The sequence below is a fragment of the Podarcis muralis genome, chromosome 14 (genome assembly GCF_964188315.1).
Source record: "Podarcis muralis chromosome 14, rPodMur119.hap1.1, whole genome shotgun sequence".
Classification (NCBI taxonomy): domain Eukaryota; kingdom Metazoa; phylum Chordata; class Lepidosauria; order Squamata; family Lacertidae; genus Podarcis; species Podarcis muralis.
In genome coordinates this window covers 1,115,598-1,259,776 of record NC_135668.1, presented here as the reverse complement: position 1 = coordinate 1,259,776, position 144,179 = coordinate 1,115,598, and the positions used below count along the sequence as shown (strand labels likewise).

At 44.4% G+C, this 144,179-nt stretch overlaps 2 protein-coding genes across 5 annotated transcripts in view; both read right to left on the bottom strand.

The window, feature by feature from the left end:
• LOC144325437 (syncytin-2-like) overlaps positions 1–4,554 on the bottom strand; it is a 10,376-nt gene extending 5,822 nt beyond the window's left edge. Inside the window, exon 1 of the mRNA XM_077918590.1 lies at positions 3,044–4,554. The gene's annotated coding sequence lies outside the window, so the exon portion shown is untranslated. The remainder of the gene's footprint in view (positions 1–3,043) is intronic.
• Positions 4,555–46,826: 42,272 nt separating this feature from the next.
• LOC114584732 (neuronal acetylcholine receptor subunit alpha-7) lies at positions 46,827–140,496 on the bottom strand. Of its 4 annotated transcripts, XM_028706781.2 has the most exons (10): positions 139,615–140,493; positions 131,666–131,805; positions 92,873–92,917; positions 80,726–80,835; positions 64,838–64,917; positions 62,412–62,579; positions 58,800–58,994; positions 51,097–51,183; positions 49,956–50,065; positions 46,827–47,597 (listed from the first exon to the last, which is right to left on the bottom strand). In XM_028706781.2, exons 1-10 carry the CDS (start codon positions 139,667–139,669, stop codon positions 47,079–47,081), a joined length of 1,509 nt encoding a protein of 502 aa, XP_028562614.2. In that variant the 5' UTR covers positions 139,670–140,493; the 3' UTR covers positions 46,827–47,078. The 4 variants fall into 4 exon arrangements, with proteins under 4 accessions (XP_028562614.2, XP_028562615.2, XP_028562616.2 ...); XM_028706782.2 differs by lacking the exon at positions 62,412–62,579 and having other exon boundaries at positions 139,615–140,496; XM_028706783.2 differs by lacking the exons at positions 92,873–92,917; positions 131,666–131,805; positions 139,615–140,493 and adding an exon at positions 82,724–82,847.
• Between the last annotated feature and the right edge of the window lie 3,683 nt (positions 140,497–144,179).

Here is a 144,179-nt window from a genome sequence, read left to right as displayed (position 1 = left end):
CAAACTCAGCAGGGTATATGGGTTTGGTACATTTGGGTGCAAGGTCTCGATAGCCTGGTTTACGAGCCTCAAGTCCTGCACTGGCCTGTATTCATCTGTCCCAGGTTTTCGAACAGGCAAAAGGGGTGTGTTCCATTCTGATTGGCAGGGCTTAAGCAGACCATATTTTAATAGGCGGTCCAAATGTTTCTGGATGCCCTCTGCTGCTCGCCGGGGTAAAGGATATTGCTTTACAGATACAGGGGTAGCCATAGGTTTTAAGGTTACTACAATTGGAGCTATATTCTTGGCCATTCCTGGTGGGCTATTTTCGGCCCATACTCCTGGTGGCACCTGTAGGGTTCGGAGGAGCTTGTTTAATTCTGTATCCAATGTGGGTTGGACTTGCAAAGCTGACATTAGGCGCCATGATTGTTCCTTAGGTACTGAGAGGGTAATTATTCCTGCTGCCTTTGATGGCAGTTTCATTTCTGGACCTCGAGGAGTGAAGGTGATTTGGGCCTGCAGTTTGGACAGCATATCTCTACCTAAGAGAGGTATTGGACACTCAGGTATATACAAAAACTGATGGGTTAAACGATGTCCCCCAATCTGGCATTCCAAAGGTTGGAGGAAAGACCTCTTGGCTGACTGACCAGTGGCACTTTTAATGACTACACTTTTGGATGCCTTTTTCTGCAATAGTTCTGGGAGTACTGAGTATTCAGCCCCAGTATCAATCATAAAGTCTATTAAATGGCTCCCTAATTGAATCGTGACCGTGGGCTCCTGGAAGCCTAACTTTATGGAGTCCGGTCGTTCCTAGTCTTGGGTAAAATCCTCCTCTGCCAGTCCAATGAAATTGTCTCTACTCTGTCCTTGTCCAGGTCTCTGATATCTTCCATTTCGGATCATTCCCCGTCCCCGTCCCTGGTTTCTTGGGCCGGAGCCTGGGCCTGGGCGTACTTCTTCCAACCTCAGGGGTTCAGGACACTCCCGCTTCCAATGACCCTCCTTCTTGCAATTCGCACATTGATTCCTTCCCAGTGGTGGATTCCTTCCCCGCCCTCTTCCTCCATTTAAGGGGCGGTAGTCTTGCTTCACTGCTGTGGCTAGCATTACCATCTTTTCCTTCTGCCACTTCTTCTTCTCTTGTTTCTCAGCCTCATCCCTATTCCGATAAACTCGGCGTGCAATGGCCATAATTTGGCTCATCAGCATCCCTTCCCATCCTTCTGATTTCTGAATTTTCTTACGAATGTCAGAAGCGCACTGGGCCACAAATGTAGCAGTAATCATTCTGCTGTTTTCAGGGGCTTCAGGGTCAAAAGGAGTCCATATACGATAGGCTTCCTGCAGCCTCTCTAAAAAGTCTCCCGGACTCTCATTTGGTTTCTGTTCTACTTCTGAGACTTTAGACATATTAGTGGGCTTCTGGCATGCCCTGCGAATACCTTGCACAAGTGTCTGGCGGTAGGTGGTAAGTCTGGCCAGATGAATTGCATTGTTTGGATCCCAATTAGGATCTTCCAAGGGAAAGTTATCTTGGAGATGACGGTCAATATTAAAAATATTTCCCACTCTGGCCTGCTCACGCAAATATATCTGTGCCTTTTCGATTATGTCTCTCCTTTCCTCAGTGGTGAACAGAGTATTCAGGAGCTGGCGGCAATCTGTCCAAGTAGGACTATGAGTATTTATTATTGAAGTCACCAAGTCCATCATAGCCTGAGGTTTTTCTGCGAAAGATGGGGTGTGTGTTTTCCAATTCATCAGATCTGTAGTCGTGAATGGAATATATTGCAGGGTCGAAGTTCGAGGTGGCCGTGGTCCAGGTAGCCCGTTAACCAGCACAGGCTCCTCAAGTGCATCAAATACTCTTCTGAGAGGGGCTACTACGTGATCTTTCTCTTCGCTTTGCTCTAGGGGCCTCAAATCATAGGGGATGGTATTTGTCCCAAGGCGTTCTTTTAGCAGCTTTATACGCCTGGCTGTATTGCTTGCTGACCGATTAAGGTCTCCCTGTAACTTCTGTAATAATTCTCTAGGACTTAGATGTACAGGGGTTTGGGGTAGGCAATCAGTTGTTCCACTAAAAGAGACTGTAGATGGAGTTCTACTGGGACTCACAGATGGAATAACCACTTCTGCTTGGGCTTCATTATAGGACTCCAATGCCTCCTGAAGATATTTATCATAATCTATCAAGGAATCAAGTTCTGTGACTCTACCCCCATTATTCGTTCCACTTTCTTGCCTTGGGGTTACAACTGGTGGAGGGTTTGGATTAGGCTCCCTTCGATGTGGAGCATAGGGTGGAGGTGGAAGCACCTCTTCCTCTGGTCCCTCAAAAATGGGTTTGAGTTTATTTGGCAAGATTCCTTTCCTAGCTTCGGCTTTTACAGCCAATAATTTGCATCGTTGGACTTTGCATTCCCTTATCCATGGAGGATTTTTATTTAATGTGCTCAGCCAGGAATCTATATATGAAAATTGTTCTGGGCACCCTCCAGTTTCTTTGGTGATGTTAGACCAAAGTTTGCTTACTAAATTTATATCAAAAGTTCCCTGAGATGGCCATCCAGTATTTTGTTTTGGCCATTCTAGTTCACATAACGTTCTCAAGCGCTCTGGCGTCATTTTGACTCCATATGCCCCTGAGAAGGCTTTCTTAAAATTATTTAACATACATTCAAGAGGTGTATTTCCCCCCTTTGAACCCCCAACTCCCATTGTATGGCCCTGTGAAGTATCCACTCAGTCACTCACACACACGCTTCGTGGGTTTCCTTGCCTAGTGAAGTCGCCTTACTAGGAACCGAAGTACTGCCCACTCCACACTCAGGTCAGCTACAGATTGCTCTGTACTTTCTCACACATACAATGCGCAAGATACTTCACCACACTCTACCTCCCATTCTTCCCTTTTCCCCCACCAGACCACCATCTGATATACCCAACCACCTAGCGTACTCAGTTCCCCTTTACTGAGACGCAGAAGTTTGATCAAGACTTCTCTTCCTCCCAATTAATTGGAGGGCCAAAAATCCCTTTGTGCACTTACCCTTGGTTGGTTCCGTTTCCCCCCGGTCCGTCGCTGCCAGTGAGCAGGGTATCAGACAGACGAGACTTCTGCGTTCCCCCTGGAAAAATTTACCAGTGCGCGCTGGGTAAGCAGTTTAGAGATCCTCTCTCTTGTACCCTGCCCAGTAGGGCGAAGGGGCTGCGTTCCAGCAGACCACTTATCCGAGTCACAGGCGCACCATAAAATGTAGCACCCTGCTTGTGGTTAACGCTTAGCTGGAATGAAATATTCAACGCAGCAATAGAGAAATTAAAATAATAATTTATTTGTCAGACAAATAAATGAGAGGCACAGTGGTATATGGTTACCAAGCTCTGGCCTGGCCTCCTGCCATTATGGCCAGCACTTATATTCCCTTAATCCAGCCCCCTTTGCTCCTCCTTGGGCTGCCTCTGTCCAATCAGCCTGGTTGGATTTCCTATTGGCTGATTGCTATAACCAATCCTAAAAGATACACCCATATCCTCCTGTCCTTATATGGAACACAAAGAGCTATATATTGTTACATCTATAAATGACAAATAAGTAGTAATATATCTTACATGTGTCTCAACAAGGAATCTTAATTACCAGCTCACCTCTTGCCCTCCTTGCCCTATTGCCTTCTAAAACAAATGGTTAATCTTAAATTTTTATCTTAAACATATGTCAAGGATCTTGAGTTTCACATCAACATTGAAAGATCTCCTTCATTTGAAGGTTTCTAAACAAATGCCTGACAACTATATATCAGGACTGCTTGGATGGCGTCTCCTGTCTGGCAGGGGGGCTAGGCTGGTGGCTGACTTAATTTCAGGATAAATACAACTCTTACAACTATATGAAATAAGAATCTAGCATTTCTTAAATCCTTTGCATAATTACATCTATGCCAATATACTTAATACACAACACAGGTAGCCTCTTAAAAGGAATAAGGCCTTTGTAAAGTAGAAAAAGGAACTCAGTAAAAAACAGCTTCAAAAGAAGCCTCTTCAGTCTACACCCCCCCCTCAGCCAGCTGCTTTCCCCATTAGCTCTTTCCAACATTTATTGCCCTTTAACTCTCTCAGTTTAAGAAAGAAACAGCTTTAGAAAAAGACTTCTCAAAATTGCTCTTTTTCTGCCAGCTAGATGCTTCTCCATTGCTCTTGGCCTTTTAACCTTAGGAAGAAGATCTGGCTCATTTTACTGGGAGGCACATTGGTATTATTTTACTATTTACTCATTCCTAATTATGTTTATCTCTGCTTTTTTATCTTCTGTAACATGTAGGGTCAATGTCCTCGCTCTTAGCCTGTAATTCCCTTTTTACGACTTTGAGAATTGTTTTCTGCTATAAATCAAGGGGCCCCTTGTCTAGGAGGAAAAACATTGCCAAGGTTCTCTAAGCAGCTGGTCTTCTGCCTGGCATGAAACTTTTGAAAATCTAAGCCCATTTAATTTAGGAACCTGATCAAGATATAAGCCAATATAAGCCTTGATTAAAAATGCAGTCTATATTCAGATGCCACACAGGGTTCCACTTCCTCTGTCAGTGGGGAGTGAATGCCTTGATATTCTTCTGAATGAATATACATGCACACACTTGAATGCCCCTGCCCTATTCAGAAAGCAGACTGAGGGAGACCTGCCTTGCCCCTTCTTGAACAATTTACTGGAAGGTGGGAAAATTTGCTTTTAGAGTGGAGTGAGGAACTAGATCCAGCAGGTGGGCTGGATTCTTATCCCCCTGCCTCCATGAGCAAAGCATAGCAGGTAGGTGGAGCGATGGCATCAGGTGACCTATTGCTGTCCAGGTCGCAGGGTTGCCATATTTGGAAGAGCAAAAAAAGAGGACACATTTGGCGATCTCTATGATGACTCTCATCATGAAAAAGAGGACATATCCTGGAAAAGGAGAACATATGGCAACCCTACCAGGTGGTTTGACATCAAAGTGCCCAGGCAAAGATGCAGCACTGTGCCTGGGGCTTTGCAGATGCCACACATCTACTGATCCTCAGGGCCTGAGAAGCTCATGCTGGGCCTGCCGTGTAGAGATGTTGCCCCGCCTGAAGCCATGTATCATATAGGGTAGGCGGGCATGACTTGGCCAAAATAAGCCTCTACGAATGAACAGGAAGAGGGGGAGAGCCAAGTTTGGCCTGCAGGTCAGCGGCTCTCCCTTCCCCACCCCCGCCTTCATCTTTGGTTTGTTTTCTTGATCAATTTGGAACCACTGCTACTGCTGGTGTGGAGTTATTTTGTGTGGTTTTTTGTGCTTTAATGTTTTTGCAGCTAATGTTTTAAATGGTTAAATTATAGATTGTATTTGTGGCTAGATGACTTGGGGCTTGCTCTCTCCCCCCCCCCCCCAATACTTTCTCTCTCTTTCAGAAATGTAATATGTGGAACAAAGCTCATCCCCTCATCAGAATATGCCCCCCATTTATTTATTTTTTGCCCTAGCCTGCCCGTATCGCTGTACCGTACTGCATGTGTGTGGAACGTCATGCATTTCAGCTCTGAGTAGCAAAACACAGACAAATTCACAAATTCAGAGAGGTAAGATTAAAGAAAGCGAACAAATATGTTAATGAAGTGAGGGGTTGTTGAGAAATTTTTTAAAAAAAGGGATGCAGAAAAGGGAGGCATGGGGAAGTCGGCGAAACAAGCTTAAGAAAAGGAGGTTATGAAATTATACGTGTTTATATGTTTTTTTTTGTTTGTTTGTTGATGTATTGTGAAGTGTATTGTGTTTATTTTATGTTGGAAAATCAATAAAAAAATTACAATAAAAAAACAAACAAAAACAAATTCACAAATTCATGTGCAGGCGTGTGTGTGTGCATGTGTGATCAGTTCCAGAAGGGACATCTGGTTAGGCTTCAATGGAGTGTAATGGATTGCTCTAAGTCATTTCAGAATGGGGGGGGGGACTATGTCAAAATTGGGCCCCCATCCTGTATTTTGCCACAGCAAAGGTGGGAACTCTACTTTCTTCTTCATGAACATCAAACTTGTTCTACTAGCAAAACCACTGTTTTTCACTTCCGTATATTATCTGCTGAAATTTGCTGTTTCTTCCCATCAGACAAAATAAAGGCAGGAGGAGGGGTGGTAGATATGGAAAATAACACCATCTTTTCTTTTCTTTTCTTTTCTTTTGAGCCAAAACTTACTGGTAAATACATTCATAAATTAATAGTCTGTGATTTTTCTCAGATTATGGTATTCTACAGGCAAAGTGGGTGGTGAAAGTAAGTGGAGCATACTATGCAGATATGTTTAGAATCATAGAATCATAGAATCATAGAGCTGGAATAGACCACAAGGGCCATCGAGTCCAACCCCCTGCCAAGCAGGAAACACCATCAGAGCACTCCTGACATATGGTTGTCAAGCCTCTGCTTAAAGACCTCCAAAGAAGGAGACTCCACCACACTCCTTGGCAGCAAATTCCACTGTCAAACAGCTCTTGCTGTCAGGAAGTTCTTCCTAATGTTTAGGTGGAATCTTCTTTCTTGTAGTTTGGATCCATTGCTCCGTGTCCGCTTCTCTGGAGCAGCAGAAAACAACCTTTCTCATTACCCATTTTCTCATTTACCCATTATTTAACCTTTCTCATTTACCCATTATTTAAGTCAGACTTTTTGTTTAAGTGAGGTTAGTACTATGGGCACAATGTGGGCACACACTTTAATGGAACGTAAAACTTTCCTGTAAAAGAACCAGTTATAATATTGCATGGCTTTCAGGGTGGTTACAGGGTGAATTTCATATTGGATGCTTTACTCCCCATTAAAACTCCCTCTAAAAACTTGAGGTGGCATATTATGCTGTTGGGTTATTACATTCAGATTCAGCTTTGATTAATTGGGTAACTTGAAGCAGAGGCCTTGGGCAACAGTAGCTAGATGGTGAAAACACAAAGATTATGAACATTGAAGACCAGAGTGAGGTCTTTCATTGAGAAATCTGTGGTAACTCAATGAAAGTTAGGTGTTGACAGACTGGGACTCTCTGTCAAGCTTCTGCAGTATACTTGAGTCTGCTCTTACATGTGAATGCTTGTATTTTTTGTACTTCTGGTTTTCCCATCACAAAAGTATGTTTGCTTAGAAGTGTTTAGGAGTTTAGGATGAGGACAACTTTGCACCTCTCAGGTCTTGAGACACCCAAGATTGAACCTACCCAGGTGGCAGCTGAGGGATGGTCAGTCCTGGCAGTAGCAACACTGGCGGCTCTCACCCTGGCATGGAGAAGGATGATGTAATGGAGGCTCCCCTCCCCCCAGAGGTATCATCCTGTGGCCCTGAGAACACCAGCTCTGGGGGAAACCAGAGGACTCCTGATGCCAAGAGGAACACTTTCTCTGCCACTACAAGTGCTAGTGCAACAGCAAGAGGAGGTCCCCCTGAGACCATTGGGCATGGCATCGACATTGAACAGGGCATTTACTGATCCTGCCCCTCCTTCCTTTGCCCATCCTCGATGTCGCCTGGTTGTTCAGGTTGGCAGATTCAGAGATCATTCAAGCAGACTTAAGCTGGCGCATGATGCTACAAGAACTTCATCTGCTACAAGAACCTTTTTTCTTTCTTTTCCCCCCTACCCCCTTCCTTTGCCATTTGTTTTAGTTCTTTATAGTCCATTGTTTCATGATTATATTTAAGTTTTGCTTGCTTACTGTTAGATGTTTGATTGTTGTTCTCCCGCTATTTAGGTGTTTTTTCTTCCCTGAATGTATGTTATATGGTAGTTCTATTAGCTGTGGAATGTTTTGTGGTTTATTTTTTAATTTAATTAATTGGTTTGTCTAACATTATAATATTAGGCTGACAAAGAATATAATAGTTTCATATAATCAGAGAGGTAGCTGATGTTTAGCTGGTTTGTTCTACTCGACTAATTACAGTTATTGAGTTGTTGATACTATAAGCAGAATAACTAGGCTGGGGAAGAATAACATCAATTGCCATCAATGGAGGCTAGTATGAGGCTTGGGATTGCTACTGTGGAGGGGCGAGGGAGGTATGGTGGTGGGGGCAGATGTTATAGGCGAAGGGGATTGAGATACGGATATGCTCATACCCCTTCCAATCTGCGCCCCATCCCAAGGGACAAGGGTAGGGTGAGCAAGGATTACTCACGTCCGTCACTGGTGCTGTGCAATGCCAGGTCTATAGGCAACAAAACTGCCGCCCTGCGAGATTTCTTTACCTCTCAGGGGGTCGACCTGGCTTGTGTGACGGAGACCTGGGTGCACGAAGGGGAAACAGTTACCTTACGAGAGATGGTCGTCCACCAGTCCTGGACTGTGGGCCTGGGGGAAGGGGTGGCATTATTAATCCAGGAAGATTGTTCTTTCAGGGCTCTACCATCGCCATCGATCCCCGGCATTGAATGTGTTGGCCTGGTGTGGGGTTCTGAGGAGAGCTTGGCTGTCTGGCTGGTGTATCAGCCACCTAGCGCACCAGCAGCCACCCAGTCAGGCCTACTGGAGGCGGTGGCTGGCTGGGCCTTGAAGTTCCCTAACCTATTGGTATTGGGGGACTTCAACATCCATGCTGATGCCACTCCTCCCTCACAGGCTCTGGACCTGGTGTCTTCCATGGTGACACTAGGGCTCTCCCAGCTTGTTTCGGGCCCCACACATCAAGCAGGCCACACGCTGGATTTGATCTTTGGCGTAGGTATAGATGTGATCATGTCTCCTTCGATGAAGGTGCCATGGTCTAATCACTATGCTCTGAAAGCCAGGATTGACATTCCACCCCCACCCTGCTTAGGTGGTGAGCCGATTTGGGCTCGCCCGCAGAGGCTGATGGACCCTGAGAGATTCCATCAAGCCTTGCGGGACCTTGCTCCCCCTGGCGACTCATTGACTGAGCTTGTTGAGGGCTGGAATACCCAGCTCCTGGCAGCCATCAATGAGATTGCACCTAAGCGCCCTCTGCGACCCTGCAGAAACCGGGCTCCCTGGTTTACCGAGGAGCTCCGGAAAATGAAGCGGGACCTCAGGTGGCTAGAGCGAGTATGGCAGGGTGCCCACAACAGAGGGGCAACTCCCATCTCTTGCAGGGGCACAATTAGTGCCAGCACCGTCTGTTAAGAGTTTGGGTGTAATCTTCGACACCTCCCTTTTCATGGAGACACAGATTGCAGCTATAACAAAGGCGGCATTTTTTCATCTCCACCAAGCTAAGCAGTTGGCTCCTTTCCTCTCTCACCCTGACCTAGTCACTGTGATCCACGCAATGGTCACCTCCAGACTGGATTATTGTAACTCGCTCTATGTGGGGCTGCCCTTGAAACTGACCCAGAAACTCCAGCGGGTGCAGAATGCCGTGGCGAGACTCCTTACAGGGTCTTCACTGCAGGATCACATTCACCCAGTTCTATACCAGCTGCACTGGCTCCCGATGGAGTACAGGATCAGGTTTAAGGTGCTGGTTTTAACCTTTAAAGCCCTATACGGCCTAGGACCCTCGTACCTACGGGACCTCCTCTCCTGGTATGTCCCACAGAGGACCTTACGGTCTTCAAATAAAAACATCCTGAAGGTCCCAAGCCACAGAGAGGATTAGGCTGGCCTCAACCAGAGCCAGGGCTTTTTCGGCCGTCGCCCCGATCTGGTGGAACGCTATGTCACAAGAGACTAGGGCCCTGCAGGACTTGACATCTTTCCGCAGGGCCCGCAAGACAAAGCTGTTCCACCTGGCCTTTGGCCAGGGCACGGCCTGACCCCCTCCTTTGGCAATCCTCACAGAACTCTAGCCCAATGTTTGCCATTAATCTGATTTGAATTGATTTTATAATGAAATGATTTTAGAATGTTGAAGGAATGGGTTTCTGTGCAGTCAGTCTGAAATGGGACCCAAAATCCACATTTTTCCTTCTCCAAGGGAGCATTTCTAAAATGCTTTAACTTGAGCTCTTGAGCTAATGCAAAAACAGAAACCCAGCTGTATAAACAAGTGCTCAAAGCCCTCTCCTTTATCAGTCTGTGACGGCAATGGATGGCCTTGCCAGTTCCGAGTGGAGCAGGGATGGCACATCTGGGTCTTATCTTACACACTGCCGCACAGACCTTGTCAGGTCTGACAAGAGACCCGGGAATGGCGCCAGGAGTGCTCTTAGAGTTGGTGACCTTCCTGCCCCAAGATAAGAGTATAGGAACAGGAACAGGAACAACCTTTTATGGTCAAGAGTACCGGAACAGGAATATCTGTTTATGGACATGGATGTCAACTTACGTGTATAAGCTGACGTGGTTGGATTCCTGGGGAAGGGGGGAGAGGGTGCCTGGAGGATATATATACTGCATGAAATTTCTCATTTCTTTGGACTTGCTGTGGACTGACCACGCAATTGCCTTCTGCTATCCGGAGAGCAGAATAAACTCTTTCTCTGAACCAAACCTCGGTGTCATTTGACTTCCTTCCTCCCGTCTGAGAGCAACGCTCACCCAACCAATCGGTAAAGTCCAATAAGGCTACATTTCAATGTTGTTAGCTGCTCTGAGCCCGGTTTCAGCTGGGGATGGCGGGATATATATATATAAAATTATTAGTATTTATTAAGTGGGGAAATGGTAGTGAGAGCTGTCTGGTGTTGAATTCAGTTGGTTTCAAATATATAATTGAATTTGGTGCTCAACTTGTATTGGAGGTAGGATTCTGAAATTCTGAATCCATTGACATTGCTGGAATGAACTGTATCTGAGGCAATTATCATGCTATAAACAACCACCAACACTTCAATCCTATGTAGTTATTAATGGGACATATTATTTCATTCCATCAAGGTTCCTTCCTGTTTGTTTCCTGCTTAATTTTCTTAATGTTCAGCTGAACTTCCTGGACTGTTCAGTTGGTTGGAGCAGGTGCTGATACATTTGATTCCCATATGGGACAGCTGCATATTCCTGTATTTAAGGGAGTTGAACTAGATGATTCTCAGGGTCCCTTCCAGTTCTACAATTCTATTATCCTAAGTGCCCTCCTTTCTTTCTAATTTGAGAACAAGTGGGAGGGTCAGTATTTTATTTTATTAAACATGGTTTGATTTTTTATAATAATAAAAAACACCAATGATCATAGAGCTTGGGGAAAAGAAGAACCCCCCCCCCAAAAAAAAGCTGTCTGAGAACAAATTGGTAGACTTCTGCTGTGCATGTGTGTGTGTGCAGCACACTAAATTTAGAAAACAATTACTTTCACCTGCTTTTGTCTCTATTCTTATTTGAGTATAACTCCCTCAGACCATGGTGGCTTATAATCCGAGGCAGCCATGGTCAAAACTGAAACAGAGCAGTCTTTATTCTGGATGAGTCCTTCCAGAACCCTTTGCCTCTGGCCCCCTGCTGGCATGCAGCCCCACAACTTCCACCTGGGGGAATGGGACCCTTGACAGCAAAAGGCTGCCCATTCTTAAGGAAGGGCTCAACGGCTGGGCGTCTGTATTGCATGCAGAAGGTCTCTGGCTGAGTCCCTGGCATCCCCAGGCAGAACTGGGAGAGAACCCTTCCTGAAACCCCGAAGAGCGGCTGCCACTCCGTGTGGAAAGTGCTGAGCTAGTTGGACCAAAGATCAGACTCACTAGAAGGCTACATCCTACATGTTCCTATGTTATCACAGAGCAATAAACCCAATTAGTTTAATTTTTAAACTAATCAGGATATCTATCAGAGATGCAGCCAACCTTTTACAGACATCAATTTTCACAAATGAATGAATTTTCAAATAAAGTTCTGGAAAGTTTATAAATTTTGGCTACATTGTGTTCTGACATTTTAATTTCATGAAAGTATTTCTGATACCTTTTTGTTATAATAGCTTCCCTCTAAAAAAAAGTGTTAAAATGTCTTCTAATCCTCAAAATAGCAATCAGTGTCAAGGGTTCCCGAATTGAAATATCCCTGACTGTATTTAAGAGATGATATAATAAAGGAAAGCAGTATATTCATGGTCTGCAAGCTGGCTGAACCACAGAGACACTGATAATTCCCTAAGTTTTGGAGAAAGTTGCATTATTCATCAGGTGGCTGATAATGAGCTCACATTACTTGAAACTTTGCATCTGTTTATAAGCCACATTGCACTTTATGAGACTTATCATGATACAGAGTGGGGGAGGCTCTTCAGTACAGAGCCCTGGGCCTGACCTCTGATTGCCTAACATACGCTACCACAACGCAAATAATGAATTCCTCACTATGGAGATAAAAGTGTGATGCAGAGTATATTTTTTTCAGTTATAAAAAGTCCTTTGTTGCCAAGCTAATAAAATGTGATAGCTCCCCCACTCCCAAGATTCTCTCGGTAATTTTAAAATTTTATGAATGCTCGGATGTCTGAAAAGGAATTAAATGGAAATTGTGAAAAAGGAATCAGATGTGCTTTGTGTACCAATCAGCTGTTTTTCATAGCTGGGAGGATCTGGTTTAGGGCTCTGAATGCAGACGTGAAATGAAGATTCATCAGCTTCTGATGTTGCTACGGCCACTCAAAAGCAGCATAAGTGACTGCAGTATAGAACTTGAGCTAAAGAGACTTCACCTTAGATTGGCCTCCCCTACCCAATGTCCTCCAGCTGTTGTTGAGCTGCAACCCCGTAATCCCAGACCACTGGCTAATCTGCATGAGGCCAATGGAGCTGGCAGTCCAACAACATCTGGAGTTGGGGAAAGCTGGGTGAGATGCCATTCAAGAAAGGACTTTAAAAAGTTGACAGATTTAGCAATGGTTGTTTAGCAATGCCTTATCCAATGTTCTCTGCTAATCATAGAATCATAGAGTTGGAATAGACCACAAGGGCCATTGAGTCCAACCCCCTGCCAAGCAGGAAACACCATCAGAGCACTCCTGACATATGGTTGTCAAGCCTCTGCTTAAAGACCTCCAAAGAAGGAGACTCCACCACACTCCTTGGCAGCAAATTCCACTGTCGAACAGCTCTTACTGTCAGGAAGTTCTTCCTAATGTTTAGGTGGAATCTTCTTTCTTGTAGTTTGGATCCATTGCTCCGTGTCCGCTTCTCTGGAGCAGCAGAAAACAACCTTTCTCCCTCCTCTATATGACATCCTTTTATATATTTGAACATGGCTATCATATCACCCCTTAACCTTCTCTTCTCCAGGCTAAACATGCCCAGCTCCCTTAGCCGTTCCTCATAAGGCATCGTTTCCAGGCCTTTGACCATTTTGGTTGCCCTCCTCTGGACACGTTCCAGTTTGTCAGTGTCCTTCTTGAGCTGTGGTGCCCAGAACTGGACACAGTACTCCAGGTGAGGTCTGACCAGAGCAGAATACAGTGGCACTATTACTTCCCTTGATCTAGATGCTATACTCCTATTGATGCAGCCCAGAATTGCATTGGCTTTTTTAGCTGCCGTGTCACACTGTTGGCTCATGTCAAGTTTGTGGTCAACCAAGACTCCTAGATCCTTTTCACATGTACTGCTCTCAAGCCAGGCGTCCCCCATCTTGTATTTGTGCCTCTCATTTTTTTTTGCCCAAGTGCAATACTTTACATTTCTCCCTGTTAAAGTTCATCTTGTTTGTTTTGGCCCAGTTCTCTAATCTGTCAAGGTCGTTTTGAAGTGTGATCCTGTCCTCTGGGGTGTTAGCCACCCCTCCCAGTTTGGTGTCATCTGCAAATTTGATCAGGATGCCCTTGAGTCCATCATCCAAGTCGTTGATAAAGATGTTGAATAAGACCGGGCCCAAGACAGAACCCTGTGGCACCCCACTAGTCACTCTTCTCCAGGATGAAGAGGAACCATTGATGAGCACCCTTTGGGTTCGGTCAGTCAGCCAGTTACAAATCCACTGAGTGGTACCATAGTCAAGTCCGCATTTTACCAGCTTCTTTATAAGAATATCATGGGGCACCTTGTCAAATGCCTTGCTGAAATCAAGATAGGCTACATCCACTGCGTTCCCTTCATCTACCAGGCTTGTAATTCTGTCAAAAAACGAGATCAGGTTAGTCTGACATGACTTATTTTTCAGAAATCCATGCTGACTATTGGTGATCACAGCATTCCTTTCTAGGTGCTCACAGACTGTTTGCTTAATGATCTGCTCCAGAATCTTCCCTGGTATTGATGTCAGACTGACTGGGCGATAATTATTTGGGTCTTCTCTTTCCCCCTTTTTGAAAATAGGGACAACATTTGCCCTCCTCCAGTCTGCCAGGACTTCGCCTGTTCTCCAGGAATTCTCAAAGATGACTGCCAGTGGTTCTGAGATCACATCTGCCAGTTCTTTTAATACTCTTGGATGCAGTTCATCTGGCCCTGGAGACTTGAATACATCTAAACTAGCCAAGTATTCTTGTACTATCTCCTTAGTTATTCTGGGCTGTGTTTCCTCTGCTGAATCATTTGCTCCAAATTCTTCAGGTCGGGCATTGTTTTCTTTATCGGAGAAGACTGAGGCAAAGAAGGCATTGAGGAGTTCAGCCCTTTCTGTGTCCCCTGTTTGCATTTCACCATCTTCTCCTCTGAGTGACCCCACTGTTTCTTTGTTCTTCCTTTTGCTACGAACATACCCATAAAAGCCTTTTTTGTTGCTTTTAACCTCTCTAGCAAGCCTGAATTCATTCTGTGCTTTAGCTTTTCTGACTTTGTGTCTACACGTGCTGGCTATTTGTTTGAATTCCTCTTTGGTGGTTTCCCCCCTTTTCCATTTTTTGTACACATCCTTTTTTAATCTTAACTCAGTTAAAAGTTCTTTAGATAGCCACCCTGGTTTCTTTATTATTATTATTTTAGATTTTTTTATTGATTTTACAATTTTTTATACACAATACAAACAAATAAAAAGACAAACAAACATGTATAATTTCATAACCTTTTTTTCATAAACCTTACTTCTCGGACTCCCCCAAACCTCCCCTTTCTGCATCCAAAATTTAAAAATTATTTCAGCAAATCCTAACTTTAGACTTCTCAAATATATTCCTTCATTATTCTTTTCTTTAACTTAATCTTTTATCGCTGTAATCTCCTTATCTTTCTGAAGAACCTCAACATTTTAACATTCATCAATTTTATAATATTTCTTAAGATAGATTTTAAATTTCTTCCATTCTTCTTCCGCCGTCTCTTTCCCCTGATCACGGATTCTGCCAGTCATTTCGGCCAATGACATATAGTCCATCACCTTCATCTGCCATTCTTCCAGAGTGGGTAAATCTTGTGTCTTCCAATACTTTGCAATAAGAATTCTTGCTGCTGTTGTGGCATACAGAAAGAATGTCCTATCTTTCTTTGACACCAATTGGCAGGCAATGCCCAAGAGAAAAGCCTCTGGTTTCTTAGGGAAGGTACATTTAAGTACCTTTTTCATCTCATTATATATCATTTCCCAGAATAATAATAATAATAATAATAATTTATTATTTGTACCCCGCCCATCTGGCTGGGTTTCCCCAGCCACTCTGGGCGGCTTCCAACAAAGATAAAAAATACACTAAAATGTCACATATTAAAAACTTCCCTGAACAGGGCTGCCTTCAGATGTCTTCTGAATGTCAGGTAGTTGTTTATCGCTTTGACATCTGATGGGAGGGCGTTCCACAGGACGGGCGCCACTACCGAGAAGGCCCTCTGCCTGGTTCCCTGTAACTTGACCTCTCGTAGTGAGGGAACCGCCAGAAGGCCCTCGGAGCTGGACCTCAGTGTCCGGGCAGAACGATGGGGGTGGAGACGCTCCTTCAGATATACTGGACCAAGGCCGTTTAGGGCTTTAAAGGTCAGCACCAACACTTTGAATTGTGCTCGGAAACTTACTGGGAGCCAATGTAGGTCTTTCAAGACCGGTGTTATATGGTCTCGGCGGCCGCACCCAGTCACCAGTCTAGCTGCCGCATTCTGGATTAGTTGTAGTTTCCGGGTCACCTTCAAAGGTAGCCCCACGTAGAGCGCATTGCAGTAGTCCAAGCGGGAGATAACCAGAGCATGTACCACTCTGGCGAGACAGTCCGCAGGCAGATAGGGTCTCAGCCTACGTACCAGATGGAGCTGGTAAACAGCTGCCCTGGATACAGATTTGACCTGTGCCTCCATGGACAGCTGTGAGTCCAAAATGACTCCCAGGCTGCGTACCTGGTCCTTCAGGGGCACAGTTACCCCATTCAGGACCAGGGAATCCTCCACACCTGCCCGCCTCCTGTCCCCCCAAAACAGTACTTCTGTCTTGTCGGGATTCAACCTCAATCTGTTAGCCGCCATCCATCCTCCAACCGCCTCCAGGCACTCACACAGGACCTTCACCGCCTTCACTGGTTCTGATTTAAAAGAGAGGTAGAGCTGGGTATCATCCGCATACTGATGAACACCCAGCCCAAACCTCCTGATGATCTCTCCCAGTGGCTGCATGTAAATGTTGAAAAGCATGGGGGAGAGGACAGAGCCCTGAGGCACCCCACAAGTGAGAGCCCAGGGGTCTGAACACTCATCCCCCACCACCACTTTCTGAACACGGCCCAGGAGGAAGGAGCGGAACCACTGTATGACAGTGCCCCCAGCTCCCAGCCCATCAAGACGGTTCAGAAGGATGTTATGGTCGATGGTATCAAACGCCGCTGAGAGATCCAGCAGAACTAGGAAACAGCTCTCACCTTTGTCCCTAGCCCGCCGGAGATCATCAACCAGTGCGACCAAGGCAGTTTCAGTCCCATGATGAGGCCTGAATCCCGACTGGAAGGGATCCAAATGGTCCGCTTCTTCCAGGCGTGCCTGGAGTTGTTCAGCAACCACTCGCTCAATCACCTTGCCCAAGAATGGAAGATTTGAGACTGGGCGATAATTGGCCATCGTGGCCGCATCTAAAGATGGTTTTTTAAGAAGCGGTTTAATAACCGCCTCTTTCAGCGGGTCTGGGAAGGCTCCCTCACGGAGGGAAGCATTCACCACCCCACGAAGCCCATCGCCCAGTCCTTCCCGGCTAGCTTTTATAAGCCAGGATGGGCAAGGATCCAGGAGGCAGGTGGTTGGCTTCACTTGTCCAAGCAGCCTGTCCACATCCTCGGAGGTAACAGGTTGGAATTGATCCCAGACAACTTGACTAGACAGGACTCTAGCACTCTCCCGCCCTGGCTCTGCTCCCACGGTGGAGTCTACTTCTTCCCAAATCTGAGCGATTTTATCTGCAAAAAACTTTGCAAAATCATTGCAGGAGATCATGTGGCCCATACTGGGCCCAGATGTCGCAGGTGGTTCCGCTAAATTGTGAACCACCTGAAAAAGTCTCCTGCTGCTGTTTTCTGCAGATGCAATAGAGGCGGCGAAGAAGGTCTTCTTCGCCGTCGCTATCGCCACTTGGTAGGCTCGACGTTGAGCTCTAACCTGTGTCCGGTCAGATTCAGAATGGGTTATCCGCCACCGGCGCTCTAGCCGTCTCAACGATTGTTTCATTGCCCTCAGATCCGTGGAGAACCACGGGGCTCTCCGGGCTCCATGCAATCGGAGAGGGCGCTTTGGAGCCAAACAGTCAATAGCCCTGGTTAACTCCACATTCCAGCGGGCCACCAGGGAATCGGCTGAAAGGCCATCAACATGGGATAAAGCATCCCCTACCACTCTCTGGAAACCATTTGGATCCATTAAGTGGCGGGGGCGGACCATCCGAATTGGTCCCACCTCCCTGCAGAGGGGATGGGTCGCAGAGAAGTCCAGTTGCACCAGGAAGTGATCTGACCATGGCACTTCTTTCGTTTCGCTTTTACTTAGTGTCAGATCACCAACATCCATAGAGGTAAACACCAGGTCCAAGGCATGTCCGCGGCTATGGGTTGGGCCAGACTTATTCAGGGACAGCCCCATGGAGGCCATGCTTTCCACGAAGTCCCGAGCAGCCCCTTGTAAGGTCGTGTCGGCATGGATGTTAAAATCCCCTAGGACAACCAAGCTAGGTGTCTCCAGGAGGACATCCGCCACGACCTGAAGCAGCTCGGGCAGGGAATCCTTGGTGCAGCGGGGAGGTCGGTACACCAATAGGAATCCTGTACTGCCCCTATTGCCCAACTTCCAGAACATGCACTCGGAAAACTGGGTCTTCCCAATAGGACGCCTGGTGCAAACTAATGACTTCCTAAAAATCACTGCAACCCCCCCTCCCCGCCCACATGACCTGGGTTGCTGTGCGTAAGAGAAACCTGGTGGACAAGCAGCGGCAAGGACAGGCCCATCTGCTTCATCCAACCAAGTCTCTGTCACACATGCCAGGTCAAGTCCTCCATCCATGATCAAGTCATGGATGGCAGTGGTCTTATGAATCATTGACCTGGCATTGCACAGCAGCACCTTCAGGTCATGTGGGTATCCCTTGCTGATTCTAGTATCCATCCGGTCAGGACCAGACCCGGAGGCAGGGATAGTCCTCAGACAACGACTAAACCTGCCTCCTCTGTAATGACATGGTCTGGTCTTAGCGTAACTCCTCCTCCTACCCGTGATCACTGAGATCGGTTGTCCCAGTACATCCTCCCCTGTGGAACATGCCCCAGCCATTTTGTTGGCTGGGACCCACTCCCTGGCAGCCCTGACCCCTCCCCTTAAGAACAAGATAACACCTTAAAAAAAACAACCAATAAAACAATACAAACAAAAAACAGTAAAAATTACAAAAACATAAAATCAAACAGATTCCCAGGCCCAGTAAACATCCATCCCACCCCCACCCCCCCACTTACAAAAAATTCAAAGGAATTTAAAAACAACAACAACAACAACAACAAAAACCAAAACAAAACATTTTAAAAGCACTCTGCACCCCTCCAGTAGTAACAGCAACTGTTCTAGTGATGCCCGTCAGGCCCTCTGCAGCAGAGCGCAGCAGTCCTTATGAGGAGGCTTCAGGCCCCGCCCCGGGCCAGATGGTGAGTGGCAGGAAGGAGCAGGGCCCTCAGACACTCACACAGGAGGGTCCTCCTGGGCAGCAGAGCGCAGAGCAGAGCGCAGCAGTCAGCAGTCCTTATGGAGAGGCTTCAGGCCCCACCCCAGGCCAGATGGTGAGTGGCAGGAAGGAGCAGGGCCCTCAGACACTCACACAGGAGGGTCCTCCTGGGCAGCAGAGCGCCAGAAAGCCTTAATCTTCGGGCACGTCCACCAAAGGTGCACCCTGGTTTCTTTAGGCACCTTCCATGTTTCCGTCTTATTGGTATTGCCTGAAGTTGTGCTTTTACTGTCTCCCTCTTAACAAACTCCCAGCCATCATGAACTCCCTTTCCTTTTAGTATTACTGTCCATGGGATCTCACCCAGCACTTCCCTAAGTTTTATGAAGTCGGCTTTCTTAAAGTCAAGAAATTGAGTCCTAGTATGCTTGGCTGCTCCTTTCCGCTGTATAGTAAACATATCTGGTCCTATTACCTCACTCTCATGTTTACTGAGGCAGGTTGCCACACTTGCCACAGGCTTCTTCCTATGTTCCAACACGAAATGCCCATTATCCCTAGAAGCATCTGTCTGGCCCTTGTGAGAACGCTGAACAAAATAAATCTCTGTCCAATCTGAATAGGCAATTATTATACCTTTCATAACAAAATATCCAACGGTCTTCCATATTTTACTTGTCTGCCTGACTTAATCTTGACATCCTGGATGAGCACCCAAATTCGAATATATTTATCCTATGGGTTTCATGCCAAATGCATGCACTGGAATAAGATACATATTCAACTGTAACATGCATATGTAAATCTGGTTTTGGTTTTTGCTTTGTATGGACTTTTGTTTTTAAAAATGACAGATTAATGCAGAAGGACAAAATCAATGTAGGAATGCAAAACTGACTGGAAATGGACCACTTGTGGGAAAAGCAATAGGATCAACAGGGCGAGCTTGCAAATTTCTGGCTTCAGCATTTATGAACTTTGAGAGAAAGATTCTCAAGCACTCCTGAGACCTAAATGTATCGGAATTTACAGAATGAAAGTACCTGTCTCTGCACATTTTAGGCTGCCAGTATCCAACGCAGGTCACCAAGAAAAGAAAAAAAGAAGCTTTTTCTGATTATCCTAATGCTTCCATTTGAGCCTCTCTATTAGAGCTGGAGATTGTTTTCATTAGGTTGCTGGATGTGTTTAGCCAGAGGGAAGTATTGCTCTCACCCATATTAAGTCTCTGCCTGAAATGAACATCAGAAAATGGTATAGTTGCTCTCCCTTCCCTGCGTTTAGAGCTACACTAGAGATCTATTGTAGCTCAGCTGTAGGTGTGGGTGAGGATTATTCACTCACCAGAAGACAGGGTGGTAATGAACACTCCATGGCTTTTGTGATCCGTGTCAGAGGTTCTACAACCCCTGTGGGGACCAATGAGGTGGGGCACCAATTCCTGTCACACTCCCTGATGGGCTGCAGTGAGGGACCAGTTCAGGTGCTAAAGCTCAGGAGGGCAGTGAGAAGTGACCCGCAGATGGGCTGGAGGTTAGGTAACAGGTCAGGTGGGTGAGAAGCAAAGATCAGCAATAAGGACAGAGTCAGAACAGAGTATGTACACAAAGGGGCATGTTCCTTCACCTTCAGTGGGAGTGCCTGGAAATTAAGACATTTTGAGATTAAATTGGATCTGAAATACAAAAGCATCATACTTGGTCATGTTGAACTTACACCACAACTCCTTTTACTACCTACCTTTGAGGGTGCTAATAAACAATGTGAAACAAAAGAGCTGTTAACTTATCTGTTAACTGCAACCTGTCTATCCATTGCTCCAAAATGGAAAGAATTCAAAAGGATTCATACAAAAACATCTGGAAATGGGCTAACACACAATCTCCATGTTGCTATAAGCACAGAGAAGCCAGACACTTTCTTTATGATTTGGTGGCCTTTTATTTCATATATTAATGACAATCATGGGACAGACAAATTATCATCCATTCAGCCACAGATATGGATATCATAGCATAAACAAATGAACATCAAATAGCATTGCTGTGACAGGCTGCTGGCCTTTCTCTTCATTTCTTTGGGAAATTGTAGTCAAACATAACTGTGCATGTGTGCTATGTTAGTGCACAAAGTAGTTAAGACAATACAGCTGGATTCCTAGACTCAGCTAAGTCACACACACCCCTTCTCTGACAAGGGAGGAAGTGAAGCCTTCTTTTGCTGCTCCCTCTCTCATCTGTGCCATGTAACTCACCAAGGAAGATGTGCCTAAGCAAGCTCCAAGCTTAGAGCATGAGTTTGAAACTATCTTTCTGTATTTTCTAACCAATAGTTTCTGCCTATGTTCTCCTTGCTGCTGCTTGGATAAATGCATGAATTTGAACTTCAAATCTGTAAGTAAAGCATTTTTAAAAAATATATTTTTATTAAGTTTTCAAAAGTTTAACATATATATTTCAATACATAATTTTATCTTTTTCTGAATTCCCATCCCATTTTCCATGGTGTTTCAATTTCTCCCTTCTGCTGCATAATACCTTCTAAAGCATGTTAAACTCACTTAGCATTGGAGAGTGAGTTTACCCCCCTGTGTTTTGAATCCAGGCACCCAGCTGATTCTTTTGTTATTTACTCCACACCACACAGTGATTCATATTTTCCACCCACAATTTCCACTACGATGGCAAACGAAACTCTACCCAGACTCATTCTGATTACTTGTAGTTGCACAATGAAATGAAACCAACAAGCATTAGAATTTTTAAATGACTTGTATGTAATTGAACAGTACCACCGAGGGCTATAGAGATGGGAGAGTGGGGGGATCTGTGGTGTTTCCTTTTAATTATTATGCTTTATGTTTTCATTTTTTTGCTTTTTAAACCTATAGAATCCAATCATCTTTTTAAAAAATAAAGAATAAATTGAAGGCTGCATTCCAAAAAAACAAACATAGGGTTAGAAAGGGGCAAAGACCACAGGCAGGCAGGGTGGTAGTGCTAAAGGTAAGCTGTTTGGACATAAGCTAGCTTGGCTTTAAGGCATTATGGGGCCTGGTGTGTCCCAATCAGTTTGCAAAATCAGCTGCCACTGTGCAAGCCAGGAGATCATCTGATTCTCTTCTGTGGCCCTCCATTTGCTGCTGGACCCCAACTCCCGTCTTTCCTCTGCCCATTGGCCATGCTGAATGGGACTGATGGGATTTGGAGTCCCAACAACATCTAGAAGGTCACAAATTTCTCATTCTTGCCCTACGGCCTCATCTACCTGACCTCCTGAAGAGCCAGAGTGCAGCTGCTGCATGAAGGAAGGCTCTAGAGACTGGATACTGGCTGCTCTAGTTTGAGTCCCCATATGCTTACATTGCTAGCGGCGGAGTTCAGCTGTTCAGCCATGCTCAGACAGGGGTGGGATTATGATATCATCAGCTCTGCATTGTAGTGCATGTATCATCTTCTGACTCACAGCGACAACCACCAGTAAGGCCATTGACTCCCTCTCCTCCAACACACCTCACTGGCTGCCATCATTGTTTTTGCCCTCACTGCTGCTTCACAAGATCGTGACCCTCCCTGTGTGTGAGTTGACAGGTGCCCCCCCCCCCCCCGAGATTGTAGAAACTTGGTGTGGTTCAGAGAAATGGATCTTGAATTCAGTAAGAGCCCCGTCTTTGGTCATTCATTTGTGATAGTGGTTTACTCTCACCAACATCTCATCATTTGATGCTTACCATCTAATAAGCAATGAGCATCCATGCTCATGAACTTGATTCTGAATACTCATTGAAGACATCCAAATGACTAGCATTAAAAGATTCCAAGGAGCATCTCTGTCTCTCTATCTAGCTATGAATCACAGTCTCTTTAAATTACTTCTGTCCATTTGAGATTATAATGCTAGTAAATTCCTTATCACATTCCTATAACAGCTAGCAGCTCTTTAGCACATAATAGTGATTTCTCTGTAAAATCTCCCTCTATTTTCAAGTCAGCACATGTGATTGTGTTCCATTACATTTGAGTGTAAGTTCATTGCATGGAGTATACTGTAGCTCCTTGAGGAACAGAAGAACTGGGTTTTTTAAAGGTGGGATGTAATCAACTTGTGTTCTTAAACTTTCATGTCTCTTTAGGTAGAAACACATGGCCAAATATGGTGACAGCTACTTTCCCTTCTGTTGGACTGCAATGATTTGGCTTGTTTAGTTTATAACACTTGCTTTCCCATTACCTATACTCCAGGGATGGAGAACATCTGGCTCTCCAGACGTTGTTGGACTCCAACTCCCATCAGCCCCCACCCAGCATGGCCAATGGTCAAAGATGATGGGAATTGTAGTCTGGAGGGATCATCACTTGGCTTAGAATTCCCATCATCTCTGAACTGCATATCCAGCTATTCAGTGTCGCTGATAGTGTTTAGATTTGCAAATGATATATAATAAGCACAATCAGTTTTATTCTGAGGCAGAACATTCTATTAAATGTTTTCCCCCAATTTTTTAAAAGCTATTTTTGAAGTTGTCGATACACCTCAATCACCATGAAGAACATGAAAATGATTTGTTATTTATGCTATATAATTATTTCCCACAAAGGGCATCAAAGTTCATTCCATAACTACTACTCTGCCATGAAAGATCCTCTTTTTGCTTGAAGAGCAGGAAACAGATAATTTAGGTATTAATAAGGACTGCATAATAAGTACACCAGCTCTTTGACGACCAGAAGGTTACACATCCAGATGGCTGGCTACCATTTCATGATAGCACTGAGAGGAGGGGGAGATATATTCCCCAAATGTTTATACAGACAAAATCTGAAGTGAAGGTAATGAAACATGAAGAATTGACAGGAGTAATTAAAGCCAGGGGAATATGAATGAGACTAGTGAAGGGCATGGCAGCCAATTCTTCCCCATATCATTGTCAAAATACTTACACCAAACGACAGAGAACTTGGAAGAGGGCGACTGGTTAGAGAAAAGATTTATGCTTTGCTGTACAAGTAATATAATCTACCTTCTTTAAAACTCAGTCATAAAGGTATCATAAAACCCTTTAAAGTCATCTTCAAAAATGCGTACAGAATGATCATTATGTGGCCATTGTTAATAATTTCTCTTCCACCTTCAACCCTTTCCTTGCACTTCCATGTGTCAGCAAAGGGGGAGAGATGTCTCTTGAAAAGAGGAGCATCAGCAGGTGACCATGTCAGACCACTGGACCATCTAGGCAGGTTTTCTGTATTGTGACAGGCACCTGTTCACCAACCCATTAGGCAAGTGGAACCCTTTGCCGCAGGTGGCAGATTGTGAGGGCCATGAGTCAGGGTCCCCTGGCTCATTCACATCTGCCACCTCCACCCACCAAGAGAACCACTCAGTGCTGTTTTGCCAGCTGGCCAATTAAGTGTTGCTGTGGTGAATGGAACTGCTGGTCAACCAGCCACTACTCCAGCCCAGATACAGCTGCCTAGGACTCTAAGAGCAGCAGCACCCTTCCACTGAAGCAGAGTGGCTCTAGTGCTCATAAATCCCTGCCTCCCTTACCTGTGCCTTGGTCCAAGGAAGGGACCTTCTGTGGAGTGAGGTGTTTGGAGTGAGGCAACCCTGGAGAGCAGGAGGAAGGATACCGTGTCTTTCAGAGCAAGACAGTACTGAGGTTGGAGGAGGAGGTGGGGGCAGGTGGTTAATGGGGGGGGGCTACAGCTGTCACTGTGTATAGGGAAGAGGAGGCAGCTGGTCTGCCTCTGCTCAGGTGGCAGAATGTCTTGTGCCAGCCTTGGAGGCCTTTATAAGCATCATCCATTTTAACTGAAGGTGCCTGGCGTTGGATTTGGGTCATTTGGCACACAAAGCATGTGCTCTGCTACTGAGCAAGGGTCTCTCCCCTTGATAGGAGTTTGAGCTGAAGCCCAGGAGCTGAGGTGCTGCTTCTTCTCATACTGTGGCTAAGCACTTAACTAAAGAGGAATGTCAACAGCTGCGTCTGTGATTAAAAGAAATGTGAAAGTTGCTTTGGTTTCTCAGACCCCCTGTTCTAGAGAATGGAATCTACTGAAAATATTTTTCTCTCTCTGCTCCAACCTAACCTTGTTTTCTTGTTTAAGAAAACCAGAAACTTAAACTGTCATCAAAAACCAATCTGGCAAGGCAGAATGAAACTCTAGAAAGAGAGAAAAATATTTCCTTTGGTGCATGGGGCTTAAAATAAGCTATTTGCTTGTGCAATTTATTTCTCTATTTACTCTGTTTCACATGCCTCATATTGACAAACCAGAGTGAGAAATATTAAAGACTGTAGTGTGTAAATTGTTTTACACTCCATCTGAAATGTAAATGTGTTTTAGAAAGATTTCCCTGTCTGTCAGCAAAATATAAAGCCACTGATTGTTCCATTGCTGTGGAGAGCAGAAGGCTGCAGAATGTAAATACTTATTTACATTCATACTAATTATATGAGTCTTCAAGATATTTCTGATACAGTTGTGCTCTGTTTTCATGTGAGGGAATCAATACTGCTGTTTTTATTTTTCCTGCCTTACAGAGAATTTGGGGGGTGTCAGTGGGTCTTGGGAGAGATTGTCCCCATCTGTCGAAGCATCAGCAGAGGGTACTTGAGCACCTTCAGAGACAACTAGTTTAACTAAGGCAGGAAGGACTCATTTCATCCCCAGCCATTTGTGATCTCCCCACCACTTGTGGGGCAATCCTATACATATATTCCCCACTGAGTTCATATATGCAGCCCATGTGGTTCACAGGGGGGAGAAGAATGAATCCCACCCATCTTGTAAGTCCCCATACACACATTGAACATCTCTGCAAGAAGGAGGCCTATCTCCATACAGTTCAGTCATGCCACACAAGGCAGCATTTATTTTCATGTGCAGCCAAAAACATGGAATATGGGGAGTGTGTGGTTGCAGTGAAGACTAGCTGTGCCCTGCCCTCTGTGTTTTGCTGTCTTCTTTGAATGCCCCAACGACCCTTTCTCTTCTTGCTAGAGACAACACTTTCAAATCTTCCTCTATCTTCAACACCATTTCTTGCCTTTGACCACTGCCCCCGATGATGGTGGTGGATACCCCGCCCATCTGGCTGAGTTGCCCAAGCCACTCTGGGCAGCCTCCAACACATATAAAAACATACTAAAACATCAAACATAAATAACTTCCCTGAGCAGGGATGTCTTCAGATGTCTTCTAAAAGTTGTATGGTTATTTATTTGCTTGGCATCTGATGGGAGGATGTTCCACAGCCCGTCCAGTTCAGCACTCTGTCCTCACAGTGGCCAACCAGATGCCTCTGTGGGAATTCTGCAAGCAGCAGCTGAGCCCATCCGCATTCCCTTACCTGCCTGAAGTTCCCAGCAACTGGTATTAAGAGGCCTGACACCTCCAACAGGAGAAGATTCAGGACAGGTAAAAGGAAACACTTCTTCATACACCACATAGGTAAACTATGGAACTCACGCCACAGGAAGTGATGACCATTAACCTGGACTGTGTTAAAGGAGGATTAGACAAACTCATGGAGGAAAGCCCAGTGAATGGTTACAAACCAGGATGGCTCTGCTCTGCCTCCACAGTCAGAAGCAGCAATGCTTCTGAATCCCAGTTGCTGGAAGCCGCAGGAAGGGACATCTGCTTTTGTGCTCAGATCCTGCTTGCAGTTTTCCCAAAGGCATCTGGTCGGCCACTTTGAGAACAGGATGCTGGACTAGATGGGCCAGTGGTCTGGGCTCCTCCCAGGTTCTTATGAGACAGTGCATGAGGTTGAGGTGCATGGACCACCCTTGTGGTCCCACCCCTCCCTGCTTGAAGACTACATCCTAAAAGTTTGTCCCGTCCCACGCCCGCCATCCACATAGGAAGAGATCATGCCTCTGAGTTGGGAATGAAATTTCTCCTAATCCCATTACCATTTTAATTTTTCTACATTTTAACTGTATTTCTGGTCCAATGAGAACTTGTCACTAGAGATTTATTATCATTCCCCCCACCCCGGCGGCCTTCATTTATTTTGCTTAAGCAGCTTGATTTTTAAAAAAGGACAATCTTCAAACCAAATCCCTTCAAATGATTCTCTACTTCTCCATGCCTTCTCTCCTACTCCCCCCTATGCCTCATTACATGAGATAAAGTCATTTAACAAGGAAATGTCTATTTTGGCAAACACTATGAGGTAAATAATAAAAGTTCTGGAAATATTGTGACTTCAAAAAGAATAAAGTAAAGGTAAAGGAACCCCTGACCGTTAGTTTCAGTTGTGAATGACTCTAGGTTTGCGGCGCTCATCTTGCTTTACTGGCAGAGGGAACTGGCATACCGGCGAGTCATGTGGCCAGCATGACTAAGCCGCTTCTGGTGAACCAGAGCAGCTCACGGAAATGCCGTTTACCTTCCCGCTGGAGCGGTACCTATTGATCTACTTGCACTTTGACGTGCTTTCGAACTGCTAGGTTGGCAGGAGCAGGGACCGAGCAACAGAAGCTCACCCCGTCGCAGGGATTCGAATCGCCGACCTTCTGATCGGCAAGTCCTAGGCTCCACCCGCCACCCGCATCCCTCAAAAAGAATAGAATCATAGAATCATAGAGTTGGAATAGACCACAACGGCCATCGAGTCCAACCCCCTGCCAAGCAGGAAACACCATCAGAGCACTCCTGACATATGGTTGTCAAGCCTCTGCTTAAAGACCTCCAAAGAAGGAGACTCCACCACACTCCTTGGCAGCAAATTCCACTGTCAAACAGCTCTTACTGTCAGGAAGTTCTTCCTAATGTTTAGGTGGAATCTTCTTTCTTGTAGTTTGGATCCATTGCTCCGTGTCCACTTCTCTGGAGCAGCAGAAAACAACCTTTCTCCCTCCTCTATATGACATCCTTTTATATATTTGAACATGGCTATCATATCACCCCTTAACCTCCTCTTCTCCAGGCTAAACATGCCCAGCTCCCTTAGCCGTTCCTCATAAGGCATCGTTTCCAGGCCTTTGACCATATTGGTTGCCCTCCTCTGGACACGTTCCAGTTTGTCAGTGTCCTTCTTGAACTGTGGTGCCCAGAACTGGACACAGTACTCCAGGTGAGGTCTGACCAGAGCAGAATACAGTGGCACTATTACTTCCCTTGATCTAGATGCTATACTCCTATTGATGCAGCCCAGAATTGCATTGGCTTTTTTAGCTGCCGTGTCACACTGTTGGCTCATGTCAAGTTTGTGGTCAACCAAGACTCCTAGATCTGCCTTAAAACATAAGCATAAAATTGTCATTAAAGGGCTGGATTTCGGTTGTTAAGCTGAATGTATTGCCAAAGATGTTATTTCTGTTCTAAGCCCTCCCAATTATAGAGAATGTGAAATGTTTTAAAGAACGGCAGAAAGTTTTTCTAGATTCATCTGGCAGGGGCGGGGGGGACGACAAGAATTAAATATAAACTACTTACAGACTCTAAAGAAAGAGGGGGATTTTCCCTGCCAGATTTGAAAATCTATTTTGAAGCTGCGGCACTTTGCTGGATTAAGAAATGGATACAACTAGAATATACCAACGTTTTAGATTTGGAGGGATTTGACAATGTGTTTGGATGGGATACATATTTATGGTATGATAAAGTAAAGGCCCATAATGCTTTTAAAAACCATGTAATTAGAAAATCTTTGTACAATGTATGGATAAAATATAAAGATCTCTTGGAAAGGAAGACACCCAGATGGCTTTCGCCAATGGAGGTGAAGGCCCAGAAAAAGTTAAATATAGACACCAAGTGGATGAGATATTCAGATTTGCTAGTGGAGGACAAAGAAAGTTATAAATTAAAACCATTTGACCAAATTAAAGACAAGTTAAATTGATTACATTATCACCAGATTAATGAATTGTACAAATTAGATAAGAAAAATGGTTTTGCTTCAGAAAAATCTAAGTTGGAAATGGAGTTGTTGGACTCTAAAGTTAAAAATTTGTCTAAAATGTATAATTTACTGTTGGAGTGGCATACAAAGGATGAACAAGTTAAATCAGTAATGATAGACTGGGCAAGAGATGTGGGACATAATATAATGTTTGAAGTGGGAAAGATTGTGGAAGAAAGGGGTCAAGTTCACTGCATGTACGGTGTTAAAGGAAAATATTATGAAAATGATGTAGAGATGGTACTTAATCCCTGTAAAATTAGCAAAGATTTATCACAATAGTGATATGTATTGCTGGAAATGTAAAGAAAAAGAAGGTGCCTTTTTTCATATGTGGTGGACCTGCCCCAAGGTGAAAGACTTCTGGGAGAAGAGTTATAATGAACTGGAAAAAATGTTGAAATATACACTTACTAAGAAACCAGAGGCCTTTCTTCTTGGAATAACAAGTTTGGAATTGCCCAATAAAGATGTTAAATTATTTTTGTATGCCACAACTGCAGCAAGAATTTTGTTAGCGAAGAATTGGAAAACATAAGAAGTACCAACAGTGAAAGATTGGCAGATGATAGATTTTTTGGAGCTGGCCGACCTGACTGGAAGAGTCCGTGAACAGAAGGAGGAGGAGTACCAGGAAGAATGGATGAAATTTAAAGACTATTTAGCTAAATATGTTAAGATAACTTAATTGGAAAAGCTTGCAAATAATAGATAGGTTTAGGATTTAAATATGTAAGGATAGGATTTAAGATGTTTAAAGCTAAATTAGAAAGAATGAAAGATGTTAAGTGGTCAAGTTAATATTATGAGAAAATCGATTTTGGAAAACTGTTAAAATAATATATAATGAAATTCAACCAAGGGGATTTGAGGATGTATGTATTTTTAAACAAAATTTAAAATTCGGCTTTGTAATTTGGAATTTATGTGATTTGATTTGATTTGATTGGCCGGTTAATAAAAATTATTTTTTTTAAAAAAAAAAAGAGGATGTATGTATGTTTGTTTGTTTGTTTGTTTGTTTTAAATTTTTGGAAAATCAATAAAAAAATTGGGGGGGAACCATAAGCATATGAGAGAAACAGCATGGATATTACGGTAATATGCTATTCAAAGCTGCTATCTGGGTTTTTAAAGAAAGATAACAAGTTTGAATGATATGAAATGCATTTTGTAGTGATTCTACAGTACAAGCTAGCTGGTTTAATCCTCTCCCTCCCCACCCCCTATGACCACCATCCAGGCAACATACTCTGGGCTTAAATTTTAATTTTGTTTTTCTCCTAGAAAATTGGAAACACGTATACAGTAAGGCAATCTATGTGACCTTTCCAAAGCAGCAGTTATAAATAAAAATTTTCCCATTGATTTCCTCACTGGAAATTAGTACATTATTACCAGTCCCCCCCTTGTTTTCCACAAGGAAGAGTATGCATTGGCAGATCAGACATTTACGGTCTATGAAACTTTTGCATGTGATCAGTCATAAGAAGGGCTTTTTTTCAGCTGGAACTCACTGGAACTCAGTTCCGGCACCTCTCAGGTGGGCACCATTGCCATTCTAAGAGAACAAGGGAGGCGTTCAGGGTGAGTTCCGCACCTCTTTTTCTAGAAAAATAACTCTGGATAAGTATCCTCTACCCCAAGGAAGGGGAACCTTATGCCCAGAGGTGAAATGCCACCCTCTAAGTCTAAGCCTCTTCATCTGGCTCCCAGGACTTCCCCGAGGCTATGAGTCCGCCTCAGCCCCACCCCTCACCCCCAGGCCATGCTGCTCACCAGCCCCACTTTGCAAAAGCAAAAATGCTACCTTTTAGTGTTTCTTCCTGGCTGCACACTTTCCCTGCACCTCGGAACACTTTCCCTGCACTCCGATAACGACTCTTGTTTGCCTGGATGGGCACCTCACCCGCCTGACCCTGTTCTGCTGCTCTACTGTCCTCCTTGCCCGGCCCCTCAAAGGCCATTTTAGTGGCAGGGATGTGCATTCCAAGCCACTGCATTTGGGGTAAATTAAAATGGCAGATAAGCATTGTCAATGGCAGTTGAACCGGCTGCCCATTCAAAAGTGTTGCTGGCCCCCCTGCTAAAATGCTGCCCCATGTGGGGGGCCATAAGTGATGCTGCTGCTGTGGTGAGTGCGATGGTGGGAGGGGTTGACAACACCCCCTCTCCCGAGACATGCCAGTGTGGTGTAGTGGTTAAGAGTGGTAAACTCGTAATCTGGCGAACCAGGTTCGTGTCTCCACTTCTCTACAGGCAGCTGCTGGGTGACCTTGGGCTAGTCACACTTCTTTGGAGGTGCATTACCCATACAAGTTTTCTCCAAGGACATCTAAAAAGTATAGTCAGAATTGAGACTAAGGACTGCAGTTCATGAGTTTCCCTTGTGCCATAATTAGTGACCTTGTTTTATGTGTTATTCTTACCACTGGTGGCAAAGCCATGAAATTCAGAAAAGTGTCTCCAAAATGAATAATTGGTTTATGTCAGTACATAAGTTCTTTAACCCTTGTAGGAGTTTACTGAGCACATGTGGATTAGTTGAGCTTTAACTGTTATTTTACTAAGCTGTTTAAAATTCAGCCATTGCCCAATCTGATATACATTCTTTTTATGAATCACAGATGTTGGCTGTCCTTGTTCAAGTGATACATCATTGCTGCACACCTCACAAGAAGGCAACTAACTCATTGTTCTGAATCTCATAGCAACTTGGGTGAGAGTGCTAAGAATTACATTGGTGAGTACAAGTGCCATCTGAATGAGTCAATGCAGTGTAGTGGTCAGTGTGCTGGATTAAGAGCAGAGAGATCTGGGCTTAAATCCAACTTGTACATGAAGCTTGCAGGAAGATCAGCTGCTACCTGTCAGTCTGACCTCTCTGGCAGGGTTGTCTTGAAAATTGCATGGAGAGAGCACCTTGTCCCTAGAGGCCCTACAAGAGCAGAACAAAGCCAAGGCCAGACTCCCCCAGGCTGGTGTCCTCCAGATGTTCTGGACCACAACTCCCATCCTCCTGGGCCATTGGCCATGCAGGTGGAGGTTGCTGGGAATTGGAGTCCCAAGCAACTGGGGGAGGGGGCACTGGGCTGCACTTAGGCTGGCCTAAGACCTGAATATTTTCTGCTAGCTCTCTATTTTGTATCCATCCCCTAGAAAGAGCTCTAAAGCCATCTGGAGTTATTGGATGGGCTGTGGGAGACCTTTGTCTTCTTTGATATTTTTAATGTAATTGTCCACCCTCTCTTTCCAAGCAGATTTAGTCAATGAGCTCTATAAATAATGGTTCCTGGTGACTAACTGTCATTTCCATCCTCACATATTTCCAAGCCTTTGCTAACTCAGCAAGGGCACATTCTGCACTTCGCCAGAAAATAACAGCCTGATTGCATCCTCTTTTTTTTTGCAATGTGATAACTGAAATATATTATCACATGGTTTCCTCTGGACCACTCTTCTGATGAAAAATAGAGCTGGCATCCATGGTTTTTTTTTCTAAATGCAACCTTTGGACATCTGTTTCTTGTTCCAACTGTCTCAGCCATTTTATCATCCTCTGTTAAACACAGCACAAATCAGAGACATACTGAAGGACTGCAAGTGTTTAATTCTTATGGGGCTGGGAAGAAAGATCACAAGGAAGATGAAATAATGGCTTTATATGGAGGGGCTCATAGCATCAACACCCCAGCAGAGATGGCTTCCTGCTTAGTCACAGCTTAGGAGGCAACATACAGAGCAAGCCTGCTTTCTAACCCAGCTGTCACACAACCAACCTAGCTGTTGTCCTTCTATTTGCCACCCAGGGGGGAGGGAGGAGCCCACCTATTTATCCTCCAGCACAGGGTAATACTAGTGAAGGTACTTAGCTAGCAAGCTGAGTCATTATCTTAGAATTGCCTAGTTCATCCAAAGACTCTTCCATCAGATTTTAACCCTTGATGAGTACAGGACCCCAAGAATTGGGAGGGACTCAAAGCATCGTGCAGCCTGACCCCCTGAACCTACAACACTATTTCTGTGTGTATCTCTGTTTATATTCTGCGATAGCTCAGTTGATAGAGCACGAGACTCTTAATCTCATGTTTGTGGGTTCAAGCCCCAACATTTGGCAAAAGAGTCCTGCATTGCAGGGGATTGGACTACATGACGCTTGTGGTTCATTCCAACTCTACAACTCCTTGATTCTATGATTATATCATTCTGCCCTGTCCCAAGATAACAAAAAGCAAAGCAGCAAACAACAACCCTACAGCAAAACAGAGCACAATTCAATTTAATCTGATGGCATTTCTCCTTTGTTCCTCTACTTCAGGGGTCGGCAACCTAAGGCCCATGGCCGGAAGTGGCCCACGGAGGCCATTTAACCAGCCCACAAGCTGCCCCCGAACCAAGCCACTCACTCGGCGAGTCCCCACGTGCTGCACTAAAGCAGCCCAGCATGGTGTGAGGACTGTCTTCCGTGGCACCGGAAATCACTTCTGCGCATGCCCAGATGCCAAAAATCGCTTCTATGCAGGTGCAATTTTTGGTATCTGGCCATGCACAGAAGCGATTTCCAGTGCCGCGGACATGCGCACAGAGGATCCCACAGAGGATCTCTATGGGAGTGATCCAGCCCATGCCCGGTAAGCCTTGCCGACCCCTGTTCTACTTCATCCTCATAGGTCAGACTCTGAAAAACCAGTTACTCAAATCTGGACTTTGGTGGATCTTTGGTGGGAAGAATTTCATAATTTGGGGTGGGATAGTGGAGCAGCCACTGAGAACAGCTGCTCCTCCCCCCTCCCCATAACCCTTCAGGGTCTGATTCCCTGTGTATGCAAAAGGGACCCTAAATTGTATCCTTTCTCATTATTCTTCCAATATTGTCAAGGGTGGACGACTAGAATTTTTAAAACAAGTCTCATTCCAGCCTCAAGTCAAGGCTTAAAGTTAGGTTCCTCTGCCATGGGCCTTGATCTATTGCATTCACTCATGCCGCTTGAGTTTCAGTCAGATGAATAGATTTGACATATTCCTTATTTAAGGAGAAGGGGAACATTTTCAAATGGTTTTTATGGCATGTCTAGTTTCCTCCCCTCTCCCCCCGAGGAGAATGGGAAATCAATGTTGCTACCATCTGTGGAAAGGGGCTATAGATTATTTGTAGACTTGTGACAGTTCCTGGCATACATCATTTCGCAATTCAATTATGCAGTTTGTGACGCTGCAGCAAGGGATATTGATGGCTTCTGAACTCAACTCATGGAAGGGATTCGGGCCAAAAGTTGGGCCAAAGAAGCAAAAAATATAGCAGGGGATTTTTGGGGCCTGGTGAAATCCTGAGGTCAAGAGACTAAGTTCTCAACTACATATCTTGTTCGACATCTTTATAAATTACTTAGATGAAGGAATTGAGGGAATGCTCATCAAATTTGCAGATGACACCAAACTGGAAGGGGTAGCTAATATGGCAGAAGACAGAATCAGAATTCAAAATGATCTTAACAGATTGGAGACCTTGGGCCCAAACTAACAAAATGAATTTCAATAGGAACAAATGTAAGGTTCTGCTCTTAGGCAGGAAGAACCTGATGCACAAATATAATATGGGAGACACCTGTCTTACTAGTAGCATATGTGAAAAGGATCTAGGGGTCTTGGTGGACCACAAGCTGAACATGAGTCAACAGTGTGATGCAGCTGCAAAAAAGCTAATGCTATACTGGGCTGCATCAACAGAAGTCTAGTGTCCAGATCAAGTCATATTACCTCTCTATTCTGGCTTGTTTCAGTCCCCATGTGGGGACTATGTCCAGTCATGGGCACCACAGTTTAAGAAGAATGTTGCAGAGGAGGGAGATCAAAATGATAAAGTTTGGGGTAATTGAGCATTATGATGAATGGTTAGAAGAATTCAGTATGTTGAGCCTGGAAGATTGAAAGATGAAAGGATCTTGTTTTCTGCTGATCCAGAAAGTAGGACCTGAACCAACAGATACAAATTACAAGAAAGGAGATTCCAACAAAACATTTTAAATAAGTTTTAGTTGGCAAAAGCTGTTTGACAGTGGAACCAGCTCTCTTGGAAAGTGGTGGACTCTCCTTCATTGGAGATTTTCAAACACAGATTGCATGGGATTCTTTAGCTCTGATTCCTGCATTCAGGGGGTTGGACAAGTGACACAGGGTTCTTTCCAACTCTACAAATTCTATGATTCTATGAAATCAAGAATTCCAGGTTCAAATTGTACCTCAGCCATAGACCTACTAAGGAAACTTAAACCTGGCTGCCCTTCTGTAATATTAGGACAAACTGTCATGTTTTACGAGTTTATTGTAAAGATTAGAAATTAATATTTCAATGTTAGGTTTTTTAAAGAGGTCTTTTACACCTAGAATTTTAAATTTTTGATGGCTGTTGAAATCTTGACTTAAAAAATGCAACAACATCTAGCTTCCTGGTGGGTGAAGGGCTATACCCAGGTATTTAAAGCGGGTGACCTGCTCAATCTTATGTCCGTTGATGTACTTACCATACACATGATTTGGGCCTCTTGGCAAAGACCATGATTTGGGGTTTTTGGCAGTTTTAAGGCCAATCAGTGTTCTAGAGAGGATTGCAGTGTCGTCTGTGTAAAGCGGCACCGAAATAGGATTTCCTGTAAGTTTTGGAGGATGGAAATTTATATTGCGGAAAACAAGGGATCATATCATTTATATAATAATTGAACAAGGATGGGGCCAGTATGCATCCTTGTTTGACTCCTTTCTCGGTTTCTATTGCATTGGGTAAGTGGCATTGGGAGGTACAACACACTTTTAATGAGGTCCCTTCATGTATCATGTGTATTAGGTATAGCAGGCGTCTATCTAGTGTGGATGTCTCCACTTTTTCCCATCGCTTTGTTCTGGAAATAGAGTCAAAAGCTCCTCTGAAGTCAATAAAGGCCACAGAAAGAGAAGCAGTTTTACTAGATGAGTACTTCTCTATTAGATGTTGGAGAACTAAATATTGGTCGATGGTCGAACGACCCTCTCAGAATCCCGCTTGCTCATATGCAAGAATGTTTTCTTGTTGCAGCCAGTATTTGAATTTCATAGAATCATAGAATCATAGAGTTGGAATAGACCACAAGGGCCATCAAGTCCAACCCCCTGCCAAGCAGGAAACACCATCAGAGCACTCCTGCCATATGGTTGTCAAGCCTCTGCTTAAAGACCTCCAAAGAAGGAGACTCCACCACACTCCTTGGCAGCAAATTCCACTGTCAAACAGCTCTTACTGTCAGGAAGTTCTTCCTAATGTTTAGGTGGAATCTTCTTTCTTGTAGTTTGGATCCATTGCTCCGTGTCCGCTTCTCTGGAGCAGCAGAAAACAACCTTTCTCCCTCCTCTATATGACATCCTTTTATATATTTGAACATGGCTATCATATCACCCCTTAACCTCCTCTTCTCCAGGCTAAACATGCCCAGCTCCCTTAGCCGTTCCTCATAAGGCATCGTTTCCAGGCCTTTGACCATTTTGGTTGCCCTCCTCTGGACACGTTCCAGTTTGTCAGTGTCCTTCTTGAACTGTGGTGCCCAGAACTGGACACAGTACTCCAGGTGAGGTCTGACCAGAGCAGAATACAGTGGCACTATTACTTCCCTTGATCTAGATGCTATACTCCTATTGATGCAGTCCAGAATTGCATTGGCTTTTTTAGCTGCCGCGTCACACTGTTGGCTCATGTCAAGTTTGTGGTCAACCAAGACTCCTAGATCCTTTTCACATGTACTGCTCTCAAGCCAGGTGTCCCCCATCTTGTATTTGTGCCTCTCATTCTTTTTTTGCCCAAGTGCAATACTTTACATTTCTCCCTGTTAAAGTTCATCTTGTTTGTTTTGGCCCAGTTCTCTAATCTGTCAAAGTCGTTTTGAAGTGTGATCCTGTCCTCTGGGGTGTTAGCCACCCCACCCCCCACCCCCAGTTTGGTGTCATCTGCAAATTTGATCAGGATGCCCTTGAGTCCTTCATCCAAGTCGTTGATAAAGATTTTGAATAAGACCGGGCCCAAGACAGAACCCTGTGGCACCCCACTAGTCACTCTTCTCCAGGATGAAGAGGAACCATTGATGAGCACCATTTGGGTCCTCTCTTTCCCCCTTTTTGAAAATAGGGGCAACATTTGCCCTCCTCCAGTCTGCCGGGACTTCACCTGTTCTCCAGGAATTCTCAAAGATGACTGCCAGTGGTTCTGAGATCACATCTGCCAGTTCTTTTAATACTCTTGGATGCAGTTCATCTGGCCCTGGAGACTTGAATACATCTAAACTAGCCAAGTATTCTTGTACTATCTCCTTAGTTATTCTGGGCTGTGTTTCCTCTGCTGAATCATTTGCTCCAAATTCTTCAGGTCGGGCATTGTTTTCTTTATCGGAGAAGACTGAGGCAAAGAAGGCATTGAGGAATTCAGCCCTTTCTGTGTCCCCTGTTTGCATATCACCATCTTCTCCTCTGAGTGACCTCACTGTTTCTTTGTTCTTCCTTTTGCTACGGACATACCCATAAAAGCCTTTTTTGTTGCTTTTAACCTCTCTAGCAAGCCTGAGTTCATTTCCACTGCAAGTGTCTTGCGTACAATTTACTTATTATGTTGAGAAGACTGATTGGTCTATAGTTGGCAGGATCGTTTTTTATGTGTGTTGTTGTTTTGCATTTTGCACAATGATTGTTAGTCCCCAGTCTTCAGGAATATATCCATAGATGTCTATATAGAATATATGCATAGGTGTCTATGCCAGGTTAGGGAATGGAAGCCAGGTTATTTCACGTGAGCACTAAAGGTCCATATAATCCCCTCTTGGGATTCAGGCGGTGGCCATTGATTTCTAATGTGGTACCCTCTCTGCCAGCATGGAGGTCAAGGAGGTTAGAAACTTGGAGGATACTGCATGGACTACCCCTGTCCTAGGAAGTCTAATGCCCTGTTAGTGGCAGACTTTGGGCTCTCAGATCTGAGTGGTGCCCAGTGTGATGCTAAAATTCCGGGTGGGGGCACCTACATTCTACAGCATTGTGGTGGCTCCCCCTGCAGTACAGCACTCAGTGTGGCTGAACCAATTGTGCTACCTTAAAACTGCCTCTGGCCACGTGGCATGAGTCTCTCTCTAAATCCCTAGATTCAGTGACATCCAGGAGTTAAGTATCTTTTATAGCACTTGCTTTGCAATCCCCACTGGGGGGGGTAATTTTCTTTGATCCAAGCGTGTGTTGGGGTCTACTAAAGAAGGGAGGGGCTCCTTTTCCCAAGGATTCCCCACCAGGCTCTGGGAGATGGCAGAAGAAAAAGTTACAAAGGGCTTTCCTTCTTCTTCTGGGGACTTCATCTGTCACCGCCCTCATTCACGATAAAATCCTCTGGCAACTGTAGTTGCCGATCAACTCCACAATGAAAGGCAAGCCAAGTCATTTCCCATTAGTGATGGTGGGGGAAGTTCTGCTGACCATCACTTTCACACCCAAGGGTCCTTTGACAGAAACAGCTCCCAGGTTGCACACTGCCAGGTGCCTGGGAGGTAATGAGATGGTCAGTCTGCTGCTGCTGCTAACTGTGCCTGGCTCAGCTGGGAAAATTAGGATTGCAGACCTGTGCCCCACCCCCATGGCATTTGAGACGGATGCTGAAGATAAATGGCAGCCAAAATGCCAATCACTCTTCATTTCTGAAGCTTCTCTGAAATGGGGGTTGTTTTGACTCCATCAGCTATTGGCATGGGGAAAGTGATGAGGTATCTTCATTTCCCCACACAGCCTTCAGCAACCCTGGTAAGATGGTATCTGGAGGAGGCCCTCGCCTGCAGAGCACAGTGATCTTTCAAGTACAGTGGTACCTCAGGTTACATACGCTTCAGGTTACAGACTCCGCTAACCCAGAAATATTACCTCGGGTTAAGTACTTTGCTTCAGGATGAGAACAGAAATTGTGCTCCGGTGGTGCGGCAGCACCGGGAGGCCCCATTAGCTAAAGTGGTGCTTCAGGTTAAGAACAGTTTCAGGTTAAGAATGGACCTCCAGAACGAATTAAGTACTTAACCTGAGGTACCACTGTATTCTGGTCCCTAGCTGTAAAGGCCTTTATACACCAAAAACAGTAACAACAACAACAACAACAACAACAACAACAATTATTATTATTTATTATTTGTACCCCACCCATCGGGCTGGGCTTCCCCAGCCACTCTGGGCGGCTTCCAATTTTTTTTAAAATACTCTAATACATCAAACATTAAAAGCTTCCCTAAACAGGGCTGCCTTCAGATGTCTTCTAAAAGTCTGGTAGTTGTTGTTCTCTTTGACATCTGGTGGGAGGGTGTACCACAGGGAGGGCACCACCACCGAGAAGGCCCTCTGCCTGGTTCCCTGCAACCTCGCTTCTCGCAGGGAGTGAACTGCCAGAAGGCCCTCGGCGCTGGACCTCAGTGTCCGGGCAGAACGATGGGGGTGGAGATGCTCCTTCAGGTATACTGGGCCTTTGAGGCCGTTTAGGGCTTTCAAGGTCAACACCAACACTTTGAACTGTGCTTGGAAACGTACTGGGAGCCAATGTAGGCCTTTTAAGACCAGTGTTATCTGGTCTCGGCGACCACTCCCAGTCACCAGTCTAGCTGCCGCGTGACCTTAGACTGCAATTTGTACTGTGATGTATGGAACATATAAAATTGTCTTATACAGAGTCAGACCATTGGTCCGTCTAGTTCATGGGTAGGCAAACTAAGGCCCGGGTGCTGGATCTGGCCCAATCACCTTCTAAATCCAGCCGGCGGATGGTCCAGGAATAAGCATGTTTTTACATGAGTAGAATGTGTGCTTTTATTTAAAATACACCTCTGGGTTATTTGTGGGACATAGGAATTCATTCGTGTGTGTTTTTTCAAAATATAGTCGTCCCCCCCAAGGTCTGAGGGACAGTGGACCGGCCCCCTGCTGAAAAAGTTTGCTGACCCCTGGTCTAGTTCATTGCTGTCTACATTGATGGGCAGTGGCTTTCCAGTGTTTCTGACAGGGGACATAGAATCATATCCTTTTCACATGTACTGCTCTCAAGCCAGGTGTCCCCCATCTTGTATTTGTGCCTCTCATTTATTTATTTATTTTGCCCAAGTGCAATACTTTACATTTCTCCCTGTTAAAGTTCATCTTGTTTGTTTTGGCCCAGTGCTCTAATCTGTCAAGGTCGTTTTGAAGTGTGATCCTGTCCTCCGGGGTGTTAGCCACCACCCCCAGTTTGGTGTCATCTGCAAATTTGATCAGGATGCCCTTGAGTCCATCATCCAAGTCGTTGATAAAGATTTTGAATAAGACCAGGCCCAAGACAGAACCCTGTGGCACCCCACTAGTCACTCTTCTCCAGGATGAAGAGGAACCATTGATGAGCACCCTTTGGGTTCGGTCAGTCAGCCAGTTACAAATCCACTGAGTGGTAGCATAGTCAAGACCGCATTTTACCAGTCAAGACCGCATTAGTCAAGACCGCATTTTACCAATGGGACATTCCCATTCCTACAGGGAAGTGGTGGGGACTGGAATGGGGAGCTTTTGCACAGAAGACAAGTGCTCTACTAATGAACGACAGTCCACCCCAAAAGGCAGAGTTGCATAGTCACAGAACATGTGGTTGTGATCAGGTATTTGGGAACAAAAACAAGGAGCGGCATTTAATCGCCCACATCTCCCCATGCTACTCACTGATGAGTTCAATTACTGGTTATCTAAGTGGCCAGACTCTGCATTTTGCAGCTCTCCCCCCTTTTTCTTGTATTTTTGTTTTTGCAGCACTACGCATTCATTCTTGACCTTGTTCAGTATAATAAATAATAATAATTTATGTATTATTCTGGGTGGCTTCCATCAGAATATTAAAAACAGAATAAAACTTCAAACATTAAAAACTTCCCTAAACAGGGCTGCCTTCAGATGTGTTCAGTATATTCAGACATAACCAGCATCTTCAACATAATTTGGCTCAAAGTGAAGTTCAAAGCTGAATTGCAGGCATTCTCATTTTTAACAAAATCTCAGTGGGACTTTGCAGAAAATCAAATTAATTTCAGTTAGGAACTTAACATAACTTTGGGCGGGGAAGAGACTAGACCGCCCTTTGTTGTTGTTATTTAGTCTCTTCATGACCCCATGGACCAGAGCACGCCAGGCACTCCTGTCTTCCACCGCCTCCCGCAGTTTGGTCAGGCTCATGTTTGTAGCTTCGAGAACACTATCCAACCATCTCATCCTCTGTCGTCCCCTTCTCCTTGTGCCCTCCATCTTTCCCAACATTAGGGTCTTTTCCAGGGAGTCTTCTCTTCTCATGAGGTGGCCAAAGTATTGGAGCCTCAACTTCACGATCTGTCCTTCCAGTGAGCACTCAGGTCTGATTTCCTTAAGAATGGATGCGTTTGATCTTCTTGCAGTCCATGGGACTCTCAAGAGTCTCCTCCAGCACCATAATTCAAAAGCATCAATTCTTCGGCGACCAGCCTTCTTTATGGTCCAGCTCTCACTTCCATACATCACTACTGGGAAAACCATGGCTTTAACTATACGGACCTTTGTTGGTAAGGTGATGTCTCTACTTTTTAAGATGTTGTCTAGATTTGCCATCGCCTTTCTCCCAAGGAGCAGGCATCTTTTAATTTCGTGGCTGCTGTCACCATCTGCAGTGATCATGGAGCCCAAGAAAATAAAATCTCTCACTGCCTCCATTTCTTCCCCTTCTATTTGCCAGGAGGTGATGGGACCAGTGGCCATGATCTTCGTTTTTTTGATGTTGAGCTTCAGACCATATTTTGCGCTCTCCTCTTTCACCCTCATTAAAAGGTTCTTTAATTCCTCCTCACTTTCTGCCATCAAGGTTGTGTCATCTGCATATCTGAGGTTGTTGATATTTCTTCCGGCGATCTTAATTCCGGCTTGGGATTCATCCAGCCCAGCCTTTCACATGATGAATTCTGCATATAAGTTAAATAAGCAGGGGGACAATATACAGCCTTGTCGTACTCCTTCCCCAATTTTGAACCAATCAGTTGTTCCATATCCAGTTCTAACTGTAGCTTCTTGTCCCACATAGAGATTTCTCAGGAGACAGATGAGGTGATCAGGCACTCCCATTTCTTTAAGAACTTGCCATAGTTTGCTGTGGTCGACACAGTCACGAAGAGTCGGACACGACTAAACGACTAAACAACAACAACAAAGGGCGGTCTAGTCTCTTGGGCTTGCCGATCGGAAGGTTGGTGGTTCGAATCCCCACAATGGGGTGAGCTCCTGTTGCTCTGTGCCAGCTCCTGCCAACCTAGCAGTTCAAAAGCATGTCAAAGATAAATAGGTACCACTCTGGCAGGAAGGTAAACGGCATTTCTGTGAGCTCTGGCACTTGTCATGGTCCTCTGTGCACCAGAAGCGGTTTAGTCCTGCTGGCCATATGACCCGGAAAGCTGTCTGTGGACAAACGGTGGCTCCCTCGGCCTGAAGCGAGATGAGCGCCACAACCCCATAGTCACCTTTGACTGGACTTAATCGTCCAGGGGTCCTTTACCTTGTTTACCTTTACCTAGGGCGGTCTACTTCCCACAGTTGTCAGTGGAATTTCAAATCAGACTTGGAAGCATCTCTTTGAGCAAAATCTTTAACCAATATTGAGGAAAGCCAAAAGATTATTGAGAGTAAGAATATTTTTTCAGTAAGATTTCAAATGCCACATCAGTTATTTATTCATGGTGCGTTTATATCCTGACCTTCTTATAGATTAGAACTCAGGGCAATGGACATGAGGTTCCTTCCCACGTGGTTCACTTGACTTCCCAGGCATTGACTTGAAACAGACATGCTTTGCTTCAGAAAGTGTGGTTAGATATGCCTTCAGACCATAGCTATCCTTTGTCATCAATAAGATTTTTATCATGAACCAGGACAAAATTCAGGATATGAAGCCATGTACATGAGTGAAGTGTCAGAGGAGGAGGAAGAACCAGCTTCAGTGATGAGCCCAAGTGACGCCCCTTTGCACCAAGAGCCCATCTCACTACCATCTCCCAGTGTGAGGAGGTTGTACTCCCATCATCCAAGGCTTTTTGCCCAGAAGTCCCAATGAAGCCACAGGGGCCACCATCCCAGTGAAGCTGATGGTTGCTTAAGCAGGCAAAGCCCCTTTAACTAAAAGAGCTAACCATCTAGACAGGTATCACTCTGGGACTCTAGCTGAAGCAACATTTGAACCTGCTCATACAATTTTCCAACTTGAGAGCCTGCATGGGAGCGCTCTCCAGGACGCTAGCTAGAACCTGAACTAAACTTTGCATTGCTTTGCCCTGAGCTTTGCTTTGCTTTAGTTTCATTTGCTGAGCCTTCAGTACTAGTCTGTCCCTCCTCAAATTGCTTGTTTAAGGGAGCTGTTTGCTTTTGCTGTTGAGTCTGTGTACATTTTTCCACCTGCTGTTCAAACATTGTTTTTATTTGGCTGTTTTATAGTTATTGTACTTTCCCTTTTATGTTCTCTACACGGCTTCCAGAGGTCTATCTGGGGTGGTTTATAAACTATAATGTCAACTATCAAATAATAAATAAATGTGATGGGTCTGACCTAATGTAGGCCCATTAGCATCTGGTTCAACATGAAGGTGTTTTGACAGAGCCAAATAGCATTAATGAGCCAAAAAGAGCTGTTAAAATGTGGTTTTTAAGAAGGCTGAACCAAAGGTTATCCACAAAAAGCTTCACACCTAAATTTGAGCACAGGAGACATGGAAAAGTGGGGCTGAATGCTACCTGACAATTTTCAAGGGGGTAAAATTGGGGGAACCATTACTTCACATTACTATTGAGCTCCTCTCAGAAACCCCATTGGTGACCACACTTTTCTCACCTCAAAACCCCTCTGATGTTACATTACTTGGTGATGTAGTGTCACTGTGATGGAGGCTTCTGGGGGCAAAAAGGGGTGCAGCCATTTTGTTACAAGAGTCCCCACCAGATCATTACTTTGTCATGATGTAGCATACTTCCTGGGAGGGGGAAGGCAAAGAATATCTCAGTACTGAACATTATTATTATTATTATTATTATTATTATTATTATTATTATTATTTATATCCCGCCCATCTGGCTGGGTTTCCCCATCCACTCTTGGTGGCTTCCAACAAAACACTAAAATACAATAACCTATTAAACATTAAAAACTTCCCTAAACAGGGCTGCCTTCAGATGTCTTCTAAAAGTCTGATAGTTGTTTATTTCCTTGACATCTGACAGGAGGGCGTTCCACAGGGCGGGCGCCACCACCAAGAAGGCCCTCTGCCTGATTCCCTGTAACTTGGCTTCTCACAGCAAGGGAGAAGGCCCTCAGCGCTGGACCTCAGTGTCCAGGCAGAACGATGGAGGTGGATACATTCCTTCAGGTATACTGGGCCGAGGCCGTTTAGGGCTTTAAAGGCACCAGCACTTTGAATTGTGCTCGGAAACGTACTGGGAGCCAGTGTAGGTCTTTCAAGACTGATGTTATATGGTCTCAGCAGCCGCTCACAGTCACTAGCTGCCGCATTCTGGATTAGTTGTAGTTTCACCTTTGTAGGTCACCTTCAAAGGTTGCCCCATGTAGAGCGCATTGCAGTAGTCCAAGCGAGAGATAACCAGAGCATGCACCACTCTGGCAAGACAGTCCATGGGCAGGTAAGGTCTTAGCCTGCATACCAGATGGAGCTGATAAACAGCTGTCCTGGACACAGAATTGACCTGTGCCTCCATGGACAACTGTAAGTCCAAAATGACTCCCAGGCTGTGCACCTGGTCCTTCAGGGGCACAGTTACCCCATTCAGGACCAGGGAATCCTCAAAACCTGCCCGCCTCCTGTCCCCCCAAAACAGTACTTCTGTCTTGTCAGGATTCAACCTCAATCTGTTAGCCTCCAACCATCCTCCAACCACCTTCAGACACTCACACAGGACCTTCACCGCCTTCACTGGTTTCAATTTGAAAGAGAGGTAGAGCTGGGTATCATCTGCATACTGATGAACACCCAGCCCAAACCCCCTGATGATCTCTCCCAGCGGCTGCATGTAGATGTTGAAAAGCATGGGGGAGAGGACAGAACCCTGAGGCACCCCACAAGTGAGAGCCATGGGGTCTGAACACTCATCCCCCACCACCACTTTCTGAACACGGCCCAGGAGGAAGGAGCGGAACCACTGTATGACAGTGCCCCCAGCTCCCAGCCCCTCTAGATGGTCCAGAAGGATGTTATGGTCGATGGTATCAAACGCCGCTGAGAGATCCAGCAGAACTAGGAAACAGCTCTCACCTTTGTCCCTAGCCCGCCGGAGATTATCGACCAGTGCGACCAAGGCAGTTTCAGTCCCATGATGAGGCCTGAATCCCGACTGGAAGGGATCCAAATGGTCCGCTTCTTCCAGGCATGCCTCAGCAACCACTCACTCAATCACCTTGCCCAAGAATGGAAGATTAGAGACTGGGCGATAGTTGGCCAAATTGGCAGCATCTAAAGATGGTTTTTTAAGAAGCGGTTTGATAGCCGCCTCTTTCAGCGGGTCTGGGAAGGCTCCCTCACAGAGAGAAGCATTCACCACCCATGAAGCCCATCGCCCAGCCCTTCCCAGCTAACTTTTATAAGCCAGTATAAGGATCAAGGAGACAGGTGGTTGGTTTCACTCGTCCAAGCAGCCTGTCCACATCCTCGGAGGTAACAGATTGGAATTGATCCCATGCAACTTGACTAGACAGGACTCCAGCACTCTCCCTCCCCAGCCCTGCTCCCACGGTGGAGTCTACCTCTTCCCGAATCTGAGTAACTTTATCCACAAAAAACTTTGCAAAATCATTGTAGGAGATCATGTGGCCCGTACTAGGCCCCAATGTAGCAGGTGGTTCCACTAAATTGTGAACCACCTGAAAGAGTCTCCTGCTGCTGTTTTCTGCAGATGGAATAGAGGCGGTGAAGAAAGTCTTCCTACCCGTGATCACTGAGATTGGTTGTCCCAGTGCATCCCCCCTGTGGAACATGCCCCAGCCATTTTGTTGGCTGGGACCCACTCCCCGGCAGCCCTCCCCTTAAGAACAAAATAAAACTCTTTTAAAAAAAAACACAATAAAACAATACTAACAAAAAACTGTAAAAATTACAAACACATCAAAATCAAACAAATTCCCAAGCCCAACCAAACATCCATCCCACCCACCCCACCCCAAAAAAAAAAAAAAATTCAAAAGGGAAAAAGAAAATTTCAAAACATTTTAAAAAGAACTCTGCACCCCTCCAAGTCCTCCTGGACAGCAGCAGCAGTAGCAGCAACCGTTCTTATGAGGCCTGTCAGGCCCCGCCCTGGGCCAAGTGGTGAGTGGCAGGAGCGGGGTCCTTAGGCACTCACGCAGGAGTCCTTCCTATGCACTGGAGATTGCTGTCCATTGGGATTTGTGGGGTGGAAGGAGGAGAGGCCAACAGGATGTGGAGCCAGAGCCAATGACAGGCAGAACCAATTAATAGTTTTGTCCCAGTCTTCCTCCCTACTGCTGAGATGTAAAAGGGGCAATACTGAGATCAAGGAGGATGGAGCTGGCAGACAAGGCAAGCCCCTTGACTACTTGTAAGTAGGAAGGAAGGCAGGTGGGGCTGGCTGAGGGCAGGCTGAGGTTGGTGGGGCAGTTCCCCCTGCCCCCCAGTGGGCCAGCCTCCACTGTTCCTATCAGTAGTCATCAAGACCAAATCTGGTAACCATTTGGCAGGAACACAAATGATCAGAGTTGCCTATATTCTGTATGTACTCCAGGTATGCTAGCTTTCCATGTATGGAAATGAGGACCTGGTGCTCAATTTGCCATCCCAATGGCCTCTGGTTCTCATCTCTTTTGAAATAAAGACAGTGTCTAACATGTGGGGTGGGAAAGTGTGAAGGCATATAGGAACATAAAAATAAACAATGCAAAGAAGATGCAAATAGACTTAAATAATTTATTCTGGGCACCAGATTTGGTAAATTGGGGAGATGGTGCAGTATACAGAAGCCCCCAGCAGTTGCCAAGGCTATTAACACTGATACTGTCCGTTTCTTAGACTGTACCTCCCAAAAGAAGTTTGCATCCATACATCCTATATAAGCCAAGTGCACTGAATATGCTATTGCTACTTAACATATTTTAATAGATTGCCAACATAAAAAAAACTTTTTTTGCAAGTCCACAAGTGCAGGTCAAGCAAAATCTTTAGAAACAGCCTCTACAAAATTGGGGGCCGACATTAAGATGCCAATGGTACAAATTATTGTGAAGACCGAAAAAGCCATCAAACAGAGGCGGTCCACAACAGAAGCAGCAAACTTCCATTCATTGCAAATGGCTTCTGCCTCATCCTGGTCTCGGAACCGGTTGGCAATATATCGGACCTCCTCTAGGATCTTTGCCAGTTCTGGGTCAGTTTCAGACGGATGTCCACTGTGAAGGAGGTTGTCTTCGTCAGTCGGGGAGCAAGTCATTCTCCCACAGATCACACCGGAATCAGTGGTAGGGGTGCAATGGACACCTTCCAGGCCTCTGAAGCCTATGTAGAGCATATTCCCATTACTGGATTGCTGCCCACTCACAGTGTTTACATCTATGCTGGACATACTGCATCGACGCTGTTTATGCTGGCATGCTGGTCGCACTTTGTCCTCCCCTGGTCTTTTCATTCTCAGGAACCAGGCACACCAGTTGAGAAGGATGATTCTGGTCTGGGAAAATGTATAAAAACACACCATAGCTATTATATCTTGGAAGATATCTGGCCCCTTGCATGTTACTTGCTTGTCTAGCAATGGCAAGGTCATTGACCAATGAGCCCTGTGCCTGCACTCCACTCTGGTTCATACATTCAGTTGGGGGCTAGCACTACAAGAGTGTGGAGGAGGAGCAGTCTTTAAAGGGGAGCCCAAAGCACAGTGGAAGAGCACATTCTTAGCATGCAGGAGGTGCCAGGTTCAATGCCTAGAATATCCAGCCGAAACAGGGATGGGCACCTGTGGCTTTCCAGATGTTGCTAGATAACTTTAGGAAGAAAGTCAGTGCTGTTGGACTATGAAATGGACTACTGTAGAAGGTGGTGGACCCTCCTTCACTGGAAGTTTTTAAATGGAGGTTGTATGGCCATCTGCCAGGGATTCTTTAGCAGTGATTCTTCATTGCAGGACATTGGGCTGGATGACCCCTGGGGTCCCTACCAACTCTACAGTTCTATGATTCTTTCCATCCCTACCTGTGACCCTCCAGATGTTATTTGACTCCTGCTTCCATCAGCCAACATGGCCAATGGTAAGAGATGATGGGAGTTTTAGTTCAGCAACATCTGGAGGGCCACATGTGCTAGTTACATGACTAGCCAGTCACATGAAGGCCAGCTTACACAATTCTCCCCTCAAAAGAGTGAGGGAAAGATCATATTAATTAGGTACACACTTGGATGGCCCAGATTGTACTGGATGCTACAAAAAGGCTCCTGTTGCTTCTCTACTTCTTCTACTGCCAAACTGTCCTAGCTGAATGTATGAGCAGGGCTGGCCCACCCATGAGGCAAGATGAGGCAACCACCTCAGGCAGCAGGATCCACGGGGGCAGCAGATTCCAATTTAGATCTTTCTCTCCCCTCCCCGCCCCGTTCCTGATGTAGTTCTTCCCTCACCCTTTCTTCCCTAGTGAGGAGAGGGGCTCCATTTTGGGGTCCACCTCAGGGGCCAAAATGTTTTTGGCTGGCCCTGTGTATGAGCCAGGGTCTTGTGAAATCAAACCTCCCCATTGGCTTCTGAGCCACACATGTGCAAAGTGTCTTCCAGATAAACTACTTTACAAAAACCTTTTTGTTCAGTTACAGATAGGTAGCCGTGTTGGTCTGCCATAGTCAAAACAAAAAAAATTCCTTCCAGTAGCACCTTAAAGACCAACTAAGTTAGTTCTTGGTACAGTATGAGCTTTCGTGTGCATGTGTGCATGCACACGAAAGCTCATACTGTACCAAGAACTAACTTAGTTGGTCTTTAAGGTGCTACTGGAAGGAATTTTTTTTCTTTTTGTTCAGATCTCTCTCTCTCTCTCTCTTAAGACAATAATGTCTAGGCTTTGCAATTTGCCCAGTTTCCTCCTGTTTTCATCTCAAACTCTCCAAAATCAAAATACTGTTTTCAATCAAATTTAACACACTATTTTTAATCATCTTCAGTTTTGCATTTTTTATTGACAGTTCAAACTCTCTCGGTGCAGGAATGTTTGAGAGCTATTCTTAAACCAGATGTTGGGGCTATATATATCACCTAATGCAAAAAAAAAAAAAAAAAAAAAGATCTCACAGAAACTCATAAACCACTTTTGAATATCCTGTCTTCATCCTCTCTACTGTTTGTTTGTTAAGAAACTACCTGGTGATTAGCGAAATCAATGGTCCATCTTGCCTAGCACACTCAGCCCTGACTGGTAATAGCTCACAAAGGTCTCAAGCAGAAGTCCTGAGATCATTTTTATGGGAGGGCATCATGATGGACCTTGATGCCTTATTCCATACAGCCTAACATACTGCCTTTCATTTGACAACATAGAAGGAGTATGTATTTAAACATAGTGAAGTCTGAAGACACAAATGCATACATATGTTTGTTTGGGATGAGTAGAATCTGCTCCAATGGCTGAGATCTGACTGCAGTTTGAAGCACCTCCAGCCACTTCATAAGTAAAGATTTTTAGAAATGTTTTTTGAAGTTAGAATTATAGGAGACCAGGGACCAGGCAGAAAAATCCAAGGTTCAGGTCCCCTGAGCCACTCACTAGCAATGCTCCTGACCTGTTGCCTCCAGAACTCCACCTCCCATCATCCTTGACCATTGGCCATGGTGGCTGAAGGACCACAGGTCCCCCATCTCTGATGTATGGCTGAACTATGCTTGCAAAGACATATGTGTTATCAAACCATTTCCGTTTGCTGCCTCATCCAACTAATATATGGGGAACAAGAATGACTTGCCTGCTCCTGTAGCAGGACTGTGATCTGCAGGGTTTCAGTTATATAGAGACAGGGAGGGGAAAATATGCATCATCTGGGCTCTTACCCACTTGGGCATTTTCCCCCCATCTGGATCATGGTGGTGATACTGCAAAACGATCACGGTAACCACAACTGAAAGTCCGACAATAATCATGGTGCTTGCAAAATACTGTGCTGCAAATGGAGAGGAGAAGAAGATGAAGAGGAGGAGGAGGAGGAGGAGGAGGAGGAGGAGGAGGAGGAGGAGGAAATAATGACCAGGTTATGGGGAGAATTTAGGCTGCAATGCCACTTCAAATAGCTGTCATTCACCTAATAGTCTAACATTGTAGTCCAAACACTGTTGGACTACAACACCCACCCATTCCTGGCCATTGGCCATGCTGGCTGCGGACTGATGGAAGCTTGAGTCTAAGGACAGTCTGGAAAGCCATGGGAGAGAGGACAGTGCAGTTGGTACAGCATGAGACTTAATCTCAGGATCATGGGTTTGAGCCCTACATTGGGGAGATTCCTGCATGGCAGGGAGTTGAACTAGATGACCCTTGTAGTCCCTTCCAACTCCACAAATATTGGATAGCCCTACATCCTGGATCCAAAGGATGGAGTGCACAGAGCCCCCTGTGGATATGGGCATTTTATTCTATCCTGCCAGAAAGTAAGCACAGGATGAGTGCAAGACAGGAAATACTTCTGCACATGTGCAGTATTTAATTCCTTTTATTTATTTATTGCATTTATACCTCACCTCTCCTCCAAGGAGCCCAAGGTGGTGTCTCTGGTTCTCCCCTTCTCCATTTTATCCTCACAACAAATCTGTGAGTTGGGTTAGACTGAGAGGCAGTGACCCAAGGTCACCCAATGCGGATTTGAACCCTGGTGTAACCACACTGACTCTCTTTTTATAGAATGAATGAAGAGATTAGAAGCCCCTACATGTTGGAGGCTCTGGGTCATGGCAGTAGAATTAACCACTTAATTGGCTACCAGCACCACAGCATAAACCTTTTACTTTTAAGCATTGTAATTTCTTTCCTCACCGAATATTTGCCAACTGTGCAATTTCCTACCCCAAAACAATAAGCCAAGACTTCTAAACCAGTAAATCTACTGAACACACACAATTCCTGATCTATATTATTGTGGCCTTGTTGCAAGTTTGAATATAAAATTGCTCACTGAACATTAATACTGCTGTTACTCACCTATTAATGGCACTGAATCAGATGTCGCTGGCATAATTTCGGCCACCAGGAGCATAAACACTGTGAGGGAGAGTAAAACGGTGATTCCTGAAAGGCAAAGTATTGGTATGGAATCAGGACATAAAGGCACTCTCGGGGTTGAGGAAAAGAGGAATGAAATTATTAAGAGGCTCACATACTAATGAAAATATGTATTTCTTCCCCTACAAGGAAAGGTTGCAGAGCTAGGGGCTTTTTTATTTAGAAAAAAAGGCAAGTAAGAGGTGACATGATAGAAGTTTATAAAATTATTCATGATATATAGAGAGAAGATAAAGAAAAGCCTCACCCTCTCATATAACACTAGGACACGTGGGTGAGATCCTGTGGTCAGAAATAGTCAAAGAGAAGGGAATCCAAGAAGGATGGGAGTTTCTACAAGGAGAAATATTGAAGGCAGACAATTCCAAAGGCAGACAATTCCAACAAGAATGTGTAAGAAATGGAAGAAAGGGGAAATCACAAAAGAGGAGTAGACACAACTAGCCAACAGTTGCAAAGTGAAGGTCAGGCTGGCTAAAGCTCAGAATGAGCTTGCAAGAGAGGTTTAAAATAATTTAAAAGGTTTCTGTGGCTATGTTTGAACCAAGAGGAAGAACAAGCAAGTTGTAGGTCCTCTGTATGGAGAAGATGGAGAAACGCTATTGGGGGACAGAGGGAAGGCGGAACTGCTCAACACCTGCTTTGCCTCTGTCTTCACCCAAAAGGAAAGTGATGCCCACCCTGGTGATAAGAGAATAAATGGTGTAAGGAGGGAGCTGCAGCGCAAGATAGGAAAAGAGGTGGTAAGAGAGCACTCAGCTACTTTAAATAAATTCAGATCTCCAGGACCTGATGAACTTGATCAACCTGATGAAGGAGCTTGCGGGTGTAATCTCAGAGCCTTTGTCTATGACCTTTGAGAATTCTTAGAGAACAGGTGAGATCCCTGCAGACTGGAGGCTGACAAATGTCCCCAACTTCAAAAGGCGGGAGGCAGAAAAACCAGGTAACTACTGACCGGTGAGCTTGACATCAATACCATAAAATGTCCTAGAACACATAATTCAACAGTCAATCTGTAAGCATTGCTGTGGTGGCTGTGGATGACTAAGGATGCTGTGATGACTAAGACCCAGCATGGGTTTCTCAAAAACAAGTCATGTCAGATGAATCTCATTCCTTTTTTTGATAGAGTTACAAGTTGGGTGGATATGGGGAATGCTGTGGACATGGTGTATCTTAACTTCAGTAAGGCTTTTGACAAAGTCCCCCCTGAGGAAGCTAGTAAAATGTAGGTTGAACGAGGTAACTTTTAGGTGGATTTGTAGCTGGATGACTGACTGAACCCAAAGAGTACTCATTAATGGTTCCTCACCATCCTGGGGAAAAGTGACAAGTGGGGTGCTGCATGGTGGTGTCCTGGGCACGTTGTTGTTCAATGTGTTTATTAAAAAGACTTGGACAAAGGAATTAAGGGAATGCTCATGAAATTTGCAGATGACACCAAACTGGGAGGGGTAGCTAATAATGCAGAAGACAGAATCGGGATTCAAAATGACCTTAACAGATTGGAGAACTGAGCACAAGTTAACAAAATGAATTTCAATAGGGACAAATGTACAGTTCTGCATTTAGGCAGGAAGAACCAGATGCATAAATATAAGATGGGGGGCACCTGGCTTGCCAGTGGTACATTTGAAAAGGATCTAGGGGTCTTAGTGGACCACAAGCTGAACATGAGTCAACGGTGTCATGCAGCAGCAAAAAAAAAAAATCCAATGCTATTCTAGGCTGCATCAACAAAAGCCTAGTGTCCAGATCAAGGGAAGTAATAGTACCACTCTCTTCTAACTTGGTCAGACCACATCTGGAATACTGTGTCCAATTCTGGGCATGCACCACAATTTAAGAAGGATGTTGACAAGCTGAAATGTGTGCAGAGGAGGGCAACCAAAATGATCAAGGGTCTACAAACCAAGCCTTACGAGGAGTGTTTGAAGGAGCTGGGTATGTTTAGCCTGGAAAAGAGGAGAATAAGAGAGATATGACAGCCATCTTCCAATATCTCAAGGGCTGTCACATGGAAGAGGGAACAAGCTGTTTTCTCCTGCTCTGGAAGGCAGGACTTTCTGACAGTAAGAGTTGTTCAGCAGTGGAACAGACTCCCACAAGTGGTGGTGGACTCTCCTTTCTTGGAGGTTTTTAAGCAGAGGTTGGATGATCATCTGTCATGGCTGCTTTAGCTGAGATTCCTGCATTGCAGGGGTTGGATTGGATGAAACTCTACGATTTTATGATTCTATGAGTTGTTGGAGGCTGAAGGGGCAACAGGATTTGGTGAGCAAGGAGAGCCTGTGACAGAGAGCAGTTCTGACTCAGAGGCTGAAGCAGAGGTGGGGGTGGGGCACAGGCTGCAGAAGAATACAGATTGTCCTACTGTGACAAGCTCCCCTCCCCACTTGTCTCCAAGGACACACAGAGTGATGCACAGAGTGGAACAGAGATTGGAGATGCCCTGTTGAAGTTTGAGACTGCTTGGGAAACTTCTGGCAAAGTAGGAGGCTTGGAGGTGGGTGAAGGTGGGGAACCTCAGTCCTGGCAACTGCTCTACTGGGGCAATACTTGCTGGGATGTATTGCTGAGTTGTATGCCGTTTCTTTGAATAAAGAGTTAGCTTCTTGGAGAAACTCTTGTTTCTTGCTTGCTGACCTGCATCTGACTCCAGTCCTGACAGCAGGCTTCCTTTGTTTCCTATATGTGCAGCCTTAATTGCATTACTACTACTACTACTACTACTACTACTACTACTACCACTCTTAAAGAAAACTTCATTAGATCCCTTAGACCTATCCAATTACTGCCCAGTTTCAAATCTTCCATATATGGGTAAGGTAATTGAGAGAGCGGTTGCTGAACAGCTTGGTAGGTTTCTGGAGGAAACATCGGCTTTAGATCCATTTCAGTCTGGTTTCCGTCCTGGTTTTGGGACCGAGACGGCTCTGGTTGCCCTAACAGATGATCTCCGTAGACAACTGGATCGAGGCGGGTCAGGACTGCTGATCCTTTTAGATTTGTCAGCGGCCTTTGACATGGTCGATCATGATCTTCTGGACCACCACCTCGCAGACGTGGGGATACAGGGCATAGCCCGTAACTGGCTGTGCTCTTTTATCTCTGGTTGGGGACAGAGGGTGGCCTTAGGGAGGGAAATGTCATCGCGACATTCCTTGGTGTGTGGAGTGTCGCAGGGCGCAATTCTCTCCCCGATGCTTTTTAACATCTTTATGTGCTCCCTTGCCCAGATTATCCGGAGCTTTGGGCTGGGCTGTCACCAATATGCTGATGACACTCAGCTCTATCTGTTGATGGATGGCCACACCGACTCAGCCCCGAACACACTGACCAGATGCTTGGAAGCTGTGGCTGGATGGTTTCGTGGGAGCCTATTGAAACTAAATCCTTCGAAGACAGAGGTCCTATGGCTGGGTCGGGATGGCATGGGGATGAAGGACCAACTCCCTTCTCTTGCGGGGGCCCAATTAGTGCCATTGCCTTCCGTTAAGAGTTTGGGTGTAATCCTTGACGCCTCCCTTTCCATGGAGGCGCAAGTTACAGCAACAGCCAAGGCAACATTTTTCCACCTTCGCCGCATCAAGCAGTTGGTCCCTTACCTTTCCCGCCCCGACCTGGCCACAGTGATCCATGCGATGGTCATCTCCAGGCTTGACTACTGTAATTCGCTCTACCCGGGGCTGCCCTTGAAGCTGTCCCAGAAACTCCAGCGGGTGCAGAATGCTGCAGCGAGGCTCCTCACGGGGTCCCTGCCATGGGAGCATATTCACCCAGTGCTTTTCCAGCTGCACTGGCTCCCGGTGGAGTACAGGGTCAGATTTAAAGTGCTGGTTTTGACCTTTAAAGCCCTTCATGGCCTAGGACCCTCGTACCTACGGGACCGCCTCTCCCGGTATGCCCCACGGTCCATAAATAGTAACACCCTAGTGGTCCTGGGCCCTAAGGAAGTTAGATTGGCTTCAACCAGAGCCAGGGCCTTTTCAACTCTGGCTCCGGCCTGGTGGAACGCTCTGCCTCATGAGACCAGGGCCCTGCAGGATCTGATTTCTTTCCGCAGGGCCTGTAAGACAGAGTTGTTCCACCTGGCCTTTGGCTTGGAGCCAATTTGATTCCCTCCCTCTCTTTCTTTTTTTCTTTCCTTCTCCTCCTGCATTGAGGCTACATTTTATTTTAATGTTGTAATATTTTAATGTTGTATTTTAATTTTGTTTTTAAGTTGTAATCATTCAACTTGTTTTTATTATTGCTTGTAAGCCGCTCTGAGCCCGGCCTTGGCTGGGGAGGGTGGGGTATAAATAAAAAAAAAATTATTATTATTATTATTATTATTATTATTATTATTATTATTATTATCATCATCATATTCATTATTGACTTGGAAAGAGCCCAGAATGTTTCTCCTCCCTTCTGTGTATTTTTGTAGGGTTGTGAATTGTGACCTTTGGCTCTTTTTTTTCATTGCTCATCACTTGCACAGGGAAAGATGCCAATGTGAGCCATCTTTTGCAGATGTGTCCTTTCCCAATAATAGCAAACAAAGCAAGAACAAAAGTTTAACCCTGAACAAATGCCCATTGTTGTTGTTGTTTAGTTGTTTAGTCGTGTCCGACTCTTCGTGACCCCATGGACCAGAGCACACCAGGCAATATACTGTGCACTAATGCTTCAATTTAATTTAAATGCGTTTCGTAAATTCCCAGAATGAAATTCTCAAGAGTGTAAGTATAAACAAAAGCAGTCAAATTAATTCGTTGTTTAGTCGTTTAGTCGTGTCCGACTCTTCGTGACCCCATGGACCAGAGCACGCCAGGCACTTCTGTCTTCCACCGCCTCCCGCAGTCTGGTCAAACTCATGCTAGTAGCTTCGAGAACACTGTCCAACCATCTTGTCCTCTTTCGTCCCCTTCTCCTTGTGCCCTCCATCTTTCCCAACATCAGGGTCTTTTCCAGGGAGTCTTCTCTTCTCATGAGGTGGCCAAAGTATTGGAGCCTCAGCTTCAGGATCTGTCCTTCCAGTGAGCACTCAGGGCTGATTTCCTTAAGAATGGATGCGTTTGATCTTCTTGCAGTCCATGGGACTCTCAAGAGTCTTCTCCAGCACCATAATTCAAAAGCATCAATTCTTCGGCGATCAGCCTTCTTTATGGTCCAGCTCTCACTTCCATACATCACTACTGGGAAAACCATCGCTTTAACTATATGGACCTTTGTTGGCAAGGTGACGTCTCTACTTCTCAAGATGCTGTCTAGGCCTGTCATTGCCCTTCTCCCAAGAAGCAGGCGTCTTTTAATTTCGTGGCTGCTGTCACCATCTGCAGTGATCATGGAGCCCAAGAAAGTAAAATCTCTCACTGCCTCCATTTCTTCCCTTTCTATTTGCCAGGAGGTGATGGGACCAGTGGCCATGATCTTCGTTTTTTTGATGTTGAGCTTCAGACCATATTTTGCGCTCTCCTCTTTCACCCTCATTAAAAGGTTCTTTAATTCCTCCTCACTTTCTGCCATCAAGGTTGTGTCATCTGCATATCTGAGGTTGTTGATATTTCTTCCGGCAATCTTAATTCCGGCTTGGGATTCAGTACTTTTATTTTTTTACAGAATAACTGTTTCTCTACAATATATTTTTGAAAGTTATTTGTTCACTATGGATTTGGACACTTCTTAAAAAACCAGAAGCAAATTTTACATGATTGTTTTTGAGATCAAGAAGCAGGCTTTCTTCTATGTTGGGATACGGTTGGATGCCATTTTGAACCAAGATGATGGACTGGGGCTGTGTATACACCATACATTTTAAGCATGACTCCTCCCCCCCCCAAAAAAAAAAAATCCCTGGAAACTATAGTTTACCCCTCACAGAGCTTGAAATCCCAGACTACAGCTCCCAGGATTCTTTTGGGGATGTCATGTGCTTTCATGGTATGTACACAGTTTGATCCTTTCAAAACCTGCAATTTTTGAGGGGGCGGGGAGGCTGCTGTTCTTTTCCTACATCTATATTTTCCTGGGTTCATTGCTGTTGCAAGAAGTACCTGTGGGGCACTGAGAGCCTGGGATTGTTTATTTGTTTGCTTTTTTCTTAAATTCAGCCACAGTAGACTTTTAAAAAAAGAATTAAAGCTTCATGTAAGTTATAGAGAGAGAGATGATATAGATATAGATATAGATATAGATAGATATAGATATAGATATAGATATAGATATAGATATAGATATAGATATAGATATAGATAGATATAGATATCTTCCATTGCTCTGCTATAATGATGGTGGTGATGATGATGATCGTGATAAAAAAAATCCACACGAAGAGCTCTTGTGAACTCCACAATGAGAATTCTAGACAATTGAAAGGCCTATATCAGAGGCCTGTGGTCTTTGGAGGACAATTACAAGGCCTCTACAATCCATCACAGAGATGTAGAGTGGGAAGGTATCCCAAGGGTAATGCACTTCAACCCCCTGCAATGCAGAAATAATTATAACCAAAGAACCAAATCTCTTCCCATCTGAAAGTTATTCCTATTGTTGAGCCCAAACCTCCTTTCTTGTAATCCATTGGTTCAGGTTTTGCCCTTTGAAGCAGCAAAAAATAAGCTTGCTACATCTTCCATATGGCAGCCCTTCAGATATTTCAAGATAGTTCACCTCTCAGTCTTCTCTTCTTCATGCTAAACATACCCCGCTCCCTTAATCATTTCTCATAAGGTTTGGTTTCCAGACCCTTGATCATCTTGGTCATCGTGCTCTGCACACCTTCCAGCTTGTCAATACCTTTCTTAAACTGTGCACGCACAGCTGCCAGGGAATTTTGAGGAGGTCCCTTCCTTGAAAAAAATTGGGGGGCCCAATGGCACACCTGCCCACACCCACACAGCCCTCTCACACCTTCCCCTAATTGAAGGCGGTTGCAGTATCTTGACTTCTCCTGTGGTGGGACTGAGTGGCTGTGCAAAGAACAAACAGCAGCACCATGTTTCTGGGTCAGAGGGGGCAGGTGGTGGAGGTACAGGGTGCTGCTATTGCCTGGGTTTAGGGTTAACAAGGCATGGAATTGGGTGCAGCCAACATCATCCTAGGAGAGGGAGGGGAGACACTTTATGTCTGTTGTCCCTACTCAGCAACACATCCCAATACATTAGCAGAAAAATAGTACAATATCCCTCATGAGGGTGGGGATACTTGAAAAATGTCTAGCCAAAATTCACGCAACAAATGGATGAATTTAAAATCTGCATTAGAACTACAGACACATTTCCTTCTTTTTAAAAAATGCAAACTGGTGCAGAAATGTAGTGAACTGAACTTCAGAATGGGGGGGGGGATGAAAGCGAAAGAAATTGCATTTGACAGATTCATCCATCCCATTTCTTGGGCACATATACAGTCTGCACTGCAGTATCCCTCCTTCTGTGATTGTGCCATGAATAGGTTCTGTCCCCTTTTCATTCATCTTCCTTCTCTCTCTATCCCTGGGCCATGCATTCTGTGACTTCTTGAGAGTTTCCACTTGTAACTACTTTCTCCTTGCCAGAAACTGACTGTGACATTTAAGCTGAAAATGCATGCAAAATAGCTTTGCTTATAAACAAATAGAATAATATGTTTACCGAGTGAAATCTTCTCCCCAGAGTCGGCTGGAAGCAGGAAAACGAGAAGGGCAAGAGCTGAGATCAGCACACAGGGGATGAGAAGATTGAGCCCATAATACAGAGTCCTCCGTCGCATCGTCACCGTAAAGGTCACATCTGGATAAGGCTCTTTGCAACAGTCATAGAAAGATTCGGTTCTTTTCCCAGGAACACCTGTGGGGGTGGGACAAAAGGTCTCCTGTGAATTTCACCAAAGCAATTACTAAGAAAAGTCTCCCAGGGTTATTGCTGAGAGCAGATGTGGGCACCTCATGGCTCCCAGGCCATCTGTGGCCCTGGCAGAACTTCACTGAAGCCCACATGGATCCTCCAGCCGCCCCTCTGTTACCACCAACATCACTACCTGCTTCCAAAGGTTGCTGCCTCCCCATTCAGGGAGCTTAGCAAAGGACAGCAACTGATACAAATAAATGATTATCTGTCATCAGAAATTATCGTTCTCCAGCCTACCAAATACTGCTTTGGTTGTGTGATACTGGCACCCTGTCTGGTAGCAGCATGATTGTGATGGGGATGACAGTGTGTGTCAGGAGAGTCATCCCATGTGCTTCCCCCCACATGTAAAACTGCTCTGCCTCCCATCACTCCACCAAGCAGAGGTTTAGCAGCTGAGGGAGCACATCTGTAAGGGGGAAGATAAGGCTAGCAGTGACTACTAGCCATGATGACTATGTTCTGCTTCCACTATTGTCGGTGGCAGGCCTCTGAACACCAGTAACTGTAAATCACAAGTAGGAAGAATGCTGTTGCCTTCATGCCCTGCTTGTCTGGCATCTAGTTGGCCACTGTGAGAACAGGATGCTGGACTAGATGGGCCATTCAGCAGGGTTCTTCATATGTTCTTAGGATGATGAAGAGGTAGCAGGGCTCCCTGCATATCTCCTTCGTGTGTGTGTGTGTGTGTGTGTGTGTGTGTGTGTGTGTGAACCCAGGTCCCACTCACTGCCGACTCCAATCATAGCACCCCTGATCACTCAGCCACTACCTAGTAGCAAAAAAATGTTACTCCTTCCTGGTCAAAATACTCTTGAGGTATCCACCTTGCTGAAGCTAAGCAAATCTAGCTCTGGTCAGTGGTTGGTGGAGGAAACTGCCTGGATTTTGTCAAGCTTTGCTGCCGCTATGTGTAGGCCATCCCTTGGTAGAAGAAGCTTCTTTGTTCTGTTTTAATTTGTTTTGCTAACACAACAGGCAGTGCTGCTTGTAATGGAACAATTCCACTTTCACTGTCCTAACCACCATATTGTTAACCCCCAAATGACCAAGATTTGTCCTGAGACGTATTGGGGAAGGCAAACTTTTGTGGCCATCAGTGGAGGGTGATCACCCAGATGTTACTCCGACTTGTAGCCTCAATGGCTCACGAGACAGGGCATCAGTATGAACAGTGGGCTCCTCTTCCTCACCCTGGTAACTCACTCTCTTTCCTCAGAGTTAGAAACACCTGGGAGATGTACTTCTACAAGAGACTTCTCAGCACCCACACCAGTCTACAGTACCCAGGTTTCCTTGGGGGAAGGCCATGGTCTGTTAGCCTCATTCTGGGTGTGACCTGCACACAAGGTGACCAGAAGCCAAGAAAACAAGAGGGAGGTAGAATTACATCTCCTTGGCAGTACACTTCTAAGGTCTTGCAGAATAGGGATCCCCCTGTGAGATCTCATGAGGAAAGGGAAGGCTGTTTTGCCATGAGAATTACAATTTCACTGGGTCTTCTAGGCCACTGGTTGACAGGGCTGGAAAGGATTTCCCCCTCCCAATCTCAGTTGGCCCCCTGGTTGAGATGGGGGTCACCTTTCCCCAAGTGGACTTATGTTTAGCATTGAATGAATTCTGTATAATTTGGGCAAGAATAGCATTGGAAAGGTGGACCCCCATAAGGGGCCTGAGGGGAGTGCTGGCTGAGGGATGCCCTAAGCTCATGCTGGGGCCTCTGCCTGACTGGAATCTCTGTCTCTGGATGCCCAGTGAGAACCTGGATGCTTGGCTTACACCTCAACAGGGTTCAATGCTGTGTGATTCCCATGGAGCGAGGCTGGCACTTCCCCAACCCAGTAAGGTGTCTTTGCAATGGCAGGGGCTGAGGGGAAGGAGGAAGTGATGCTTACCCTACTGCCATGCCAACTCTGCTTACCTTCTGTATTCAAAAAAGATCGGGCCTGATTTCACCCAACACCTGTGCCCTTTCTCAGTTATTACATCACTCTCCCTGGGCTGCAGTTTGCATCTACCTGGGCAATGCAAACTCCAGATGTGTGTGGTGTGTGGTGCAGAGCAGCATGTTCAAACTGTTTAGCCTGTTTTGAAGACTTGTATAATGCAAGGGGCTAAATTCATCTTCAGGCTTATGAGAATTAAACACTGATAATGCAGGCAATGTATAAGAGCATTAACTGAGATTCTGCTTATCCTTTAGGTGCTTTAGAGAAGAAAGGCCCAAATCCCTTAGCCAATTTTTGCAAGTCTTACCCCCAAGCCCTTTCATTCAAACAGAGCTGTAGCTCTGCAGTAGAGCATCTGCTTTGCACGAAGAAGGTCACAGGTTCAATTCCCAGTGGCATCTCCAGGTAGGACTGGGAAATCCCCTCACCTGAAACCCTGGAGAGCAGCTGCCAGTCAGTTTGGGAAACACTGAGATAGATGAACTAAAGGACCAACTCAGTATAAAATAGCTTACTGTGTTTTAGTTTACTTTCCTTTAAACTGTTCTGAATATTTCATTATAAATTGCTACGATACATTCTGGGAACTTATGGTGAAGGGAGAGTAATAAAACAATTAATAAAGTTTCTACTCTGCCAGACTCATGGACATGCCATGAAGCTGAATGTTGGAAGAAAAAGTACTTCTTCATCATGCAGCTCTCTGGACCTTCTTCCCCCAGGAGGCAGTGATGGCCACCAACTTGGATGACTTTAAAAGAGGATTAGATCAATACACAGAAGAGGGCTATCAGCAGCTACTAGCAGGGATGGTTATGCTCTGCCTCCTGTCAAGGGCAGCAATGCTTCTGCATATCAGTTGCTGGAAATCACAGGAGGAGAGAGGGCTCTTGTGGTCAAGTGCTGCTTGACGGTTTCCGACAGACATCTAAGTAAAGAAGAGCCTGGGCAAAGAAAAACATGTTGACATGATACTGGGTGAGATGGGCCATTGACCTGATCCAGCAGGCTTTTCTAAGGTTCTTCCAGCAAAGCACTGGACCACTGAGGGCTAGCATCCTATTTTATTTTTAAATTAAACATGTAGGAGAGAGGACTGGCCCACCCTCGTATTGTTCAAGGAATATTATGATCCTTCCCTAATCCTTGGAGCACTTCCCCGCAATCTGAAAATCCAAGGAACAGAAATGTGTGTGAACATGATGACAATGATCTAACACTACTTGTGTTTCAGATGGAATTGAAGATTGACATACAAAGGCTCAGCTAAACATTTAAACAGGACCCAAGAGAGTATCCCGATGCCACTGACAAGGTTCATTCTAAGGCACATCAGTTCCATCTCTGGAAGCGAATCTCCCTGACTGAACTGAAGGCAACTGCATTTAGGAATATCCATACAGCTTACCGACTAAATCCCACTCGCCATTTGAAATGTATCCAGATATTTCTGCTTCTTGCATTTGCAAATCCAAAGACCATCCACCGTAAGTCCAGGATCCAAACTTCAATTTACATTTCTGGACATCAAAAGGAAACCAGCGCACATCTATGGAGCAAGAACTCTTGAATATTCCTAGATGGATGTTTCGGATGAAGGGAATATATGTATATATATGAGCAGACATTTCTCAGCAATTCTCTCTCTCCCTTTTGTATAGCTGCTCGCAGGAAAATGCCCCCACCCTCTGACATTTAAAACAACTGATCTGCTTGAAAGTGTTTTTCCCCAAAGCTGAATGAAAATAAGGGTATCAAGGTCAGCACCATCGTTATCAAAACAGTGACATTCTGTACTCTCTCATTTGAGGATTGTTGTTCATTTCGCTTTTATTTCACAAAACAACATTTCCACTTACACCTAGCCACCCACCCACCACTGAATTATTTCATACGCACATAAATGCTCAACCTCAGGTATTTCCAAATGTGAACCTCACAGATCCATTGCAGCTGCAGGAACAAAGGCATCACTTCACATGATTATTTGCAGTTGTGACTGATTCACACCTTCAGTGAATTCAACACACTGAAATGATCTTGTGTGAATTGAGACACCAGAAAAATTCATATGGTTAGAAAATGAACTCTCATAAGATTTATTTATGTGTGTTTATTGCCTGTCCATCACTGAATGGCTCATGGAATATCACAATTTAAAACAACATACAAACTGTTCAAACTATTTCATTGAAACTACAAAGCTTGATACCATTGCAAGGGCAACCCAAGCACACCAACAGGGTAAACATCCACTCACCCAAAGCCCTGGGTAAAGAAAAACACTTTGACATGATGCCAGAAACGGTTCCATGATGGCGCACCTCAGAAGGGAGGGCGTTCCACAATCTGGGGGCCACCACCACCAAGAAAGCATTCTCACTTGTGCTGAAATCTGTCCTCCAATTTCTCAAAAATGTATTCCCCTGAGAAAGAGGCTTCCATTTTCATTATTAAAGAACAGAATATTCTTTCTAGCTTCTTTTGAATACAGTATTGGGGATAATGTTGAATTCATCTGCTCATTGCAGATGAATTCTGTGACCAAGGTATTTGCATGTGTGTCTATTTCCAGGAAGCATTTCCATCACACCCATAAAGGAGACCCAAGGCACAATGACTAAAGTGGGGAAAGGTTATATCCATTTAAAACATAGCAATATAGAAGATCTGCAGAAAAAACCCATTCACCAAAATTGAACATAGTCCAAGCAGAAAAGTTCCCTAAGGAGGGAGGAATCATCTCCCTCCCAACTCCTGGGCATGTTTCCAGGTGTCTCATGTGGCCACGCAGCAAGGGCTCAAGCGAATTCTTCCTCCCTGCTGCCAAGACCTTGGGTCTGTTAACCTGACAAGCGCATCATGGCTCTGCTGGCTTATCATTCATCCTGTGCACATGCAAAGTCCACAGGGCATCCCCGATAACCCGCCAAGCAAATGCTGTGCAGGGTGGCCAAATAGTGCCCTCACTGCATAAATGCCTCAGGATTTTAGCCACTAGATCTTTAATTTCTCTTTCCTACCCAAACCAGACACCAGATGGAAAGAAATTAGATGCCATTCTGAATACATTACTCCCAACTGTATGAAGCAGGCAAAAAGAGGAATTCCAAGGCCAATGAGGAGCTATAAAAAAGAAAATCCTACTCAGTCCCTTTTACGGGTGACTAGCAAAACCCACACTGCATAGGGAGGGAGGGTGCCACAGTGAAGAAGAGGGGGACATTTGGGGAAGAACTGGCTTATAAATTCACCCCAGGAGTGCGAGTGGTCTTTCCCCAGCACTTTGCAGCCTCCCTGGCTGTCTAGACTTCCTGATCTGAAAAAGGAGGCACTTCATGATTTGACTGACACATGGGCACCAGGAAGGCTGCATAGAGCTGGCGAAATGATTTGAAGAATGAAAGGAAGGACAGTCACAAACACCTCTTGGCCACCTCAAAAGAAAAAGAAAAACATGACACACACAAACAAAATATTCCACCCAACCCAATCAACTAAATTTTCTCTCTCCTTGCATAATTTTTGAATGCAATTTCATTTTTCATTAAATGATGGGGAATGGTTGGGTAGGAAAGGGGGGGGGGCTTCAGCACAGCACTACCTTCAATAAAAAGGCAACCACTGATGCTTTGAGTTTTCTCTATCTTGGGTTGCATTTCTTTCTTCTTCCATCCTGACATTACTGAGGTGGTGGCAAAAGCTGTTATGGTTGTATAAGGGACTTCTGTCTGCCTATTGTCTGACTGATTCCTGATCTCCTCTCCTCATCTATGAAAACACACCAGGTTCCCTGCAAAGCAGAATTTTCACACGGCAAAATACCATTCTTACCTGGGGGGAGATACTGGCAGTATCCTGACGAGTTCACCAAAACATTGGTATGAAATGTAGCATCAAAGCGCTCATCAGCACTAAAATGAATAATGAAGAAAAGCAAATTTAGTCCTTCAGTTTAAAAATAAAACATGGTTTACTGCAAGGTGTGAAGCCTGGGTGGTATAGCAGTTTGAGTCTCAGACTAGGAACTTGGAAACCAGGGATCAAATCCTCCCACTTGGCCAGGAAGCTCAATGCCTCTCACCTTTGGGCAGTCATAGAATCATAGGATTGTAGAGTTGGAAGGGATCTCAGGAGTCATCTAGTCCAATGCAGGCAATGGAGGAATTTCAATTAAACCATCCCTGACTTGTGGCCACCCAACCTCTGCTTAAAAACCTCTAAGGAAGGAGAGTCCATCACATTCCAAGGGAGTCCGTTCCACTGTCAAACAGCTTACAGCCATAAAGTTTTTCCTTTTTAATTTATTTTTATTGAAACTTTTCAGCATATATTACAATAAAAAACAGACTAGTCTAAATAAAAATGAAAAAAAGAAATAACAAAAAAGAAAAAAATACAAAGCCCTCTGTCAGAGGTAGATCTTAACCCTTGTCTCACACAAAGGGTGTGGCCCCTCCCACCTCTCACCTGGGAGCTTCCCTTTCTTCTCCCACCCTGGGAAATCTTCCCTTCCCTGCCTCTCACGCAGGGTCTTTCACCCAACATTCATCACCTTCCTGTGTGTACTCTCCTTAACCCAGAATAGAGGACCTCAAAAAACAAAACATAGGCAAATAGAATGCATAGGAGAAAGAAAAGGCACAAGAAATAAAGAAAAGGGAATAGAAAAGGAAAGCAAGAGAGAAGGGAAATAATAAAGAGAACTTCCGATTCACCATCTGTCAATTATGTGTGTAAGTTATTCAAAGTTTTCACTCCAGAATGGCATCCAGCTATATTCCAAGGTAATATCCAGCTGTTCCTCAATCTGCTAGACAGTATTTTCCTAGTCTTCAACCCCATTCATTTTCTTTTCCACACAAAAAGTCCAAAGGGGGCTCTTCAATTGTTATTGTTGCTAAATGTTGAGAATAGTCTTTTTCCAGTCCAATATAATGGCTTTATCTTCAAGGAATTCCAACACCCATTATTAGGATAATAACCAATAGTTATTTATTTGTTGTATATTCATTCATTCATCCCATATCTTCCAATCCCATTTCCTGTTGGTCATGATTTCCCATCCTCATTTAGAAAAAAGTTCCTCCCATTTCCTGTTCTTCCATTATTTTTCCAGAATAATTGCCAGAGGCTTGCCAGGTTTTTCCTCTGAAGTCACTCCAACTTGTACACAGGATCCTTTCTCTCTCGGCTCGATCTCTGCCATCTCAAGATGTTTCTTACTATCTCTGTCAATAGTTTCATCTCACTCCTCTGGCATCACAACTCTGTCATTTGTCTGTTTCACTCCTCCAGGCAGGTGGAGGTCTTATCCATTCCATCCTCTGCTACCATTTCACTCTCCTACCCAGGCAATCTTGATCAGTATTTTCCCCCAAAGGCCCGGTTTATTATTTGGTCTGAGCATTTTACACATCTTAGCTCTGAGCTCTTTCAGTTGCTCATCCTATAATTGTCACATGATACCAACAGTGGGATATTGGGCAATATTTTTGCCATATTGGTCTCCACCTTAACCGCCTCTGCCTTGAAAACTTGTGTCTGTCTCTTTAAGACAGAAGTGGCTTCCCATGCTCAGGAATGTAGCTTCACTTCTGTAGCCAGCATCCCAAAGAAAGGATGGTTTTCAAAGTAATATAAAATAACCATTCTTAATAAGCAGAGAAACCTTATCCATTTGTAATCTTTCTTAATCTCAAATAATTAGATACACTTTCGTATTATTTTTCAGCCTGCTGGTTAATGTTAGTTAATGTATGTTTATGCCAGCATTCAATTCGCTTTCTATGTGAAGTTTAATTGGCAGACAGATTACCCAAATCACAGCTAGTCCCAATTCCAGAAGTAGTTAAAACAGGGGAGGCTTAGCTGACCTGATGCTAACCTTCAAGACTATTGGTGTCTGGGCACAAACCTATTGTCCTCAGTTTGAAGAACAGTCTTCTTCAGAGCATGTGAGGTTAACCCTTTATCTCCCTATCTCCCTTTATGTCTTGGTTGTCATTAATCACCACATAATTACCGTATCTCTGCCAACAACTAGCCAGGGATCTTTTCCTCCTGGAAAGACTCTTACTCTCAGTGTTGTGGGTACAAACCCCATATTGCACAAAAGATTCCTGTGCTGCCATCCCATCAAGTGCCTTTATCTTCCATGAATTTGTCTAATCCCCTTTTAAAGCCAAGTTGTTGATATCCACTAGTACATACTGTGGTGGAAAATTCCATGGTCCAACTATGCACTATGCAAAGAAAGTGCTTCCTTTTGTCTGTTTCATTGGGTGACATCCACCCCCCTTTGGAAAGATAAAAACTTATTTCTGCCTACTTTCTCCACACCATGCATGGACACTTCTATCATGTTCCCACTTTCTTGCCTTTTTTCTAAATTAAAAAGCTGCAAATAAAAGAATTATTGTTGATGTAGTTGCTCCAGCATCCTGATTATTTCTTTTGCATTTTATGCAACTTTTCCAGCTCTCTCTCTCTCTCTCTCTCTCTCTCTCTCTCTCTCTCTCACACACACACACACACACACACAAACGAGGTGTGGTGGCCAGAGAACAGTACACAGAGTGTTTCAAGTGTGGTCGCCCCCTACATTTCTTTTGCCCTCTTCTGATTTCACAGCTGGAGAAGCACAGGACTCTTTGAGAAGCTCTGTTAAGAAGAAATTGGTCGCTCTGTGTTTCTGGGTATCATTTCCCGAAAAGACTCTTATGGAAGTGGAGCAGATTTAACACACTCACACACATAGGTGCCCTAGCTTGGTCACGCAAACATTTCACCGAAAATCTGGACTGATTTATGAATAGTGCGAAAATGGCACCTCATGCCTCTACTTAGTGCATATTAGCTCCTCCTACTCATCCAACTGTTGAAGAGGGTGCGGAATGTTAGCTTCTAATCCAGATATGTGGTGGACATGTAAGAAAGTGGCTCAGTTCTGGCAGGGAGTGACAAAGCTGGCATAAGACACTCCTAACCACAGAGGTGACTTGGTGAATTCAGTTTCCATCCACTCTATGCAAATGCCATAGGGCTCATCAGTTGGGTGTCTGCTCCACTAATGGGATTGAGAGCCACATGGAGGGGACTCCAAAAAATCAGAGTGTCAACCCTTCAGAAATGACCCTTGTGGAAGTTGACAAATTGGCAAATGTGCATGTTAACAATTACTGGAGAGAAATGAAGGGAGCCTGCCAAAATGCCTTTAGCATAGGGATGCGTTTAGCTTGGAACCACCATTGTTCCTTTTAAAATCCTCCTGTAGGATAGACTTACCAGGGCTGATTGAAGCAACAATCCATTTTTGCAACAAAGATAATATCATCCCCTACAGCCATGGCCTCCCTCAAAGAATTCTGGGAGCTCTAGTTTGTAAAGTGTGGTGGGAGTTGTTAAAGACCCTTATTTCCTTCCCTGTGCTATAAGTCCCAGGCATCCCTGTGAAGAGGGGTTGACTGTTAAACCACTGGGAATTGCAGCTCAGTGAGGGGAACAAGGGGTCTCCTAACAACTCTCAGCACCTTTTACAAACTACAGCACCCATAATTCTTTGGGGGAAGGCATAAGAGTTTAAAGAGGAACCATTGTGCTTTAAATGTATGATGTGAATGGGGCTTTAGGCATGATAATCAGAGGCTTTATGTCACTGAACTGCAGTGGCTGAAGACTAACAGCCAGAGAAAATCTTTCCCCCTCCTTCTTTGTGGGCTTCTTAGAGGCATCAGCTTGGTCACAAAGAGAAGCAGAGTGCTTGTCAGATCCAGCAAATGCAATTCTTATATAGGATGGGCCTATCAATGCAATTAACCATAGTAAACCGAAAACAGAACCTCCACATACAGGGAGGTTTAAGTACCAGACACTCAGGATAAATTATGAGTTATGAAACCATCTTCAAACAGCTGAAGGGATTTTACATGGAAAATAGACCAGGATTCTTTTCTGCTGCTCCAGAGCATAAAATCCAAACCAATGGATTCAAATGACAATAAAAGAGATCCCAACCAAACATTAGGAAGGACTTTCTGCTGGTAAGAGATCTTTGATAGTGGAGCAGACTACCTCAGAAGATAATAGACTTTCCTTCTTTGGAAGTTTTTTAACAGAGGTTGGATGGCCAGCTGTCAGGAATTCTTTAGCTGTGATTCCTGTATTGCAGGGGGGTTGGACTAGATGACCCTTGGGTAGCTTCCAACTCTACAGTTCTATGACTCTACACTGTCTTCTGCCTGTCAGTCAAAACTGTATCTTCTTACTGTGTTCAAAAGTTGTGTACTTTACTGTGTTTCACTGTCTCAGTATCACTGTAGAGGTTGACCAATGCACAAAGCCCCTATGGTATTCCTTCAGTTTTCTTTAACTTGGAGAGAAACCAAATTTACAAGGGGGCAAATGATTTCAACAAGATTAATCTAGAACAGAACACCTGCTCTGAACATCTGCTAACCCATCTCACACCTGAAAGGTTTCAGAGGACTCTGGTTTCCTCTCCTCCGAAACTTATCTATGCAGAACCCAAGCCATGACCCAAATGCTTAAGCTTAAAACAGCCATTGGACTTGACAGATGGACGTGGTAGGCACAGTGAACCTTAGAGCAGGGTTCATCCCAAATCATTTAACATAAAGCACGAGAGGTTCTCAGAGTATATCAAAAGCAAAGTGGGTTTGTCAGCTTTGAGAGAAGGAGCATTCAGGAGGGTGACAGAAGACCCATCTTCTCCACACACAGTGAAAGCAATATTACGAGTCAACACCACCTGGAAGAGCAACATTAATCAAGTGGGTGGATGGAAGGAGGAGGCAGGCGCAGCTGCAGCTGACATATTGGCTATTCTAAGTAGATGGGAAACCCAAAGAAAGATTCTCTTTGAGATGGAGAGAAGCAATGTGGTTTCTTTGTTCCCAGCAGGGATGCATTCAATCAACAGACATATGGCAGTGTGGTGAGAGCCAGTGTGGTGTAGTGGTTAAGAGCGGTAGTCTCGTAATCTGGGGAACCGGGTTCGATTCCCCGCTCCTCCACCTGCAGCTGCTGGGTGACCTTGGGCCAGTCACACTTCTCTGAAGTCTCTCAGCCCCACTCACCTCACAGAGTGTTTGTTGTGGGGGAGGAAGGGAAAGGAGATTGTAAGCCGCTTTGAGACTCCTTAAAGGGAGTGAAAGGCGGGATATCAAATCCAAACTCAAAGAGAATTGAAACCTCCACAAGGCAGCAGGGTGACCACAGAGTTGTGTTGCACCACAATGGATGAAAAACAGTGGAAGAAAAGCATACTTTTGATGTGGTGCAAAAACAGATGTCTTGATTGTTTTATCCTTTCAGTCTTGGACCTGGGACATGGCAGGAGATGGGAAGATAGTGTCAGTTGCTCAGAGCCTTTGGTGTGGTTCCTCAACTGCAGTGTCCAATCAACAGTGCTTCTAGTCTTGGACACAGATCCTAGATAAGATGTGCAGCATCTGCTTCAAAGCCCTGTTGAGCCAATGCGGTGCCAATGCTAGAGGGTTGGGCTTCGATGGGAGAAGGGGATAGGTAGAAATGCCCAGTACCAATTTGAAAAGTTTTAGCAGAGGCAGGAAGGAATCCATCCTCCTCTATCTAAAACAGGGATAGCTTATGAACACCATCCCTGACCATCTGCCTTGACAATGGCCATGCTGGCTGGGAATGACAGGATGTTGGAGCATCTGGAGTGCCACTGGTTCCCCAGCCTTGGTATTAACATGGCCTGGGGAACCTGTGGCTCTCCAGATGTTGCAGGACTCAAGGTGCTATACATGGTTCTCACAGTCCTCATTTAATCCCCACAACAACACTGTGAGGTAAGTTAGGAGGAGAGAGAGTGACCAGCTCAAGGTCCCACCTTGTTCCCAGGGCCCTCACATTCAAATTTGCACTAAGTAGCTTGTTGCCTGACTGCAGCTGAGGTTTTTTTGTGCACCCCACCAAGCTGAAAGGGACTTGTTTCTCTGTTAGAGGGCAAGGGATTGCTGTCCAATCCACTCACAGCCTAAGATGAAGGATGAATGGGAATCTTAAAGCAGCCTCACCCCCACTGGCACTGTGGCACTTTCGCTTTCACCAAAGGTAGCATGTAAAATCATATGAAAACTAACAGGGGCTTTTGATCTTCAGCTATTCAAAGCCAGTAATAAATTAAAAAACGGTTCAGTGCAGAACACAGACTCCAGATGAATCAAGGGCTATGCTGCTATGGAAATGTGTTGAATTGCTAAAGAGAAGCAGGGATCCCTTTGATCCTGCAAAGGCTACCCAAGAAGAACTGACATCCCCAAAAAGCTTATATTATTCTATGTTTTTACTCTAGCCAAGGCAGGACCAAAGAATGCAAATTTTCTGTATCCTCACAAAGGCAGGCTCCAAATTATAATGCAGTTCTGGTAGTTCACCTTTAAGGATGTTAGCCAGGCAGTGTCTGCTCCAGGTTTAGGGTGGTCCTTGTCTTCAGGGACCTCCCTTCCTGAGCAGACTGTAGCTGTAGCTCAGTGGTAGAGCATTTGCTTTGCATGCAAAAAGTCCCTGGAGAGTACAAAGGAACAAAAGAGTGAAAAGCAAGAAGACAAGCGACCTGGGAATATTTAAGCACCCTGTCAAGCTTAATCCCACTCTCAGACATGCAGTCACAAGGCAGGCACTTCTCTCCAGCGCATAAATATCAGTCACTGTGCATAGATACAGTGTCCAGCTTGGCAAGATAAATGAGCATGGACAGCCATGAATGCAGAACATCATTTCCAAAGGGCAATTTGCCAGCTAAACAGCAGGAGATGAGAAGGCAGCTTTGGGGAAGCTATGGCATAAGTTTTTTAATGATGTGCCTCAGATGTTTTTATATATGTGCACACACAGAGGGAGGGAGAGAGCTTTGCCGTTTCTCAGCATTCAGCAAGGAAGTTTGAAAGAGCACAGGGGTTCCATGCTGAGCACCCAACTCTTGCATCCCAATAACTGCACTTCCCATCTACCAGTATTTGCAGAAGCACAGCCTGTACACGGTGGCGGAGAGTAAGTGGGGGCGGGGCTGGCGCACATCCTGGGGGCGGGGCCCCCACCCAAAGGGGTGGGGTGTGCATTCTGGGGGTGGGGCGTGCCACCTGTGGGGGCAGGGCGCCCAGCGCGGGGGGCAACCACTATGGAACCCCACGGGATCGCGCTGCCCGGGGCAGTGTGCTCCCCCCATCCCCTCTTCCTCCACCAGTGCCTGTACATGTCACAGGAGCGATCAGTATAGATCTGCTAGGCTTAGAACTGCTGTAGCTGCCCTCCAAGCTGAAGGTTTGCTGCCTCTATAAGGGATTTCCAACTGCCAAGGGGGGGTCACATACCCAGATATTTAAAGCTGGAGCGTTGTTTGATCATGTGTCCATCTAAGCCATGGGTAGGCAAACTAAGGCCCGGGGGCCAGGTCCGGCCCAATCACCTTCTAAATCTGGCCCACGGGTGGTCCAGGAATCAGAGTGTTTTTACATGAGTAGAATGTGTCCTTTTATTTAAAATGCATCTCTGGGTTATTTGTGGGGCATAGGAATTCGTTCATACCCCCTCCCAAAAAATATATAGTCTGGACCCCCACAAGGTCTGAAGGACAGTGGACCGGCCCCCTGTTGAAAAAGTTTGCTGACCCCTGATCTAAGCACTACTTATGTGGGCTTATCTCTTGGACAAGACAATCCCCTCCATTTTGGAATAATTTATATCTAGACTGCAAACCTTACCAAGTTGCCACTGAGTTCCTGCTCCCTGGGGCTGCTGCCTCACTCTGCCTAAGAGAAAGGCTCACCCAGACTGAGCTGGAGCAACAGGGAGGCTAAAAAGTGGGGCATTTCAGCAATGAATTTTCCCTCCCTCTTCATTCAGTTAAGCCTTCTGTGATAGATGCTGATCATTAAGCTAAACACACAAGAGCACAGTTAATAACCCCAAAGAACAAGCAGTGCAATGCTCAGAACTAAGTCCTTTGGGATTTGATGGGGCTCACTCCCAGATAAGTAGGGTTAAGAATGGGGCACACAAATGTAGGCTTGGCTTAATATCTTTGTGCACTGCTATGGAATCCCCAGTTTATAATTTATAAACAAAACAAAACAAAAACTATGCATTATTTGTGATTATGGTTATCATCAGCCTCACCAAACATATTGACATATAAACCAGTCTTGTACTGAGGGCCTATCCACACTTACCTTCGCTCTGCTCTTTCCAGGCATGCTCCACACTTTAAAGGTCCATGTCCAAGCAGCCTTTCCCCCCTCTGGAGCTTTCCCAAGGAAAACACGTTCCTTAAAGCTCAATGGGAGCAAACACAATCCATGGAAAACTCAAATGTGCTCCAATTGAGTGCTAAAGAGCAGGTTTTCACAGGGAGAGCTTGGTGTATTGATACTGAACATGTGCCTAGAAAGAGCGGGGCAAAAAACAAGTGTGGATAATCCATATGTTTTCTCTGATTTGTGGCAGGTCTCCAAGGTCTCAGGCAGAGAAGTGTCCACCCCAGAACTCAACACAGCCTGCTACATAGAAGTGTAGAGTTGGAAGGTACCCCAAGGTTCATCTAGTCCAACCCCCTGCAGTGCAGGAATCCCAGGTTGTTAAAGTTTGTGGGTCGTAAATCCTTTGACCCACTGAGTCTGCTGCAACAGCCCTGCAATAAATTTGATTTACTGCCACTCCGACAAACTCCAATGGCGCCCACACGCTTCCACTCGCGCGCTGCCACTCTTCTCAGTTGCCGGATAATAGCAGAGTTCACACACAGAGTAAAATGGCTTCTCTGTGTCAACGTGGTGTCTTCAATAACTCAGCTCGACACCAGTGCTTCTATTCTAACACTCTTTATTTAGAAGCATAACAAACGGAAAAGAAAACCCACAGAATCTAGCTGCATGTTCGCAGCACACTGTCTCTAACAAAAACGAAACTACCTTGCTCACATTCTCAGACAAACTGCTCTCCAGAGAGAGCTCAGCCCCCACAGAGCACAGATCAAAGGAAAATGCCCGGGTCATGTGGTCAATGCACCCAGTGAACGCTTCTGGAGTGTTAACTCTTGGCTGTCCAGAACCACAACACAGGTAAAGAATCCCTGACAGATGGCCATCCAACTTCTGCTTAGCAACCTCCAATGAAGGAGAGTCCACCACCTTCTGAGGGAGTCCTTTCCACTGTCAAACAACTCTTACCATCAGAAAGTTGTTCCTAATGGTGATTTGGACCCTCCTTTCTTGTAATTCGAATTGATTGCTTTGGGTCCTACCCTCTGGAGCAGCAAAAACATGCTTGCTCCATCTGCGACATGAAATTCCTTCAGATATTTAAAGGTGGCCATCAAATCACCTCTTAGTCTTCTTTTCTCCAGGCTGAACAGACCCAACTTTCTCACCCTTTCCTCATAAGGCTTGGTTTCCAGACCATTTATTTTTTTGGTCAGTTGAAGATGCCAGGGGTTGAACTTGGGACTTTCTGTATGCAAAGTGTGTGCTCTGCATCTGAGCTGTGGGCCATACTTTAACTTTCAAAAAAAGAAAAATTTATATGAATTACCCAGGGCCACTTGTGTAAAATGTTTTGCAGGAAATCTTATGAAGTTCTAATGAGATTTTCTAGTTCAAAAATGAGGTACATGTTTATTATTCAGTGTAAAAGCCTCTTCTGGCGAGATTGTTTGTGTTATATTAAGGAAATGACATTCTTGGTATAGACGTGAATTACATTGAATCAAAATTAAGTGCTCTTTCTCATAATGCAATGTGACTTTGTGATTAAGGCTGAAATGAAAGAATCATAATAACAGCAACCATATTGCACAACTAAGTGACAATTCTGTGCAGTTTGCCAAAATTTCAGTTTCTCTCAATCCCTCATTTTTTTTCAATCTTCAATTCACTTGATCTCATTTCCGCATCACTTTGCAGTTTTTTAAAAAGCTGCATGTGAGGCTTAAAGAGACTTCCGGATCAGTCGCGATCACATAAAGGTCGTGAGTTCATCCAGCGAGCTTGTCGGGATGACTCAGTCATAGAAAAGAGTGAAAGGGGGAGTGAAGGCAACACAATACCCCTAAAAGGGCTCAGAAAAGGATTCTGAGCTTTGACCGAGCCAAGCGGCACAAAAAGGGGTTTCTCAATGGCTCCTGCACTTAGTAAAGTGGCAAGAGAGAGGGAGAACCCCAGCCTTCCCTTTCTATGAGATGCCTCGAGAGCCTGAGTGATTCAGCTACAGCTCTCTCCATAATTCAAGACTAAAATAATAAAAATAGAGGGAAGACAGCAAGAGGAGGAGGAGGAAAATAGGGAGAAACCATAAAGAACATAGAAAACTAGATTAGACATAGGATGAGAACTTGAAGAAACTTTCACTTTCTTACTCTTAATTATAAAACTACCACAAAAGAATAAGGTATTAAAGAACCAATTCACAAGGGGAACATATAGATAATACATAAATAGCAACATGACATCAAAGAAAAAACAGGTAACAGGTGTAACCTTGGCAACAGGTGTAACCTCGGCAACACCTGGAACACAATCAAGAAGCCCTTCCACAATAGAGATCGAGCCCAATTTAGATATTAAAGAACTGATACTGGGTATGAAAAAAGAGATGAATGAAAATATGAAAGCGTTAGATGTAAAATTAGATTTAATGGGAAATAAGATAGAGCAGAACTCAAAAATAGTTCTGGACCTCTCTGTACAGATTGAAAAATTCTCTGACAAAAGTAAGTAATTAGACACAGATTGGCAAGAATTAAAAATGAAATCCAATAAGTCGGACAAAGCATTGAAAAAGAACCAGAATGAGTGCAAAGAGATGAAGAAAAGCCAAGAGAAAATGAAGGAAGATCTTGTGGAATTAAAAAAAGATGCAAGAAACAATGATGGATGCAGTTGTGACACAGGAGATGCAACAGAGAGAACAGATGCTGAGATTTTGAGGAATAAGAGAGTACCGAGGAACTGATAATAAAGGAGCTGGCAAAATGGCTAGAAATCCAAGAAGAATATTTCTCTATTTGTATGGACAAAGTGTTCAGGGTCAAATCAAGGTTTGTGAGGTCCAATAAATGGCCAGGAGATTGTCTTGTGTTCTTGAATTCAAGAATTCTAAAAGATAAAATCCTACAAACTAACAGGAAAAGGGGGCTGAGAATTGATGATAAAGATATTATAATACTTGAAATTCCTGCAAGATTGCTAAAGAATAGGGTAAAATATAAATACTTAGCTGAGGCATTGAAAAAGAATGACACCCCCTTCAGATGGGAATTCCAGAAGATATTTCCTTTACCTTTAAGCAAAGTAGAAAAAGATTTACAACAGAAAGTGAGGTAGAGAAATTTTGGAGGAAGTATTGTAAGACATTAGGAGGGCGGAATTGTGGGGAAAAGGGGAACCTAGAGAGGTAGGGATAAAGTGGGATGTCAAATCCAAACTCTTCTTCATCGCCATCTACTTTGAAAAAATAAATGGGATATAATATAATATAAAAGAGTGTTGATTAATAAAAAAACTAGTTCATGAATTTATTTCCTCAGATGTTGTTAAGAAAAGAGGGGTAGTTATATATGCAAACTCAAGATTCAACCTAGAGCCTTTATTTAAGGATGAAGAAGGGAGAATGATGGCAATAAAAGTGGCATATCAAAAAGAAAAAAATTATTATCAGTGGAATCTATGCACCAAATGATAAGAAGGCGGAATTTTACAAAAAAAACAACTGGAGGATAAACTGCTGGACTATTGTGACAAAAAGATCACATTATTAGGAAATTTAAACTGTGTTACCTCACTCGATATGGATAGCACAATGCGAGAGAGAGAAAGTATAGAAGAGAGATTACTGTTAACCTTCTTCCAACTGGTAGAAAACTTCAATCTTCAAGATGCATGGAGAGTTAAACACCCAAATGAGAAACAATTCACACAATGTTTAGAATAAAAAACAACAACTCTGTGGGGAGAACTGATACAATTTGGATCTCAAAAAACGTATTACTAAAGATAAAAAAGCAGAAATTCAATCAAAAACACTATCAGATCACAATCCAACTATGCTGGAAATAAGAGAAGGAAGAAAAACAAGAAGAAGATGGGAAATTAATGAAAACATCCTAAGCAATGAGAATATATTAGGAAAAGCGAGGGTGATTTCAATAGAATACTTTGATAACAACTTAAACCGGGGAACTGATATAAATACCGTATGGGATGCAAGCAAAGCGGTGATTCAAGGCTTCTACATCCAACAAAATATAACCCAAAGAAGAGAGAGAGAAAGGAATACAGTGGTACCTCTGGTTACGAACTTAATTTGTTCCGGGGGTCCATTCTTAAGCTGAAACCTTTCTATTGAAATCGCCCTCACTTTTCCTAATATATTCTCACTCCCCAGTAACCATGATGGAGGTGCAACAATCAATTTCCAAAGCAAAGACAAGAAAGTCACCAGGTACAGACGGTTTATCTGCAGTGTATTACAAAAAATTAGAAGACATATTGTCAGATCCGATGAAAAAAAGTCATGAATGGAATTTTGAAAAAGGGGGAAAGACCAAAATCATGGGAAGAAGCTTTTATCACTCTGATACACAAGAGTGATACACAAAAGAGTGGCAAGAGAGATTATTTGATTACCTTAAGTTGGTAAAACTGACGGATGCAATTAGGGAACAGTCTAAACAAAAATTTCAAAAAGAGCAGGGAAAGTACAGAGATTTTTTTAAAAAACCAAAATCAGTGCCCTCAAATTAAAACCTGGACTTGCTTGGAATAATTTTTGCAAAACAAAATATGGTTTACAAATACAACATGTGGAGAAGGGTAGAAAAGACGAAATGAGAAAGAAACAGTTTATCGAGTTTAAAATCAGACCTGCATTGAGGAGGAATGAAATCTACTAGAATTAGAATAAGAATTAAAGATTGGCTAACATAAGTCCGCATGCAGATACTTGCAGATATATGGGTATACAGTGGTACCTTGGGTTACATACGCTTCAGGTTACATACGCTTCAGGTTACAGACTCTGCTAACCCAGAAATAATACCTCGAGTTAAGAACTTTGCTTCAGGATGAGAACAGCAATCGTGCTCCAGTGGCGCGGCAGCAGCAGGAGGCCCCATTAGCTAAAGTGGTGCTTCAGGTTAAGAACAGTTTCAGGTTAAGAATGGACCTCCGGAACGAATTAAGTATGTAACCAGAGGTACCACTATATGCTTTTCATTTATTTTGTGTTTTCTTTTGTAGTTTTGTAGTTTGTTTTCCACATGCCGTGTGTGTATGTGCTGTAATAATAAGTTAATAAAAAGCATTTACAAAAAAACAAAAAAGCTACATGAGAATCCGTATGAAATTTCATGTACATTTCTCTGAACACACACATTTTTGTCCAACAGATGCATTTTTGCAATCCATTTCCCCCAATATTATTCACTTTTGCACACCAGTGGCACTAGTATACATTTTGTGCATTCTTTCTCCTGAACTACACATTTTTGGTTGTCAAACTGCACAAGAAAATTCAAAAAAGTAAGAATTTTGAACAGCAGTTCCAGTTTCTCTGGACAACCTGTTTATTCAGCTTTCATCCAGAACTGCTTGCATGAAGTTTGCATGGTGGGTAGGCTTTGTCTGGTTGTTCTTGAGAATTCATTGTCATTTGTTTGTAAGGAACTTATACATCCTGATTTCATAGAATCATAGAATCATAGAATCATAGAGTTGGAAGAGACCACAAGGGCCATCGAGTCCAACCCCCTGCCAAGCAGGAAACACCATCAGAGCACTCCTGACATATGACCTGATTTGCTTGCAGGTATTTATCTGGGTTCCTGATCATCATTCATTCATCCCACACTTTTCAATGCATTTACTCATCACTTTCAAAACCAAAGTGGATTTGCTGTGCTAGGTTGAAAGAGCACACTTAGGACTCTTCCAGACTTCCACACAGGTCTCGGCTTTAAAACTCCTTGTCCAAGCATTGTTGCTTTTTATCCTGGTGCTTTCCCTGGGAAAGCCCATGTTTTACCACTGAATCAGAGCAAATGGCAACCAGGTTTTCCATAGATTGCTGTTTCCACCAATTTAGTGAGAAAATGAGGGTTTTCCTAGGGAAATCACAGGGATAAAAAATTGCTTGGACATAGCGCTTCAGTCTGGCTTGGAGTTCTACAGCAGACACACACACCCCCGTAAGCACACCATTTTGATTATTTATTTGATTTGATTTATTAGATTTATTAGATTTCTATGCCATTTTCCCTAGTGAATCCCTAAATGGCTTACAAAGAATAAATAATAACAACATGATATAACATAATTTTTATCCATACACTCTCTATCTGCCTTCCATGCTGCAGGTATTGGATTTCTTCACAAGCGTACACATCCCTTACATATAATGCTGCTGCTTCTCCCTTCCTGTTTGGTTGATTCCTTTTGAGCAGATTATACCCCTCAATTCCTACATTTCAGTCACGAGTCTCATCCCACCAGGTTTCAGCAATGCCTCCAGGTCATATTTGCCATCCTGTAATAAGAGCGCAAATGCTTGTTTCCCATACTATGTGCATTTGTGTAGAGACAACTGAAACCATGAGTTGTTCCCTCCAGCTGCCTCCTTCTTGCAGTTTCCTGCCCTTTAGCGGGTTTCAGCAGCACCACCTCACTTTCCTGTGCATCAAAGAAGCTATTATTCCCGGTACCAGGTATTCCCCTTTTATCTGTAATACTGTCTCTCTCCTCCTCAGGATTTAGTTTAACACTCTCCTGATCAGGTTCACAAGACTCTTAGCAAACACATTCTTGCCAACCATTGTGAGAAACAACCTATATCTTGCCAGAAGTTGTTCCTCATGGAATTGGGACCATGGTCCAAGAAGCCAAATCTTTTCTGACAACATCACCTGGAAGCATGGATAAAGCCAGGAGGCAGCTGCCCCCCCATCAAGTAAATAAATAAAAATACCGAACTAACTGCTGTCCTTGTTCCTCAGCAAGGTATCTGAGGTGAAATCAGTTTTGAAGCTACAGTGACACAGCATGGCTCCTGACAGTCCCGCTTCTGCGTGTCACATTCTTCCAGGGATTTGTCTCCTGCATGGAGTGAACGCCCTCCTCCCTAGAGGCATCTCCCCTGCATCTCTGTCCCAAAAGAGTCCACTCTGGTATAGTGATAATTTCTTCATCTTGCCCAGTAGCTCGAAGTGTGGGTAGGCAGACCTCAGGTTGCTGTACTTTCTCTTTCAGCAAGGCAACCAGCTTGCACTTGCTGCAGGTATAGTTTTGCACTTTCGCCAGCAGAAATAGAAACATGGCACAGGTGTGGTAGGTCACTGCAACAGCTCCCTCACCATCCATGTTTCTTGGCCCTGTACACACAGTGAGGCCTCCTTCTCAAAACGCCCTTGCGAATGCCCTTCTTACAAGTCCTGTTTGTGAGCTCCCAGAAGCTGTATTCAGCTCAGTAGAACATAAAGAGATGGTACTTGAAGATTTGTGCTTAAAGTGTCTTTGATCATGGATTTGAGACTGATTTTATTGTATATTTTTTGTACTCTGTTGCATATTCTATGTCATCAGCTATCCTGTGTTCCTATCTTGGAGTAAGGGCAGGGTATGAAAACTATGTATAACAACAACAACAACAACAACAACAATTCCCACCTTTTGCACCATGTAAGCCTACCTGTTATATAGAAGGATATCCGGCTTCCATATCTGGCCATCAGGAAAACGGACGTTCTTCACTCCAGGATATTCTGACATATTCCACTGTAAATAGTAGTCTGTCCAGTACTGGAAAATTAAGAATAATAGGCAAACACACACAGGTTAATTTAATTTTCTACTAGCAGTAGCTTGTTCCTTCCAGAGTATGGCAGAGTTAGGACTCAGATGAATGTCTTGCCTGGAACTCTCAAGAAGTGGCATTTTACTTGCAAAAAAGCCCCAGATTCTACAAATTGTGCATTTAGCAACTGAGGCAGGGGTAGAGGGTTGGGAGAACAACTGAAGGCATTAAAATTTCATTTTTAGGTCACCCAGTTGCACACAGCAGCCTGTAAAAGAAATGCCACTCTGTTTGTGACTTACAGTTTGTGCCATCTCAAGCGTGAAATTGGAATATATATATTAAAGGTCCCACAGAGCAAATAGGAAGCTGCCTCAGATGGTTCATCTAGCTTCTCTCCTGCAGCCTTCCCCAACAAGTGTCATCCAGGTGTTGCTCAGTTAGAGTTCCTATCAGCCCCAGTACGACTACTGGTAAGGGATAATGGGAACTGGAGCACGCAGGAAGTGGCTGGCACACCAGCCCCCCACTCATGTTGTCAGCCTGATGGTCAGCTGTAGAGAGATGAACCAAACAAACCAGGAGAGGCTAGGCAGGTTGGCCCTGCCAGAGAAGAAGCAATGCTCAGTCAGCTGGAGGATGAAGGTGTGGTGCGTGGCACATTAATAGAAGGACTCAAGCTGGGCAGAGGAGAAAGGATGGAGGTGGAGTGGTAGAATAAGGAAAGAGGAAAGAGCTAGGCTGTTTAGCAAGCTTTGCCACAGTGACTTAGGACACAGCAGAAGAGAAAGGAAAAGCCAGCAGTTCTGGAGCTAGCCAGCCCAGTGGTGAGTCAAAGAAGAACATAAGAAGAGCCTTCTAGATCAGACCAAAGGCCATCTAGTCCAGCATCCTTTTCTTACAGCGGCTGACCAAATGCCCCAGTGGGAAACCCACAGGCAGGATTCAAGTACAAGAGCAGTCTCCCTTCCTGTGGCTTCCAGAACCGGCATTTAAAAGCATCGCTGCCTCCCACTGTGGAAGCAGAGCAGAGCCATCCTGGCTAGTAGCCATCACTAGCCCTCTCCTCTTTGTCTAATCCTCTTTTAAAGCTATCTAGGTTGGTGGACATCACTACTTCCTGTTTAACCATGTTTAACCATGTTAGCTGAAGAAAGCAAGTGGCTTCTTACACACCTGATAGAGGACTTAAGGGGGAAGCAAGAGTGCTTAGCTAAGCAGATCTCAGAAGGGCATCTGAGTGAAGAGCTCACGTGTTGTTTTCTGAAGGAAAGTTAAATCCTGGGGCTCTGAAGACCCTTGAGATCCCTAGTGGGAGAGTGGAAGCTCTTACATAGTCTGACTTCATTCAGAGAGCATCAGGTGGAGAAGACTGGTCTACTCTCACCAGCAGCGAATCTCCAACATTTCATACAAGGGTCATTTCCCAGCCTTGTCTGGGCCTTTTACACATCAGGCCCTCCCATTGTGGCATGTGATGTCACACATGTGTGAGATGTCACGTGTGTACGCTGGGCACCCACAATGATGGGTGGAACCTGGTGAGCCTAACCTGTTGCTGTGCTCATTAAACCTGACACTCCTGTGCAGATCCTGTTCTGCTAATAAAGAGTTAACTCCAGCTTGCTTGGTTATTTACTGCTGGCTCACCCTTGTCGCTATAGGAATGTTAAGGATTGTAGGAAAGGATATATTGAATAAATATTATCCTTCCTTCACTCACACTAGTGAGTGATGTAGCAAAGCAAATTCCCCTTAATTTAGCTGGAAGCTAGTTTGCAGATTTGTTTTAATCTCTTAGTTAAGATTATTTCCTAGTGTCCCCTTTGATCCCTCTTAAAAGAATAAAGACACAAGAGTCTTCCTGAGTAAAATAACAAAAAGTTTACTCACATTTCGATTCACGATTTGATCCCTGAAAGGCAGGCTTTTCTTAGGCAAGCAAGAGGCCACCTTCCAGCCAGGCAAGAGCGCTTGAGCAGAGCCTGGCGTGGGGCTTGGAGAGAATCCTGTGGGCCAGAAGAGGAGGCTGGCAGGCCACATTCCCGCCCTAAACGTTTGCAAGGCTCCTCCTCCTTTGCATTGTGTTTGTCTTGACTGCAGCCTTGTGAGCTACCAACCTCAAACAACGGGGGTGTTACGGAAAGGGGGGGGCATGTCTTCTTCACTACAAATATTTGCTCAATTTCTCTAGGACTCCATCACCCCTCCCCTGTCCTCCATAATGCCTCAAGTAAGGTGTCAAGACCCTAATCCTGTCAAAATCACTCTGCCAAACCTTTCCTCCGGGCACTGCCAGGTGACAGACTACGCATACATGGACCATTGTCTTCTCAGGATGTGCTTATCTGCGCATATCTCCAGCTCTGCATATTCCCCCCTCCCTCCTCCATATCTCCAGCTCTCTGCATATTCCCCCCTCCCTCCTCCATATGTTAATCCGGTGTAACCCAACCTCTCCTTAATGTATGCATGATGTAATCTGTGTAACCCAACCTTTCCTTAATGTATTCATGATGTAACTGGGATGTATTTTGCACTGTATTCTGGGACATGGAGGGAGTTTCAAAAGTTCATGCCACCCCTTTCTCGCTGTTCAATCTCGCCTTGAACCTGTTGCGCAATAAACTTGGATCTTCTGCAGTTTGCTCCTGTCCGGCTGAGCTCATTTTCTTCCGCAGGGACCCGACGAGCTGGGTGGCAGTGTAGCCCCGCACCCAGATTTAGCCGTAACAGTTGGCAGCCCAACGTGGGGCTTGCAGTTCTCCCGAGCTGCTGACTGGGGGCCCCGAAATCTTCAGCCGGCTCCGGGCCATTTTGCCTGGGAAGATCCTTTTGGACCCCCAGCCATCTCCCGGGCGGTAATCGAAAGCCCTAGGAGTTCAGCCGGGGAGCAAAGATGGATCCAGCCGGCTTATTCATCGATCCCGGGATCATCATAGAAGACGCGTGAGTATAAGGAAAAGGAAAAATCCAGTGCACTGGTGGGAAGGGGGTGGAAGTCTCCTGGCAACTGAATTCTCTGCCCTCCTCTCTATCGCTCCTTCTCGCCTGTCTCTTGGTCCAAGTGGTGTGAGAGACCGTGGACCGCTGCTCAACCCGAAAGGGGGGTTCTGAGCTCTATCTCTTTCTCTAACACCCTCCAGCCAGCCGCACCAATTGGGAGCCCGAAAGTAAGACGGAGAGACCCGACTTGAAAGATAGCCGACTCTCCGCAATGGGCATCCCAGTTGAAAGCAAGGGGTTGGAGCTCTCTTTCCGAACTTCCCGAGCGTCCTTTCTAGGGGGCAGGAAGTGGTCTGGCTTTCTATCCCAATCCCAGCCGCACTGGTCGGTGCCACGTAACACGTGTATCGTGCGTGAGCCCGCTTCCAAAAGCAAGGGGGATTTTCAGTTCGAAATTCTATCCAGGGATCACCCGATCTGGCACCGCACGGCACGGGCGTCCAGTAGGGCCCCTTTTCCTGAGATTGTGACGATAGGTAGGAGGTTGCCAGGAGGGATAGTCCATGAGGAATTGGGCGGGATCAGCAGAGTGGAAAGGACCCCAGGTTATTGACTAAGGAAATAGGAAAAGGAACACAAGGAACCGGATAGCTAGAGCTCTCTAAAAACCCACTAAGGAAGTTGCCAAGCAACTAGAGGCCCCTTCTCTTTCTTTACTATATATCCCTGCACTACGAGTTACCCAAATCCTAATCAACCCTTCTCGTTCCCCCTTAAGATAAAACAAAAACAAACAAACAAAAAGCAACAACAGCAAAGCATGCATATATAAAGGGGTACCCCGTCAACCAAGCGTTGTGAGCCCTGCCAGTTTGATTAACTGGTGGTGTGTTTGAAGAGGCAAGGAGGCTCATAAAACCATGTGGGACCTTCCTACTAATTTCACTTGATGAAGCCAAAGGAAGCGGCCCAACTCCTTGCAATAACCAACTAAAGGATGAGAATATATATATGTTTACATGTTGTCTGTTATGTGTGTTGTCTGTTAATACATATATGTAGAATATGTATGTTTACATGTTGTCTGTTATGTGTGTTGTCTGTTCCTTCTGTCTTTGACAGACTACCTTTCTTAAGTGTGCATAGTTTAAACTGCAAGCTTGCTTCAAAATTTTAAATCTAAGGAAGCCATGCTGGACCTTATCAGTCCTAAATAATACAAAATGAGAATGAAGGGTGCAAATGTTTACCCCACCCCTTGCTTTGCCGCAACTTTTGAGATTGTGAGTCTACAGTCTATTTTGGAATGTGAAGTTAACCTAATGTTTCTGCTGCAAAAGCCTAGTTGAGCACAATTGCTCTCAAGCTAAAATGCAGTGTCTGTATTTCATAAAGCATATGACTGACAATATGGTGTTCCTTCTAAGAAAATATCTGAGTCCAGTTTTAACTTTGATTTGGTTGGACATAAGAGTTGGACAGAAGAGTTATTGTAAGGCTCCTGATATCAGTCTCTATAAGAATTCCTGGCCTCTTTTCTTAGAAAATGCCCCCCCCCCTTGTTTCATTCTGTCTCTTTCAGGTTTTTTTTTCTTCTTTTCTTCTCCTTCTTACTTCTGTGCCAGGTAAATTTACTCCCGAGTAAGCTTCCTTTAAAGGAAACTGCAAAAGGGGGGCATAGATTAGTCTTACTATTCCTCTGCAAGTTCAGGAAAATTGTTCCCTTTGTATTCCTTTTAAATCAAATCTATGGCTGTTTTAATTATTTGTGAGTGGTTATATCAATTGAATTAACTTTGCTTTATAAAAGATCCTCTCCCTATCTTAGAAAAAAAAAACTGTTCGCTTCAATCTTCCTTTAAATATCATTTCACTAGGAACTTGCATTCTTTAGTCTAAGGAAGTAAACTCTCACTCAAACTAGCTTCAAGATCTGCTAAAAGGGTTCTGTATAAAGCTGGGTACTTTATTTTCCTCTTCCTTAGTACATGATAGGAGCATTGATTGTGCTCTCTTCCCCAGTAGTGCCTGTGTACATAAGTATGTGTGTGTCTCTTTGGTAGTACAAATCTTGCTGTGAAATCTTGCTGTGAACCCTATATTTTGGAGGGTTGGACTAGATGACCCCAGGGTCCCATTCAACTCTCCCAATTTGTGGCTGTGTGGAAGGACATGTGTCTGCAAGCATTGGAGGGTAATTCTTAAATTCTGGTGTGGTGATGGAGTTGAAATTCAGCCTAGCTTTGCTCTTTAGTTTTAAAAGGTGAGAGGTGAAGCTGTGATGTTTTGAAGCAGAACTGGTAATATCAAGCATTTGAGTGATTACAGTGTTTATCATTTTGTCTACTATTTAAAAATCAGACTTCCCTTTGCTTGAGCTGCAAGAACATGATCCCTTAAAGAAGAAGAAAAAAAGAAAAGAAAAATACTTGAATTGCTGAATTTCTTGTTTTGTTTAAAATCTAACCCTATTTTTAAAATCTACTCCTTACCCTTCATTTCCTTTATTCAAATAGTAATTTAGCCAGAGGATGCAACATTTTCAATAGTATAAAAGGTTTGCTGAGACATGAACTCTGCACACGCACAGAGGCTAGATCAGTCAAAAAAGAGAGAGAGAGAGAGAGAGAGAGAGAGAGAGAGAGAGAGAGAGAGGAAGGAGGGGGAACTGTAGGGGGGAGAGAGGAGGTTTGGAGGGTGTGTACTGCAGGGAGAAAACTTATCCAAATTTCCTTATGTAAAACTTGGAACCATTGAGGGAAATCACCATTAATGTGTCTTGCTCCAGGGGCTACGGGGGAAAAAAAAAAAGTTAAGTACTGGGCCATCAAAAGTCAAGAGGTTGCCAAGTTTCAAATCTTAACATGCCAAATTCTTTTCACAGGTAAATATCAAAGCATTCCCCCCTCAATGGGATTTAAATCACAGACTTTGTATGTGTGCATTTTAGGAACAGCATTTCCTGACAGGCTTCTCACATGAAATAATTTTCCCTTTTAACAGGATATGTGAACCCCGATAACAAAGTGTTTGTCCCTTTTTTCCTCCCACAGCGACTTTCTTTCTATTCCGTGAAACAAGTCTGAATCCTTGTTATATTAGTGACTTCTATCTCTTTGTGGCTTTGACACTTTTAAAATTACAAATAATCTGTTTTCATTTATTTAATCCGTTTTTCCATGATGTCTATGAAGTTAATCGAAGCACAACCAAACATTGTTTGTGGAATGGTATTTGTTTACCTTTTGCCTGAGCATTTCTTATTAATTCTGTCATTTTGGCTAGTGCAAGGTACTTGCACAACTTTAAATTGCCATTCATTTTTTCTTGGTATTAACTCATTTCCCAGTATTCCGCTATTAACATTACAGCCGATGTTGTCACATCATTTGGGATGTTAGAATGCCAAAATGTGTGTTTTACTTTGGGGACATGTTCATCACATGTTGAAAGTCAGTTTCATGAAGTTCTTTTATCAGATAGCACATGGTGAATTTTAAGTTTCCCCCCCATTGTTTTCCCATTTTTTCAGTCCAGTAGTAATCTGTGTGGTTTTGATAATATCTTTGTATTATTTAATAATAATTCTTTTCTAAGTCTGATGTCTTTGTGTCAAGTCTGTTTTCATCTGACTGGTAATCTAATTTTTTGCTTTCTTTTTTTTTTTTAACCTTTGTATTTTTACAGTTCTCTTTCTATACTAACTGTGTTTTTAAGTCCCCAAAACCCTGCCCCCTTACAGGATATCACTTATACAGATGTGCAATGATGAAAAGCGGCAACAACCCCTCAACTCAGTTCTTCGCCATCACAAGACCTGCACAACAGACGCCAGAGTTTTCAAAGTGCCCACAGCTTTCTCTTTCAAAGGATATAGACTGACGGGGAGGTGGGGCTGACAAAGGGGGGAGGAGTTGAATTGCGAGGACATTTTTTCACTTGAACCTCAAGCCTCTGTGCTCCAGGGATTCAAAAGATACATGCGTAAAAGATCACAATTGTGTCAATATGCAACTGATATTTAATTAGTTTGTTTTGTGTATTATGTGTTATTATGTAGGAATGTTGAAGTGTGTCTGATTATGTGTTATCTCCACAAAGGGAAAAATTTCTGTATAATGTAACATACATAACTATGAACAGCAGAAGGATATGGCTTACACCCCAAGTTTTCTGTATTTATTTACTTATTAATCTTGGTTTTCCCGTATAGCTGGGAAATTAATCTAACCACAACCAAGTATTATTATCGGAACCATATTTTATCAGGTAGATTTGAAGCAACGCTCCTTATTATTATTTGAGATGTTTTGATTAGGATGCAAGATGAAATTGGGTGTAGATCATGTCCCAAATTTTATTTATTTATTTGAGGACACGACTACCATATGTTATATTATTATTGATAACAAGAAACGTGTATATGCCTTGATGTAGCAAGAATGGTCCCTTATAGAGTTAAATTGACTCATTTGGACAAATGCCCCCTTAAAGAATGGCTTTGGTTTTAACATATTGGTTTTGAAAAGTTGAGAACCATGGGGCAAGATAAATTCAAATTGGACTCTACTGGAATTGGGCACGTGTATCCAGGCTGCAACTAGCTTTTGGTCCTTTAAGAGCAAGTGGACAACTTTCCATGAGTGCGAGACCAGAGCCTGCAATAATGAAAAACCCCATAGAAAGACCAAGGCGAAGACATATCTCTCATGATGTGTCCAAGCCTGTGCCAGCTATGGGGAGTGCCAGGCGACATGGTTAAATGAAAGCCCTGAGGGGATTCAACAGGATGTGTTACTGTACCACTATGCCGGTGTGAGACCACAGAAGAGCTAGCTTGGCACCTGAAAACACAAAAACGGTGGGGCTAAAAAGCAAACTGCATTTTTTCAGTCAGTAGTGGACCTTCCTGCTAAATGTAAAGCATACACCACTATTGAAAATGTTTCTCCCAAGAGCTAGAATGCCACAAGTAATTTAGTAACAAAATACAACAGATGTTCTTTAGGGTGCGGAGAAAAGATTTGCAAGTTCTTGCAGAACTTTAATGCAAATCTATCTCCGAATGGGGGACTGTTACGGAAAGGGGGGGGCATGTCTTCTTCACTACAAATATTTGCTCAATTTCTCTAGGACTCCATCACCCCTCCCCTGTCCTCCATAATGCCTCAAGTAAGGTGTCAAGACCCTAATCCTGTCAAAATCACTCTGCCAAACCTTTCCTCCGGGCACTGCCAGGTGACAGACTACGCATACATGGACCATTGTCTTCTCAGGATGTGCTTATCTGCGCATATCTCCAGCTCTGCATATTCCCCCCTCCCTCCTCCATATGTTAATCCGGTGTAACCCAACCTCTCCTTAATGTATGCATGATGTAATCTGTGTAACCCAACCTTTCCTTAATGTATTCATGATGTAACTGGGATGTATTTTGCACTGTATTCTGGGACATGGAGGGAGTTTCAAAAGTTCATGCCACCCCTTTCTCGCTGTTCAATCTCGCCTTGAACCTGTTGCGCAATAAACTTGGATCTTCTGCAGTTTGCTCCTGTCTGGCTGAGCTCATTTTCTTCCGCAGGGACCCGCGGACACTTAGTCCGACGAGCTGGGTGGCAGTGTAGCCCCGCACCCAGATTTAGCCGTAACAGGGGACAAAGAAACATGGTGGGCTGAAGATCCTGCACTGATTTGCACTACCCAGCCAGCTTCTGCGCAAGGTTAAGTGGAGATCACCTAAGGCAGGTTCCTGTAATTTCACACCAGTGCTCCAATCATTGGTTTTAGCTTCAGAAAGTCACACATTTCCCCCAGATGATTGTTTTGCTCCATGCGATGCATGAAAGCCTCATTCCAGGGAAATTTGACCTCTTGTTTAGCTCCAATCTGCACTATGTTTTTTCCTTTCGTTTGTATTGGGCAGTTCTTTTGCAACTCAGTATGCTGTTTACAACCCTGTCAAAGCAGCAAATGACCAAAGCGGTGCTCCTGTGTGCCCTCCAGCTCTACAGATGTCAACTGCTGGAGGTCGTCTCCAGTCAGGATGCCCAGTGATTAGCTCTTGTCTCTCCCAGTGCTTGCGACACTGATAAATCTGTCCTTGATTAAACTGCCTGGGTTCTTCTGGGACCAGTTTTTAAAGCTGATGAAAAGTTTTCTTACTTTTATAAATAACTTGTGCCTTTTCCACATCTTCTTTTAAAATGCAATGGCAGCAAAAGACAAACTTCTTTTTTTGTCTCATCAGTATCAATCAGCCAATATGTTTAACTATGCAACACATGGTTAAACCATGGAACTCACTGCCGTGGGAGGCAGTAATGGCTACCGAGCTAGATGGCTTTGTAACAAAAATAAATATATGAATAAAGGACTTAACCATGTGAGGCTGACATAAAAACCCTGCACAAGCACTATGCAACAGAACGAAAGATCATTATTCCCCCTCCTCTCACTTTCCCCCCAAATAACGTACAGTATATAACAGTGTCTCATACTGAATGCAAATGAACTGTGAAAAAGACCATGAATTGAAAGTGGAAACACTATAGGTACCCCTTTTTGTTTATTTGTTACAGAGGAAAATCTTTAATAAAAACTATAAAAAGAGGATTAGAGAAATTCATGGAGGAGATGGCTGTCAAAGGCTCCTCTCCAGGATGGCTCTGCTCTGCCTCCACAGCGGAGGCAGAAATGCTTCTGAGAGCCAGTTGCTGGAAAACAAGGGGGCAGAGAGCCCTTGTCTTCACATCATGCTTTCCCCATTTTCTTCCTAATGTAACACCAGTGGCGTAGCGTGGGGGGTGCAGGGGGGGCCGGCCGCACCGGGCGCAACATCTGGGGTTAGGGCAAATCCACAGGTTAGGGGGCGCAAATCCACGGGTTAGGGGGCGCAAATTACTTGCCTTGCCCCGGGTGCTGACAACCCACGCTACGCCACTGTGTAACACTAATGTCTCAACAAATGAAACTGATATGTAGAAAATGTAACTTGACATTGCACATACTTTTGTAAACCAAGAAATCTTTAATAAAAAAATGTTTTTAAAAAATCCAGCTTGTATACTCATATTTCAAATAATCTAATTCAAAGTAGTGCAAAAGCCTTGTCTTCATTATTCAATAAATGCTTCCTAGTTTGTTTCAAAAATATCTTGCCACTGTCTTTTTCTGGTTTATTTTTATAAAATGTGTTAATGTTGTCATTGACACAAATTCCCAGTGTTTATCAATCCATTCTATTGATTGGTTGGTTTGTAATCTTCACTTGCTTGCATACAGTAACCTTGATGCTTTCAACATATAAGAGACAAGTTCCTTGTGTCCATTCCTTACAATGCAGTGTTGATAAAAGTGCTGTGAGTGCCAGCATAAAATGGATGCCATGGGCAGCAAAAACAGTACTTGGTACTGGGGAGGACTGTAAAAAGAAAGGGGAGGAACCTTGCATATATGTAGCTGGTCTCTTATTAAACTATCAACTTTTTCCCATTTTAAAAATATACTGGTGTTTCCACCACATATGAAAATAATTCCCATTTTTTAGCATTTCCAGTTGAATAGTTCTTTATCTTCCACAGTGTCCCCTGTTCTGCATCCTGTAACCCTCCCCTCAAATTGTTTAAAATGGAGTTGTGTAAATACACTTCATGTCAATTTATAGTAACACCGTTATGTCACTGTGTCCTGCTGCTCAAAGCACCGTGCAACTTCTGAAATACAGTCAGTTGTGAGCAAAGAGCTCTTTGATGTAACTGATGGTTGATACTGAAGGTGTTATGTACTGAGCTTGGATCCTAGAACAATAGGCAGGTAAGATCCTAGAAGGCAGCAACTTGATTGGTCTGCAGGAGCTGCCCAATCTGGGTCCAGGAGGAAGTCAATCAGCAACCTGACTGGGCTGCAGGAGCAGCCCAATCAGGCTCCAGGAGGGGAATTGAATCAGCCAATCATGCGGGACCCATTGTGTAAATAATGTATATATAGCCAGAGGTTTCAGGGGGAAACTCATTCACTCACTGATGACCATGAGCTGAAATAAAGAGCATGAAATCAACACTCAACTCCAAGTATATTTCAGAAGGAAATGAATGCAGTGAAAAAAGTGGAGGGATGGGAAAAGAGAGTAGAAATTTATGAAGTTAACTTCCAGATTCAGACAACTTCAGGAGTCCTTGTGAGCACTCCTCGCTTTTGATTAAGGGATGTTTGCTCATTTGATGTGTGTACTATCCATGTCAGTAGCAGACCTTGGGGTTTCAAATTTCAGTGGTGCTCTGTACAACACCAACATTTGGCACGCCCCCCCCCCCCCCGCCTCTCACCTTCCATTACACATCGTAGTTGTGGCACCACCAGAGGAAGGTGAAAGTCAATGCTGTCCATTTGGGACAACATCTGATAGCTGGCCTACCATAGTATTCGGGATTTCACAAGAGTGGACAGCTGACTTACTGACACACTCAGCATGTCTGACCATATTTGACAGCTGGCATGCAGTAGCAGTTAATGTCTGACACTCTCTGATATATATCTTACAATGGAAAAGAATCAATATTTTATTAAATGAATTCATTCACTAAACCAATCATAAGGAGCAAATATTGGGCTTGTCATATTCTATTAGCCTTTAAGGTCTTTTTGCTGTTTTTACTGTAGAACATCTGCTTTGCATGCAGAAGGTCCCAGGTTCAATCCCCAGCATCTCTATGTAGGACTGAGGAAACACTCCTGTCTGGAAAACTGGAGGGCTGCTGCAGGTCAGTGTGGATGATACTGAACTAGATGGACCATTGGTCTGGCTTGATATATAGCAGCCTTCTGGGTCTCTGCAGTTTCACTTTCCATGGTGCCCACATGTTTCTTTTAAAGGGAGGAGCTGTAGCTCCATGATAGAGCCTCTGCTTTGCATGCAGAAGGCCCCAGGTTTAATCCCCAGCATCTCTGGGAAGGGCTGGGGTGTCCCCTGCTTGAAGTCCCAGAGAGCAACTGCTAGCAAGTGTAGACAATCTGGAGCTAGATCTTGGCATATGAGAACTTCCTAAGTTACTGATAAAATCACCCTCTTAAAGGAAACTTCTAAACTTTAACACTCACCATGTGTAGCCAAATGTTGGTGGTTAAAACTTGGTTCTTTTCATCCTGCCAAAGGAAAGGAAAGGAACAAATCAATGTTGGTTGTTGTTCTTTTTATTTTTATTTTTAAAAAGCTGTTATGAAGAGTTATTGAAATAGCTTTCCTCTGCTATGAATCTCAAATAGCTGCCTGCTCAAAACCAAAGGATCCTGCTTGAAAGGCATCTAGTTCCTTCATTATACCTTGCATCAAGCACTTTCAGAAATAGGTCACTGACTAATGTGAATTATCATTCTAGTTGATACAGTTGATACAGGGCATCAGGCTTATTTATTGCTTATGGGTTATCCTGTGTGACAGCTCAACCAGATCCTCTAGAGCAGGGATGGGTTCAGGCTTTTCAGATCAACTCTGGGGTTTTTTAATAGATCTACTGGAGGTGCAAAAAGCACACAGCTAGAATGAATGAACTGGGTTCCTTTGCGCACATTCTGAACCTAAGTTATTGTCTGCCATGCCAGACCTTAACTGGGGCCACAGTCCTTGTGCACAGAAAGCCCATTCCTGGTTAGCATTCTTCATTTCAGCTGCTTAATTGCAGTGGCAAAAGTCATATCATTGTTAAACAATTTGGAAGTCCAGAAACACTCCTTGATCAACTGTAAAGCACCCAGAGATTCCACTCTGCCTCCTGCCCAACCCTTCTCTGGAGAAGTCATCAGGTGAACTTGGAGACCAGAAGCAGCCAGCAGGGTGCGCTCCGGCTGTTACTGGAGTACAGTTCCCATCATCCTTGACTGTTAGCCATGTTGGCTGAGGCTGCTGCAAGTTGGAGTCCAAAAACATCTGGAGAGTGCCATGTTGGCTACCCCTATCCTAGGCTGAGAGTTGCTTTCAGACATTGAACAAATTAGCTCTCCACCAGCTGAATCCACAAAGCCCAGGAGAAATTAGGGATGTTTACATGTGTTAAGTGAAGACGTGAGAGGGACTGGTGGGGCTCACCCATCCTGTACTCTAATGCTGCTGTGTCTACTGGCCACACACCCTTGCCACACACTTGACATTGCTAAGAAATAAGGATCACTTCCACATGTGTCCACTTATAATTCCATTCCACTACATTTCTGTAGTAATAAGATTTATAAAAAACAACTGCACAATTTATTTAAATAGGTAAATTTCTAAATACATTTTCTCTTTTTTCTGCTGCATGGGTCCAGCATCTGCCCATGCATACCTATGTATAGCTGGATCTCACCCACCCACCCCGCCCCGCTTAACAATGAATAAAAATACAGAGGTTCCATATGGGCAACAGACCAAGCAAATGAGCCTCTGGATTTGGGTTTGCAGGTCAATTTGGCGTCTGTGCCTCACAGCTCAGGTGTCCTCTTGGGTGGATATTTTGTCCACGAAGGTTAACAGCAGCTGTACCCACAGTCCATCTGTCACAAATAAACACTGCCTTTCAGCCAAATGGTTATTTAAGAACCTTGGGGAAAATAGACTTTCTTTACCACCAGGACTCCCATTGATGCCTGAGGAAAACAATCCATCACTCTTTATCTGTGTTCTGTTTCCTTGAAGGCTTTGTTCATAATGGCTTCCTAAATAATAATAATAATAATAATTTATTATTTATACCCCGCCCATCTGGCTGGGTTTCCCCAGCCACTCTGGGCGGCTTCCAACTGAATATTAAAAACAGTACAGCATCAAACATTAAAAACTTCCCTAAAGAGGGCTGCCTTCAGATGACTTCTAAAAGTAAAATAGTTGTTTATTGCTTTGACATCTGCTGGGAGGGCGTTCCACAGGGCAGGAGCCACTACCGAGAAGGCCCTCTGCCTGGTTCCCTGTAACCTTACTTCTCGCAATGAGGGAACCGCCAGAAGGCCCTCGGCGCTGGATCTCAGTGTCCGGGCTGAACGATGGGGGTGGAGACGCTCCTTCAGATATACTGGACCGAGGCCGTTTAGGGCTTTAAAGGTCAGCACCAACACTTTGAATTGTGCTCGGAAACGTACTGGGAGCCAATGCAGATCTCTCAGAACTGGTGTTATGTGGTCCCAGCGGCCACTCCCAGTCACCAGTCTAGCGGCCGCATTCTGGATTAATTGCAGTTTCCGGGTCACCTTCAAAGGTAGCCCCACGTAGAGCGCGTTGCAGTAGTCCAAGCGGGAGATAACTAGAGCATGCACCACTCTGGCAAGACAGTCTGCGGGCAGGTAGGGTCTTAGCCTGCGTACCAGGTGGAGCTGGTAGACAGCTGCCCTGGACACAGAATTAACCTGTGCCTCCATGGACAGCTGTGAGTCCAAAATGACTCCCAGGCTGCGCACCTGGTCCTTCAGGGGCACAGTTACCCCATTCAGGACCAGGGAATCCCCCACACCTGCCCGCCCCCTGTCCCCCAAAAACAGTACTTCTGTCTTGTCAGGATTCAGCCTCAATCTGTTAGCCGCCATCCATCCTCCAACCGCCTCCAGGCACTCACACAGGACCTTCACCGCCTTCACTGGTTCTGATTTAAAGGAGAGGTAGAGCTGGGTGTCATCTGCATACTGATGAACACCCAGCCCAAACCCCCTGATGATCTCTCCCAGCGGCTTCATATAGATATTAAAAAGCATGGGGGAGAGGACGGAACCCTGAGGCACCCCACAAGTGAGAGCCCAGGGGTCTGAACACTCATCCCCCACCACCACTTTCTGGACACGGCCCAGGAGAAAGGAGCGGAACCACCGTATAACAGTGCCCCCAGCTCCCAGCCCCTCTAGACGGTCCAGAAGGATGTTATGGTCGATGGTGTCAAAGGCCGCTGAGAGATCCAGCAGAACTAGGAAACAGCTCTCACCTTTGTCCCTAGCCCGCCGGAGATCATCAACCAGCGCGACCAAGGCAGTTTCAGTCCCATGGTGAGGCCTGAATCCCGATTGGAAGGGATCCAAATGGTCCGCATCCTCCAGGCGTGCTTGGAGTTGTCTGGCAACCACCCGCTCAATCACCTTGCCCAAGAATGGTAAATTTGAGACTGGGCGATAGTTGGCCAAATTGGCTGGGTCTAAAGATGTTTTTTTAAGAAGCGGTTTAATGACCGCCTCTTTCAGCGGGTCTGGGAAGGCTCCCTCATAGAGGGAAGCATTCACCACCCCGCAGAGCCCATCGCCCAGCCCTTCCCGGCTCGCTTTTATCAGCCAGGATGGGCAAGGATCCAGGAGACAGGTGGTCGGTTTCACTTGTCCAAGCAGCCTGTCCACATCCTCGGAGGTAACAGATTGGAATTGATCCCATGTAACAGGACCAGACAGAACTCTAGCACTCTCCCACCCTGGCCCTGCTCCCACGGTGGAGTCTACCTCCTTCTGAATCTGAGCGACTTTATCTGCAAAAAACTAAAGGTGTGGCTTGTTACCACAGCGATTCACAACCATACCTCATCCATGTTAATGGCAACATTATTACTTTCCATGCATACAGAAATGTGTGTAATTCATCAGACAAGCAAATGGCTATTGAAGGGAGTAAAAAAATGGAATAAATGAAAACCCTGCTTTCCAAGGGGATGAATCCATTAAGCCTTGAACACCTGCCTGGTTAATGACATCCTCAGAAAAGCTCCACGTTGGCTGCCCAGATGCTTCTGAAACCATTTCAAGGTGCCAGTGCTAACTTTAAAGCAGAATGGGAGGGGGGTGAGCAGCCCTCCAGATGTTCTTGGACTCCAGAACATCAGACAATCTACCAATGGTTGGGGGGGGGGGAGTTGGCTGGCATCGATCTGTCTTGGGAGACAATGGAAGAGTGTGGCTTTGGGGGTGAAGTCAAACTATTGGAGAGTTACAGAACCTGCTGGGGCTGTAGAGACTGATACGGGAGAGATGTTTTCTGGCAGCTGGGGCAGGTGAAGGCATCCGGTTGTGCTGATGCAGTTGTGCTGTGGCATTTCTTCTTTCTGTGCTCCTCCCACTAGTCATTCCATCTCTGGTCACTGCTGTAGATACATGACCTGACTGAGGCACTGCGTCTTCTGCAAGGCATTCCCACGTGGCAGTGTTAATGTTGCCAGCTGTCATATCTCATTTGCAGACTTTTTTTTATAATGCAGAGGTGGTCTGTCAATGGGCTTGGTGCCTAAAGCCAGCTCCCCATAGAGCATGTTCTTGGGGATCCTGCCGTCTTCCATTCTGTGGACATGAGCAAGCCAGCATAGATGTCACTGAGACAGGAGTGTGAATGTGCTGGGGATGTGGGCTTAGGGGAGCACATCTTGGTTTGAGACTGTGTCAAGATCAGTTGAGAAGGCCCTTCTGGTCATTTCACCACCTACAAAAGTCTGTGGGTGGCAGTTAAGGACAGGGCATTCTCTGTGGCAGCCCCTAAGCTGTGGAATCTCCTCCTCATTGAGGTGCATCTGGCTACTTCATTGTATTGCTTTGCTCATACATTGAAGACATACCTCTTTAACCTGGCCTTTGACACCTAGGAGAGATAGAGTAGAGCTTGTGTGTGTGTTTGTGGCTGATTAGCTGCTCTCCCTGTGCAAAGGTCAGAGGGGGCAGGGTTTCTGTTGAGTCAGGTGATTAGCTGCGGGAGGAGCTTATCAGAGTTTGCAGGGCAGCAGCTGAAGGAGGAGCAAAAGGGTTTTCTTGTGTGTGTGTTTCTTTGTGGCTGGCGGCGTGCACAGTTTGATCCATCTTTTAGATTTAGGGGAGCTAGTCTCAAACGTTTGTTGGGGGAGACCTAGGTTTTTTGGGGGTGGTTATTTGTCCTGTCTTCACGCTTTTTAAGATGGAGGACCACTGTAGCCACCCCCAACGACGTTTTCAAGATGGAGGGTGAGGGAACAGCTGCAGTCACCTGCGGTTCCTGCGCAATGTTTGCCATCTTGCCAAAGGTTGCAGGCAGCTTTACCTGCAGCAATTGTATGTTGATTGCCCTCTTAGAAGACAAAGTCCAGCAACTGGAGGAACGTGTAGCTACGCTCCAAAGAATTAGAGAGCTGGAGCTCTTCTTGGAAGCAACAGAGAACACCGTCTCCACCAAGGAGGAGACAGGGGACACCCCTGAGAAGGAGGCTAGTTCACCAACACAGGTGCCAGATATATGGAGAAACGTGACTCAAAGAAGTAGGAGGCCCAGGGTTCACTCTGATTATTTAGAAATACACAATCACTTTGAAGTCCTCTCCCCTAGCATGGAAGACAAAGAACAGACTCCATTTGAGGATCTCTCCCTCATTACAGTCGATCAGGTATATAAAGACGAGCAGCAAAGTCAGTCCTCAGAGAATGTGCAGGCGACCTTGGAACGGACAGCTCACGGAAGAACCCTGACCAAACCTAAGAGGAGGCGTGTAGTGGTGATAGGGGATTCCCTACTGAGGGGAACAGAAGCAGTGATCTGTGGGCCTGACAAGATGTCTCGGGAAGTGTGCTGTCTCCCCGGGGCTAATATCCAAGATGTAACTGAACGACTGCAAGGAATCATAAAACCCACTGACAAATACCCCTTCCTCTTGGTTCATGTGGGAACCAATGACACTGCAAGCAATAGCCTCCAGAAGATCAAAAGAGATTACGAGGCTCTGGGCAGGAAATTGAAGCAATTAAATGCATAAATTGTCATCTCATCTGTCCTCTCAGTTGAACGACGTGGCCCAGGGAAAGAGGGAAAAATAGTGGAAGTGAACAGCTGGCTTCGCAAATGGTGTAAACAGGAACGGTTTGGATTCTTAGATCACGGACTGCAGTTTCTTGAAGATAGACTTCTGGCAAGTGATGGGCTGCACCTCACAACGGTTGGGAGGAATGTTTTTGCCAAAAATCTCAGAAACCTCATCAGGAGGGCTTTAAACTGACTAATGTGGGGGAGGGAGACAATGCTCCTGAAGGTAGGAGTCTATCAATTGATGAAGATGATCATCCAAATGTCATAGACCAAATGGAGCAAACAGCACGCAGACCTAGTGGTGGGAGGAAAAAATCCTTAAATAAGAGACACGGGGGAATGATTAATGGACTTCAATGTCTGTACACTAATGCGCAAAGCATGGGAAATAAACAAGATGAGCTTGAGCTCTTGGTACAGCAAACTAAATATGACATAATAGGCATCACTGAAACCTGGTGGGATAAGTCCCACGATTGGAATGTTATAATGGAGGGATACAATCTATTTCAGAGAAACAGACCAGACAAGAAAGGAGGAGGAGTGGCGTTATATGTCAGGGATGTGTATACCTGTGAAGAGATCCAAGATTTAGAACCTCAAAGCCAAAGTGAGAGCATTTGGGTCAAAATTAAGGGAGAGAAGAATAACAGAGACCTCATTGTGGGAGTTTACTATAGATCCCCAAGCCAAACGGAGGACATAGATGATGCCTTCCTGGAACAGATGGCCAAGCATGCAAAAGGAAGGGAGATAGTAGTAATGGGGGACTTCAATTACCCGGATATTTGTTGGATGTCAAACTCAGCCAAGAGCATAAGGTCAAACAGATTCCTCACTGGCCTTGCAGACAACTTCATTGTCCAGAAAGTGGGAGAAGCAACAAGAGGAACAGCCATTTTAGATCTGGTCCTAACCAATGTTGATGACCTGGTTAGTGGGGTAGAAGTAGAAGGATCATTAGGCGCGAGTGATCATGCTCTTCTGAAGTTTACTATACAGCGGAAAGGAGAAGCCAAGCATACTAGGACTCAATTTCTTGACTTTAAGAAAGCCGACTTCATAAAACTTAGGGAAGTGCTGGGTGAGATCCCATGGACAGTAATACTAAAAGGAAAGGGAGTTCATGATGGCTGGGAGTTTGTTAAGAGGGAGACAGTAAAAGCACAACTTCAGGCAATACCAATGAGACGGAAACATGGAAGGTGGCTAAAGAAGCCAGGGTGGCTATCTAAAGAACTTTTAACTGAGTTAAGATTAAAAAAGGATGTGTACAAAAAATGGAAAAGGGGGGAAACCACCAAAGAGGAATTCAAACAAATAGCCAGCACATGTAGACACAAAGTCAGAAAAGCTAAAGCACAGAATGAACTCAGGCTTGCTAGAGAGGTTAAAAGCAACAAAAAAGGCTTTTATGGGTATGTACATAGCAAAAGGAAGAACAAAGAAACAGTGGGGTCACTTAGAGGAGAAGATGGTGAAATGCAAACAGGGGACACAGAAAGGGCTGAACACCTCAATGCCTTCTTTGCCTCAGTCTTCTCCGATAAAGAAAACAATGCCCGACCTGAAGAATTTGGAGCAAATGATTCAGCAGAGGAAACACAGCCCAGAATAACTAAGGAGATAGTACAAGAATACTTGGCTAGTTTAGATGTATTCAAGTCTCCAGGGCCAGATGAACTGCATCCAAGAGTATTAAAAGAACTGGCAGAGAAGAGTGACTAGTGGGGTGCCACAGGGTTCTGTCTTGGGCCCGGTCTTATTCAACATCTTTATCAACGACTTGGATGATGGACTCAAGGGCATCCTGATCAAATTTGCAGATGACACCAAACTGGGAGGGGTGGCCAACACCCCAGAGGACAGGATCACACTTCAAAACGACCTTGACAGATTAGAGAACTGGGCCAAAACAAACAAGATGAACTTTAACAGGGAGAAATGTAAACTATTGCACTTGGGCAAAAAAAATGAGAGGCACAAATACAAGATGGGGGACACCTGGCTTGAGAGCAGTACATGTGAAAAGGATCTAGGAGTCTTGGTTGACCACAAACTTGACATGAGCCAACAGTGTGACGCAGCAGCTAAAAAAGCCAATGCAATTCTGGGCTGCATCAATAGGACTATAGCATCTAGATCAAGGGAAGTAATAGTGCCACTGTATTCTGCTCTGGTCAGACCTCACCTGGAGTACTGTGTCCAGTTCTGGGCACCACAGTTCAAGAAGGACACTGACAAACTGGAACGTGTCCAGAGGAGGGCAACCAAAATGGTCAAAGGCCTGGAAACGATGCCTTATGAGGAATGGCTAAGGGAGCTGGGCATGTTTAGCCTGGAGAAGAGGAGGTTAAGGGATGATATGATAGCCATGTTCAAATATATAAAAGGATGTCATATAGAGGAGGGAGAAAGGTTGTTTTCTGCTGCTCCAGAGAAGCGGACACGGAGCAATGGATCCAAACTACAAGAAAGAAGATTCCACCTAAACATTAGGAAGAACTTCCTGACAGTAAGAGCTGTTCGACAGTGGAATTTGCTGCCAAGGAGTGTGGTGGAGTCTCCTTCTTTGGAGGTCTTTAAGCAGAGGCTTGACAACCATATGTCAGGAGTGCTCTGATGGTGTTTCCTGCTTGGCAGGGAGTTGGACTCGATGGCCCTTGTGGTCTCTTCCAACTCTATGATTCTATGATTCTATGATTCCTGGACTGGCTGGATGCAGAGGAGTGTGGGGAGGCACCAGGTAGGGAACCCCTAGGGGAAGAAGTGGTGGTGGGATGATGATAAGTGGTCAGAGGGAGAAGAAGGAGCAGACTGGGAGGAGAAGGTGTTTGAAGCAGAAGAGGTAACAGTGTTTATGGAGCAGGAAGAGGCTGTGGCAGAGAGCAGTTCAGACTCCAAGGCTGGAGAGGAGAATGGCCAAGAAGCAGAGCTGAGACAGCCTGCTGAAGAATCCAGGGACTCTCCCCCTCATGCTACAACCCTTCCCCCTGCTCTCCCAGAACAGAGATTGGTTGTGCACAGACAGTCTGTGAATGCTTGGGAAAGACCCTGGAGTGCAGAAGCCTTAGAAAGTGGTGGGAAGGTGGGGACTTCAGTCCTCACCACTGCTTTGTTGAGGCAAGACCTACTGGGAAGAGCTGCTGGGGTCACTAGACCTGCATTGTTTTGGTTCCTTTGAATAAAGAGCTACCTTCACATACACCATGCTTTTCATTGCTGACCTATACCTGACTCCAGCTCCTGGCAGAAGCAGAGATATAGTGATGGGCAGGGTGGGTGTATTTTTATATTGTTGTCCCCTGTGGCACCCCACTAGTCACTCTTCTCCAGGATGAATAGGATCCATTGATGAGCACCCTTTGGGTTCGGTCAGTCAGCCAGTTACAAATCCACTGAGTGGTAGCATAGTCAAGACCGCATTTTACCAGCTTCTTTACAAGAATATCATGGGGCACCTTGTCGAATGCCTTGCTGAAATCAAGGTAGGTTACATCCACTGCGTTCCCTTCATCTACCAGGCTTGTAATTCTTCTTCTTTGCCTTTTATCATTCTGTTTTTCAAAGGCTCTCGTCTCTCCCCACCCCAATGCATTTTCTTGTGGGCCCATCCCTTACATGGCTTTAATTTTTAAAATGAAAGATTTGTAGCTTAACCACTGCATTTTAAAAATGACTGTTGTACATTGCTTTGAGGGCTCTGGTCCAGCCAATGACTGGGATATAAATCAAATGACTGACTGTCTGCCTAACTGAAAGAATGAAGACTCAAGTGCCTAGATTATTGTTTTTTCTTCTCTCAGGGAGTTATCCTGAGTTTACATGAGCTCTTAAGAGCCCCATGACTCAAATGTCATGAGAAGTCATCAAGAAAAATGGGAGTGGAGAACCATGTACCTTACTCTTGTTCCTGAATCACTAATTTGTACAGTTTGGCAGAGCTCACAACTGAGCATCAGTGACGAAGAAGCAACTCCAGGCAGTTGCTGCTCACTCTCTCCCTTGTGCATTTCATGACTTTTAAAATTTGGGATGTGTAAGAGAGCATTCTTGGGCATAATAGCTCCCGCTCAGATTACTGCACCAAAGATTCCCTTCCCTCAAAATGAATCTTCCGGCCCCTTGTTACCCAGACATAAAAATAGCACAGCAGGCCGAAGTGCAACCAATAATGCTGCTGCCTGCCAAACAATGAACAGGATGGATTCTCCTTTTGCAAAAATATCAGTCTTCATATTGGCAACAAATAAGATGACTATTGAAGGGTGAATAATTCCAATGGGTTGTTGTTGTTGTTGCCAGCGGGAGGGGGGCCCACAGCTGCATACAACATCTTAATGAGCAGAAAGACCACAGTGCCTCAGGAAATCATCTTCCAAAGGCCAAACCATGTGTTATCCCTTTGCCATAGAACATCAGCAACAGTTTCAATACCAAAAGAACATGTGAACTGAAATGCAGCCATCCTTTGAAATGTGCATTTCTCTGAATTGCAATTCTCCTGCCACATAATGTGTGCAAAAAATACTTCCCTGCAAAGGTAGATAAATGCTCAAATAATCTTCTTTGGAAAGGTTCTGATGAAGAACAAGATGAGTCAATTAAAGACTTTGTGAGGAAACAGAATGTGGAGTTCAATACAAGGTGACACGGGAAAGGGAGGGATCTGCTATACAGGACTAGCTCCTCATGCTACAGATTCTACAGATACAACTTCTATAAAAAATGGCCTGTAGTGAACACATACTGCAGCACACACACACCATGCTGGTGTCAAAATGGCTGTTCTGTTGTGGTTTGGCAATCTATTGTGGATGCTTTATTCAGAATTCCCTGCAGGCACACATAGTAAACAAGGAGATGGGTGAAGCTAAAAACGTAGGATAAATTGCTTGGTGTAAAGAAGTATTCATTCAGAATAACACAGTGAATTTATAAGCTCAAGAACAGGTCTCACTTCATGTATCACCCACCAATCTACCTGCAAGGCAGAGTTGCAAATACCCAGGTGACACCATTAGAAAAAAGTATATAGTACAGATAGGGATGGAATGTTCTAAACATCTTGATGTGGGCTAATCTGCACATTTCATTGGAGATGTGTTATAGCTCAGTGGTTGAACATCTGCTTGGCATGCAGAAGGTCCCAGGTTCAATCCCTGGAATCTCCAGATGGGGAAATAATCTCTGTGTGAAATTGTGGAGAGCCTCCATATAGATAATAATGGACCAAGGGGTCTAACTCAATGAAAAGCAGCCTCCAACATCAGCTGGACTCGTTTGGTTATGTTAAAATCTACATTTCTTAAAATGAACAATTACAGTTGTTGGATCACATATCAGGCACATGCAATGTATACATATAGGGCACTTTTTGTGTGTTGTGCAATATACAAATTCTGTACATAGTTCAATATATACATTACTATTTTTCTAGGGAAAAAAGAGGTGGTGGAATGCCTCCCTCATTCTCTTAGAATGGCAATGGCACCCACCTGAGAGGTGCTGGAACTGAGTTCTGGTGAGTTCCAGCTAGAAAAAAGCCCTGAATATAAACTCACTGGTTTTTGTATTCCCAACCACAATAACTTCAACTCCAACTCTCCTCCCTCCCAGTCCCAGGCCACATCTACTGATCATCACCAGGCTGAGCTGACAAAGACCTCATCCTGAAACCTTAGCGCATGGGTGGGGAACCTGTAGCCCTTCAGATGATACTGGACTCCAGCTTCCATTATCCTAGACGATCAGCTATGCTGCCTGGACCTGATGGAGGTTATAGACCAAATGCCTGAATAGCTCAGTTGGTAAAGCATAGGCCTCTTAATCTCTCAGGATCATGGGTTTGAGCTCCAGGTTGGGCAAAAGATTCCTGCATTGCAGGGATCCCTTCCAACTCTATGATTGTATGAAACTTGGAAGGCATCATGCAGCTTCCCCCTGGCCAAGAGTGGATTGAATCACATTTTCCTCCATCCCTATCAAACAGACAGGAAGTAGCAATGAGTCTACATCATCAGTCAGAAGTCTCAAGTGGCAAATATAATTTCAGGACCACGGACTGAGGCTAACATGCAATTGAACAAAGAGCCAAGAGCAGGGGGAGCTAATGTGGTCTATCCAGATGTTTTTGAACTACAACTCTCATAATACCTGATCATTTGCTATGCTGGTTGGGGACGATGAGAGTTCTAGTCCAACAACATTGGGAGATGCTACATTGGCTACCCCTGGCCTAGAGTATAGCTCCAGAATTGATCAGAACCCTACTGAAAGTTTAAATAGTAATGCACAGGGCAAGGGGGTGATCTTGGCCCTGCATTTCTGGAGAAGAACCGTCATTTGAGGGGGAAACACTTGGGAACTTGTAGCCCTCCAGATTTTATTAGACACCAGCTCCCATCATGCCTGGCCATTGGCTATGCTGTCTGGAGCTGATGGGAGTTGGAGCCTAAGAACATTCCTGGCTCTCAAAGCAGACAAATGTGTGCAAGATGGATTCAGTGCTCTGGTTCAGTTTGAGGAAGCTTCTTTATGACTTCTTGGCTCCCTGCTCTTATTTGTTTGTTTCCCCATAGGATGAAAACTGTCGTCTTTGGCTAATGCATGCCATAAATCAAGGAAGAAGAATTATGGATGCAAGGGAACTGCTGTGAAATTATCAGTGAACCCATTTAGCTGATGAGAGCAGCTTTTAATTTACTCTGCTTTTATTTTCTGCTTTCTTCCAGCCCTTCCTGAAGCAATGCTAACGCTTTCTCCTCCATCAGTCATTGACCAAGTAATGACCCTCCAACTTGCAGGTTAAATTGTTGCACAGTTAATTGCAGTAATAGGTTAAGACCAAATAATTAATGAAGGGATGTTCATTGTGGCCAGTCAGGCATGGGAGGCCATAAATTCTGTCTAACAGAGTTGAGTGCCAGCATTCTTGCATGGACAATAAAATGAACTCTGGGCCGGAAAGAGGTGTTTAAGCATTAAACAGTGTGGCCGGAGGTCCGTTCTTAACCTGAAGCACCACTTTAGCTAATGTTGCCGTGCTGCCAGAGCACGATTTCTGTTCTCATCCTGAAGCAAAGTTCTTAACCTGAGGTATTATTTCTGGGTTAGCGGAGTCTGTAACCTGGAGCGTATGTAACCTGAGGTACCACTGTACTTATTATGCATTTTTGTGGGGTTCCAAAATCTTAATAATTTTCATTCCATTCCATTCAGATATAATAATCCTTTATATAACAGGTGCAATCTTGTGGTTTCATTCATGTTGGTATAATAGGTAATTTATAAAGTTTCAGGTGAGGAACTCTAAATGTAACCCTTATTCTTTTCTGTGTGTGACAGTTCCCCCCCCCCTTGATGTTTTCCCGTCCACTGTGTTATATTCTTCATTCCTACAACTGTTGATGGTTCCCGTCATGCCTCGGGAAAAGCAGTTATCTCGCAGTTTCCAAAAGTCACTGCATCACTTCGTCCCATGATTTGGCTTCTAATAAACAAGCCATCTTCGCCATATTTCCAGCATAGGAAGAATGGTCTGAATTCAGATTGCAAATAGTTAATCCAAAAACTTCTATTCCTGCAGCTGATAGACACATTTCTTGCTTAGCGCTGATTTATGGCCAATTGTCCTTATCTCAAACACATTCCTTTGTGGATAATGGAGGTTAGGGAGGACCTTACTCCATATTTTCAAAGCGTAGTGTCCCCCCCCCTTCCCTCTCAGTTCCTTTCTCTCACACACATAGTTCCAGTTTTGTTAAATTCCATATTATATTCCAATTTCTTCCTTCCTCACTTGTATAGATATTTTTTTAAAGAACTTGTATTCCAGGGAGAGTTGCTGTATCATAAATGTAGAGAAAATCTTTGATATAAGCAAACTGTAGGCTCCCCTCCTCCCATCGTCTCGTTCACTGAATGAAAACCACTCTCAATCCAAACTTTTTTAATCCTTGTGGCTTGGTTCATTTTTGCAGTTTCTTATCTCACTGTCTCTAGCACACACCTGTAAAGGTAAAGGTAAAGGGACCCCTGACTGTTAAATCCAGTCGCAGACGACTCTGGGGTTGCAGCACTCATCTCGCTTTATTGGCCAAGGGAGCCGGCGTACAGCTTCCGGGTCATGTGGCCAGCATGACTAAGCCACTTCTGGCGAACCAGAAGTGCACGGAAACGCCATTTACCTTCCCGCCAGAACGGTACCTATTTATCAACTTGCACTTTGACGTGCTTTCAAACTGCTAGGTTGGCAGGAGCAGGGACCGAATAATGGGAGCTCACCCCGTTGCGGGGATTTGAACTGCCAACCTTCTGATCGGCAAGCCCTAGGCTCTTGTGGTTTAGACCACAGCGCCCAATTAAAAAAACCCAATTATCAGAATAACCTGTGCTTCCAAGAACGGGATCGAGGGGTCGCAGCAGCCAGAGTGCTCCATGCACTCAGTGCCTTTGCCTGCCCTCACATTCCATAGGGGAGCAAACGAGTGCCAGACCAGCAGGCAAACTACAGGTGAGAACCAGGTTCCTCTTCCAACCGGAGGAATTCAGAAAATGCAATTCCCCCACCATTTTCTGATTATCTCCATCTGTCTCTCTCCACAGTGTTGGAAGAGGCACCCATCCCCTGGTGCACAGGAAATAGGAAGCCTTCCCTTCTCTATTTTGTAACACTTGGAAAAGTGCTCTGACAAGGATGGATGTTGGCTTTAAGACTGACATAATGGCTAACCAATCAGTGTTATGCATAGCCCTGCTCTGAGAAGGAGAGGTAGCTTCACAGTTGATACAAGGACCAGCCAGATAGCACTGTGAACAGCCCACATAATAATTGACACAAGGACTAGCCAATTAGCACTGAGCAGAGTCCAACTCTGAGAATGAGGCAAGGTAGCTTCATGATTGACACAAGGGGCCAACCAATCAGCACTGTACCAATTTAGCTTCCACTGACTGGAAAATCAGGTCCTTCCTCAGCTTGTTTGTGTGCTCTATGAGTCCTAGTGGAGGGTGGGGGACAATGCAAGCCACTAAGGTTCATATTTTGATTCAGTATAACAAGGATGGAGAACCTGTAGCCCTGCAGTGCCCACCCAGTATGACCAATGGTCAACGTAATGGCAATTGTAGTCCAACACTATCTGGAGAGCCAAAGGTTCCCCATCTCACTACCTTCACTACCACACTGACTTGGTTAATGTCCATCTTTAGCCACCCTATATCATATAAACCTGCTTCCTGGATGGGTGTAATGAAAATAAAATGCCACTCTGAGCTCAGTAGGGTTAGATGTAAATGCACCAATAAATAACCATATGCAGGCTTCTTAGAGGGAGCCTTCTAGCCTCCAAAACAACATCCCATAATGAGAGCAGTGTGAGATATTTCATTTGAGTATTAAGAAAATGGCAGGCTGCCAATGGTACAGTGGCTCTGTCTCACTGTTACTTACTTGAACGTTATCGTGCTTAAAACCAGGAGGTTAATCAGTTCATTATCTCTTATCTGCTTTTTCTGTGTACTTTCAGTTTAATTATTCTCAGCATCCTTAGATATAAAATGTTCATTTATTGGTTCCTGGTGGAGGTTCCTCTGGCTCATGAGTAGGCAAACTAAGGCCCAGGGGCTGGATCTGGCCCAATCGCCTTCTAAATCCAGCCCACGGATGGTCTGGGAATCAGCATGTTTTTGTTAGGGGACATTCGGCACAGAAACATGTGTGTATACCTTTAAGAAGTTTCTGGGATTAATTGGCTGCAGCTGGCCGTTGCTATAAAAGAAAAAAGCTGAGTTTTGTAGCCTGCCTGCAGGAATAACACCCACCAGAGTTTGTGTTTATTGTTTTGTAATAAAGTCTTCGCTTTAGTTTGGGTTTTTACACCTATGTCTCCTGGAGTCACTCTGTCCTCTGCCACCGGCTGGAAATCCCCCTGCAACAGCTTATGGGCCCAGTACCCAGTCCTGAGTGGGCAGAGACAGTGAAAAGAACCCAGAGACTGGAAGCAACTCAGCATTTCTCAAGCAGCTGGCTGTGTGAAGGCATCGGCAGGGAGTGTCTGTTTGAGACCAGAAGCTGAACATTTCTTCAAGCCACGTGTGAGTAAGGACTGAGTGGAAAGCTGAAAGCTGGGTGGAACCATGGCTAGACTTGGAGCTGGAGCTCAAGGGGGAGCTTCCTATTTTCCAGTAGAGAAACTGGGAGAGTCCAATTATATGTCATGGGGTTTACAGATGCAGGCGTTTTTAAAGAAAGAACAATGTTGGACTGTTATTGTTAACCCTCTTGTAAAAGAGGAGGATGAAGAAGAAGTAGATGAAGCAGACCAAAGGCTGGAGGACAAAGCCCATGCCAATTTAATTTTGAGTTTAGAGAAGTCTGTTATCTCATGTGCGAGACCTTGAAACAGCAAGTGAGATTTGGCAAGCACTGAGAGCAATACACATTAGAGATACTGCTGGCAGCAAAATTACTCTAATGAGAGCTCTGTACCGAGCCAGACTAAGTGAGGGTGAATGTGTTTCAACACACCTTCAAAGAATGTGTGATTTATTTTCAGTTAAATGAACTTGGGGAACATTTTTCTGAACAGAGAAAGTGCTGTCTTCACTTCCTGAGTCATGGGACAATTTAGTGATGACTCTGGAGGCAATTCCAGAAAGCCAATTAACAATGCATTTCTTAACTGGGCGTTTGCTTGATGAGGAGGAAAGACGCCATGAGAGGAAGGCCACAACCCCTCACCGTAACTCCAGAAATGGGAGGCAGTCCAGTAAAAGATATGCAACTGATGAGGAGCGGCAACCTAAAGAGGTTGTAGACCACAGAGAGGAAGCAGCTTTCACAGTCAGAAGATGCTATCGTTGTGGGTCAACCAAGCATTTAGTACGTCAGTGCACTGTGTCTGTGGGAGAAAACACAAGAAAAGGGCGGCCTGCGTTTGCTGGGAAGCGAGGAGATAGGAAGAGTCGAGTCCAGTATGTTTCTGCAGCAGTTCGAGGCACCAGTCACGACGTTGGACAAGACTGGATTTTAGACTCAGCAGCAACAAATTTTTGTTAAGTCTGCACAAACCCTTGTAGAAAAGCAGCCTTGTAAATCTGTAAATGTAGAACTAGCTGATGGAACAGTGCATGAGTCAGCTGGAAAGGGTAGTGTGAATATCAACTATTTAAGCACCAAGTTTACCAATGTTTTATGTGTACCAAGTTTAGAAAATAATTTTCTTTCAGTTACAAGTCTTGTTAAGCAGGGATTTAAAGTAACCTTCTCTGGTTCAGGCTGTAAAATAGAGAAAGCTGGAAAAGTGGTTACAGCGTCACTACAAAATGGTTTGTTTTGAAAGACCAGCTAGTAAGTGAGTCTGGGGCATGTGTTAAAGCCTGTAATAGAGCCTTGCATGATGAGTGCCAGCATCTGTGGCATCGTCGTTTGGGGCATGCCAATTTCCGCAGTATTGCAAAAATGCCAGAATTAAGTAAGGGAATTAAAATAAAAAAATGCTCAGTTTTTCTGGACTGCAATACCTGTAAGGAGTCTAAAAGTAAGCAAGGGTCTTATCCTGAAAGTACTAGAATTAGCAAGAGGCCATTTGCTTTAGTACACTCAGATGTTTGTGGGCCATTTGCAGAGTCTGAAGGAGGAGCAAAGTATTTTTTGGTTCTTGTGGATGATTATAGCCGATATACTTGGGTACACTTGTTAAAACACAAAAGTGAAACTGGTCAACTGATTAAGAATTTGGTCAACTATATAGAAAGGCAGTTTCCCTACAAAGTTACCCAGTTGCAGAGTGATCGTGGAGGCGAGTTCATGTCTCAAGCCCTCCAGGTCTGGTTGAAAAAGCGTGGTATTAGTCACCGTAAATCGTGTCCGTTTTCGCCTAAAGAAAATTCAGTTGCAGAATGCAAGATAAGGTCTTTGCAAACAATGCTAGATTCTATTCTATGTGATTCTGGCTTATCCAGGAAGTTTTGGGGGGAAGGAATTCTGTGTGCTAACTACGTACAGAACAGATTATTTCATTCTACCATAAACAATACCCCTCATTTTTTGCTTTATGGAAAAAAAACCCTTTTTGGACCATGTTAAAACTTTTGGTTGCTGGGCTTGGGTTCATATCCCAAAAGGACAGAGGAGGAAAGGAGAACCCAAGGCAAAGACAAAAGGTTTGTTGGCTATCAAAGTTGGTCAAAGGGGTATCGTTTTGCACTAGGGCGTGGCAGAGTTGTGATATCAAGACATGCAGAGTTTTGTGAGCAAGATGGTTGGGCTCGTTTACATGGGAATTGAGAAGTTGTGTTATCTTCTGATGATACAGATAAATTTGTGAAATCTGAGGAAGAAAAGCCACAAATTAAAGAGAGTTCTGAAAGTGATAGTGGTGAGGACTCAGGGGATGAGGATCCCAGTATACAATCTCCTAAAGCTGAACCAATTTCTCCTGAGCAAGATGAATCAAAAGGGGAAGATAGTTCAGAGGGGGAGAGTGTTCAAGTTAGAAGATCACAAAGAAGCAATAAGGGGGTACCTCCAGAAAGGTTTACTATACAAGAGTTAAAACTGTTGCTGTGAAGAAAGAACCTTGTGATTATGAGGAAGTTTTAAAGTTACCACACCAGGAAATAGTAATGTGGAAAAATGCAATGAAAGCAGAAATGAAATCTTTAGCAGAACACAATGTGTTTACCATTGAGCCATTGCCAGAAGGAAAAAAGACAGTGGGCTGTAGATGGGTGTATAAAATAAAACATTTGGCAGATGGTGGTGTTAAGTACAAAGCTAGGCTGGTAGCACGAGGCTTTACTCAAAGAAAAGGTGAAAGCTTTGATGAAACCTTTTCTCCTACTGCAAGGAGTGAAAGTTTACTCTTATTGCTAGCTCTTGCAGCACAACGTGGGTTTAAGGTAAATCATTTTGATATTGAGACAGCTTATCTTAACGCAAATCTGCAAGAAGAAATTTTTATGAATCAAGCACCAGGTTTTGCAGCAGGCGAACAGAATTCTGTATATAGGCTGAACAAAGCAATTTATGGGCTCAAACAGTCAGCTAGAAATTGGAACGAGTGTCTTGATAATGCTTTAAAAAATCTTGGCTTTAAAAGAAGCTTAGCTGATAACTGCTTGTACACTAAAGGAAAGGGTGATAAACAAGAATTAAGTCTGTCTTATGTTGATGATTTGCTTTACTCTACAAAAAGTGACAAGCAAATGGAAAAGTTTGCAGAACAACTAGGAAAGGAATTTAAAGTAAGAGATTTGGGTCCAGTAAAAAATTATCTCGGTCTAGAAATTCAAAGAACAAATGATGGAAGTTTTTTGTTGAGTCAAAAAGACAAAATAATGGAGTTACTTGAAAGAAACAATATGCAAAACTGCAAGGAAGTAAAAACCCCAATGGAAATAGGTTTTTTCAAGGATGAAGGAGAATGCACAGAACATGTAAATCCTGAAATGTACCATTCAATAGTTGGAAGTTTACTATACATTTCATTGTGGAGCAGACCAGATTTGAGTTATGCAGTTGGAATACTGAGCAGACTAGTAAGCTGTCCCACAGAAAATGCCTGGAAAGGTTTAAAACGTATTTTCCAGTATTTAAAGCAAACACTTGATTATTGTTTAAGATTACCATCTTCAGGGTCTACAAAATTGCAGTGTTACGTTGACAGCGATTGGGCCAACCTGCCTGATAGAAAATCAATTTCTGGAATGGTATTTCAATTTGGGGATTCCTTGATAGGTTGGAAGTCCAAAAAGCAAGGTATCGTGGCCACATCTTCAACAGAGGCTGAATACTGTGCTTTATCAGAGTTGTGTAATGAAATAAAATTTTATGTTCAGATCCTCAAGGATTTAGATATACAATGTGATTATCCAGTTCAAATATGGGAAGACAATCAAGCTGTAATAACTTTGGCTGGGTCTGAGCAGTTTAGAAACAAATCAAAACGTTTAGAAATTAAATATCAAAATGTGGCTGAAAATGTGAAGCAAAACCTGATAATGCTAAAGTATTGTGAGAGTATGCAAAATGTGAAGAAAGCTATATGGGATTTATCACAATGGCAGTCCTGTTCTAGAGTGTGGGATCAGTTCAGTGGATCCCAGCCAGGTTTGTTGGGAAATGTGCTGAAAATTGTGTGTGCCCTAGAATGTACCCTCTATTTAGAAGCTACTGCTATTCAAGGGGAAGATAGTGAACAACCTTTATTTGCTGACTATTATTTGTCTTCTTATCAATGATCCCCTGATAAGTTTTTAAAAAGCCACAGGAGTCCACTGAAAAGTATTGACTAGGGCAGATCTAGGAAACTCGCAGATGTTGCTGATCTGCAACTCCCATCAGCCTCAATAAGCATGCCCAGTAGCCAAGGATGATGGGAGTTGTAGTTCAGCATAGGTTCTCCACACATGAGGTAGGGTATGACTGAGGAGGGGGAAGATATTTGTCCCCTGCTTTAATTTGCACCCAAGCTAATTTGCACTTCTTGAACTGCAGTTCTATTTCATTGCATTTTTCTGACGTTTGCAGTGCTGTTCCCCCTTTTTTTTTAAAAAATGTGCATATTCGCAGAAATGCACCCAAAAATATGTGTTGTTGTTGTTGTTGTTGTTGACATCCATCTGCCTTCAGAGACAATAGAGTATGCCTCAGGGAGATGAAGTCAAATTGCTGTGTTAGCAGCACCAAAGTGACTTCCTCAGGATGCAAGTCTGGACAGTGTGTCTGGAGGTCCTTGGTTGCCCAGACAATAAGACCACCCTCTTGGCCTTGCTGATGTGGTCTAAAGGAAAGCGGAGCAGTATGTTTGGCACCAGCTTGGCTGCAAGAGTTGCCAGAAGGATGTATACAAGGAGCTATCCAAACCTCTTAGGGACTCCACTCCAGATTTGTGTAGGGTTTACTCCTTAGCCTTTTCTTTTCCCAAAGATATCTTGCAGGCAGTGGAGGTTTAGGATCAGAATTTTCCTTCTCCTAGATGAGGTACCTTTCCAGGTTGACAAGCCCCATCTGCCCATGTCCATCTGTAGCACCTGCAGAAACTGTCTTCTTGACCCACTCTTGGTCTCATCCACTCCATCCACTGGAGCCTGTCGTCACATGCTGGGGTAGTCCCTAACTCACCGAGGGTTTGAGACCCATTGGCTACCTTCACCAGGTTTAGCCAGCCAGTCAAAGCCATTCCGAGGTGTGGCTGCTGTCACATGCTGGCAGCTTCCAGGAGCCACAGGTGAGAGAACCCCAAATCTCTGACCAATGTGGAAATGGGGTGAACTGAACTCATGACTGGAAAAAATAGGAACTTGAAACTGACATATCTGTCTACCCCCCCCCCAAATGTACGTATAGCATGGAAGAGATGTTTAATCAATGGCTATTAAGATGGCAACCAAATAGAACCTCTTTTCAGAGTCAAGCCTGTGATTCTGCAGGGGGAAATGACACCATCTAAGGAAGAGAAGTGGGACTGCATGGAGACTTGTGGCAAAACCTTGAAACCCCTCCCTTCCTCACAACCAGAAACAAACAGGAACATTTCCATCTACATGTTTGCAAGAATGCATCAGCTAAGCTTTGAAGCTGCTTCCTTGCCTTAAAAAAAATGACAGGTTTTGCTCCTTCTAGGTCAGACTTTCATTCCAGAGTGGAGACATCTGGAAGGTGTCAGGCTGTGTGAGACATATGCAAATAAGGCTCTTCTACTAGTCAGGAGTGGGAGGCAGCAGGCAGAAACCCTTGTTACAAGTTCTGCAAGGAAACTCAAATGACTTTCCTTAACTTGGAAGGGTTTTGCAAAATGAACTGAATTTTAAAAGCTGCTAAAGACACAACAGCTTTTGCACAATAAACAAAAGTTTTCAATAGCCATCTCTAAAATATTGTTTTAAAAAATCATATGAAAGCAGGTCAACAATGGCTCCTAGACATATTTGCATATTTCATGTCTGCATTTGAATATGAAAATCTGTGCCAATGTTGTTGTCTCACAAAGCAGAGCAACATTGTCATGGCTGATCCCCCCTCCCCCCCCCAACCACCCTGCATGCACTGCCAAGCACTGCTCAGAAGATTTTAAGGAAGTTCAGATAGTCAACGTCTACAGATCTCCAGTGTTTGAAAATTTCCCACATTCTCTCGAATACCATAGTTTATACATTTTAAACAAATAAAGGTTTGATCTGCTACATACTAATGTATCTTTTTTACTGCTGTAAGGCAAATTATCTTGCTTATTAGGTAAAAAAAATAGTAAGGCAGTATCTGTGGAAACTATTTGCACTTCCACACATAAATTGAAAGTTAGTATTGAAAGCTAAACTCATATTTTCATTTTGAAGTCAGGAAGTTTCAAATAACTATAAGTGTATGGGTATTAATAACCCTAATAACCCAAATAATTTTTTAGAAGTTGCAAAGAATGTTTTGCAAAGCAGATGTGCATGTATAATACTATATAAAGCAGCCCTTCACAGCCTTGTTCCTTCCAGATGCTGCTAACTACAACTCCCATCAGCTGCACTCATCATGGTCAATGGTCAGGCATGGTGGAAGTTGCAGTCTACAACATCTTGAGGGTACCAAGTTGAGAAGACTCCTGTAAAGAGCATGGTGTGCTTCATACATAAGTCTTGCTCTTGCAGATGTGTAGATGGATGGTGTACATGACATATCTGTGTGTTTGTGTGCATCCAGAGTGAGCACGGAGCATATCAAAGCATGATTTGTTTCCTGTTCTGTGTTGTGGAAATGCAAGGCAAGGTCCAACAGGGGTGTAATGAAAGATGTGGTGGTCAGGCATGGTGGAAGTTGCAGTCTACAACATCTTGAGGGTACCAAGTTGAGAAGACTCCTGTAAAGAGCATGGTGTGCTTCATACATAAGTCTTGCTCTTGCAGATGTGTAGATGGATGGTGTACATGACATATCTGTGTGTTTGTGTGCATCCAGAGTGAGCACGGAGCATATCAAAGCATGATTTGTTTCCTGTTCTGTGTTGTGGAAATGCAAGGCAAGGTCCAACAGGGGTGTAATGAAAGATGTGGTTTTGGTGGGGTTCAGACAGCACTCCAGGAACACAGAGCTCCAAAGTTGTTCCAGCAAGCAGCTAGCTGAAATGGAGTCCTTATATACACCTGCAAGCTGCTGGTTGACCTCAAGGAACTCAGTGTCCTCCTGCAATCTCCTGCTACTATGGAGCAGAATGGGCAACATATTTACAATGGCTGTAATGTCAGCTTTGGGGGCAAAGACTTGATTGAAAAGATTTTCACCAGTGAAAGGTCAGCTGATGGTCAGGGCTTGCATAGCACTGTGCTCAGAAACTCTAATGATCCACTGATTGTTTTTTTGCTTTCAAACCCCACTTTTGGCTCAGTTGTGTCTTTACCTGCTCCACACCTAACATAAAATGTGACATCAACAGTGATGTCATGTTTACAGCAGGTGGGTGTGGCTTAACCATAGACCTGGCAGGAGGCTTGGTGGGCTGAATTAGGTCTGTGGGTTGGAGGTTCCCCACTGCTAATATATGGTAGGTCTTAACTAGTACTTTTAATGGTGCTTAGAAACATACTGGTAAGTTTTAAAATGGGAGCCATCCATTGCTGGCATTTGTCTGCCTCAAGAGACAATGGAGTGAACCTTGGGGGGGGTGAAGTCAAACTGCGCCATTAGCAGCAGCAAAGTGACCTCCGGAAGGCACAAGCCTGGGCAATGTGTCTGGAGGTCCTGGGCTGGACAAGACCCCCCCCCCTCTCATGGAGTGCTAAGTGTAACTAAGAGTCCTCTGCTAAGTTTGCTCTTTTTCCTTTTCTCTTCACGTCCCTTTTTCCTTTTGTGTCATATTTTATTAGACTGCAAACCTCCAGACTCCCTTTCTTTATAATTCCTATACAGTGCTTACAAAATTGTATAGACTTTAAACATGTTTTATAACACTAATTGAGGGTGGCAGGTGGTGCTGTGGTCTAAACCACTTGGGCTTGCCAATCAGATGCTCAGCAGTTTGAATCCCCACAACGGGGTGAGCTCCCATTGCTCTGTCCCAGCTTCTGCCAACCTAGCAGTTCAAAAGCACACCAGTGCAAGTAGATAAATAGGTGCTGCTGTGGCTGGGAGATAAATGCCATTTCTGTGCACTCTGGTTTCCGTCACAGTGTCCTGTTGCATCAGAAGCAGTTTAGTCACGCTGACCACATGACCCAGAAGGCTGTCTGTGGACAAACGCCGGCTTCCTTGGCCAGAAAGTGGAGATGAGCAACATACCCCATAGTCAAATCTGACTGGACTTAACCAAAAGGTAAACCATCCTTTACCTTTTACCTTTTTACTTTTAATAGCAATAATAATACACACAGCTCTGTCGACAGTTTTAGCTTTCAGAGTGGTAAGACATTTCTAGGCACACAGCCCAAGGGTACTCTACTCCAAAACCTTTGTATTGGGTCCCAGATCTCCTGCCTCTCCCCCATTTTCTTTCTTTCCTTTTTAAACCTAACTATTTTATTATTATTTAGGTATTTATTTAATTTGCTTACAGGGCAGCTGGGTGCCCTGCAAAATACAGTGCCAGTGAGATCCCACCCACCTGACAACTTAAACTGCCTAGAGGCTAATTAACCCCTGAGAGTTTGGCTTCTCCCCCTCTGAAAGTCAGCCTAAATTTGCATGTATATCTCATGCAAATTTGTATCATGGATCTGTGACCTCAGATCTTTTAAGTACCTGGACAAGAGCTATCAAATCTTGCACAGCTAACCAAAGGTGGCTGCATGCCCAGAAAAGCAAATCCAGGAGGTAGCATCCCTGTTCTGTCAGTCAGTGATTGTTTGCCTGCCCTCCATTCATCATCCTTCCATTACCTGCTTGGGCTACATTTAACTGGTGCCTTTTAGCAGTGCAATTATCTCATCAATCTGAACAAGGATTTTGTTCTCAGACAGCATGATGGAAGATTCCCTGGGAATCTTCCTGAGGCTTCAGAGCTGAGTAACGCTAGAAAACAGTTCTACGCAAAGAACAAACCTATAAAAAGATTGTTAAGCTGCTCTGGAGATAAACATGTCCTGCAGTGCATTTGTCCAGAGTGTTAAGGAAGCTGATCGATCACTTTGTCAGAAGGAACATCCACTAAAAATGCAGTAAGAAAAGAAGAACTGAGAGTCATTTTCACAGAGGAAACTCCTCCATACATGCCTGCCTCGAAAAATATTACCACCATCCTGTTGTTGTTGTTGAAAATAACCCACTTTAGGTTAGATCTTTTCTTGTTTAGTGTCAAAGCCCACAGAAGAAAACTTCCCAGCAGCAGAGACAGAACTTTAGAAATTGTCCAGACTCCTGTTTCATGATAGGAATGCAGAGCTCAACCTACCCCGTTTTCTGCAGTTTTTTTAGAAAAACATTGTACTTTCACATTTAAATTGTTGATCTTTCCTTTAAAAGGTCACATTTTTGTATGAATTTTTCTGAATAGACACATTTCGCATGTCATTTCCATCTACAATATGTATTGTGCATATTTCTCTATGCAGTCTCCTAAAATACATTTACACTGTAGAATATATACATTTATATATGCATTTTAGAAACTTGAAAACAAACCTGAAACAGCACTGCAAATTATATTATATGAGTATTATATGAGTAATCTGATCAATACTGTGTTCTGATTTGCAAATAGGATTGGAAATTGCAAATTAGCTTAGTTCATTTTAAATGTGGGTTGAATGAAATTCTCCTCCATCCCTATAAAACAGTCAGGAACTAGCAGTGAGTCTACAGCATCAGTCAGAACTTTCAAGTGGCGCAGGTAACTTCAGGACTCTGGACAGAGGCTGGCATGCAAGAGAACAGAGTGTCCAGAGCAGGGGGAGCTAAGCATTGAGCAGAACCGTACCAAAAGTTCAAACAGTTAAAATTACAATTGTAATGCTAACAGTATTCCTGCAGTAGTGTCCCCATTTATGGGAGAAACACTTTGGTTGTGGAAATAGATCTGACATATCTGGAAATGTCATGGTGGTGTAATTGGGGATGATGGGGATTATGTAGGCAGGAAGTCATTTAGGAGGCAGAAGCTAGAGGAAGCATAGTAATACTAAATGTGGGGGTTGTCTCCCTTGTCCTTGATGCAAAAGGCTCCCCAGTGGCTGCATCCTAAGGTGGGGGGGATGCGTGTATGTCTATGTCTTAGGGTCCACAGGTCCCTCTTAATCCAATGCTAAGATTTGTGAGTCTGGACACTGGACCATAAGAGATCCCTTTTGTTTTAGATTTCTGTTCCACTTATTTTCTAGTGGGACACAAAGGCTCCAACTCTGCCCACTGTTGATTCCCAAAAATGAGTATTCAATGACACACTGCATCTGAACATGGAAACTCAGGCTGCCGCCAGAAGACTTCTCCTCCGTGAAGTTGTCCAAGTCCCTTTTAAACCCATCTAAGCCAGTGGCCATCATTGCTACATCTTATGGAAACAAGCTCCACAAGTTAATGGCACGTTGTGCAAAGGAGTCCTTTTTTTCTCTGTACTGAATCTAAAAGGTAAAGGTACCCCTGCCTGTACAGGCCAGTCTTGCCAGACTCTGGGGTTGTGCGCCCATCTCACTCAAGAGGCCGGGGGCCAGCGCTGTCCGGAGACACTTCCGGGTCACGTGGCCAGCATGACATCGCTGCTCTGGTGAGCCAGAGCCGCACACAGAAACACCATTTACCTTCCCGCTAGAAAGCGGTCTCTATTTATCTACTTGCACCCGGGGGTGCTTTCGAACTGCTAGGTTGGCGGGAGCAGGGACTGAGCGACGGGAGCTCACCCCGCCGCGGGGATTCGAACCGCCAACGTTTCAATCGGCAAGCCCTAGGCGCTGAGGGAGGACCAATTTCATCTGGTGACCTTGAGTTCTCATGAGCTGAGAGAGAGAACAAAACTTATCCCCACTCACGTCCACCACATGTGCCATTTTAGAAGCTTCTGTCTATAGCCCCCTGTCTTTTTCCTAAATCAAAACAGCCATAAATGGGGGTTTTTCTACCCAGTTTACAAGGGGACAGCTCTCCTCCTCCTCCTCTGCCTTGTTTGCCACAATTACTATTTCCCAGCATCAGTTGAAGGTCCCTGGGAAAGGTCTGACTCCCCAGCAATGTCCAGATTGCAACTCACCCCATACATGGAAATAATGTGTAAATGTTGCATGCTAATTAGCAGCTGCCCTCCACTTAGTTTCTGATGTGGTAGCCCACTCTGCTATTCCTTTGCAATTGGATATATTTAATCCCAAAAAAAAAACTTGTATAAAACGGAACTGACATGAGCAAGGGACACTTGAACCATGCATGCCCGAGGCCTAAAAATTACACACAGAGCAGTAATTCTGTTAAGCATTAGCTGCTTAATGGTGACCATAACTATTCCATGGCATGTGGATTTGCTGATTCTGTTGTTTTAGTAAGAGTTCTGGTGTTAAATGGGGAAGTTTTGTGATCTGGCCCCAGTAGCCTATGGCAATCAGTCATGTACAATCTGTACAATGTGCCTCTGTACATTGGAAATGTACAACTAGAGAACTTTGTAGCCTGATCATTTGCAGATTTGCTTCAGATCATACCTTTACCATTAAGGATTATTGGCAACAGAAATAATTATTTGGAAATTGTGAAAATAGCCCCTTTGCTAATTAAAAAGCAATCAAAGTAATTGATTCACAATGTCCACCTAATTTTTTACATTTTGAATAGCTCCGATGAGCTACTGGAGGGAATTGTGTCCTCAGTTACACTGACCACATTTAAGATCCTCCTGCCAGAGTGATCCAGTTTCTGTTGGCTTCACTTGCAGTACAGGCAGGATTTCCCAAAGTGGTCGTCATTAACCCTGCTGGGGTTGATGGGACCGCACAGGGCGGGAATAAAATCCTAGGTGTCAAAAGGAGGTGAGAAAGGAGTTTACTAGGTATAATGTAAAAAATAAAATAAAATAAACTATGAGCCTCAGAAATGAAAGGCATGGACATTTACAGGGTACATCAGCCTTGTCACTGATGTGTCTATGATTAACAAGTTGATTCCACAATACTGGTTGGTTGGTTGGTTGGTTGGTTTTACATTTTATGATTTGTCATAATGGCAATTGACTATTAATAAATGTTTATTATATATTTATATTTCTTGACTTTTTTCTTTTGCATTTCTAGGTTTTTGTGTAATGGTCACTGACAATTTTATAAGGGGTCAATGAAACCCAGGTCTAAGTACAAAGGAAGAAGTGGGCCTTTTCAAGGGCACAGGAAGTTGCTTGCAGGATAAAACTGAAGAGTCACTTGTTCCAACATCCTACTTGCTACATTGACCAGCCAGATGTTTCTCAAAATTATTGAGTGGGGTGTGAAAGCACTTGCCCAACCTTTCTTTTTCATATGTACTGGACCCTGAGATCATCCTCGGAGGCCCTTCTTCATGTGTCTCCTCCACAAGAGGTCCACAGGGTGGCAACATGAGAACAGGCCTTTTCTTCAGGGGCTCCTCATTTGTGGAATGCTCTCTCCAGGGAGATTCACCTGGCACCTTCATTATATATTTTAGGGTATCAGGAAAAACACCTCTGCAACCAGGCCTTTGGCTGATTTGAAAATATGTTGGGGCGGGGGCAGGTTATTGGATTCTTTTTTTTATTATGTATTTTCTGTTTTTATATTGTGATTTCATGTTGTAACCGCCCTGAGACCTGCAGGTATGGGGCAGTATACAAATTTAATAAATAATAATAATTTGTTTTTACCCCTGGAATCTGGTATTTGCACCTACACTCTTAATAAAGAGGTGAGACACTTGCTATAAGACAAACTAGGAACACAATTATATTTACAAAGCATGGAGATATGCAATGATTGGGAAAAGGCAATCAGTCAGTGGCATTAATGGTTTGCATTAAAAAGCTCCTGGGTTCAGGCTCTGGCATTTCCAGGTAGGTTCTGATGTGTCTGTGGTCTCAGACTCTGGATATCTGCTGCCACTCAGCACTGACAATACTGAGTTAGATAGGCCGTGAATCTGACTTGGTCTAAGGCATATTTCTATGCTCCTCTACTCCTATTCAAACATTGTGTGGGAACCAACCCAAAACAGGAGTCACCTCTGCAAGTCTGATGCCATTCTGAGCTGAAAGCAATATACTAACTGCTTCTGTCCCATCTGGCTCCCCTTCTTCTGGCTGGGTTGAAGGATGCCTCATAGAGCCCGCACACACTAGCCCCAAAACTCTGGCTGTGGGTCCCTTTCCCTGCCTCCAAGTCTCAAACCCTAGATAAGAGACTTGGGGACTCCCTGCTCACCATCCTGGTGTTTTTGAGTGTTCATCAGTGACTTAACTGCAACTTAGTTCCTCACAACCTATTATTTTATTGACTTACTTACTTAAAGTTAAGGGGACCCCTGACCGTTAGATCCAGTCGTGGCCGACTCTGGGGTTGCGGCGCTCATCTCGCTTTACTGGCCAAGGGAGCTGGCGTACAGCTTCCGGGTTATGTGGCCAGCATGACTAAGCCGCTTCTGGCAAACCAGAGCAGAGCACGGAAACGCCGTTTACCTTCCTGCCGGAGTGGTACCTATTTATCTACTTGCACTTTGACGTGCTTTTGAACTGCTGGGTTGGCAGGAGCAGGGACTGAGCAACGGGAGCTCACCCCATCACAGGGATTTGAAGCACCAACCTTCTGATCGGCAAGCCTTAGGCTCAGTGGTTTAGACCACAGCGCCACCCGCGTCCTTACTTACTTACATATACTGCCCTTTACCAAAAGATCTCAGGGTTGTTCACAGCATAAAAATACAAAATAAAAACCCAAAATACATAATAAAAACAAGCACAAAACAAACCAATAAATACCACCCCTTCACAAACACATTTAAAAGGACATAGATCCACCATAGGAAAAGGCCCTGCTCTCGTGTTGCCACCCTCCAGAGCTCTCATGGAGGGGGAACACAAGGAAGGCCCTTGGAGGATGATCTCTGGGCTGGGTTGGCTCATATGGGGAGAGGTGGTCCTTCAAGTATGCAGTCCTGAGCCATTTAAAGCTTTATAGGTCAAAACTAGCACTTTGAATTGGGCCCAGAAACTAATTGGCAGCAGTGCTGTTGAGCCAGGATCCGTGTGAGATGCTCAAACTGCTTTGCCTCAGTGAACAAGAAATGCCTGCCAGTTGTGGTCAAGGCTCTTGTCTATTTAGTAGTCCCCCCCCCCATCATTAATCTCTAATCCCCCTTAAACATACAGTATGAAGGCAGAGGGAGGTGGAACCTCGGCCCACTGGCCAAAGGCAGCCCTCCAGGCCTCTTGGTCAAGCCCTTCAGACTTCCTGAGCTAAGCTCCCTCCCAAGCCCCACGACTCCCCAGCCCTGCCTTGCACTGCAGATGAGAGTTTTTAATAGGCTGGAATGCATCCTTATTGTTTTATTTTATTATTTGAAATAATAAAATAATCCATGAGGTCCCAGAGCAAGTGACAACCATTTAAACTCCATTCAAGCAGAGTCCTCGGATGCTGGCGAGCATAGAGAGGTGTGCAAGCACATGCAGTAAGAGGCCTGTGGGCAGAGGCTAAAAATGCCACTCTTGCTCTGCCTAGTTTTGCCTCTGGTGCTGCCCATCAATGGCCTGTGGCCCCCAGAAGGTTGTCCAGAAGGGAATGTGGCCCTTGGGCTGAAAAGGGTTCCCTGCCCCTGGTGTAAGGTGAGCAGCAACAAGAAAGAACTCTATCCACCCCACCCCCAGTGGCTAATTTGGGACACACCCAAAGCCAGCCACCTTCCTGGACCTTTGCAGGACCAAGTAACCTTGCCTTGTAACCTGGGCATAAGGCCAGAAGCAGAGCTCAAATTGCAAAGAGCAAAGTGATTTGGGGTGGGAGTTATACACCCTGGCCTGACCACTCCCTCACATTGGCTACAACACTCTGAGTTCTACATATCCTGCCCCTGTCCAGAGCCAAGCACTGCACAGCTTCCTCGTCTTTCACAGACAGGGGTGGGAGGGGATAGAGAAGCAGTGCTCAAGGTATTCTGTCTTAAGGCTAAGAAGGATAGAAAAGGAGTCCTGCTGGATCCAGCCAGGAATGCATCCCATCCACTGTCCTGTTTCCCACAAGAGTCAATCAGATGTGCAAAACATGATGCTGAATGAAAGGTGGTTCTAATAAAGGTGCCAGAGCATAAAAGGCTTAAGGGTCAGATATGCAAATGCCAACCCCTCGGTTACAACACATTTACTTACTTTATGGGGTTTTAAAATTACCAGCCAAGAATTATGCAGCAGTACCTGGTTAGCTGATAAATACTGAAAATACAGTAATAATGGGTGAAATATGATTCAGGTGATGAAGCCAGCTCTGTGAAGTTTTGCAATTATTTTTACATGGATCAAGAAGCTGTAAAATTCTCAGGGATCAATATTTTGCATAAAACAGATGATTTGTTGACCAAGAATTTTATGCTGTTAAGAAAGGAAGTGAGATGAAACTTTGATACATGGAGTGGTTGTAACCTGTTTTAAAGGTCACATGTTTCTGTTAGGATGAAATCTTGACACATGGAATAATTATAATCAGATTGAAAGGATGTGTGTGTTTTCTTTAAAAAGGAATGCTCCATTTGTTTCTGCTTCAAACATTTCCAATTAAAGTGACATATACAATTTACGAATGCTTTTCAAAGATGACCATTTAAGACTATTGTGTTATTTCTCAATAAAAAGAGCTCAGTGGCCTATCTAGCTCAGCCTCCTGTTCTCTCAGTGGCCTGATCCGGGGGGGGGGGGGGGGAGCAGGCAGGATTTGAGCACAGAGGCACCCTTCCCTTGCGTGCTTTCCAGCAAGTGGCATTCAAAGCATTACTACCTGCAACCCTGGAGGCAGAGCCATTGACATCGTGGTTCGTAGCTTGTGATAGCCCTCTCTGCCATGAATTTGCCCTTTCCACTTCTGTAGCCATCCAGGTTAGTGGCCAGCACTGCCTCCCACGGGAGTTCCACAGTTTAACTATGTACTGCGTGAAAAAATACTTCCTTCCATCTATCCTGAATCTTCCAACCTTTAGCTTCATTGGATAGCCCCAAGTTCTAGTGTCATGAGAGAGAAACTTTTCTATATCCACTTTCTTAATGCCTTGCATAATTTTATAAACTTCTAGCATATTGCCTCTTACTTGCCTTTTCCTCTAAACTAAAAAGTCCCAAATGTTGCAACATGATTTGATTTTATGATTTTATATGTGTTGGAAGCTACCCAGAGAGGCTGGAGCAACCCGGCCAGATGGGCATGGTATAAATAATAAAATTATTCTTATTATTCTTATTTTTTCATATCCCAGTGCTCTTTATTCTGGATTAAGGGGGTGGGGTAAACAAATGACAATGGTGCCCAGAAACCTCTCCATCAGCTGGGGGGCACAAAATATGTTCTCTTCACATGAATGGCTTTCTGAGTGCCAATGCTGAACATCACTGCCAGTTCTGGAGAGGGAGAAGGGGAGGTACAGCGACCTCAGCATGGTGCGGGTGTGGCAGCAGGAGCATTGGACTGGCACTGCCACTGTACCCACACTGCGCGGAGATCCTCTCTCAGGAACCATCAGGACATGTTTGGCCTTCTGAGGGCAGGGGAGCAACAGCACCCTGTGTGGCTAGCTTAAGGAGCACAGAGCAGGCTAGTCCATGTGAAGTAAGGCTGAATTAGGCTCCTGCCACAATCCCTAGCATCTGCCACATGAGGCCCCTGCCTCACTCAGCCTAATGACAGGGCCAGCCCTAGCCATGTGAGCTGCAAATTAGCAAAACCAAGGAAAAACCTCATGGGTGACCCTTGTCTTGGGTCTTCTGCTATATCAAGTCTAAGTTGTATCTCGAATGCAAGTTTTTGTATTAGTATTATTATTCTTTAATATATATTTATAAGTTTTCCAATTATTATAGAACCTCAGGGGCAGGTAAACAATAAAAAAATCTCAATAATACATCCAACTAAAGGCGGGGTGTGCAAAACCTAAACATCCAACCTGAAATAATGACAACAATATTTCTCTAGGTGGCACGGAGAGAGATACCTGCAAATCTGAACACTATATGAACTAAAAATCTCCCCATACTGAATGCAATTGAACAGGATCTTCCTGTCCCTTAGAGGCCAGTAACTTATGTGTTACTTTTTTCTGCAATAACCAAATTCCAGGTATTTTTATAGCATAAGGATATAGTCAAGTTTTTAAAATGGCTTACACTGCTGTGCTACAGAATTCCTGGCAGCATCCATGTCAAAAGTTCCTTTTAGCAAAATATCTTCAAAGTACACATCCACATATTTAGTAGGGAAAACTGGGAATAAATTTGAGTATGTGTTTAGTATTCTTTGATAACTCCTGATAAATTTCATTCCAGAATAAAACAACCCTGTGATCCTTCCCATGAGGGATGAGGGGGAAAGTGCCTTTATTCCAAATTGTATTGATAATGTTTTATAAAAAGCTGTGCCTGTAGAATATTTAACTGCTTGGGATGGACCATTAGTTAGAAATATGTTTGAATTTTAAAAACAACAACAAAACTGATAAATCTCAACTTGCCTCCTAAGAATGCCATTCCACCATTGGGGGGTGCAAATTTTCCGCACCCATCCTCTCCTGGAAGATGACAAGACAAGATGGAGACAGCTATTGCCTGATGGCAATTTTGCCGAATGGGGAGAGGCAGGGCAGGGGATTTAAGCCTGCTCCACCTGTACTCTATCTTCTTCTTAATTTGACACCCATTTTGCAGTGTGGACCTTAAGGCAAGTTGTCTGTTTCCAAGGGGCTGAGTAGTGGATTTAAGGGAAGGGAGATCCTGACCAGCTTTGGGTCTTCTCTTGTTTGCCTCCTCCACACTAATTGGCATGTAGACTAGGAAAGATTAATCTCCTACCTGAGGTAGTGTTGGGGTGTGGGTATCTCTTAGTTGCTGTTGCTCCCCAGGTGCTGGGGAGGGGTGCCCTCTGACCAGGCGGACACATGGGGTGAATGTTGGCCAAGGGAGACATGATGTGCCTGGTGGGCTCATATACCCCAACTGTAGCTCTTAACTTGCACAGGTGATGTGGGTTGAATTGCCCCCATCTATTAAAAACTACCTGCACAAATTTGATTTGGTTACATTGATTGAATTTGGCTAATCAATTTTGTTTTGCAGGTCCTCAAGTTGTTAAATTTTAATAAAATACCTACATTTCATTGTCTTGAGTCTTCATCCTGGTGTGGTGGCAAATTGAGGAGGATTGAGGTTTCACAAGGGAAAAATCTCAAAATAGAATGGTGGATAGGAAGGATAGCCCCCCCCCCACTCCAATCTGCTTACAAAACTCAAACAATTAAAAGAACAATGTTGATTTGATGAGCTTCTCCTAAGGCTACTGTAAGTAGGAGAGGCTGCAGAGTTTTGATAAGCAGCTTATATATCTTCTGGGTTCCACTGCCAAATGTGCCTGCTACTTTAGCAATGGTTTGCTTTCCCATATTTTCTTCTCCTTTTGAAGAGGGGCATTTTTCCCACAGAAGCCATTCTCATCCATGTGAATGCCTGGCACATCCAGCTGTGAATTAACAAGCAAGGGGATGAAGGAATGAGGAGGCCAAAGGACATTTGCTATGAGAGAACCAGATGAGCAATGGAGCAGGATCCATGTCAGAGGAGGCATGCAATACCTCAAGTAATCTAGTCAATGATTCCTTCTAAGTATGCAAAGCAGAGAGATAAAGTAATTGGGAAGTTTATGGCTAGCAGTGGATTCTACTTTGGGGGATCTTAAATGCTGAATTATTGGGGACTGCTACATTCCACTTCAATTTATTCCTAAAACTTGTCTTTAGAATCATAGAATTGAAGACTTCGAAAGGATCCTAAAGGTCGTCTAGTCCTGCCCCTTGCAATGCAGGAATATCAGCTGAAGCATCCATGATAGATGGCCAGCCAACCTCTGCTTAGAAACCTCCAGGAAAAGAGAGTCCACAACCTCCCAAGGGAGAGAATTCCACTGTCAAACAGCTCTTACCACCAGAAAGTTCTTCCTGATGTTTAGTCAGAATCTCCTTTCTGGTAACTTGAAGCCATTGGTTCAAGTCCCACCACCAGAGCATTAAAAAAAAAAAATCTTGCTCCATCTTCCACGTGACAGCCCTTGAGATATTAAGGTAGCAATCATATCTTCCAGGCTAAACATGCACAGCTCCCTCAACCTTTCCTCATAAGGCTTAGTTTCCAGACAATTGATCCTCTTGATTACGTTACTCTGCACACGTTACAGCTTGTTAACATCCTTCTTAAACTGTGGTGCACAGAATTGGGCACAGTATTCCAGATGTGGTCTGACCAAGGCAGAATAGAGTGGGACTATTACTTCCCTTGATCTGATGCAGCCTAGAATAGCATTAGTGCTTGTTTGTTTGTTTGTTTGTTTGTTTGTTTTGCTGCTGCTGCTGCTGCTGCTTCACCACACTGTTGACTCATGTTCCAGCTTGTGGTTCACTAAGACCCCTAGATTCTTTTCACATGTACTGCTAGCAAGCCAACTGTCTCCCATCTTATATTTGTGCATCTGGTTCTTCCTGCCTAAGTGTCCCTAATGAAATTCATTTTGTTAGCTTGTGCCTAGTTCTCCAATCTGTTACGGTCATTTTGTATCCTTATTCTGTCTTCTGTGGCATTAGCTACCCCTTCCAGTTTGGTGTCATCTGCAAATTTGATGAGCATCCCCTCAATCCCTTCACCTAAGTTGTTTATAAAGACGTTAAACAACAACGGGCCCAATACAGAACCCTGTGGCACTTTTAAAAATGTATCTGTTACTACCCCTGTGCATGGCTGGGATGGGGAAGATGTTGAACTATTGGTCCCATCATCCCTAGTCATTGGTCATGCTTGTGGGGCTGATGGGAGTTGGAGTCTGACATCTGGAGGGCCACAGCTTCCTGCAACCCTGATGCTTCGCCACCTGCTCAATTTAGTATGCAAAAGATGCCATTGTTAATGGATTTTATGAAGTACATCATGAAACTTAGGTGCCTTTCAGGGGGTTTAAATATGATGTGAGCCAAATTGAGCATTATTTTGACAATGGAATGGTGGTTGAATAAAAATTCTCCAGATAAATATGTGGGTGCAGAGTGTTATCCTAATCAGCTGACAACCTGCCCTTGATTTCCATCTACTGTGGCTATTGTTAAATTTTGCAATCCTATGTCTGATATACCCAGGAATAAGGAATCACAAGACGTTGCCCTTGCCTGTTGGTCATTCACATATCAAGCAGATCAACTGCAGGATTTCTATTAGTGTCACACCGGGAGGAAAAACTTCAGGAGTGTTTTTCCCCAAAGTGTCTGAAAAAACAATTTCACAGCTTTAGACAACAAAAACAGTTACATAACTCTAATCATTTTTCTTAGATTGTTCCCCCCACCCACAAAATATTCTACTTAAAGGAGCAAAATAGCTTAATCCATCCTATAAATAACAGAAAGTTTATCGCCTTGCTATTAAAGCACAAGAGTATTTGCTATGGAATATATAGAGCAGAAGCCAGAGGACGGAAATGCAACATTTTAACAGTCTTCTTTAAAGTCATAAACCAGAAATGGAGGAGAGAGGAGGCCTCTAAAGTATGGTTATCATCATGGGACTGAAACTGCCTTGGTCGCACTGGTTGATGATCTCCGGCGGGCTAGGGACAAAGGTGAGAGCTGTTTCCTAGTTCTGCTGGATCTCTCAGCGGCGTTTGATACCATCGACCATAGCATCCTTCTGGACCGTCTTGAGGGGCTGGGAGCTGGGGGCACTGTCATACAGTGGTTCCGCTCCTTCCTCCTGGGCCGTGTTCAGAAAGTGGTGGTGGGGGATGAGTGTTCAGACCCCTGGGCTCTCACTTGTGGGGTGCCTCAGGGTTCTGTCCTCTCCCCCATGCTTTTCAACATTTACATGCAGCCGCTGGGAGAGATCATCAGGAGGTTTGGGCTGGGTGTTCATCAGTATGCCGATGATACCCAGCTCTACCTCTCTTTTAAATCAGAACCAGTGAAGGCGGTGAAGGTCCTGCGTGAGTGTCTGGAGGCGGTTGGAGGATGGATGGCGGCTAACAGATTGAGATTGAATCCTGACAAGACAGAAGTACTGTTTTTGGGGGACAGGAGGCGGGCAGGTGTGGAGGATTCCCTGGTCCTGAATGGGGTAACTGTGCCCCTGAAGGACCAGGTGCGCAGCCTGGGAGTCATTTTGGACTCACAGCTGTCCATGGAGGCACAGGTCAAATCTGTGTCCAGGGCAGCTGTTTACCAGCTCCATCTGGTACGTAGGCTGAGACCCTATCTGCCTGCAGACTGTCTCGCCAGAGTGGTGCATGCTCTGGTTATCTCCCGCTTGGACTACTGCAATGCACTCTACGTGGGGCTACCTTTGAAGGTGACTCGGAAACTACAATTAATCCAGAATGCGGCAGCTAGACTGGTGACTGGGGGCGGCCGCCGAGACCATATAACACCGGTCTTGAAAGACCTGCATTGGCTCCCAGTATGTTTCCGAGCACAATTCAAAGTGTTGGTGCTGACCTTTAAAGCCCTAAACGGCCTCGGTCCAGTATACCTGAAGGAGCGTCTCCACCCCCATCATTCTGCCCGGACGCTGAGGTCCAGCGCCGAGGGCCTTCTGGCGGTTCCCTCATTGCGAGAAGCAAAGCTACAGGGAACCAGGCAGAGGGCCTTCTCGGTAGTGGCGCCCGCCCTGTGGAACGCCCTTCCAGCAGATGTCAAAGCGATAAACAACTACCTGACATTCAGAAGACATCTTAAGGCAGCCCTGTTCAGGGAAGTTTTTAACATGTGATTTTACTGTATTTTTGGTTTTTATGGAAGCCGCCCAGAGTGGCTGGGGAGGCCCAGCCAGATGGGCGGGGTATAAATAATAAATTATTATTATTATTATTATTATTATGGTTACCAGATGTCCCTGTTTCCCGGGGACAGTCCCCGGATTTACAAATCTGTCCCCGGACAAAATCCATCCCCAGATTTCATTTAATGTACCCGGATTTATATTTTAAGTGTTGTAGATTTATTAGTAGGGAATGAATGTTGTGATTGGTTCAACGGCACAAGGCACATCATATGGAGACTTCCGGCGAGGCAAAATGGCGGGCACCACGGCAGTGAGCAGCCCCTGAAGCCAGCCAGAGCCAACTGCGCTACCAGGCTGGCTCAGGGCTGCTGAGGCTGCCGCTGCTGCCACCACTGCCAAGGGCGAACTGGGGATGCCTGGGGTGTCAAATAGGGGAACCACTGACCCCCCCCCAACCCAAATCAAGCCAGGAGCGAGAGCACCCGGCCGACTGCCAAGCGGTGCTCCGGGGTCAGGAAAACCCCAGAGCTGACGCAGGGAGAAGGAGGAGAGGAGAGGAGAAGGAGAAGGAAGAGAGAGAAAGAGGAAGGGGAAAAAAGAGGAGAGCCCCGACCTTGCCGCGCCACTGCCGCCGCTGAGGAGGAGAGATAGGAGAGCACTGGGAGGGCAAGGACATGTGGCTGAGCCCAAGCCTGACCCAAGCCTACTCCACAGTGGCTAGTACTCCAAGAGAGCAGGCCGGGGCCCAGAGGAAGGCCACGCGACAGAGGAGACCACAGAAGAGAAGATATTACTTCTTTTTTTAAAAATAAAATTAAAATAACTTTTTTTTCTCTCTTTTTTTTAAAAAAACAGTGTCCCCGGATTCTTTGAAAACAATCTGGTAATCTTACTCTAAAGGTGTACAATGGACAATTTATTACGGCCCAATGCATTTCATAAGGTGGCATGGGTGTAGCCAGGGGGCAGGGGGGCAACTAAATCAAGTAAATACATAAAAATACTTAACTAACTGACCAGTTGCATTGCAGGTAATATCTCAACCCTGCAATGAAGGGCTTCAATTTTGCCCATTGACTTTGTGTGGCCCCAGTCCCACAAATGTATTATTGTGGATGCCAAAGCACCTGCGGCCCCCTGGAATTGGTTCCAGTGTTTGCCAGTGAACCTGCTACTACATAAGACCTTATCAGTCACTGAGATCTGGATTATACAAATGAAAAGACTTACCACATCCATGATTTGCCTGAGGCTGAGGCTGAAGGAGACAGTGAGCGGCTGGGAGTCATTGGCCACAGGCCTTTCCAAAGGGTTGTAATTCTTCAGGAGTTCCTTGTAGAGTTTCCTCTGGTACTCTCCCTGCAGGGACACTGGAGAAACAGAGGCAAATAGAGAGGAGTTTACAAAAATCTCACTGTCAACTCAATGTCATTGACAGGTTCAAAACTCTGCTCAAATCAGGAGACAATTGGAAGCTGCAGAGCCAAGACAAACTAAAAAATAAGGTGCGAGACTGGCTACATTATGCTCAAATTCAAGAGGTGTTTAAGATGGATAAAAAAGTTGGTTTCCAGGTGGAAAAATCGAAATTGGAAACAGAACTATTAGAACCAAAAACTAAGATACTATCGAGAATGTATAACTTGCTGCTTAAGTGGAACACACAGGATGAGACAGTTAAATCTGCCATGATAAAATGGGCACAGGATGTGGGGCATAACATTATGTTTGAAGACTGGGAAAGGTTATGGAACACCGGAATAAAATTCACGGCACGTAGTGCCCTGAAAGAAAATATTATGAAAATGATATACCGGTGGTACATGACCCCAGTCAAGCTAGCTAAGATATACCATCTGTCTGATAATAAATGTTGGAAATGTAAGGAGGCAGAAGGGACATTTTTTCATCTCTGGTGGACCTGCCCAAAAGTGAAGGCCTTCTGGGAAATGATTTATAATGAACTGAAAAAGGTATTTAGGTATACCTTCCCTAAGGTATTTAGGTATACCTTCCCTAAGAAACCAGAGGCCTTCCTGCTGGGCATGGTGGTCAAAGAAAGATAGAACGTTGTTTATGTATGCTACCACAGCAGCAAGAATTCTCATCGCAAAGAACTGGAAGACACAAGATTTACCCACGTTGGAGGAATGGCAGACGCAGTTGATGGACTACATGGAATTAGCTGAAATGACCGGCAGAATCCGAGATTTGGATGAAGAATCAGTTGAGGGAGATTGGAAAAAATTTAAAGACTATCTGCAAAAATACTATAAGTTGTATGAATCTTAAGATAGTGCATGTTATGGAAAATGTTATGCTTTAGCAAATATGATTAAGCAAATGGTAAAATAAGTCACAAATGAGAAAAGAAGATAAGTGAACCAAACATATTATGTTTATTTTAAAGGTATCAAAAGTGAGATACAACATATTGAATGTGGAGACATAATAATTGAAAGTTGTAACAAGGTTTGAAATAAGGTAACAAATTGCTGATAATGTTATTACAAAGAACGCAGCTTTGGAAGGTGTGGGGAAGTCCAATGTTAAAAAAAACAAAACCAAAAAAATGTTTCTTGCATTTGGTCTTTTCTGTATAATTTGAAATGTACAAAACTATGAAAAGAAACGCAATAAAAAATATTATAAAATAAAAAACAAAACTCTGCTCAAATCATCAGTGGGTAGAGCCAAACAGCTAAACTGTCATGCTACTGAAAAATCTTACTGAGATCTGGTGACAGGCAAGAGCTCAGAGTGCAACCCTTGAGCCAGAAAGGCTCCATTTAAATCTCAACTCCACAAAGCACTCTGTAGGTAATGTCAGGTGCGCTTCCACCATGGTGTTTTGAACCACAATTCCCATCAGCCCCAGTGCAGGCAAAACAAATGGAGGCTGCCAGGGTTGGCAAAGACTGCCTTAGGCAATCCACTGCTTCTCAGTCTAGCCTGGCATCTGCCCTGTGAGAGTAATAAGACACAGTGTGGTATAGTGATTAAAATGAATAGGGAGACTTGAATTCAAATCCCTGCTCAGTTCCAAAGCTCACTAGTCATCTTTGGAGCAGTGCCCCATCTCTGTCTCTTCGCCTGATCTTGGCAGTTTTCCCAAAGTAGTAAAAAATCTGATTATCAAAAAAATGAAAGAAATATGCAACTTTGCTCAGTTTTAATCATTCATCTTGATTGCAGAATTCTTCTTTTCTTGGTGCAGAATCTGGATGTGGACTTTTAATTTTGCTTTAGTTCAAAGCAGAGAGAGAGAGAGAGAGAGAGAGAGAGAGAGAGAGAGAGAGAGACAGACAGACATTCGCCTAGGACCAGATCACTTCCTTGGCCCTTCTAAATCAGGCATCTTTGGAAAGGCGCAAAGCTTCATTTAATTGAGAGTTGTATCAAGCATGAGGGTTGGATGAGATGCCGTGGCTTTAAAAAGATGAAGAAGACTCCAACCATAGATGTAGACACACACACACACACACAGAGAGAGAGAGAGAGAGAGAGAGAGAGAGAGAGAGAGAGAGAGAGAGAGAGAGAGATTTCTTATTCCTGCAGCCAAGAATATATTACAAGCTCAACTACACCACTGAGGTCCAGTGGGGATGACCAGGGAACACAAAGTATGCCTTCAGCCAGAGATAATTTGGGAATTACCAGCAAAAAGAGCACTAGACAAGAGTGGGAGTGTGAGGTTGGCTAGAGTCAAAATGACCTGTCAAGATCCATTTAAAAAATCATCCTGGCTTCTATAAATCCATCCAGTAGGGTCTGGACAAAGTGTACATTATTCAGGGAAAAGGAAACAGAGCCAGATCTGACAAGTGCACATGATACTAAATATTTAGGTGGTCAGTTGCTGCTGCTGTAGACCCTGCAAAGCTCACTTCTCTGGGTTGCTGCTGCAGCTGTTGTTATTAACCTGAGTTATTACCAGCCCTTCCCTATCAGCTCCCAGGGGGGAATCACAATCATTATGGGAAAGGAATCCCGCAATTAAGGGCTGCAGCAGAGAATGCCCTATCTCCTGGACCACCACCAGCACTTCTGCCAAGAGACCCCTCTGATGACCTCCGCACCCAGAAGGCCTCTAGGGAAGGAGGCAACCTTTCAGGTATTTGGGGCCCAAGTGACTTTGGGCTATAAGCACTAGCATGAGCACCTTAAATTGGGCCTGGAAACCAACTGGCAGCCAATGCAACAGTTTTAAAATGGGGGTTATAAGAGTTCTGAATGCAACTGCTGCCAGTAACCTGGACACTGCATTTTGGACCAAGTGAAGGTTATTAGCATGCATTGTGTCTGTACAGGATTACAGTTGTGAGAAGAAGTTTCAGTGTCCAAACAACATAGCCATCTCTTCTCAAGTGCTTTCTCCATGTACATCCTCTGAACAGTGGGAGACACTCCTCCTGATTACTTCCCTTGCAGAAGAAGTGGGGAACATCCACCCCACAGGCTAAATTGGGCCTGGTGGGGCTCCAAATTTGGCCAATAAGTCAATTTCCCCCAAAAGCACACCTACTTGCCCCTCACACCTGACTTCATATGTGTCATCAAGTGTGCATCAGGTGGTGATGTGGCTTCTGAGGAAGAATGTTCAGGACAAATAAAAGCAAGTACTTATTCACACAGTACATAGTTAAACTATGGAACTCTCTCCCACAGGAGGTAGTGATGGCCATCAACTTGGATGGCTTTAGAGGAGAATTGGCTACTCACCATGATGGCCCTGCTCTACTCCCACAGCTGGAGGCAGCAAGGCTTCTGAATAGCTGTTGCTGGCAACCACAGGAGAGGAGAGCTGCTCTTGTGCTCAGGTTCTGCTTGTGGGTTTCCCGCTGGGGCATCTGGTTGGCCACTGTGAGAAGAGGATGCTGGACTCGATGGGACATTGGCCTGATCTAGCAGGCCCTTTCTATTTTCTTATAATGTTCCCAACTGTTCCTTGGCAAGGAATGCTTGCAGTCAGTGCCAGTCAGCTGGCTGGAGGCAACTGCAAACAGGCTGGAACTGGGAACTTCATAGCACAGCTGATGCCTGCCCAAAGCAGCCTTGCTAGAAGAGCCAAAAACTTGATCTGCTGTGCTATAGAGTTCCCAATGAAAACTTTGTAGCTCAGCTAATGCTTGCCCAAAGCAGGCTTGCTGGAAGTGCCAATCAGGTGATCAACTATGATAACAAGCCCACTGGGATTGCTATTGAGTTTCTCACTGGGAACTCCATAGCATGACCAATATCTGCTCAAAGCTGACTGGTTAGAAAAAATTGTGCTTAGAGCAAGCCCACTGGGGGGATTGACATTTATAAGAAGCCCTAAAGCACAGCTTGATGTAAGTACAAACATTCCTTGTCATTGGTAGCTTGAATGAAGGCCAATGATGCAACGGATCTCTCTCTGCTCAGGGTTTTTGGCTACCATTGGATACTAGCCTTTTCACCAGTTTGACATTTCTCTACTTAAGAAGATAGCTTTGGCAAACTGGTGTCATTCCTCACATTGTGTTCCTGTATATGCATTGACTTATGCATTTTGTAATGTTTGTTTATTTATTTAGAGCCTTGTACTCCTCTGCTGAAAAAGCTCTCAGAGCAGATTAGATATGATCAATTAAAGTAAGACTGTTCTTGCCCACAAGCTTACACTCTAAGGGCATGACACAAAAGGAAAAAGGGATGGGGAGGAAAAATATGAGGGACCACACATTTTATTTGTCATCCCAATACATATGTTAGAAAGTGCTGCTGTTCTTGTATCTCCATCTCCTTCTCTTCCCCATCCTTCCTCCTTCCCTTAATTATTTCCCTCTGCTTCTGAAATTCAGATTGTATTTGATTTTATGACTTCTACCAAATGTCATATTCATTGATGGGGCTATTATAGAAAATAACAACATCAATCCCACATCAGCTCACCTGCACATGTCGCAAATGCACACTAGCATAACCATATACACACAAATGCATGCATTTTGATAAGGATCTGCATATGTGGAAATATCATGTCAGAATTAGGCCCTCACTCAAGGGCTTTGAGTCAAAATTTACATCTTTATCAACGACTTGGATGATGGACTCAAGGGCATCCTGATCAAATTTGCAGATGACACCAAACTGGGAGGGGTGGCTAACACCCCAGAGGACAGGATCACACTTCAAAACGACCTTGACAGATCAGAGAACTGGGCCAAAACAAACAAGATGAACTTTAACAGGGAGAAATGTAAAGTATTGCACTTGGGCAAAAAAAATGAGAGGCACAAATACAAGATGGGGGACACCTGGCTTGAGAGCAGTACATGTGAAAAGGATCTAGGAGTCTTGGTTGACCACAAACTTGACATGAGCCAACAGTGTGACGCGGCAGCTAAAAAAGCCAATGCAATTCTGGGCTGCATCAATAGGACTATAGCATCTAGATCAAGGGAAGTAATAGTGCCACTGTATTCTGCTCTGGTCAGACCTCACCTGGAGTACTGTGTCCAGTTCTGGGCACCACAGTTCAAGAAGGACACTGACAAACTGGAACGTGTCCAGAGGAGGGCAACCAAAATGGTCAAAGGCCTGGAAATGATGCCTTATGAGGAACGGCTAAGGGAGCTGGGCATGTTTAGCCTGGAGAAGAGGAGGTTAAGGGGTGATATGATAGCCATGTTCAAATATATAAAAGGATGTCATATAGAGGAGGGAGAAAGGTTGTTTTCTGCTGCTCCAGAGAAGCGGACACGGAGCAATGGATCCAAACTACAAGAAAGAAGATTCCACCTAAACATTAGGAAGAACTTCCTGACAGTAAGAGCTGTTTGACAGTGGAATTTGCTGCCAAGGAGTGTGGTGGAGTCTCCTTCTTTGGAGGTCTTTAAGCAGAGGCTTGACAACCATATGTCAGGAGTGCTCTGATGGTGTTTCCTGCTTGGCAGGGGGTTGGACTCGATGGCCCTTGTGGTCTATTCCAACTCTATGATTCTATGATTCTATGAAAATTGAAACATTTAAATGAGGAAGGTTGATTTGGTCCCCAATAGGTGTATGAATAATTTAGACAGGGAGAGTGAGGATTCCCCACAAGCGTCTGGCAGTCCTTTAGGGGGCTGGGTGCGCTGCTTGGTCACTGGTTATCTGACGGGAGAATCCTTTCCCAGAACACTTCATGTGCTCACCTTTTTAAAAAATTGCACACTTAAGCAAGAGCATCAAAAGCTGCTGTGAGGATAGGAACTGAAATGAAGATTCACACAAATTTGAAAACTGGCAAATTTTTCAGCATTCTTTTTTCTTTTTAATGTCCACATTTTCAAAGTTTCCTCTTGAAGTATTGGTGTCTTTATATAGTTTCACCAAACACACACACACAACCATATAAATGAACATAGCTCAGTTGATAGAGCATGAGACTCCTAATCTCAGGGTTCTGGGTTCTAGCCCCACATTGGACAAAAAGATTCCTGCATTGCAGGGGGCTGGACTAGATGACCTCGTGGTTCCTTTCAGCTCTATAATTCTATGAATCTATTATTCTAATAATACATATCATTTATGTTAAACTTCACAGAAATGCTAAGAATGGACCAACTGTATCTTTGTGGAAATTCAACTTTTGAAGGATACTTTTTAAAAAGGGAATTAGTCTTCCTAATTCATTTTTACACAGTTGCACTAACAGTGCAATCTTTTGTATGTCTACTCAGAAGTAACCCCTATCAAGTTCAATCAGGCTTCCTCTTAAGTTAGTTTTTCAGCTTCACAGCACAACTACAACCTGTGTGGAAATAACTAAGTCCCACTGAATTCAACAGAACTTTACTCTCAAGTACTGGATTTCAGGCTTTGTATCTATTTGATGAAGCCAAGATTTGTACACCTTGGGCTTGATGCAAACTCAAGTACTTCAGGAGAGGTTAGTGCATCCTCAAATCTCTCCAAGGAAAATCAATGGGACTTAAAATGCTTTGCTGTAGCCCTTAATCTATTGGGGGGGGGCTAAATCCAACAGTATCTGTCACTGAGAATGTTACAAAAAAATCATATTAGAACAACATAACTTTGAAATGCTGAAATGCTTTAGTGACTTACTTCTGTTAGTTACATGATTATCACTGCCTATACTTTTCTGCATTCAATTTCCCACTGAACTCCCTGTTTACAATCACCCACCCACCTCCAAAGCCATGTGTATGTACACTCAGTGCTTATATACACTTAATGCCATGTGTGGTGAAGCAGTTAAAGTATTGGCTTAGGACCTGGGAGACCAGGGTTCCAACCATTCAGTCATAAGTTCATTGAGGGGCCTTGGTCAGTCACTGCTCCTCTCAGCCTAACCTACCTTGCAGGGTTGTTGTGGGGATTCAGCAAGGAGGAGGAAGAACCATGTACACCATATTGAGCTCCTTGGAGGAAAGGCTGGGATATAAATGCTATAATTGCAATAAAGATAGCCTGACAAGGTGGACTCGTCCATGGAAGTTTATGGCATCATAAATGTGTTGTTCTTTAAAGTGCCAAAAGACTCTTGTCCTTTTAAGCTCTCATGTTCTCAAGCTCCTAATGATCTTCAAGCTGAATTAGGAGTTGATAATACAAATCTTTCACCTTACCTGCAGGTGCCCATTATCTTGAGCACCTTCCTGATACCCTGCAATGATCAGGTGAGCCAATTCCAGGCTTTATCCAGAGAGACATGCAGAGCAGGTCCAAAATCATGCATGCTGAAAGCAATCCATACTTTGTCCTTGTTTGGCTAGTATATTCTTTTTGTGATTCTTTCTTTACTTTAGCATATTACTTACATCATTACTATGGAGGTTTTTCAGGGAGGGAGGGGTTCTCCACACCAAAAGCCCTATTAAAAGGCAGGCTCTAAGGGTCTTAAAATACACACCATACATAAATAACATAAATATCATCAAAGTACGCCCTCTTCTCTGGAAGCCACATAAATACCAATATGCAGGGGAAATATCAGGAGGTGGAAATGCTCCCACAAGCTCAGAGGAAACTTCCTCTCTATCCAAACTAAGACAGAATGTATGTGTTTGGCGATGTGGGGGGGGGGGCGAGCAATGCCTGTGAGACGTGTGCGGTCCAGACCAAAAGTCCTGGTCGGACACTCCTAAGCCACCCCAGCAAACTCTCCTTCAGCACCAAGGACGGCTCCTCGCTCGGAGGCAGCGGCTCACCGTGCACGAGTCCCCCGGCGAGGATCAGCACCACGGACAGCTCCCGGGTCCCCATCCCGGGATCCGGGCGGCGGCGGCGGCGGCGGGTCTCTCGCAGCCCCGGCAGCCCAGGCTGGGTCTCCCGCGGTCTGGAAGCGGCGGCGCTTCCGCGCGAGGAAGGGCAGGCGGCCGGCGGGAAGCTCGGGGATGCCTGGCAGGCGGCGGGCCGTGGAGCCCCGCGCTGGCGGCGCCGGGCTAGATGGAGGCTCCTCCTCTCGGGGCTGATCTCCGCTTCTCTCCTCCGCCAGCTGCCGGCTCAGCCGCGGCGCCGGAATGCCAATCGCCTGGCGCTGCTTTCTTTCCTCCGCGACCACCCCCTCCTCTCCCCACGTGACGGGTTTCCCTCCTTGCGAGTAGATCCACCGGCGAGGACCATCCGTTGCCAGAAGGAGGCTGATCCTGCAGCAGCGACAGGCAAGAATGCAGCACCCCAGCCCGGGCAGAGCCGCCTTTATAGGGGGAGCGCCCAGGCTGGCCCCCGCCTCCTCCTCTCTCGTCCCTCCCTCCTTCTCAGGCATCAACCCACCTCTGGTCCCTTCTGGCTTGGCTCCGGCTCAGTCCCTTCCCGCTCCAGAGTCTGCCTGGGGGAGTTGGCGGCGCTTCCGCAGCGGCGTTTGCCTGCCTGCCTGCCCACCTCGGTCGGTCCCAACCTAGAGCGGAGCCAGGCGCACATGGCAGGCGCACGCTTCCCGGGGGGGGGGGGCTGCGGGGAGGAAGCCGTTGGATGTGTTTAGGGCTTCCTCCCGAGCCAGCGTGCAAGGGAGACTGGCAGGACTTCGGCGCATTCCTTTTGAGCCTGAGATCCGATTGCACGCCCATCTGGAGTCCCGTTAATGTGACAGCGGCTTCCGAGTAAACGTAAATGGGCATCGAGGATCCGGTTGTCAGAGCTGCGCGGAGGCAGCTTCGTAGCGATGGAGAGGAGCTTCTCACAGCCTCGGAGGCGCTCTCGGTGCGGTGTGCTGCACGATGTAAAGATCTGCTATAAAATAAATTCAAAATTAAATTGTCACTCACGCGGACACTTTAAGGCTGCAATCCTGAACGTAGGTATCTGGGACTCAACACCCGCTGGCTACTTCATTATAACCATGTTGACAATATAAATCTGCAACTTTTCTTTTCTTCAAAGGAAAGAGTTTATTGTGCCCTTTGGCATGCAGGCTCCACAAATAGACAGGTGAAGTTTTTGTTAGAGTAGCTACTCAAGATGCTCACTTACTTGGTGGTAAGGTTATAATTAATTAATTAATTAATTATGCCCAACCTTTTCCTCTGATGGGACTCAAGGTGGCTTACTGATTAAAAACAAGACTCGCTAAAAACTTGGGGGGGGGGGACAATAAAACTATATGCATGTATAACATCTGTTTGAAACATACAAATAATAAGATCCATTCACCTCATTAAAATCTGCTTCTGGGCATTCGGTCTGTAGGCTACTTGAGTTCTTCAGGGGGAAAAATGTTTCTAAAGACTACTCACATATGTTCTAAAACATCCCACCATCCCTGTCTCTTAACACCAGACAGGCATGTTCACTCTACCCTTTGCAGTGCCTGCTAAAAAAAACCCTGATGTATGTTCTAATTTGTTTTAAGTTTATTGCTGATTTTCTCTCTTTTTTTTAAAAAAAAAGATATTTATTCAAATTTTACAAAATAGAAATCGTAGGTTTACAAAATAGAAAAAATTATAACAACAATTAACAAACTAAAATTATAACAACAGTTAACAAACTAAGAAAAAAACACACATAGAAAAGAGAATAAAAAAGAATACAAAATGCAAAAAGAAAAACAGGCAATTGAAAAAGAAATTTAAGAAGAAAAAATATCCATTTTTCAATATCTTTGGACTCATTTACTTGTTTCCTTGACCTCCTCTCACCTCCCCTTTTTGTATTCCCATTCACAAAGACATTTCAGCAAATCCTTACCCTCTTTCAACCATCTTTACTCTATATCTTAACCTATTATAACTATATATTTTCATTCATTATCAATCCATATTTGCATATTCTTGTTAATCTTAATACCAATACCACATATTTTCAATCCAACATCATTTTAACATTCATTAATTTTACAGTATTTCTGCAAATAGTCTTTAAATTTCTTCCAGTCTTCTTCCACCAACTCTTCTCCCTGGTCTCGGATTCTGCCAGTCATTTCTGCCATTTCCATATATTCGATCACCTTCGTCTGCCACTCTTCCAGTGTGGGTAAATCTTATGTCTTCCAATACTTTGCAATCAGTATTCTTGCTGCTGTTGTTGCATACATAAAGAAAGTTCTATCCTTCTTTGGCACCAATTGGCCGACTATGCCCAAGAGAAAGGCCTCTGGTTTCTTCAGGAAGGTATATTTAAATACCTTTTTCATTTCATTATAGATCATCTCCCAGAAAGCCTTAATCTTTGGGCATGTCCACCAAAGGTGAAAGAATGTACCCTCAGTTTCTTTACATTTCCAACATTTATTATCGGGCAAATGATAGATTTTTGCAAGCTTGACTGGTGTCATGTACCACCTGTATATCATTTTCATAATATTCTCTCTTAAGGCATTGCATGCTGTCAGGGGCTCAGGAGCAGAGGCGCAGGGGAGAGAGGAAATGGAGAGCGAAGGGGAAGAATCTGAGGGCAGCGGAGGGCAGAATGACAGTGACCCGAGAGATTCCATAAGCCTCTCCAGTGAATCAGAAGATTCCCAGAAGGGGGCGCCGATGGCCAGGGCAAGGGGGGTCCCAGGGGGGACACACCAGAAGCAGGGGGCCAGCGGAGACTCCCAAAGCAGTAGCTGGAAATCAGGGCCAGCTTCCCCACCAGAGCGTAGTGGGGGGGTAGAGCCCCATAGGTCAGAGTCAGCGTCTCCTCCGGCAAGCAGGGAGGAGGAGTCAAGCCCAGCTGGCATCCCCGAAGAGGGAAGCAGCGACAGGAGCAGTATAACGGTCAGGAGGAAGGTGGCAGGCTGGGCGCGCGGGCCAAGTTCAAATGTACAGGCGCGCGGGACAGCAGAAAGCACGGATTGGGAACCAGGTCCTAAAGCTCACCGGAGGGAGGGGGAAGACTCAGGGGATTCAGCCTCAGAAGAGTCTAGGAAGGGCAAGACCTCGGCGGACAAGCGGACCCAGAGGAAGAGGGAGCAGAGGAAGAGGCGGAGCAAGGCTAGGGTCTTAAACTGGTGTCTGGGGGGAGGAGACTCAGACGGAGCTTCGGCGGTCTAGGGTTTAAGACGTAGAGCTGCACGCCGTGGCTGTAAATGAGAAACTGAACTTCAATAAAAGCTATTTAATATAACGACGGACTGGCGTTGGTCCTCTGTGAGCTGGGATCTGGGGCAGCTCTGACACATGCCGTAAATTTCACACCTGTGGTCCACAACTGTTCCCAGTCAGCAAACATAATGTTATGTCCAAAGTCCTGTGCCCATTTAATCATAGCAGATTTAACCGTTTCATCCTGAGTGTTCCATTTTAACAGCAAGTTATACATTCTTGAAAGTATCTTAGCTTTGGGTTCTAACAGTTCTGTTTCCAACCTTGATTTTTCCACCTGGAAGCCGATTTTTTTGTCCAAATTATATACCTCTCTTATTTGATAATAATGAAGCCAGTCTCGCACTTTATCTTTCAATTTCTCAAAACTCTGCAATTTCAATTTGTCTCCTTCTTGCTCCAAAATTTCCCAATATTTCGGCCATTTGGCCTCCATATTGAGTTTTTTCTGAGCTTTAGCCTCCATCGGTGACAACCACCTTGGGGTTTTATTTTCAAGTAAGTCTTTGTATCTTATCCAGACATTAAACAATGCTTTCCTGACAATATGGTTTTTAAATGCCTTATGTGCTTTAACCTTGTCGTACCACAAATATGCATGCCACCCAAACACATTATTAAAACCTTCTAAATCCAAAATGTCTGTGTTCTCCAGAAGCAGCCACTCCTTCAACCAGCAAAATGCTGCTGATTCATAATAAAGTTTAAGGTCTGGCAGGGCAAATCCACCTCTTTCCTTTGCATCAGTTAATATTTTAAATTTTATTCTGGGCTTCTTGCCCTCTGATTTTCTCTTTTGAGTGTTTTAAAGAGCTGTTTTAACTGATAATTTTATTGTTTTGTGTTTTTGTAAACTGCTTTTTTACAATCAAGCAGTGTATAAATTTCATTAATAAAATTCATCAGAATGTGATATACACCTGGATTTTCCTATGGGTCGTGCCAGGTATTGCACAGACATTAAGCATTATTCAAATTACTTTGAAAGGTATTAAGAAAAATATTGCTTGCTTAGAAATATCAAACAATATTTACAAGGTAACATGGTATAGCATGCAAGCATGCAAGGTTTAAAAAAAACAATAGTGGTAACTGTTGGAAGCAAAAAAAAAAAGTCAAAAGTTTTCTATGAATTATTAAGGAGCTTTCTGACAAAAAAACCCAAAGATCTTCCCCAATTGATTATCTTTCTAAACATTTCCCACAGGAGACTGGAAGAAGTCAAGAAGATGTGGATTGGCTAAGAG

What these genes read in the sequence shown, in the direction of transcription:
- LOC114584732 (XM_028706781.2), bottom strand. Translation starts at nt 139,669, where the DNA reads ATGGGGACCCGGGAGCTGTCCGTGGTGCTGATCCTCGCCGGGGGACTC. An exon ending in CGCCGGGGGACTCGTGCACG is followed by an intron (nt 131,806 to 139,614) that starts GTGAGCCGCTGC and finishes CTGTTTCTCCAG; the next exon opens with TGTCCCTGCAGGGAGAGTAC. An exon ending in GGGGGAAAATGCCCAAGTGG is followed by an intron (nt 47,598 to 49,955) that starts GTAAGAGCCCAG and finishes ACATTTTCCCAG; the next exon opens with ACCAGAATCATCCTTCTCAA.